Source organism: Gossypium raimondii, chromosome 10, assembly GCF_025698545.1.
Source record: "Gossypium raimondii isolate GPD5lz chromosome 10, ASM2569854v1, whole genome shotgun sequence".
NCBI classification, from domain to species: Eukaryota; Viridiplantae; Streptophyta; class Magnoliopsida; order Malvales; family Malvaceae; genus Gossypium; species Gossypium raimondii.
This window is the reverse complement of record NC_068574.1, coordinates 8,548,516-8,655,062: the sequence shown is the minus strand read 5'-3', so window position 1 is coordinate 8,655,062 and position 106,547 is coordinate 8,548,516. Positions and strand designations below refer to the sequence as shown.

General features: G+C 33.2%; 6 protein-coding genes, 1 long non-coding RNA gene and 2 other non-coding genes across 11 annotated transcripts; 4 read left to right on the top strand and 5 right to left on the bottom strand.

Annotated features, from left to right (window-relative positions):
- Positions 1 to 25,968: 25,968 nt before the first annotated feature.
- Positions 25,969 to 27,805, bottom strand: LOC105775936 (AAA-ATPase At3g50940). Of its 2 annotated transcripts, none has more exons than XM_052622758.1 (2): positions 26,332 to 27,805; positions 25,969 to 26,238 (listed from the first exon to the last, which is right to left on the bottom strand). In XM_052622758.1, exons 1-2 carry the CDS (start codon positions 27,662 to 27,664, stop codon positions 26,087 to 26,089), a joined length of 1,485 nt encoding a protein of 494 aa, XP_052478718.1. In that variant the 5' UTR covers positions 27,665 to 27,805; the 3' UTR covers positions 25,969 to 26,086. The 2 variants fall into 2 exon arrangements, with proteins under 2 accessions (XP_052478718.1, XP_012453877.1); XM_012598423.2 differs by having other exon boundaries at positions 25,969 to 26,226; positions 26,332 to 27,803.
- Positions 27,806 to 28,195: 390 nt separating this feature from the next.
- On the bottom strand, positions 28,196 to 30,636 carry LOC105777690 (pentatricopeptide repeat-containing protein At1g80550, mitochondrial). Of its 2 annotated transcripts, none has more exons than XM_052622719.1 (2): positions 30,304 to 30,636; positions 28,196 to 30,213 (listed from the first exon to the last, which is right to left on the bottom strand). In XM_052622719.1, the coding sequence occupies exons 1-2, from the start codon at positions 30,363 to 30,365 to the stop codon at positions 28,800 to 28,802; spliced, it is 1,476 nt and encodes a 491-aa protein (XP_052478679.1). In that variant the 5' UTR covers positions 30,366 to 30,636; the 3' UTR covers positions 28,196 to 28,799. The 2 variants fall into 2 exon arrangements, with proteins under 2 accessions (XP_052478679.1, XP_012456515.1); XM_012601061.2 differs by having other exon boundaries at positions 30,368 to 30,634.
- An 8,660-nt stretch (positions 30,637 to 39,296) lies between these two features.
- LOC105776728 (3-isopropylmalate dehydrogenase 2, chloroplastic) lies at positions 39,297 to 44,345 on the top strand. Its single transcript, XM_012599591.2, has 11 exons — positions 39,297 to 39,694; positions 40,321 to 40,450; positions 40,554 to 40,665; positions 41,063 to 41,138; positions 41,241 to 41,329; positions 41,840 to 41,926; positions 42,837 to 42,953; positions 43,069 to 43,176; positions 43,274 to 43,327; positions 43,443 to 43,595; positions 44,065 to 44,345. The coding sequence occupies exons 1-11, from the start codon at positions 39,481 to 39,483 to the stop codon at positions 44,137 to 44,139; spliced, it is 1,215 nt and encodes a 404-aa protein (XP_012455045.1). The 5' UTR covers positions 39,297 to 39,480; the 3' UTR covers positions 44,140 to 44,345.
- Positions 44,346 to 45,984: 1,639 nt separating this feature from the next.
- LOC105776727 (protein FAR1-RELATED SEQUENCE 6) lies at positions 45,985 to 48,725 on the top strand. Its single transcript, XM_012599590.2, has 2 exons — positions 45,985 to 46,150; positions 46,396 to 48,725. The coding sequence occupies exon 2, from the start codon at positions 46,396 to 46,398 to the stop codon at positions 48,421 to 48,423; it is 2,028 nt and encodes a 675-aa protein (XP_012455044.1). The 5' UTR covers positions 45,985 to 46,150; the 3' UTR covers positions 48,424 to 48,725.
- Positions 48,726 to 49,396: 671 nt separating this feature from the next.
- On the bottom strand, positions 49,397 to 49,467 carry TRNAG-GCC (transfer RNA glycine (anticodon GCC)). Its single transcript has one exon. It is a non-coding gene; the product is annotated as a tRNA-Gly (tRNA).
- Positions 49,468 to 55,285: 5,818 nt separating this feature from the next.
- Positions 55,286 to 56,847, top strand: LOC128033701 (uncharacterized). The gene is made up of 3 exons (XR_008189679.1): positions 55,286 to 55,327; positions 55,797 to 55,883; positions 56,668 to 56,847. It is a non-coding gene; the product is annotated as an uncharacterized LOC128033701 (long non-coding RNA).
- An 8,847-nt stretch (positions 56,848 to 65,694) lies between these two features.
- On the bottom strand, positions 65,695 to 65,767 carry TRNAA-UGC (transfer RNA alanine (anticodon UGC)). Its single transcript has one exon. It is a non-coding gene; the product is annotated as a tRNA-Ala (tRNA).
- A 488-nt stretch (positions 65,768 to 66,255) lies between these two features.
- On the top strand, positions 66,256 to 73,982 carry LOC105777233 (PX domain-containing protein EREX). Its single transcript, XM_012600373.2, has 10 exons — positions 66,256 to 66,698; positions 67,326 to 67,436; positions 68,321 to 68,419; positions 68,573 to 68,659; positions 69,089 to 69,197; positions 69,339 to 70,033; positions 71,439 to 71,603; positions 71,690 to 71,932; positions 72,581 to 72,799; positions 73,543 to 73,982. Exons 1-10 carry the CDS (start codon positions 66,456 to 66,458, stop codon positions 73,828 to 73,830), a joined length of 2,259 nt encoding a protein of 752 aa, XP_012455827.1. The 5' UTR covers positions 66,256 to 66,455; the 3' UTR covers positions 73,831 to 73,982.
- Positions 73,983 to 74,661: 679 nt separating this feature from the next.
- LOC105777214 (signal recognition particle 54 kDa protein 2) lies at positions 74,662 to 79,731 on the bottom strand. Its single transcript, XM_012600341.2, has 9 exons — positions 79,286 to 79,731; positions 78,723 to 78,822; positions 78,403 to 78,556; positions 77,216 to 77,366; positions 76,976 to 77,124; positions 76,754 to 76,854; positions 76,487 to 76,644; positions 75,417 to 75,531; positions 74,662 to 75,322 (listed from the first exon to the last, which is right to left on the bottom strand). Exons 1-9 carry the CDS (start codon positions 79,514 to 79,516, stop codon positions 74,991 to 74,993), a joined length of 1,491 nt encoding a protein of 496 aa, XP_012455795.1. The 5' UTR covers positions 79,517 to 79,731; the 3' UTR covers positions 74,662 to 74,990.
- Between the last annotated feature and the right edge of the window lie 26,816 nt (positions 79,732 to 106,547).

Here is a 106,547-nt window from a genome sequence, read left to right as displayed (position 1 = left end):
GAAGTACACTAGAAGAAGTTCTATTAATCAGATTTGTCATAGCTAAAAAACCCTCTACCCAAAGCATAATCGGTAAATTCCCCTGAAAACGCAAAGCACGGACAACATTTAAAATATGTTGATGTTTTCTCTCTACTCGTTCATTTTGTAAAGGAGTACAAACACAAGAGGTTTTGATAAAGAAGAGAACGTGAGAAGTAGAAGAAGGATCAAATTCAAGTTGTTTGACTCTAGAAAGAAAGATTTGGATCTGACTTGAAAGAAGAAATAAACAAATCTAGAAATTAAAGAAAACAAAAACACTAAAAGAAGAAATTTAAGAACTAAGAATAAATATTCAAAATAATAAATAAATAGATGAAATTTAAAAGTGGAAGGTGGATTCAATAAACCGATGGATGTGATGGATAGATTAATAAATGTCTAATTGAACCCTTTAAGATATAAACCCCAACAAACTCAATTAATGACTCTAATCAACCCTCAAAGAAATAATTCTTGGAAAATTAAAGGGAGAGGAATGAATTCTCGTGACTCATTGAAGAAAATAAAGAAGAAAACTACTTCTAAAAATCACAATAAAGAAATCTTGCACAAAGAAACAAACTCACAGTTGAAAACTTTATTAATGAAAACCATCGTCTGCTTAATGAACAATGAAGAAGCCTTTATATAAGCTAGCTAAGTACATCCAGATAAAACTCTAAAGTATACTAAAACTCTAATTAATCTAAACAAGAAGTAATTTTAAGCTAAACTTTCTTATTTGACTGAGAAACAAAAAATTTTAAACAACTTAAAACACTTAAACAATATCCAAAATCTGAAATAAATAAATAATAAAATAATAAAACCTAAAAAAGAAAATATTGGCCTAATATATAATAAAACCTTAATACAAGTAACTCCCCACACCCTTTCATCTTGAAAAATCTATTGAAATGCTCGATTAAGGCTAGGCAAAGGCTTTTGCGATAGCAAATTTGACTGAATCTGGCCGTAATACTCCGAATATAAACCCATCAAAATTTGATGAAGTTGTTCCTCTTCTCTACGTTTCTCATGAGTCTTGCCAAGATTACAGGTACACTTGCCACACTTGCAAAATAATATAGGTTCATAATTACTCAATTCATCTCATAAAACCTTCAACTTACTAAAATATATTGCTATCGACATTATTTTAGATTGTTCAGAATGAGAAATATCATATTTTAATTGTTGTATTCTTGGACCATTAACACTGCAAAACGTTCATTCAAATCATGCCATAGTACTTTTGCATTGCCGTATTCATAATCCATGAAACAAGCATAAATTGTATACAAACCCAATCCTCTTTCGTGCATGGTGGCGTCAAGTTGGTTATTGTACCATCAAGGAACCCGAACTTACACCGAGAAGACAAAAGTCACACGAATAGCGTGTGCCCAATCATCGAAATTATCAAGACAGAGACGCACTGGAGTTATGAAATCTCCAGGATGGTTCTATAGATCTAGAAAAAATTACGAATTAACCTCAATCTTGTTTCACAGCGGTGGTGGTGGTGTGGTCATCTTAATTTGGTTTGTGGTATTTTAGGGTTTGGCTCTGTGATACCATGACAATAGTAGGATAAAGTCACAAATATCATTCATCAACATAAGAGAATATATATACATGCCATATCGCACTTAGAATCGAAATAGGAGAACTACTCCTATTCGCCCTCTACTTCCTATAATATAAAAAACTATTCCTATTCATCTTCTACTTCCTATAATATAGAAAACTACTCCTTTAAATAAATTATCTCATTATATTGTATACTAATCTTCCGTAATAATTCATGTAATTTTTAAAAGTTAAAATTTCATTGAAGTTTTTCTTTATTAAATGCGTTAAGTTTAATGTTTTATTAAATTTTGTTCATCACGTACTATAAATAGTGATTATTTTTATTGTCTAATAATTTTATTAAGTGAAAGAAAGAAAAACAACTTAAAGAAATTTAATTATCTTTATTTATTTCAACTCAAGAATTTGTTATAAGAAAATTGTGTAAAATGTTGAAATCTTAAGAAGCACTTGCATCAAAATCGTATGCATCAAGTGACTAATAATTTCACCTTAAGGATAAAGGGTTCAACCTTTAACAACATTAAGTTCTTGATTCTTCAAATCTATTTTTGATAAGTGTGTCATGTACAAGTATTATTATTATTTGTCTTTAGCAATGTTTACCAATAAACAAATTATATTCTATTAAGACCTTTTCAAAAAGAACAATTCCATAATCACTCTTGCTGGTGCATGAGAAGAAACCTGAATAAATCAAAATTTAAGAGATGGCAACAAAAAATGTTTTATTTGACCACCTTGAACTTGACTAAATTCTTAATCAAGGACGAGCAAAAACTCTAAAAAAACTAAATTATATTCCACAACCATTGCTACTGTGGATGTATGGGAAGCATAGTGACTTCATATGAAAGAATTACATCCTGAATGACTCGAAAAATAAATTTTATGATGTTTATAGATTCATCAATAGTGCAAGTCCGTGATAAAGGCATGTCGAAGAGTTTTAACTAATCTTTCATGAAATTGTTGCTAAAGGCATGGTTTTAAGTGAATCTTTCCAAATGGTTATAATAACTGACAAATTGCCCCCTTAAAATGATCTCAGGAACTACATAAGTATAAATGCAAGGAAATGGGAGTTGAATATCTCATTCTGAGACCGAGGATAGAGGAGGACAATATGTTGTCCATGAAGAATGAAAAATATTATTCAAAGGTCTCAAAGACAAATGTGGTTGAACATGTGACTAAAAACTACAATAATAACCAAACAAAAAGGTTTGCCTTGAAAGGAAAAAACATTGTTAGAAAGTTTTCTATATGTAAAAAAATTGGTCATCAAGCCAAAGATTACAAAAATAAAGCTCTTTTTAGGAAGTGTAAAAGGGGAAATATTCCTCAAGCCCATGTCATAAGGTGAAATGAATTTTTTTAGCAATTATCTCTAACATCAACTTGTCAATAATCTTAGTAAGGGTGGATATTGGCACTAGTGCCACAAGACATATTTATGCTTAAAAGAGGATATTATTCGCTTATAAAGAAGTGGATGGATAACAACCCTTCACGGGGAATTCATCTATTTAAAAATTTTATCATTAAATAATTATTTGGGTCAAAATCGAATTGATTGATGGAGGTGATTTGACATATGAAAATATGTTTAGCTTTAAATTGATTTTGTTTTTTTATTTCAATTTTAATTTTGAATTTAATAAAAAATTGGTTGACGGATAGATGTGATGTGATCAAGATAAATCGATTTTAAGCAAATTGATTGTTTTTAAATCTATTTTAAGCAGATCTTTTTATGGATTAATATGATGAATCACAAAATTAATTATGTAAATCAATTTCAAAAATTGAGTCTTAGTTAATTGATTTTCAGAAAATCTCTACTAAATTCTCCCAAGTTTAAGAAAATGATATAAAAGTAAAATTGTAAGCTAACACTCCACTATAAAAGAAACCCAAACCTTGAGGAAGAAGATCATCTCCCAATAATTTCAAGCACACTTCTATCTTAAAAAGTTAGAGATTTCTTAGCAAAAAAAATTGTGATTAATGTTTTGATATCTTATTAGTTTAGAAATACTATTTGATTTATAACTTGAAAATTAATTTTGGAGTTATATTTATAATAATATTATTTTAAGGTTATCTTTTCTCTTTTCAATTATTTGTTCTGTAAATATTTAAAGTTTATAATATTGTAATTTTATATTTTCATTTTCTCTAATTTTATATTTATTAATTTAAATTTATAGGCTTATTTTTTCTGAACTGATATAATATGTCTAATATGTATTGATGTTTATATGATTTTATAATATTTTAAATTTAACTAATAGTTTGTTTTTATCTAACTTTTGCAAGTTAATTGTATAAAATGTTGTCATGGTTTACTACAACAAACAAATTCATTACACTGAAAGTTTGAAGAATTTATTATATAATATTTAAAATTATTTATAGTCTCCCACAACTAATAAATAGAAAGATAATGCGTTTCAATGCGCTCAAACCCACGTCATCCTATATTAATAACAATGTCCATACCAATCGAACTAATACTCAATTGATAAGTATTAAATTTGATAGGTTGAAATTTGATCAAATTTACTTTGGTAAAACCACATCCTTGGGTTAGCTTTTTTTATTAAAATAAAAATGAAATTAAAAAGAAAAATTGGTTTGCTTTAAAGGGCAATTTACCATTAAAAGCTTAATTTTTTTTAAATTTACCGAAATGGGCCCGATATTTTATTTTTTACCGGAATAGGCCCTTTTCTCCTAAATCGCGTCCACGTCAGCGCGATGTCAGGGGACATGCCAGGAAATTGCGGCCACGTAAGCGCGCTTTACTGACATGGCAACAAATCGCGTCCTCTGAAGAGCGATTTGTGTCCACGCCGAAAAAGCGCTACCGACGTGGACGCGATTTGCCTCTCAAGCGTGAACAAGGTAACGGTCAATTTTTTGACTGTTGCCCCTCCCAACGGTCCAAAAAAAACTATAAATACCGCCTACCCCTTTTTTTTTCACAAACTAATCCTCTCTCAAATTTCTTCTCAATTTCTTCTAAATTTCCTCTCAATTTGCTCTCAAATTCCTTCAAAATTTCTCTCAAATCCATATTTATTTTCAATTTGCTCTCAAGTTCCTCTTAAATTTCTCTTAAATCCCTATTTTTAAATAATTTTAAAAAAAATTATTTTTTAAAAAATTTTTTAAACCGTAAAAATTTGTACGATTTCAGCAATGGCCGGAGAATTGACTCGTCTTGATAATCATCACATATCGGTGGAACAAATGAAAATGGTAAGCGTTAAATTTAATTTGTAAATATTATTTAAGAATTTTTTATTTGTGCATTTTTAGATATTATTAATTTATTATTTGTTATAAAAGTGTGTAGATCGGATATTGGAATGCAATATTCGGAATACACATGGTCCTCCATCACCGTTGGAAGAGAACTACCTGCGGGAAGCGGGTTTTTGGCACGTGGCGACAGTAGGCCGATGATGCAAGGTGGACCCGAAACTAATCAGTGTGTTGATCGAGAGGTGGAGACCCGAGACGTACACATTCCATCTTCCATGTGGAGAGTGCACTATCACTTTGGAAGATGTCAGTCTACAATTGGGATTACCGGTGGACGGGTACCCAATCACCGGGTCTGCCCAATCTAGCGATTGGCTTGCGGTGTGCTACGAGCTTTTGGGCGCTATTCCGGAGAAAATAGACGGAGGTAAGATCGAGATGAGCTGGTTACGAGACACATTCCCGAATTCGGATGAAGATTCAACCGAAATAGAAAGAATCTGATATGCTCGGGCATACATTCTTCAGTTAATTGGAGGTTATCTGATGCCCGACTTGTCACGGAGCCGCGTACATCTCAGATGGCTGCTGAAACTCGTTGATTTTAGAGCAGCTGGTGAATTGAGTTGGGGGCCTGTCGTCTTGGCAACGTTATGTCGGGAGATGTGCGGGGCGACGCGACCAAGGAAAGCAAAAATCGGAGGTTGCCTGTCACTACTGCAGTCATGGGTACGGTTTCGCTTTCCATTTCTACGTCCTCGAGTGGACCACCCATATACATTCCCACTCATAACGAGATAAATTTTATATTAGATTTTACAATTATTATGTAGATTTTTAAAAATAAAAGTATGCTAAAAATTTATTTAATTAGATGGAACCATCCGGCAAGTCATGCTCGATTACCTACCTCTCTTGAATATATACGGCTTCTATTAGACCAACAGTCGGAAGCACATGTAAGTATTAAATAAAATTGATATTTCCATCATTCGCTAGTCGATTGGTATTTAGTATTTAGTATTTAGTATTTAGTATTTAGCATTATGTATATAACTAATATTTCTATCATGTTCATATAGTTTCAATGGACATCATACGATGATCCGGCAATTTGGGCAGTAATTCCGGATGAGTTCTTACAAAATGCAAACGCTTGGCAAGTGAAAGTCACGTTGATCAACTACGTGACCATAGAGATGCACTAGTCAGACAGGGTGTTACGGCAATTTGGATGTAGACAACAGATTCCCGTGAAACCTGAGGTGTTTAACGATCACCAAAAAATCGACCTTCGGTAATTGAATACGGATTGGCCGAGATTCTAGTCCGAGTACAGCCAAATATGGGAAGATCGGTATGACTATATACCTAGTATGGAACCGATCATCGTTCCAGAGTTAGCGTGCTTGCCAGAATACATGCCATGGTTTAGGATCTATGGCAAGCCATATTTACTATCTCCAGAGGAGAGGCAGCGGCAATTACGTGTCCAAAAGGAAATACGCGGGCCTTTAAATCCAAGACGACAGGACGACGATGCTGGCCCCTCAACGACGCCCAGACAATCACCCGACCCAACGAGAGCACCGACATAGTCACCTGACCCAGCAGTTCAACCGATGATACCCACACAACCGCCTTTTCAGATGATGTCAGGTGAGTTTCCTAGCCCTTTTATGTATCCTAACCCTTATATGTTTCCTTTTTCGAGTCCTATGGCAGGTTGGAGCCAATGGCCCAGTTCAGCTCCATTTCTTATTACGCCGAGTGGACCGTCGATGTATAGGTCAGCGACGCACGAGGGATCGCAAGAGGGGCCGTCGGGGAGCTCTTCTTTTTACCAATCCCCACCACCGTATGGGTTTCAAACACCGTCGCGGTTGGTGATGCAAACACCTCCACATTCACAATTCTATCAAGGTGGCTCATCGTCCCAACTCTGACAATCAGATGCCCTACTGGAAGAACCAGAATCCCTGCCGGAAGAACCACAACCGCCGCCAGAAGCTGGACAAAGGAGGAATCCAGCGAGTAACCGTCGACGGCCACCATCTGGCACTGAATCCCATTGGAACAGACATTGATTTTTGTATTTAAATTTATTTGTACAAATATTTTGATATTTTTTGATGTAATAAAATAGAAATTTTTTTGAGTTATTACTTAAAACCCCTAAACCCTTAACTTATTAAAAATTTATAAATTTATAATTTATAATTAAATGCATAATTTAATTGACAAACCTTAAACCCTTAACCTAAAAACCCTAACCCTTAAATTAAAAACCCTAAACCTTTAACCTAAAAACCCTAAACCCTTAACTTAAAAACCCTAGCCCCTTAACCTAAAAACACTAACCCTTAACTTTAAAACCCTAAACCCTTATCTTAAAAACCCTAACCCTTAACTTTAAAACCTTAAACCCTTAAATTAAAAACCCTAAACCCTTAACTTAAAACTTATAAACCCTTAACCTAAAACCATAACCCTTAAGTTTAAAACCTTAAACCATTAACTTAAAAACCATAAACCATTAACTAAAAACCCTAACTCATTAACTTAAAAACCCTAAACCCTTAACTTAAAAACTCTAACCCTTAAATTTAAAACCCTAAACCCTTAAATTTAAAACCCTAAACCCTTAAATTAAAACCCATAAACCCTTAACCTAAAAACACTAACCCTTAACTTTAAAACCCTAAACCCTTAAATTAAAAACCCTAACCCTTAACTTAAATATAATTTGATAATTTTACTAACATTAATACAATTATCGTTAATAATTTTACATTCACATAATGTTAGATTTGGAAAAATGTTTTGAGTGGTACTAACAATTAATAATTTGATATAATTTGATACTTTTACTAACATTAATACAATTATCGCTTAATAATTTTACATTCACATAATGTTAGATTTGGAAAATTGTTTAGACTAGTACTAACAATTAATAATTTGATATAATTTGATAATTTTACTAACATTAATACAATTATCAATTGATAATTTTACATTCACATAATGTTAGATTTGGAAAAATGTTTTGACTGGTACTAACAATTAATAATTTGATATAATTTGATAATTTTCCTAACAATTAATACAATTATCAATTAATAATTAAAAAATATAATTTTTTTTAAAATTACATTCAACTATTGCGATTAGGGCATGATCGACTTGTATGGCCTGGATTCCTACACCATCCGCACAACTTCTGTTGACTGGCTGTTTCTTGAATATCCATATTGTTACGTATTCTAGTCGAGCAAGGTCACCTTTTGGTTTGCGACGTAACTCTCTATCCGGTAACAGCTTAAAAGAAGCAAGAGATACGGGCGGCCACTTACGTTCATCTGGGACCGGTGGGAAAACGTGTTTCCAAACGTTGTACATGTTTTCTAATTTGTACACTTCGTCCAAATAACTCATCGGATCCAGACGGAGATTCTGACAAGCTACAATAACATGAGCGCATGGATAACGAAGTGCATCAAACATCCCACAGTCGCAAGTCCTATTTCGCAAGTGTACACGATATTGCCCGCCAACAACACCCTGGTGCGGTCTATCAAACTCTGTCACGCGAAACCATAAGTTGCCCCGATCGTGACACACTGTGTGCATGGTGTTTGCCCGCGCCTTGGCCTTGTTAATTTCTTGAACTACCTTACTACACCATACATGTCCTCCCTGCATCTGGCCTGCATAACTTGCTGCTTGCTTTGGAAATAGTGCCGCCAAACGAAAATATGTCTCTCGCACAACCGATGTTATCGATAGATGACGCGTTCCTTTAAGAACAGAATTTATGCATTCAGCTAGGTTTGACGTCATATGGCCATATCGTAGGCCACCGTTGTATGCTTGTGCGCACTGTATGTTACAAAGGTAGTCTGCCCCTTCTCCGTTAATTGAACGTAAAGTTTCCAACATCTCGTGAAAACGGTCTTTATTTATTTCATACCCTACCAATATAAGTTCATAGCGAATATTACATATCACTTCTACCAATAAAACTAATTCAAATTGAGAAATGAAATAACACAGATATAGATTAAATACCCATGTTGGTCACTTGTCGTCGTTCGCTCTTAGATGGATATTGTCTGTAGTAGTTGGAAGCAACGTGTCTTAGGCAATATCGATGGTGTGTGCGCTGCCATAAGCTTCCCTGTTGATCAAATGCAGCTAGTATACCGGCGCCCCGATCTGAAATAATACAGATATCAGGTTGGGGGCACACATGCCTCCTTAACCTAGAGAGAAAGAAATCCCAGTCATCAGACGACTCTCCCGGTGTTATTGCAAATGCAATTGGAAGAATTCTCCCACCGTCATCCTGTGCCACTACAAGCAATAGCCGATGAGTATACCTACCAAACATAAAGGTACCGTCAATTTGTACCAATGGCTTGCAGCATGGAAATGCGTCTCGGCATTGCTTAAAGGTCCAAAACAGGTGTTTGAACACTTGGCATCCACGTAGCAATCGGCCGTTGTAGTACGCGCGTTCTGTTTCAAGGTCTGTGATGGCACTTGGGACGTATCTCTCTAGCACTTGATACCACTGTCATATTTCATTATATGAGGCATCCCACCCATTATGCATCTTCTCTAACGCCTTTTGTTTAGCTATCCAAGCCTTGCGATAAGAGGGCGTATACCCCATTTGGCAATGGATATTGGCAATTAACACCGGTGCTGAAGTCCTGGGATCTGCTTTTATTGTGGGCAGTATAACCTAGCTAAAATAGCTGAATCCATCTTCAGATGATCTTGTGAAACACCTATAAACGAAGTACATTAAATAATGCAACATTACATAATAAAAGTATTATTCAGATACCGTCAATACTATACCTGCAGCAAATGTATGTGGACCTTTATACTTTTTAATCTCCCACAACCCTGTCCTTTTTCTTAACGAAGCGTAGATTTTCCATGAACATGTGTCGTCTTGCACCGCACACTTCGCCTCAAACTTATCAGATTTGGATTTAACGACGTGGTAGTTAACGTCGTTTTTGATGCTATGTTGTTTCAAAGCACCAATAAAACTATCCTTATTGGTAAACTGATTACCAACTTCAGTTCACCCGAATCTAGCCCTGAACTTGTACGATCATGCAATCGGTATAGTAGATCTAGAAACTCTAACACATCATCTGCAGACAGATCGACATTACGCATGTGGGCTAGAGGTGAGTATGCTCTGAATTGTGGATTTTCTTCTTCATCTGAACTCCTTTCAGCATCTTCAGGTTCTGCTGGAATAGGCTCCGGTTTAGAAAATAAGCCAACTTCTGCACCATCGGGCTCTCGAGGTGGATCCACATCGGAGTCATCTTCTAACCCACTGTAACAGCCCGATTTTTTTACCCTAATCGGAATAGTGATTTTGGGACCACAAATCTGAATTAGAAAAATATTTTAATATTATTTTCTGTGTTTATTATGTGTGAATTTACTAGTGTGAAAATTTCGTGCTTTAATTTCGCCGTTTGAGTGTCCGATTAAATAAAAGGATTAAATCGCGTAAAATAAAAATTTAATGGTTATTTCTAAAAACGGGCTGAATAGTGGTTATTCTTTTAATATGGAGGTTTTGTTTTGCAATTTAACCATTAAATAGAATAGTGGGCGGCCTTATGTGTATAATATATATAGTTTTTATATTAATTATAAATGTTATAATATATATTATATTATAATATTATAATTAAACAAATAAAGACCACCATCATCTTTTATTTCATTATCATCTAATCGAAACTAAGAAAAGAAAATAAAAGAAGAACAACCAAGCTATTCGGCCATCTTTGATGCTTGATTTAAGGTATGTTTGGTTTCGGTTTTTAATGATTTTTGTGTTTTTGTGCTCGTTGCTTCGTGTTATATCTAGCCCATGCTTTAATTTTAGAAATTGATAGTGATTTTGAGACATTCCATTTATGAATACTTGAGCTTGGTAATAGTTGATGATGAAATATGAAAGATATGTGATAGATTATAATGTGTGTTCTTGAATTTTTGATGAATTTAATTATTTTGGATTAATTTGTAAGAAAATATTTAATTGAGGGACTAAAAGGTGAAATAAATGACATGCAAGGATCTATATGGGTCTAGGAAATATTTGGCCAAAACATAGTGTGGTCAATTTGAAATATTTTGTGTTTTGTACAATTTGGACTAAATTGTAAAAATGTTAAATAGTAGGGGTAAAATGGTAAATTGCCCATTTATGTGTTGTTGGACAAAATTGAATGAAATTATATTTGAATGAGTTCAATTTGAATGTGTTTAGATCAAGAATTAAAGAAATCGGACTTGGATCTGGGAAGACTAAAGTCGTTGACTAATCGCTCTACTTTATTATCGTTGTCGAGGTAAGTCTATTAGCAATTTAAAAGTTATTAAATCAATATTTATACATGTATATCGATGGTATACTTGATGAGTTGTAATTAAATGTTTATAATTTGAAGTATAAGTATGAATTTTATATAAGTATTTGATAGTTTCAATATACAAGTATAATCTTGTATAAGTTTATGAGTTAAATTATAGGTTTAAATTTTATATAAGTAAAGGTGAGATTAGGATAGGCATGTATATATATGAAAATCTCTTGTAATGAAATTAGGTATGAAATTATACATGTATATGATAGATTCAAAATATATGTAATAGCATGAATAAACTTTGAATTTAGATAAAGGTACGAATATGTATATATTTATATTTATAATTATATACATAATGATCGAATATATATACATATGTGTATATATATATATATATATAGTTTTTTTTAATTTAGAGGAAGTATGAATGTTGTATATGTATAGATTCTTGGTTTTAATCCAAGGTAAGTATGATTTATACATATATATGTATATTAGGTTCGAATATATGTATATATATATGTATAAACTCTTAGATTTGATTAAGATATGTAACTTATATTTATATATGTGAGTTGGTAATTATATATATATATATATGTTATATTCGAATGATCGTATACATACATGTATATGAGTTTATAGTGAAATTAGGCATGACAATTATACAAGGTTACATGAGGTTCGGTTATGTTAATATACAAGTATATATTCTTGTAATGAATTATGTATGTTTATTCATGTAAAGTTCTTGAATAGCATTGGAAGTATGAAATTATTGAGCTGGAATTGATGTTTGAACTTTATATTATCTATGTTATTTAAAGATATGGTTTATAAATTATTGAGTTGAATTTTAAGTGGATTTTATATACAAATATGAGATACAACTTCTGTGAATTGAGATTCTTTTGCTAAAGCTCAGTACTAATCTGATTTATTGCAAGTGAAATAATTCAGACTTTATGTCTAGCAGGCTTCATGCCGGTGAAATTATTCAGACTATACGTCTAGCAGGCTTAATGCCGGTGATACATTTCGGACTATAAGTCTAGCAGGCTAAAAGCCGGTGTACCGAATCAGGTTTTAAAACCTAGCAGGCTAAGTGCCGGTGAAGCTGTTTAAATTATGTGAGAATATGCAATTGATATAGCTATGATTTTGGTTATATTAAATTGATGACCATATATATATTCGGTCTAAGCAATTATTAAATATCTATATATATGTGCATTTGGTATATGCATATATTAAATATATATGCATTTGGTATATGCATTTGATAAGCAATTGATAAATATATGTATATTCTAAGCAAATGCCTTGGATAAGTATATATATGTATTTGAGGTGTATATACATTTGTTTGTAAGTATTTGATGAATATGTTTGCATTCGGTTATAATGTTTATTAGGTATATATATATTTGATTATAAATAAAATGGTTTAAAGACAAGAAATGCTAATAAAATAATTATTTGTGTTAATTACTAATTCAAAGAATTTGATTTGGAAATTATATGACTTATATATATTTTAGTTATGTTATAGACTTACTAAGCTATATAAGCTTACTTTGTTCGTTAGTATTTGATGAATATGTTTGCATTCGGTTATAATGTTTATTAGGTATATATATATATTTGATTATAAATAAAAATGGTTTAAAGACAGCAAATGCAAATAAAATAATTATTTGTGTTAATTACGAATTCAGTGAATTTGATTTGGAAATTATATAACTTATATATTTTTTTAGTTATGTTATAGACTTACTAAGCTATATAAGCTTACTTTGTTCGTTTACCTCTCTCTGTTTTATAGATTTTAGATCAAGCTTCAAGCTCGGGGATCGTCAACAAGTTCATCACCTTATCTATTATCTCGGTATTTTAAATATTTAAATTCTAACTATGGCATGTATAGACTAGATAAATGTTTTGAAGGTCGTATTTTGTTGTATTATATATGATTATAATAGCCATACTAAAATGGTTTATTGTCTTATGGATTTGCTAGTTTGCAATGTTTATATTAGTTAGATTTTAATGTCTTTGTTTATTAAGGATGGTTGTGTTTGTTCAGTAATGCCTTGTAATCCTAATTCGGCGACGGATACGGGTTAGGGGTGTTACACCCACAATCATCTGCAGCGTACGAGGTCCCCTCACCGGTTGACGTCGTAGGGAATACATCATCCCTTCTTCTGGGCATTTCATAACGTCCCCAATTGGATGTAGATTGCCAACCACTAGAACTTGATGCCGTTCCCCAGTACGTATTTCCAGCATCAAACATCGAGCCACCGACGTACATGTCTCATCCACCGACAGAGTGTCTTGTCGGGGATGTGCATTCAACCCCGCTACCAAACATGGCTTGTTCCGTGTTTTCTAACCTGCTAACTGAATGTCGGCCAGGGGTCATATATACATCTCGAACACCGGTCGCAAGTACATCATTTGGCGATGTAAATTGTACATATAACTCAATATAAGGTGCTCCACTAGCAAGATGAGTCTGCACCGTTGCCTCCAAGCTACGAGCACATTTTATGTCGAACGAGTCATATGTCACCGGATCAACAGAGGAACAAAATTGATACGTAATAGACAGAACTTTCATTGGCGTCATTCCAAAAATTTTACGCCTAATTCTTTTACGAAGTTCTATCAAATCTATGTTCTGGCTAAAAACCAGTCGCACCGTATTCTCCGATAAAAAAACAACACCGTTCTCGGTGTGGCAAACCTCACCATCGTAGTAAATAACAGCACTAATACGTTCACTCATATTTGAAACTCTAACCTTCTTAGCCTCTCTAAATTGTTTCTGCTGTGACTTATGCAATCTCAGAACATTTTTTGCCTCATTTATAGCCTCAGCCTAAACATGCTACTGTAGCAAAAGCGCGTCCACGTGGGCGCGGTTTCACAAATTCTTCTCATAAAGCATCCTGCTAGAAGCGATTTTATACTATTTGCTCAGAAACGTCAAGTCAAAATTCTTTTTCCAGGACCTACTGTAGCAAAAGCACGTCCACGAGGGCGCGATTTCACAAATTCTTCTCAAATAGCATGTTGCTTGCAGCATTGTTTTATACTATTTGCTCAGAAACGTCAACTCAAAAATATTTTTTCAGGACCTACTATAGCAAAAGCGTGTCCACGAGGGAGCGACTTCACAAATTTTTCTTATAAAGCATCCTACTTGAAGCGTTTTTTTAACTATTTGCTCAAAAACGTCAACTCGAAATTATTTCTTCCAGGACCAACTGTAACAAAGCGCGTCCATGAAGGCGCGATTTCACAAATTCTTCTCATAAAGCATCCTGCTTGAAGTGTTTTTTAAACTATTTGCTCAGAAACGTCAAGTCGAAATTATTTTTGTAGGACCTACTGTAGCAAAAACGCATACACGTGGGCGCGACTTCAAAAATCCTTCTGATAAATCATCCTGCTTTGATTTTATCTTAAAAACCGATAAACACGAAACGTAATCCAATTTTGAATAAATTTTAATTAATTTAATTACGAAACCCTAAACCCTAATCCCTTATTTATTTACTTTTTTCTCTAAAAACCCTAAAAACCCTAACGTGGGAAACACGGCAAAATCGTGTCCCCAGGGGCGCGCTACGTGCCAGGAAATCGCGTCCACGTCAGTGCGCTATGCTGACGTGGACACAAATCGTCTTCAGAGGACGCGATTTGTTACCATGTCGACAAAAGCGCTACCGACGTGACGCGATTTCTGGCACGCCCTCGACATCGCTACCGACGTTGACGCGATTTAGATGAAAAGAGTCCATTCCGATAAATAATAAAATATCGGGCCCATTTCGATAAATTTAAAAAAAATTAGCGTTTTTGGTATTTTGCCCTGCTTAAAACTCATTTCCGTATGTCAACAGTCAATTTGATTTTGACCCAAATTATTACATAATGATAAAGTTTCTTTTTATGCTCTTTGAAAATGGGATTTACGTATGAAAATGTTAAATTCGATTTCTCTCTCCATTTGAAACTTTTGTACTAATTTATGTATAATCTATAAGCACGATTTCTGAAACCAAAATATTTTTATTAACCATTATTAGATAATAACAAAAGTATTATTATTTAAAAAATAATTGTTGAGTATAAATACTTGAATATAAAATTTTAAATAGTTAATATTGAACTAGATTTTGTATTTATATTATTTTAAATAATAATCACTTATTAATATTACATAATATTATAAATTTACGTTATTTTCATTCAAGTAAAAATCAATCGGTAGTATTATTTGATTTCACCGACAAACAACATCAAAACTTTTTCAAGTGATCGTATGAGATGATATTTTTGTGCTCATGATTATGTTCTTGCTTGGAGGTCTCCAATATTTCTTAAAAGCTTTGACGATGTTGAAGATATCAAATCACTCGAATTTGAAAAAAATATTGAACTAATAAGATTACCCTTTATTATTCATTATATTACTAAATTGATATTATTCAAAATATCTTTTATTCAATAACCAGAATTAAACAGGGATATATAGCTTGTAGACGTCGAACAAAAATTGGTTTATTTGCATCAAGCTTTCGAGGGGTTCATTCAAGACTTACTCGAACTATTACTCAACAAAGAATAAAAGCTTCAGTTTCGGCTCATCGGGATAGAGATAGAAAAAAATGAGATTTTAGTCGTTTGTGGATCACTCGAATAAATGCATTAATTCACGGAGTGGGGGTATCCTATAATTATAGTAGACTTATCAATACACAAATGTATAACTCCTCAAGAATTTTAATTGTGCTTATATTCATTACTGCAGGAATTGGGCTCAAGCTTTCCCTAACCCCTTCTCATCAATGGACTCCTGACGTATATGAAGGAGTGCGGTTCGTTCGATAAATTCCTACCTCTCTATCTATCTCTTAGATGTTTGGATTTTTCAAAACTCACATGCAGAAGAGAAATGTTATCCCCACTCAGACCAAGATATAACTTTGACTTTGACTTGTTCAAAAATAACAATTAAGGTGCTTTTATGCAACTATATAGTTAAGTTGAAGTAGAACCCAATGTATTAAGAATAAATAATATTAATTAATTATTAATAATAATAGATAAAATTGTATCAATAATAATTTTTATTTTTTGCATATAATTTTTATCTCATTTTAGTATTTATTTAATTATTTTATATTATTTGGATAAAAAAACCTTGTAATATTACTACTAATGTAAACTTCTTTTGCAACTCATAATTATAAATTAAATTATAATATTAGGGTTTTTTATCCAAATAATTAAATAAATACTTAAATGAGATAAAGGCAGTAATATTTACGAATCTAGGCAGGAGTTACAGTAAAAGACCGGTGCCGCCTAACCAATCGGCAGCACCCCTCTCCCTAACCACCGATCACATTAGCTTTTTAAAAAATATTTTTTATGGGTGTCGCCTGGTCAATCAGCAACACCAATATTGTACAGATTTAATCCCCATAGATTAACCTCTTGCTACTATTCTTTCATCACTAGAAAGGAAAAATAATGGTTTTGGTCTTTCCATTGTGTTTAAATTTAAATTTTAGTCCTTTAGTGTAATTTGGTAGTGGAAATAGGTAACACTGTTAATTATTCTAATTTTATAAACAAATGAAAGAACCTATCTAGGTACACACAAGCACTTTCCATAACTGAAACCTACGTTTTCTTTTAGGTTAAATGATTGTTTAGGTCTCTATATTATATTTTAATTCAAGATTTGGTCTTTAAACTTCAATTTGAAGTAATTTAGTCCTTCTATGCTTATAATGTAATTAGTCAATTCAAATATATAACATAATCAAATGTTGATACGATTTTTTCTTCAAAACAACCCTCAAACTCATCACGTCAACGTAAAAAAAAAAATCTATGTTATAAAATTGGAATATTTAACAGTGTTACCTATTTCCATTACCAAATCACACTAAAGGACTAAACTTTAAATTCAAACATAATGGAAAGACCAAAACCATTATTTTTCCTTTTTGGTGATGAAAGAATAGCAGCAAGGGGTTGATCTATGGCGATTAAATCTGTACAATACTGGTGTCGCCGATTGACCAGGCGGCACCCATAAAAAATTATTATTTTTTAAAAGCTGATGTGACCGATGACTAAGGAGAGGGGTGTAGTCGATTGGTCAGGCGGCATCGATTTTTTACCGTAACTCCTGTCTGGATTCGTAAATATTAATGTATTTATCCCATTTCAATATTTATTTAATTATTTTATATTATTTAGGTAAAAACCCAATACTACATTTGTGATTAATTTATTGGGATAAATTTAATTTTAATTGTGATTAATTAATTGTTTCAAGTACGATAGATTAATTAAAAATTTAATGTAAAATACATTTAAATTGAATAGAATGCTAAATATAAAGGAAAGGAAAATTTTATTTATTAATTATCACTTAATTAATATTAACATTATATACCAAATAAAATTTAAACTTGATTTTATAATTAACCTCCAAACTTTAGTGATAGTTTTGGCACACTAAAAGCACAAATATAATGTAAGCTCTTCATCTTCGCATCCAACTATCTTATGTTGGGTGCATCCCTCCTTAATACGGAATTAGGGAGATGAGACTTATTTTATGGGAGGTGTATCACATATTTGAGGATGAATCATCCACATTCATGTACGTTATTAGCTTAATTTACATTTTTCAAAGTCATCCATTTATGGTGGATTTATCTAAAATTTATGAATGATGTCTTTTGAGAACCCCATTGCTCTACTATAAATATGAGGTTTTGGGAAGGCTTTTGGTAGAAAGGGAGAAACATCAAAACTCAATCACAAGTGAGTTCACTAAGAGAGAAAAATAGAGAGAGAGCCAGCATTGTGTGAGAATTGTAAACCATCCTAATTGGATGAGATTAGGGGTGTTCGAACTTCGGTTAAAACTAAATTAACCGATTGAACCGATCTAATTTGGTTAATCAATCGGTTAATGATTTTTTAGAAGTTCAATTATCGGTTAATTCGGTTCGAAATTAGGAATTAACCAAACTTAATAATTAATAATACAAATTATATGTAGTTTTAATTCGGATAATTCGGTCAAATGAACATTATCATTTTTTTATATGGTTTATACTTGTTTTAAACAAAAAAAACAATAACATATAAATTTCGATTAATTCGGTTAACCGACCAAATTAACTGAAATATTTCGATTCGGTTAATTTTTTTTGAAAAAATTTCAGTTCAATTAACGATTAAAGAATTAAAAAGTTTGATTAATATTAGTTCGGTTCAATTAACCGTTTAAACACCCCTAGATGAGATATTGAATGCAATTTTACTCATATAATAGTATAAGGCAAGTTTGCACTAGACTAAAGTCCTATGGTTTTTCCCATTTGGGTTTTCCGCGTCAACGAAATTTTTGTGTGTGCTTGTTCTCTTTAATTTTCACCTATTATTTCCCATTTCAATTACACAAAGAGGGAAATAAGTATTCTCTAACATACTCGATTCTTCCCAACAGTGGTATTAAAAGCTAGGTTGTAATAGCCATCATTTATCTCGTGTTATTAAAATGGAGGGAAGTGTTACTCATGATGGTGACATGTTCAAACTCACAGTAGATAATTTATCCTATTAGAAGTCAATGATGGAAGATCATCTTTATTTTAAAGATTTGTATGAGATAATGCCCGAAGGGAAGGATGGGAGCTCTTAAATCGAAAGGCGGTGGCCATGATTCGCAAGTATGTTGATCAAAATTTCTACATACATCAATGCCTACGAATTATGGACAAAACTAGATTCCAAGATCTAGAAGAAGAAACCTCGTAATAAGGCCTATATGGTGAGACTTTTGGTCAAACTTGAGTGCAAAGATGGCCAAAGCATGATTGAGCATCTAAACACTTTTAAAGGGATTCTGAATCAACTAACCAAGATAGATATGAAGATTGATGATGAGTTGTAGGCCCTATTATTACTAAGCTCTTTATCAGAGAGTTGGGACACTCTCGTTGTCACTTTGAGCAATTCAGCACCGGAAAGAAAACTCACAACAGACACTTTTTTAGATAGTTTGATAAACGAAAAGGCTAGGAGGAAGGAACAAGATTTACCTAGTCAATCAGAAGCCAATATGGTGGAGAATCGTGGAAGGAATGAGAACCGTGAAAGAAATAAGACTCAAGGCTATGACAAGTCTCGTGGGCAAGCTAGATCTCACTCCAAAATTATTTGTTGCTATTGCGGCAAACCCAATCACAAAAAGTCAGAGTGCTGAAATCTCAAAAGAGACCAAAAGAATGGGACAATCAAATCCAACCAAATTGATCCAAAGAAAAAAGAAATAAATAGCACAACCTTCGCAGTTGCAAAGGAAGACAAAGATGGAATCTTTCTATTTGAGAAGGTTAATTATCTTAACATTGCTCATGATGATTACTCTAGATTGTTGAATCGGGAGCTTCATTTCACATATCCCCACATGGAGATTTTTTTCTCAACATTCGAAAGTGGTGATTTTGGTATAGTGAAAATGGGAAATCAAGTAACAAGTAAGATTGTGGGTATGGGCAATGTCATCATGAAGATTAATATTGACTGTGAATCATATTAAAAGATGTTAGACATGTACCAAATATGCGTGTTAATCTTATTTCAGCTGGAAAACTAGATGACACTGGTTATATGAATCATTTTGTTTGAGAAAAATGGAAACTCGCTAGAAATAGCATGATCATTGCTAAAGGAAGCAAGCAAAGTTCCTTGTTCATAACACAAGGAAAGTTACGCACGAGAAAAGCCAATGTTGCGTATGATAACTCATGTTTAGAGCTATGGCATAAGAGGCTAGAGCACATAAGTGAAAAGGGATTACAAATCCATGCCCAAAAAGAGCTTCTTCTAGAGGTGAAAGGTAAATCACTTGAGGCTTGCATTCATTGTTTAGCTAGAAAGCAACAAAGAATTTCATTTTGTCGAAGTAATTAACCACATAGAAGAAAACATGTTCTTGATTTAGTGCATATGGATGTTTGTTCAATGACTGTACTAGGTTGTGCTCTAAACTTTGTCACCTTTATTGATGACCATTCAAGAAAAGTTTGGGTATTCTTTTTGAAAACAAAAGACCAGGTACTTGAGGCATTCAAGGAATTTCATGCTAAGGTGGAATGTAAGACTAAAAGAAAGTTGAAATGTGTGAGAGTTGATAATGGGGGAAAGTATCAAAGCCTTTTTGAAACATTTTACAAGTCGTATGGCATCAGGCTCGAAAAGGCTCCACCCAAGACACTACAATTAAATGGCATGGTTGAGAGGATGAATCGAACCATTAAAGAAATAGTTCGAAGGTGCTTTCAAATGCTAAATTGTCTAAATCTTTTTAAGGAGAAGTAGTGAAGACTGCCATCATTATCATCAATCATTCTCCTTCTAGTGTTTTGGATGGAGATATCCAAGAACATATATAAATAGGCCAGAAGGCATCATATGAATACTTTAAGATGTTTGGTTATCGAGCTTTTATCCACATTCCTAAGGACGAATGTTCCAAGCTTGATACAAAGACAAAACAGTGCATCTATCTTGGATCACCTCAAGACGAGTTAGGTTGCCGATTATGGGATCCGGTGAAGAAAAATATTGTTAGAAGTTAAGATGTTGTGTTTTTCGAGGACTATACCATTGAAGACGCTAAAAAACTAAGGAGCCCTGTGTCTAAGGTCAGTACTCGTATTGTTCATGATCCACTACCAATGGTAAGACATGAAACTATTGAAGACAGAGATACTGAAAACTAGAATAAAAATGACAAGTCATCAATAGAGAAATCATCAATAGAAATAAATGAAGATCAGCCTGTTGAGATAAGTAAACCAGAAGTTACACCTCAGCCAGAAGTAAAGATATTGGTACATGAAAGGAGACCACCTAATAAATATCCTTCAAGTGAGTATGTGACAGTCGTAAACAAAGAAGAGCCTTAAAGCTTTTATGATGCAATAAATAATTATCACAAAAAAAGAATGGTTAAAATTCATACAAGAAGAAATGCAATCTTTGCATGATAACCAGACTTATAATTTTGTGGAGTTACCCATAGGAAAATGTGTTTTGAAAAACAAATGGGTATACAAACTCAAAACTGAAGAGAACAACAAAAAGCTCAGACATAAGGCTAGAATTATTGTCAAAGGCTGTAATCATAAAAAAAAGGAATTAATTTCGAATAATTTTTTTTCATGTGGTCAAGATGTCATCTGTTCGAGTTATACTTGGTTTGGCTGACAGTTTAGACTTAGACGTTGAACAACTTGATGTGAAAACGAAATTTCTCTAAGAGAAGATTTATATGGAGCAACCTGAGGGGTTTATAATGCCAGGAAAAGAAAACTTAGTGTACCGACTCAAAAAGAGCCTTTATAATCTTAAAAAGGCACCATGACAATGGTACAAGAAGTTTGACTCTTTTATGACTCGGTAGTAATTTAAGAAGACCCACATTGAGTATTGTGTCTTTGTAAAAAGGTATGATGGTGGAGATTTTATCATATTATTGCTTTATGTTGATGATATGTTAATTGTTGGGCAAGATAAGAAGAAAACTACAACTCTTAAAAAAGCCTTAAGCAATTCCTTTGCCATAAAGGATTTGGGCCCCAAAAAAATAAATCCATAGAATTAATATCATTAGAAATTGTTACAAGAAGTTATCTATCTCAAGAACAATATATTGGGAAAGTTCTTCAAAAATTCAACTTGCACAAGTCTAAACCAGTTAATGTTCCACTTGCTGGACATTTCAAGTTAAGCAAAAGTCAAATTCTCACAAGTGAGAAAGAGAAAAAAGAAATGGAAAAAGTCTTATATTCATCTGCATTTGGGAGTCTTATGTATGCCATGATTTGTACCAGACTCGACATTGCCCATGCTATTAGAATGGTGAGTCAATTCCTATCGAATCCAGGTAAAGTCCAGCGGGAAGCTATGAAATAGATTTTTCGGTAGCTATGTGCCACATCAAAGAGATGTTTGTGCTTTGAAAAAGGGAAGCTAGAACTGAGTGGGTACACAGATGTGGATATGGCTGAAGAAGTTGACTCAAGAAAATCAATATCAGGGTATGTGGCTATTTTTTCAGGGGAAGTTGTCTCTTAACAGTCAAAGCTCCAAAAATGTGTGGCATTATCAATCATTGAAGTAGGGTATATTGCAGCAACTGAAGCGTACAAAGAGATGTTATGGATGAAAAATTTTCGGCTAGAATTGGGCCACAAGTAGGAAAAGTATGTCCTTAAATATGATAATCAAAGTGTTATTCGTTTAGCTAAAAATTTAGCCTATCACTCTCGGAAAAAACACATTGATGTACGTTATCATTAGATACGAGATGTATTAGAAGAAAATTTTCTTGAACTAAATAAAGTTCACACTGATGATTACTAGTCTGATATGATGACAAATGTGATTCCGACCAAAAAGTTTGAAGAATGTTTTCAAGGATCCAATTTGCTTGCTCCCCCACAATTAAGTCAAGAAGGGGGAGATTTGTTGGGTGCATCCTTCCTTAATTGGGAATTAAGGAGATGAACTTAATTGGGAATTAAGGAGATGAACCTTATTCCAAGAAAGGTGTATCACATGTTTGGGGGATGAATCAACTACAATCATGTATGTTAGTAACTCAATTTACATTTCCCAAGTTCATTCGTTTATGGTGGATTTGTCTATGAATGATGTCTTTTGGGAACCCCATTGCTCTATTATAAATATGAGATTTTGGGAAGGTTTTTGGTAGAGAGGGAGAAGCATAAAAACTCAATCACAAGTAAGTTCACCAAGAGAGAAAAATAGAGAGAGAGCCACCATTGTGTGAGAATTGTAAACCATCCTAATTGAATGAGATATTAATTGTAATCCTACTCATATAATAGTAGAAGACAAGTTTGCACTGGACTAAAGTCCTGCGGTTTTTCCCATTTGGGTTTTCCGCATCAACAAAATTTTTGTGTGTTCTTGTTCTCTTTAATTTTCACCTATTATTGCCCATTTCAATTACACAAAGAGAGAAATAAGGATTCTCTAACATACTCGGTTCTTCCCAACATCCTAAAGGTAAAATATATTGTTTTTTTGTAACAAAAATCTCTTTGTTTTTTTCGATTGTTTTCGATTCTTTTAGCCCTTTATTTGATTTAGATTTCTTTTAACTTTATCATATTATAATTAGAAGAATTTCTTTAAGAATAGAGCATTAAAGTAATAGTTTTTCAAAAATAATATTGAATTATATTCGAATAACAATTACATTAGAGAGATAGATTATAATTTTAATTAACGATAAGGTAATTTATGGCTAGCTAATTTTTTATTTCAATTTTTATTATAGTTTCCAATTTTAGTTTCAAATTTATATATTATTTTTAATAGTATTTTGTATTAATTTATGCACTAAAATTATTTTTTATTTCTTTAATAATAAATTTTTGTTTCATGTAATATAAAATAATTAAAATATTTTATTATAAGGTATTTCTTATCTATAAATTTTAATAATTTAAATTACAAAGAAAGTGCAATTCAAAATGAATATAAAGTATATTTCAGTATTTGATATCAACTTTTTTATTCAGGATTTTTTAGCTTTAATATAATAAAATATCTTTTAACTAGAGTCAATTTTTTTAAAACAATCTCATTATAGGTTCAGATTATATCTGCTCTTTTTGACAAAAATGCCTAGAATTACTCATAAACCTTCTCCAACCCATAAATAGAAGGGTAATATACTTCAGCACACTCGAACCCACATCCTCCTGCATTAACAACAATGTCTATTCCAATCGAGCTAAGACTCAATCGGCAAATTAGAGTCAATTTAAAATAATAATATTTTACTTATTTATATATATGAAACTAAAATTGGATCTAACTAATCAATATAAAAAACCATATTCGTAATCAAATTAAACATAAATTGAATTCTTTATATTCAAAACAATTTTTTTCGTTTTTAAATTTTTATAGAATCGTGTAGATTATTCCTTTTCGTTTTTTTAATTTTCTGACGAATAAAATTAAGCAAACGGTAAAATTGATCTAAACCTTCCTGGATATTCCCAAACAAGCTTATAGGAAATCGAGCATGGATGAACTGAAGAGAGAAAGGGAACATGGAACCAAAGTGGTTTGGGTAAAGGGAACATAGAACCAAAGTGGTTTGGGTAAAATTGAGGATAAGTTTTGTATGGTGGCCATTTTAGTCATTGAGAGTGTATAGCTCGTTTAAAGAATCCGTGAAACAACATAATTTCAAAAGGGAGAGAATGTTGTAGGTAAGATAAATAAGGTGGTCGTGGGGGTTGGTTGGGAGGTTGAGGGAATGGGCTCGGGAAACTTTTTTGAGGGTGGACTGGCATAAGTCACAACAGGCGAGGTCTTCGAGTAAGGCGAGCTTGTGGACTAGGTCAATGAGAAATCCAAATTGGTTCGTTAAAACGGTGATAGATGATGAGAGTTTGTAATTGTGGGGTGAGAATATTGAAGCAAGTTTTATTTTGGTTTAAGCTTTTGCTTTTTCTTTTTTCATAAACATAAAAAAGTTTTAACAAATGAATAATATAAAAAAAAAACTACGTTTAAAGAAATAGAGAAGAAAGGAAAACAAAGGGAGAAATAGAAGAGAATGGAAAATAAAGAAGAAGAAAAAAAGGAAAGTTAAAAGAACATAAAAGAAAAAAAGTCAAATTACTCAAAACAAAAAATATGGGGATCAATTGTATAATTTAACCTAAAATTTTTGTTTGAAATGATGATTTAACATGCCAAGTCAGCTTATCGTTACACCGTTAACAACATTTAACGGCTCAGTGACTAAAATGTTACAATATGATAACATAAATGACTAAAATATAACATTTCAAACATAAGTAACTAAAATGTAACCTAAGGAAAATAAAAGTGACTATTTCAATAGTTTGGCCCAAAATCTATTTATGCTACTTTGATAAACACTTTCATCATATAATATATATCGTATGTCATACAAAATTACTTTGAATAATTTTGTATTATTACTTAAATTATGATTTCAACTATGTTTATTAATTCATAAAATATTATTTACATTAAATATGTTATTTATTTTATCTTTTATCTTTAAAAAATGAATACCACGTGCAACACAAGTAAAGAAGAAAACTAGTAAATAATAATATGTGGTAGATTGAATTTTTTAAAAATTTATATTATTGGGGTAAAAAGAAGAAGCTAGATACATATTGTAGACCTCGCATGGAATTTTTCTTTTTTAATTAAGAATTTTATTTTATTTTCATAGAATTTCCACTTCTTTTGAATTTATCTATTTTACAAATTTACCTTACTATAAAATTTAGGAAAAATTTCATGATATTTGAAAATCTTCTAATATATTTAAAAACTTGAGAATTTTGTGGGTGTTTTTCTATTCTTAAAATGTCATTATTTTAATTTTATGTATTTTCAATAATATTATATATTCTAAAATTAAGATTCTTTTTACATTTTTCTTTTGAATTTTCACTTTTTATTTTTCTTATTAATGTGCCCGAAAAAGGATTATATGATATTCTGTGCCCAGTAACTATAAATATCAAACTCATAAAAAATAAATAAATATGGAAGTAATGACGGGTTACAACTTTGAAGGTTAAAAAAATATTTGATAAAAAAGAATTAGTGATTATTTCTTTCCAAAAATTAGTCTAGCGGCCTGAATGCCGAAAGCGACCACGTCCTCTTCTCCCTCTCCCTCTCCCAAGCCCACGGCTTGACTGGTTGATGGAAATTGTTGAGAATTGGACAGATGATGGTATGTTGACAGTCTCTTCCTCGCCTTTTTCTTCTGTAAAAAAACCTTTAAAATTATTATCATTACTACTATACTCAAGCTTTATAAGCTTATTTTTTTTATAATATTAATTTGTAACAGCATTGACTGAATAATTACTTTTTTCATGTAGGAATTTGAGTAAGCCTTGAAAGGCAGCCTCTGCATTGGAGTTGCTGTTCTTCTTCAACAACTCCCCTGCAACTTCTGCAGGGCTCACATTCACTTCCTCCAACAGCTTCTCAATCTGCTCGAAAACACCATGATCCCTAATCCCAAAATAGTTGAAGGCAAGCTGCTTGAATACGGATGCATTGCAGTATGACATGTGAACATGCATGTCCATCCGACCAGGTCTCACCAGTGCCGGGTCTAACCGTTTTTTATGATTCGTCGTGAAGATTATGATTCGTTCTTCACCACAGCATGACCAAAGCCCATCAATGACATTCAAAAGTCCAGACAATGTTATTTGATTATCACCTTGATTGCTATGAGCTTCGGCCTCCTCCGATTCTCGGTTTTCTAGCTCGATAGAGCAGTCAATATCCTCGACGACTAGTATGGACCGGCTAGAAATGGAGAGCAACAAAAACCGAAGATCCGAGTTATTACGGACGTCAGTAAGATCCAAGTCATAGATATCATATTTCAAGTGATTAGCCATTGCTGCTATCAAACTTGATTTGCCTGTCCCTGGAGGACCATACAACAGATATCCACGTTTCCAAGCTTTACCAACTCTTTTATAGTATTCTTCCCCATTTGTAAACATTTCAAGATCCTCCATTACAGCCCTTTTCAGCTCCCAATCCATAGCCAAACTGTTGAACGTCATTGGGTGTTTAAATATGACTACGTCGTCATCCCATCTTCCATAAACAACTGTGTGGAGTTTTATACTCTTATTCTCTTCTCTCATCAACTTTGCCCTTTCTAAAATGTAAGGCAAGTATGAATCAATCACTAAATCTTTGTTCCTCTTATGAAAACTTAGCTCATAGTGTCTAACTTCAGACCTTTGAGATGAATTAACATCCCCATGGTTGTGGGAAGGAACTTGGGAACAAACCAGTTTCCATTTCATCTCAACATTTTCATAAACATCGACCAATGTTCCACCTCGATCCATAGATAAAGATAAGTTGTTGTCCTTGTCAGTTTTGCCCACCTTAACTCTTTGGATGGAAGGGGTTGCAGTTTTGGTTCCCAAGTATGCATCAGCAGCTTCAAACACTTGGTTTACAACATGCCCTCTGAATTCATCTATCACAATTGTTAACTGAGAAGAGAAACGGTGAGATAGGCCCCGTAAGCGCATGGAAAAGTAGTTGGTGATTTCTGCTGGGAAGAAATCGTTGGCAATGGTACGAATCACCATTGCTGTGGCTGCTATGGAGGCTGCTGTTGATAAAAGGCCCTTGGTTTTCATCTCTTTCCTCTGAGACAACATTTTTGTGAAGTTTTGATGGTGGGTCTTGTTGAAAATATTTGTGTTGATGAAAATGTTTTCAGAGAATGTTTGTGAGGCTATAGGTAAAACCCACAAATCCTGGCTTTCATTTGAGATGGCTCACCAAAATTTATATGGAGCTTTGCTGACCATTTCAGAGGAGACTATAATATTTGGACTTTGACATTTCCTTTCCTTCTTCTCCAAGGTCTTGTGACATTTCTTTTGAATTGAATATAATAAATATGCAATACAAAAAATAATACCAACACAATATAAACAGAATGAATTCATCAAATTTTATATAAGTTGTTTAACATTTTAAAAACTTAGATAAATATTATGGATTTAATTTCATCCCAAGACCTTTTCAACCTTGACATTTCCATTCCTAATGTTTCAAATTAGACCGCTGACTTGGTTATAATGTCATAAAAATAACTAATGATTAAGTTTAGTTTGACCTCTATTAATTTTGAATTATCATGTTTAATACAATATTTGTGACATTAAATTCGTTACAACAAAGGATCCCCGTCAAAATAAATTCTTAATTGATATCAAAATTTAGACTACAAAATATAATACAAGATTATTGACATTTGTGATTAAAGATTAAGACTACAAAAATAATCTATAATTAAAATGATTAAAAATGAAAAAAGAAAAAAAGTGCTTCCTCAATATCAACGGGGATTTGGGGCCGCTGCTGAAACATGATAGTTTCTAATGTAAGAAAAGTCTCTTTTCTGAACCATCCTCATACCAAACGCCACCTTACTGCAGATTAAGCTCCATCCCAGCTCTTCTTAGACCTTAGGCAAAATCAGGCAGGCACCATCATCGGATGTACTTCACCTTTGGCACTCAGCAATCCTTAATCTTATCAAAACATGTTCACATGCCCTCATTCACGCTTAACTAAATCAATACTAGTATCCCACATTACTGCCCATAAAGTGTTATACTTTGGCCTACACTATCCAGCAAGGACTTTCTATTCTTTTCAACATATATAAAAGGCACTGCCCTACTGAGCATAATTCAGGCTCGCACACCCTCTTTCTTTTCATTTGAGAGCAGAATTTCAGTGGCAACTTCGTTTTCAAAATAATGTATAAGCATTTTGCAGTTATTAAGTGTGAGGTTCTCCTTGCAACAGCTTTGTTCCCAATTCTTCCCTTGGCTTAGATGAAATCCCTTTGGCTAACATTTCCTCATCATACTTCCGAGCCATATCTAACATGCCCTTTTCAATCAACGCATCAATCAGAGCATTGTATGCAAACTCATTCGGGCTACTTCCTAGTTCTTCCATCTTCTTCCAAACCATAAAAACCGGTCGAAGAAATCCCCATCTCCCAAACTTCCTCATAAGCATCACATATGTGTCCATCCTTGGCTGAACCCCATTCCTAATCATCAAATCAAACAACTTAAGTATCTCTTTAGGCTTCTCAAGAGACCCAAAAAAGCAATGGTATGTAATCACATCAGGTGCACAATCGTTCTTCAGCATTTGGTCAAGCACGGAATAAGCTTGCCTCACCCTCCCATTCTCAAGCAAAAGCTTTATAACCGTATTATAAGTGACAACATTCGGCTCACAACCCAAATCCCTCATCTCCCTGAATACCCCGACACCAAATTCCGCACCGTCTGAAACACCAATAGCACGAATTACAGTATTATACGCCACAACATCCAACTTCATCCCTTTCTTCTTCATCTCCTTATACAACTTCACTGCCTTCCACGGCTTCCCACACTTGCACATTATATCCATGTAAATAGAATAAGAATGCAAATCTTTCTTAATACCCTTTTTATCCATTTCTTCCCAAAATTCCCTACATTTACTCCACCACCCCATTTTAAACCACCCACGAAGAATCATATTATGAATCTTAGTATCATTCACATTAAAACCCAAGTCCTTACTTCTACCGAAAAAGCACAATTCATGTGCCTCAATTACATGCTTATACTCACAAAGTGCATCAACAAGGTTACAGAATGAAATATCATCCTTCAAATTGAATTCCCCTAATCTATCAAAAGTAGCAATAGCTTCGTTAACAAGATGGGCAGTTATATAACGCTTAAACATGATGCGAAACGTGGCATGATTGGGCATCGAATAAGGGTTGTTCTTCATTCTACGAACCAAATCCCATGAAAGATCAAACTCAAAATACTTACCCAAAATGTCCAACATCTTGTTGAAGGTGTCTGTGGTGTGGGTGAAGTGGCAAGCTGTTTCGACCCAATTGAAGAACTCAAAGGCGCGTTTCCAGTCTTCGGAGTAGCAAGAGAGGGTTTCGTGGACGGTTCGGTGGTCGACATGGGATTGGTCCGGGAGGGGATTTGGGGACTGAGAGTGGAAATGAGGAGTGGCGTTTGGGAATATAGAGTGAGAATTAGAGGAAAAGAGTCGATGAATTGGTGAAATCAGTGAAAAGGGGCTGAGGCGTTTTGCGGAGATTGAAAAAATCATTCTTGCACAACCATGGACTATGGCCATCCAAGCCAAGCCTCTGTCTTGAAACCTGCAAGAAACCCAAAAAGAGAAATCAGTGAGAAAAACAAAGAAGGAGAGGAATTGGCTTAACTTCTCCGATTGAGTTCAGAAACGGAACTCTGGGACTCCGTTCGACGATCCGAACGGTGACGAGGCGTATTCGGACAAGGGGAACAACATACCAACGACCGAAGACGATCCGACGGTGTAGGTTGGAGATCGGAGAAAGAAAAGGTTCAAAGCTTTCGCCTTTGTTTCATGAAGTTTGGGTCCGGTTCTTGGTGATCTGACTAGATAGAATTGAAGAGTGAAAAAAGAAGAGCTCCATGGTGATGACGGTCGACCGGTTGCGGCGGCGTTAAGTGGGAAGAAAAAAAGAAAATAGGGTAAAAAAGGAAATAAAGTAAAGAAAAAAATTTTGTGTAAAAAGCTTTCAAGCTTTAAAAAGAAATTAAGTTCTGTTTTGTTTTGTTTTTTTAATTAGGTAGTTAAATTGTTAAAATGTACAGAAAAGAAAAAGACTCTTTAATAGTTAACTTTAACACTTGACTGTTAAAGTTAACTGTCTCAAGTTTTTTCAATTAAAGGTACTCGAGTCATAATCACGATGTAAATTAGAGACAATTAACTTTGACGGTCAACTGTTAAAGTTAACGGTCAAATGGTTTTTAATACATTTTAACAGTTCAAGTACTCAATTAAATGTAAAAAGAAAAAGTAAGAGTTTAATTGTTTTTTTTAATTCAAGAATTTTTTAATACATTATAAAAATTTAAATATAAAATTAATAGAAAATAAGAGTTTAATTTTGTTTTAATTTAAGAATTTTTAATACATTATAAAAATTTAAATACAAAATTGAATAAAAAATAAGAGTTTAATTTTTTTTTAAATTAAGATTTTTTTTATGCCCATAAGACAAGATAAATAAAAAAAATTTTCTCGAGTTCATTCCCTCAACCTCCTAACCAACCCCGATGACCACCTTATTTACCTTACCTACAACATTCTTGCCATCTCGAAATTACGTTGTTTCATGGATTCTTCAAATGAGCTCGACACTCTCAATGACTAAAATGACCACCATATGAAACTTACCCTCAACTTTACCCAAATCAGTTTGGTTCCATGATTCCTTTCTCTATCCGGTTCATCTATGCTCGGCTTCCAATCAAGCTTGCTTGGGAATATCTAATAAGGTTTAAATTAATTTTTTGCTTAATTTTATTTGCCAGAAAATAAAAGGAAAGGAAAGGAATAATCTACACGATTCTGTCAAAATTTGGAAAGGGAAAAAATTGTAACGAATATAAAAAATTCAGTTTATATTTAGATTTGATTAAGGATATGGTTTTTTATATGGGTAAACTACCAAAATAGTCACTTTTATTTGGCTCATGTTACATTTTAGTCACTTATGTTTGAAATGTTACGTTTTAGTCACTTATGTTATCACGTTGTAACATTTTAGTCATTGAGCCGTTAGTTTACATTAACATTGTAACGATGAAAGCGATGTGTACGTTTATTCACCATTTCAAACAAAAATTCTAGGTTAATTTATACAATCGGTCCCATATTTTTTCGTTTGGAGCAATTTAATTTTTTTCTTTTATGTTTTTTTTAACTTTCTTTATTTTCCATTCTCTTATGCTTCTCCCTTTGTTTTCCTTCATTCTCCATTTCTTTCAACGTAGTTTTTCTATGTTTTATTTTTTTGAACAATTTAATTTTTCCGAGTGAGGCGAGCTTGTAGACTAGTTACAAATGGAAAACATAGAAAAACTATGTTAAAAGAAATGAAGAAGGGAGGAAAATAGAGGGAGAAGCATAAGAGAATGGAAAAAAAAGTTAGAAGAACATAAAAGAAAATTTTTAAATTGTTGAAAATGAAAAAATATAGGGACCAATTGTAGAATTTAACTTAAAATTTTCGTTTGAAATGATGATTTAACGTGCCACTCAGCTTATCGTTACACCATTGTCGGCAATTAACGACTCAGTGACTAAAATGTTACAACACGATAATGTAAGTGACTAAAATGTAACATTTCAAACAAAAGTGACTAAAATGTAATCTGAGGCTAACAAAAGTGACTATTTTGGTAGTTTACCCTTTTTATATTGATGAAATACATCTAGTTTTAGTTTCAAGATTAGGTTATATTCAAATCGAGATTTGATTAAGAATTATTGGTATTCGATTTTGAGTGAAATTCAATTTAGGAATCATGTGAAAAAAACAAGGACTTGGTTTATTCGGTGGGCAAAGATTATGTTTTTACAGTGAAGAATATGTTAAGAAAGAAAAAATAAAGGGGGAGAAGAATGGAAGAAAAATAAAGAAATAAAAAGAAAAATATTAAGTTGTTCAAAAAAATAAAAGTACATGAACTAGTTGTGAAATTTGGCCTAAAATTTTAGTCTGATATGATGAAATAACGGGCCACGTCAGATTGTCGTTACACCTTTAACAACAGTTAACCAAAATGTGACAAAATGATAATATAAATGACTAAAACGTAATATTTCAAATATAAGTAACTAAAATGTAACATGAGACAAACAAAAGTGACTATTTTAATAGTTTACCTAAAAATAAAATGTCAACATTCATATTTAACATATATAGTGAATCTATTATTATATTGGATTAGTAGTCATCGATCTTTATTAAAATCGAGATTCCTTTTCCAAATCAAATCAAAAACTTTATCTTTTAAATAAAATTCGATATTTTGTCTTAATCAAAGTTAAAAGAGATATTTTGTTTTGGAATAAAATGTGTTTTACTCTAAAAATATGTAAATAAATAAATACTTTTTTTCATGGGATCACATTTAATTATTTAAATGTCAAAATTAAATTCGTATTTTAAAATTTGAAATAATACATATTTAAAGATGTATCAATTTTAAGCGTTGCAATGTTAAAATTTATGTTTTTCTTTAATAAAGATTTTAAAAGATTCATTTTAAAGCAGTTGCTTTATAAGTAATTGATCACAACAGATAAAAAGAATCGGTTGCGATTCTCTCAATTTTATTAAAATAAAATCCCATATTTTTTTATTTTACAAATCAATATAGATTGATTGAACCAATCCAAACATAAAAGTGTTTTTGAATTTTGCACACATAAATGGCACCCTTAAAAATGTATGGCTGTTGGTAGTTTTCCTAAAATTAGTATTTATATAAAAAATAAAATTTAACATAAAAATAAGCTATCACCTGTCAGTAAATTAAATTATCCTCGTCAACTTTTGTTTTAGACCTTATAATATAATATATATACTAATTTTTTACCATTTTAGACTTTGTAATATAATATATACTAACCTTTTACATGTGCAATACATGAATTGATCGTATGCATTTTAACTCAATTTTATCATATGATTGATAATCAGTGTATTACTATAATCTCTAGAGTTAACACCTTTAGTAAATGCTAAATCTGAATATTCGCACGGAATTTATTTTCAAAATCATTTATTTCATGTGGATAATATAACATCATATAAAAATATAAATAAAATAAATAGAATTAAATTAAAAGCAAAAACTAAACTTAAATAAAGTAAATTTAACTTTAAGAAACATCAAATTTTAACTCAAAATTTCTTCAATTAAAAGAACCCAAATTTTTTGAATTTATCGAAAACAAAATTTCTCAAAATTTGTATCTCTTGCTTAACTTATTGAGCTTAATAGGAAGTTGAATAACTTGATTTTGATTATCATTTTTTGGTTCTATCTGTCTTTTCACGTAATATTATATTATCCATGTGGAATTGAATATTTGAAGAAAAAATCACGTGTCAATTTTTATTGGTTAATTTAGTATTTACTATGGGTGTTAACTTCATGTACCATAATAATACACAAATTGATAGTTCATGTACCACATTAAACATTTTCAAAGTATAAATCAAATAATACACAGATTAATAGTTTAGGTATTACATCGACATTTTAAAATATAGATACCACATTGAACATTTATAAAAATATAGATGCCAAATATGACATTATCCCAAAAGTAAATTAAAGTTCTCATATGATGTAGTTTTTCTTAACCACAATCCAAAGTCAGATGCATTAACCAAAGTCAAATATCTTAGAAATTAAATTTAAGAAAGTCGGAAACAATCGTCCAAACCAATGGTCAAATTGCTCCCTAGGACTTTGTCCATACCCTTAAACAATTTTTTTTTTCTTTTTAGTAAACACATTGGCTAAACTTTTCTTTTCACCTTTTTTGAAACAGTTTGTTTTTCAGTAGTGTCGAAAATGGTAATTTTGAAATTCATTTTCGATGTCCGAATTCATAAATATTATTATTTAATATTTACGAGTCTAATTTATTAATATGTTGAGTTATGGTTTAGTAATTTCATTGAATTGAATAGTTAATTAAAGTATAATGACTAAATTATAAAAGTGGTAGAAATTAATCGCTATAATTTTTATTCAATTGAAGGACCAATTGAACAAATTTACCATTAGATTATGGCCAAATGGTGGTCGGTAATGATTGGAATGCATCAACTTTGATTAAGCATTGTTAATGTTGTTTAATTAAGTTTTTTAATTAATTAATTATAATTTATTTAGTTTAATTAAAGTATAAAAGAAAACAAAGTGGTTATCATCTTTATTCTCCTTCTCTTCACCGTATACACACCAAAGAAAACCTAAAGGAAACCATTTAAGCTCGAAGACATTCGGCTCTTTATTAATAGGTGAAGTTTAAGTTTTTTTTTTTGTAATTTTTATATTTTTGAGGTATTAGAAGCTTGATTTAGTTAGCTCATATATCAATTTGTAAAATTGATAAAGTTTTTAAAAGTTTCTATTGTTGAATACTTGATGACATTGGCGTTAATGTGTTAGACTTTAAACTTAGATATGAAAAACATATGATTTGTATTTTGTAAAGTTTCATTGTTAGTTTTTAACATAAGGAGTAAAGTGCATGAAATTTGAAATTAATGCTAAATTTCTATAATTATAGATAACAGAGGGTTGTAGAATGATGAAATTGAGATAAATTTAAAATCAAGGCTCAAATTTAAAAGATATTGCAATTTCAGCTTTAGGGATTAAATTGAATAAAATGTAAATTTTAGGAAACATTTGAAAAATGAAATTGAACTAACATATGCATAGAATAGGATGTTGTAAGGTAATTGGAATTGATAAATTGAAATTATCATATATATCGGGATTTGAATCAACCGGAGGATAATCGAGAAAAAGACAAAATTGCGAATTAGTCATCGATGTTTCATTTGTTTTGGTTTTTTCCAGGTAAGTTCATATTGTACTTAATATGTTATTTGTGTTATGTTTGAATTATATTATAACATTTATTAGTTTAAGTTAATTGTAATTTGATAATGTTGGCATCTAAAGGACTAAATTGTAAAGTATGGAAAATATGGTTATATTGAATAGATGCAATGTATTGAATGGATGTGAAATTGTTATAGAATTGAACGTTATGTATATGATTATATTACAATATTTGAAATGGTACGGAAATGTAACAGTGCCATTGTGAAATTAGTAAACGATTTGGATACGAATGACATGTCATTAGAGTCTAAACGGAAAAAGGAAATGGTTCAATCGAAAAGAATGAAAACAAGTGTTTGACTAGGGATTAATACGATGGCTTGAGATCCAACATATGTTGTAGATTCTCTGGAGCTAGTGTTAGCAACATCTAATTAAGCTCGAGTGAGCAACCCTGGTCTGGAGCTAGTGTTAGCAGCCCGAATATGTTAGCTTGTGTGAGCAAATTAGTCCCATGTATCCGAGTTCAATTTGCTATAGTTCTCTTGGCGAAAACAAAAGTTAAAATGAAAAGTAGATTGAATGAATGAATTATGGAATCATGTTATAATTTTTTATCAGGTAAATGATCTAACCTTGAATGTATTTGTTGATGTGTATATGAAATCAATAGGATGCCAAAGGATTGTCATGCTTATTTCAATATGTTTTAATAGCTTAAATTGTTGAATTATCAATATAAGTTGAGTAATTTCATTTGGACTTACTAAGCATACTAAATGCTTATGTATTCCTTTTCCTTGTAGATTTTTGGTTTGAGGAACATGTCGATCAAATCACCTCGAAACTCACACTATCCTGCTATTAATTCGGTAGACTATAGCTCGCTTTAAGTTCGGTTATGTGGTATGTACATATGTGCTATATATATATAAGTCTACTTGGAAATAATAGTTGGTTGAAACTTGGTTAATGGTTGTGTTTAAGAAAGTTGATGTTCATATTATATATGTGTATGTTTGATATCATGTTGAGTTATAAATGTAGCACATGAATAACAAATTTTGAAAGTGAAACGATTTGGTTAAAATGATGGAATTGAATGGTTAAGCATGAATGGTTTGTGATTTCATAGGTAGAAATGATATGTTTAAGTGTATAATTGATGTTTAAAGGTTTGGTTGATTGAGGAATTGTTGAATGTCAGTTTAGGTGTGGTCTTGGACTGTTTTATGAAGGTTTTTAGAATATTTTTAAGCACCACTTGATTGTGGATTTATATTTCGTCACTTAACTTGGTATTTTCGCACTAACATTGTTAATTTGTGTTGATGTAGTATTGATGACCAATCTTATAGTGACACATAGCAGTCTCTCAATATGACACATGTCAGACATAAATTAATTTTAAAAAATATATAAATTAATTTAAAAAGTATAATTTTCTGGACAAGTTCAAGTGCTAACAATGTATTCTTTCGAAAAAGTTCAGGTACCAACTAGATACTTTTGAACTAGTTTAGGGGGGTAAACTATACGTTAACCTTTAAAAAATTAATGTTATTGGGGCAATATGTATAACATAATACAAATTTAAATGCCAATTAGATGATAAAAAAGTTCAAATACCAATCAAATATTTTTAGAAAAGTTTAAGAGTAAACTTCGTATTAACCTTATTACATAATATATATGAAATAGACCTGTCCATGGGTCGGGCGACTCGGCCCGGCCCGATGGCCCGCCCGAAATATGGGAGGGTTCAGGTAAAAATATAGGCCCGAAATATGGGCTAGGGCAAAAAAACGAGGCCCGTTTAAAAAATGGGCCGGCTCGGGCTCAACTTTTTTGGCTCGAGCAGGCCGCCCTACCCGAATATAATAAATATATATTTTTTATTTTTATTTTTTAATTTTAAAATACTTTAAAAATATTTTTATTTTTTTATTTTTAAAGTATTTTTTTGTGTTTATTAAAAATCGGGTCGGGCTCGGGCTTATTATTTTTTTCCCGGGCCGAGCCTGGGCAAAATTTTAGGTCCATATTTCGGGTCGGGCCCGGCCTAAGAGGCGGGTCGAAATTTTTTTCGGGCCCAACCCGAACCCGACCAGGCCCGGCCCATGGACAGGTCTAATATGAAATGATATATATGATTTTTTAGTATGTTTGTGAAATAAATTTTTTATGATATTTTTCATTCAATTTCAGGCTTTTTACAAAAATATTATAAAAAAATAAAAATTTACCAAAATATAATCCCTTTTTTTTATTTACTAAAATATTATAAATTTTTTTTATTTACCAAAATATACAAAAAAAACAGAAAAAAACAAAAAAAAAACTGACACAGATCAGGCCAATGCCATTGGCGGCACCAATGTGCCAAAGGACTAAAATGTGACCACTTGTAGTTTCAAGGACCTGCCATGCAAATTTACCATTTTGAATTTTGAAAGTGAATTGCTCCTGTTGTGCGCACTAAAATTGAAATGTGGCTAATTTCCTTCTAAGCCCTCCTTATTTATTATTTACTTTTTATTCCCTTCAACTCACTTTTTATTTAATAAACAAGCCGTCAACCTATTTTTGTATTTAAATAAGCTCTTAATTTATGATTTTTACTCATAAAAGCCATTTATTTTATTATTAAAGTAAATATGTTTTACCTAAAGTAAAGCTATTTAAAAAGTATAAACTAATTAGCATTTTATGTATTATTTTAAGTAATTTGATGAGAATAGTTTATAATTATACTTTATTTTTCTATTTGGGTTACATTTATAGGTGATCAGTTTTATTATTACTTATAGTTAAGTGATAATTAAGATACTTAGAATTCTAATTAAGTAATAACTCTATTTTAATTTAATAAACTATTCTCATTTAATAACTACATTTTAAATTAATAGAAATACCACCATGCCTTATTGAAAAACCGAAGTAATAATAAAACTGATCACCTATAAATGTAACCCAAATAGAAAAATAAAGTATAATTATAAACTATTCTCATCAAATTTAGTAAATTTTTAAATAAACTATTCTCATCAAATTACGAAAATAATACATAAAATGCGAATTAATTTATACTTTTTAAATAGCTTTACTTTAGGTAAAATATATTTACTTTAATAATAAAATAAATGGCTTTTATGAGTAAAAATCATAGATTAAGAGCTTATTTAACTACAAAAATAGGTTAAGGGCTTGTTTATTAAATAAAAAAGTGAGTTGAAGGGAATAAAAAGTAAATAATAAATAAGGAGGGCTTAGAAGGCAATTAGCCACATTTCAATTTTAGTGCGCACAACAACAGCAATTCACTTTCAAAATTTAAAATGGTAAATTTGCATGTTAGGTCCTTGAAACTACAAGTGGTCACATTTTAGTCCTTTGGCACATTGGTGCTGCCAATGGCATTGGCACCATTGGTGCCGCCAATGGCATTGGCCTGATCAGGCTGTGTCAGTTTTTTTGGGTATATTTTGGTAAATAAAATTTTTTTATAATATTTTAGTAAATAAAAAAAGATTATATTTTGATAAATTTTTATTTTTTTATAATATTTTGTAAAAAACCCTTCAATTTCTCATCAAAATTCTACTTTATGTTATAATAATCTTTTTCTTTTTTTTAAAAATTGCATGAGGATACTTGCTTTAAAAAAAATTTGAACCTGTAATTTGGTCTGAATAAAATATTAAATCACATTTCATATATTTTTTTAATTACTTATTACCTGGTTTAAAATTTTTATATATTAAATAAAATTAATTAATTATAAAAATAACAAACCAAAGCAGGAGTTTCACAAAAAAAGAAAAAAAAGAAAAAAAAAGACCAAAGCAGGCAAGGTCATATTCCCTAGTAAGATTAGACTGTCTGGGAGTGACAGCGTTGTTTGGTTGTACAACACTCAAGAGATTGACTGCTCTGAAGTCTGAAGAGAAGAGAGCTGTTTAATCTTATTCTCGCTTCCATTTCTCCTCCAAATGGCTGCTTCCGTTCAGCTAAATCTCCGTTCCTTCAAAGCCCCCTTTAATCTTAAACCCATTGCCAAACAGTTCTCCAGACCCGGCAGGATCAGGTGCGCCGCCACCACACCAACCAAACGCTACAGCATCACTCTTCTTCCCGGAGATGGTATCGGCCCTGAAGTCATCACCGTCGCCAAAAACGTCCTCAAACTCGTTGGCTCTCTCGAAGGTTTTCTTTCCTTTCCTTTCCCCGTTTTCCCTCTTTTCAGTCATTCATTCCTTTCCGTTTGGTCACTGATAAAGCGAATCAAACCAACGGAAAATAAAAGGGCGTGATTATGCATGTCTGAAGTGAAAGTTCCTGGGAAAATATGGAATTTGAACTATAAAGTGGACTGGGACTGTGGAATCTAAGCAGAATATCACTGATAAATACGAAACCCATAAAATTACACATATGTGTAGATATATGACAGTATAGGTTTTCGAATCAATGTGTTGACCAAGAAAAACGAAATGTTTTAGGATATAAAATATATTATATGAATAAAGGTTTATTCTCTTTAGTTGTTTTTATTTCATGATGTTTAGATATATAGGATTTTAAATAATTTTTTTATTACTAGATTTTTTGTTTTAAATTCCCTCTGCCTCATCTGTTCTCATTGTTGACAAGATAGAGGTCAAATGAATAGCTACATTTGTTTGGGCTTTCACAAATATTCTCATGTTAAGCTTTTCTTTCCCTTCCTTTTTTGGTCCTTGAGTTTCATAATTTGTTGTTTTAACTAAGAAATGTTTAGATTTCATATAATGGACTTTCTTTATTACTACATATGCTATGACATGTATTAGGGATTGAATTTAGCTTCCAAGAGATGCCCATGGGGGGAGCTGCTTTGGATTTGACTGGAGTACCATTGCCTGAGGAAACCCTTTCTGCCGCACAAAGAGCTGATGCCGTTCTCCTTGGCGCAATTGGAGGGTATTCTCCTATATAATACTTATTAATTATTTTCATAGACTTCTTGGGTCTTCTCTTGTTGTTTACTTTTTCTTAACTCATTTACTACTTCATTTGCTTCAAGGTATAAGTGGGATAAGAATGAAAAACATTTGAAGCCTGAGACTGGTCTGCTTCAGCTTAGAGAAGGACTTAAAGTCTTTGCAAATTTGAGGCCAGCTACTGTTTTGCCACAGGTAACTGTGTTTTAGTTTATCTGTATGAATTCTTCTTCATATTTCAACTATATAATCACTTCATTTGCAAACTTAATGAGTTTAATGAATGTTTTGGAATTGGGTAAAACTTGTAATTATTAATTTTTTTTTTGGGGGGGGGGCGGGGTTGAAATTCAATCTGTTTGCCTTCTATGTTTTGGCCTTCTTTTTTTGCTGAAGCTATCACGATTGTTTCACTATTCACCTTTGGACGGTGTCAGAGTGAATTGCTTATCTCTAAGAAAAGAAATCATTCTACATTATTATGCATGCATGCTTGTAATCTGGGACTGTGGAAGCAGGTGTCGCTTGCGTTTCTTTTGTTTGCAATATTTGGTTCATTAAAATCTAACCTCTATTTTATTTGCCTTTTCAGTTAGTGGATTCCTCAACTTTGAAGAAAGATGTTGCTGAGGGTGTTGACCTTATAGTTGTAAGGGAGCTTACGGGAGGTCAGTACCAAAAAAAAAATGCCAGTTTCTTTTCTCTGATTCTGCTATTACCCTGCCTATTTTCAATGTCAATAATCGTCATTGATCTTATACTGGAATCAGGTATTTATTTTGGAAAACCAAGGGGATTTGGTACCAATGAAAAGGGTGAGGATATTGGCTTCAACACTGAGGTGTATTCTACTCATGAGGTATGACTTTATAGAGGTACATTTTTTTTGTATGGTTTGCTCTTAGTTGAAAATACCCAAAATTTGTATGGTTGACAACCTACAGTACATGTTTGTTTTCCTTTTCTGGCCAATATGGACAATTTCCTTATGATCCTGAATTTTTTGTTGAATACTTCAACATTGAGAAGTAGACAATTTGATATTGTCCTTTTGTTTAATGAAAAATAAAAATAAAAGAAATGAAAGACAAATTCAATCTGGTAGGCCTTTTTTGTGCCTACTGCATTACAAGCAAGTGCACTTAGGTGCACTAGGCTTGTGCCTTGCCCGAAACAGTTTGATGTGCTTTTGTTGTCTACTGCTGCTCCATAGCACCTAGGTGTAAACCCTGACGACATTGTCCGCAAAGGCTATCTTATGTTTGACTTGTGAAGTGTGGTCTTGTCATTTTTCTTCAAATTTCTTGGTATGGTTTCTTTTTCATGTAAGTACCTTTTAATGATTGAAAATTAAACAAATGGATGCCAGATTGATCGTATTGCTCGTGTTGCTTTTGAGATTGCTCGCAAGCGGCGTGGACAACTCTGTTCTGTTGACAAAGCTAATGTTTTGGAGGTTTGTTGTAATGTTATCAATCTTGTTTATTGCATCTTGTACAAAATGTAGAAAAAGTATTGGGTGTTGGTTATTACATCATAATGTGCCTTTTTGTCTATATTATCATCCTTAGTATTAGGCTATTAAATTGTCCTCTAATTTTTTTAATGTTTTTAACTAATAAATTATTTAAGAGATTGAAGTTATGTTATAATCCTATAATTTAGCCTTCTATTTTGTGATCAATGAACTTGTTTCATAAAGTGCACTTCAGACTATCTTGGTTTAATGCATGGAAAATTCTCCTCTTTTGTCTGTATTTGCTGGAACTTTTGTGGGCTCTGTAGTTTAGTGTAGGCTCCATAGTATATGAAAGGAACTGCTGCCAAGCAAGTCCGTTGCGTAAAAGAATTTTACTGCACTTAGGATGGAATAAGAAAGCTGCTTCTAAATTACACTGCTGTGATCACATTTCAATTGACTTGAGGGCAATGATGAAAACTTCTTACATATCATGAACGTGTTGTAATTTTAAATCCAGCTTATGCAGGGATGAGGTACAAGATTCTGGCCTTATGTTGTAAAACAGTGTGTTAAGTTTATCTGTCAAATATTAGACCTGACAATCCATGTATGTGTGTTGTCTTTCGTGTTTTTTCCCCATGTCAAAGCATAAACACAACAGGTATTATTAATGTGTCAAAATCCAAAACACAAATATGACACGTGTAGTAAACGTGTCATGTTAATTAGGTTTAAACTTGTCATGTAGTGTTTATCAAATTGTTTTCGTGTTTTTTGAACATGTTGTGTTCGTTTCGTCTTTTCTATCGTTGTGTCCAAAATTTCAAGGTCCAGAATTATTAATTACAGTTGCATTAGCCTTTTCTCATGTAATACATTTAGTATTTTCTGTTCCATTGTCCAGGCATCAATGCTTTGGAGGAAAAGAGTTACGGCAATTGCTTCTGAATATCCTGATGTTGAGCTCTCACACATGTATGTTGACAACGCAGCAATGCAGCTTGTTCGCTATCCAAAACAGGTTTGTTTTGAAAAGAGAGAGATGATTTTCCTTCTCACTTTTCTTAGTCCCAATAAATGAGCACTATTCTTTATACTAGAAAAGCTTACAATGCTTGAAAATGGAAATTGTGCAGTTTGATACAATTGTGACCAACAACATATTTGGTGATATTTTGTCTGATGAAGCTTCAATGATCACTGGAAGCATAGGGATGCTTCCGTCTGCTAGTCTTGGTGAATCAGTATGACAATTCATTAATCTCTTTGCGGATTGGTTTGAGAATATTGGTGTTTGTATATTCATTCTCTTTGATTATATTGGTATTTTCACTTGCACAGGGACCTGGACTCTTTGAGCCTATTCATGGTTCTGCTCCTGATATTGCTGGACAGGTTGGATTTAACCCTTTTGCTTAGTTTTTAGAGTTAAAGCTTAATTATCATTTTCCATCAAACTGAAGATGGTGAGCCTCTTCAGAATGTGAAATGTGTTTCTTCTGACCGGCAGGACAAGGCAAACCCGCTTGCAACAATTCTCAGTGCTGCAATGCTTTTGAAGTATGGCCTAGGGGAAGCAAATGCTGCAAACAGAATTGAGAACGCAGTTCTGGATACTCTTAATAGGGGTTTCCGAACAGGCGACATATACTCCACTGGAAATGTATATAGGCTTCTTATCCCAAAACTCCTCTTTTCGTTGCTGTCTTCTTTTCTTTGTTTTTTTTTGGAAGGCAAAAATATAGCTCCTCTTCTATTTTGACCAAAAAAATTTAGTTATCTTAGTTCTCTACTGAATTTTGTCGCAGGGGAAGAACTCTAATTACAATGGCATATAAAAAATGTCTTAAGATAGTTATCTTAGTTCTTATTAATGAATTTAGAACGTAACCATCTCAGTTGTCTTGAATTGTCAAGAGAAAAGTCGCAAAGATTGTATAGAAATGGCAAACATGATTTGGCTATCTGTTATTTTCTTTTTACCGTTTCTCTTGCTCCTTACCTCATAAATTGTTTTAATTTTAATTTTGTTGCATCATACGTTTGTTTTTCTTGCTCATTTCCACCTGATGTTTTACCTTCATGCCAATGTACAGTTCTAAATGTTGTTTGCTACTTCATTCCATGTGCAGAAACTAGTCGGCTGCAAGGAGATGGGAGAGGAAGTACTGAAATCAGTTGACTCACCAGTTCCAACTGCTATATGAATAAAAAACAGCTGAGTACCAAAACAGGAGGCCTCCATCTGGGTTAGCCATTTTTTTCTCTTCTTTTCTGAGTTTTCAAAGCTCTTGTAGACCGGCTCTTCATAGTTAAAAAGGGTTTAGTTTTTTGTATTGGAGTCAAAGCTCCATTTATGTATAACTCATAATTTTCTGTATACAGTTTTTGGAGGTTGCGATTTCTGTTTTTAGCTAGGGAATTTGTGACTTAAAACTTGTCCAAGAGCTGCAATTGGTTACTCGAGCTTGACAGTTTGCTCGAGGGTTTGGATAGAATTATTAGGGTGCAAAAAATAAAACTAAATAAATAAGAAAGAAAGAAATGAGCTGGCCCTTGGGTGGCTTTTTTTGTCTGCCTAACTTGGCTTCACTTTAAAAGGGTCAATCTATCATCTATACCATCATATAAGGTTTTTATAGAAAATTGATGTCAGGATAGAAAATGTGAACTTCTCTAAAACTTTAATTTAATCGTCTCAATCAAATTTCATTCGATTTTTATATTTCAAATTTTTAGGGTGTTTGTAGTGGTTTTGTAAGGATAGACAATTTTGTTAATATTTTGCCCCTAATGTGATTAGTCATACATCCTAGGCCCTATCATAGACTGCGCATTTAATTATATGAAATATGACAGCCAATTCTGGGAAGTAAACTACTTAGGCTAAAAATTTTCTTTTACCCACAAAATTTTGCAGACTGCTTTAAGTGTCAAATTAAGAAGGAATATTATTATTTTGCATGTGTATTCGATTTGGGTTTTGGTGTCTTGATCTGAAAGCAATTAGAAAAATGCACCTACCCCTCTTTAATTCTTCCATCTTTTACTTTTTTTATTGAGATCAGAGTTGCGACACTTGCAAAGGGCTTTAGGGCTCGAAAGTTATGGAGAAAGAAAAAAAAAGATTGGGGGAAGTAAATAAACATAGCTCGAAGTCGGTCATATATAATAAGTGGCAGCGGTTCTTGTTGGAGGGTTTCTTGAGTGAACTTTGCTCGAACTGGGAGATCAAAGGTTGCATCCTAGGTTGAAATTTTTGAGAGGTAAGATGTCGGCCTTCCGCGTGGATGGCGGGGGTTGTGGCCACCCATTAAGAGAAGCGTCAATAGAGAGAAAAAAGAAAATATTGTTTTAGATGAAAGGAGAAAAAGCATCAATTAAGATATATATGTAGTTATATTTTGATGATTTTAGCTTTAAAAAATTATGATATGATTGCTAATATTATTAATTTGTTACATTCTGGTTATTAAATCATTAACTAGCCATTGACAGTGAAATGGAAAATTAACATGAGATGTTATGTCATCAGTTTAAACAAAAATTTTAAGTTAAATTATACAATTAATTTTTACTTTTAAAATGACTAAATTAAAAATATAATTTATTATTATTTAGTTATGAATAAGGAAATCCTTTTATTCCAAAGTTAACAATATACCTTTAATTAATTTGTTTTAAAATATAATAAATAATTAGAATAATATAGTGATAAATGAGCACGCCACATTGAAATTGTTTCCTTTTTAGCTTCAAATTATGATTAGTTAAAATGAGTAAATATATTTAAAAAAAATATAAAGTCTAGTGTGATTGTTTTGTAAAAGTTTGGAGCATGTTGAAATCCAATTTTGCACATATATACAATATAAGGTTATGTTCAAAGTTCAAACTATGGATTTATACAGAAAAGGTAGTATTCATAATTAAAACATTTTAATCAAGTAAAAATATGAGATGAGATAATTTCGATCATATCAGTTGGTAAATTTAATTGCTCGATCGCCCAATATATTTTAACTTTTTTTTGAAAAAAATAAAATAAAATTTGTGGTTACCTAAATTGCCCCTCTTCTTCCAAACTTGGCCGACTGCTTAGTTATTGTGCTCTTTCCTTTTCAGATCTCACCATCTCTCCTCTGTTACTCCCTTTCTTCAATTGAGGCTCAAACCAGCACCTCACGGCCAGAACGACGTCGTTATTGACACTCCCAGGTCAGCCTTACATCTCTCCCCCTCTTTCTTTTCCTTTCTCTTAATTGGATTCCCTCCCATATTCAATTATCATCTCTAGCTTTTGTTGAAAACGATAATTAATATCCATAATTTACTTTCTCTACTCAACTTTAATCTGGGTTTATTTTATTTTCTCCATTTTCCCTTTTTCCCACTGCTTTCGACGCTACTTAAACCACCATGTTTGAAGCATGAGTCTTTTTTTTCTTTTTTTATATTAATAGATGGAAGTTGAAGAAGAAAAAGAAGCTTTCCCTAGTAATAATGATTGCTTAGCGGAGGGAAAATGCGACGGCCAGATTCTAAAAGAAATAAATAGTGAACCCACTGAATCGTTTGATGTTCAAAATAGCTTACCCGAAGGAAAGAAAGAGTTTGTTGCTCCAGCTGTTGGAATGGAGTTTGAATCTTACGATGATGCTTATAATTATTATAATTGCTATGCTAAGGAAGCCGGGTTTCGTGTTAGGGTTAAGAATTCTTGGTTTAAGCGGAACAGTAGAGAGAAATATGGTGCTGTGCTTTGTTGTAGTAGCCAGGGTTTTAAAAGAATCAAAGATGTTAACCGTCTTCGGAAGGAAACTAGGACTGGTTGCCCTGCTATGATAAGGATGAGAGTCGTTGACTCAAAACGATGGCGGGTGCTTGAGGTTACACACGAGCATAACCACTTATTAGGTGCCAAAATTTATAAATCTGTTAAGAAGATGGGCTCCGGAGCAAGAAGTAAGTTGCAATCGAGTTCTGATGCTGAAGTGCAAAAGATCAAGTTGTATCGAGCATTAGTGATAGATGCCGTGGGTAATGGGACTCCGAACTGCAATGCAACAGGAGGTAGGAAGTTCTCTGATCACCCACATCAGCTCAATCTTAGAAAGGGTGACTCGCAAGCTATTTATAACTACCTTTGCCGTTTGCAGCTGACTAACCCGAACTTCTTTTACTTGATGGATTTCACTGATGAAGGGTGTTTGAGGAATGTATTCTGGGTTGATTCGCGATGTAGGGCATCTTGTGGCTATTTTGGGGATGTCATTTATGTTGATAACACTTGCATGTCAAATAGATATGAGACTCCCCTTGTGGCACTTGTTGGAGTAAACCATCATGGCCAAACCGTGTTACTGGGTTGTGGCCTGCTTGCTGGTGAGACAGTTGAGTCTTATACTTGGTTATTCAAAGCATGGCTTACATGTGTGTCAGGACAGTATCCTCAAACCATTATTACAGACAGATGCAAGGCTTTGCAGACTGCAATTGCCGAGGTGTTCCCCAAATCTAATCATCGCTTCAGTTTGTCACTCATAATGAAAAGAGTTCCAGAAAAGTTGGGAGGATTGCGTAATTATGATGCAATTAGAAAGACATTTGTTAAGGCAGTTTTTGAAACACTTAAAGTGATTGAATTTGAAGCAGCCTGGGGATTTATGATCCAGCATTTTGGTGTCACTGATCATGAATGGCTTAGATCATTATATGAAGATCGAGCTCGGTGGGCTCCAGTTTATCTAAAGGACACATTTTTTGCTGGACTATCTGCTTCGAGGCCTGGTGAGAATTTAAGTCCCTTTTTTGATAAGTATGTGCACAAACAAACCCCTTTAAAAGAGTTTCTTGATAAGTATGAATTAGCATTACAAAAGAAGCACAAGGAAGAAACTCTTGCTGATATTGAGTCAAGAAATTCCAGCCCTGAATTGAGAACAAGATGCTCCTTTGAGTTGCAACTCTCCAAGTTGTACACAAGAGAAATTTTCAAGCGGTTCCAGTTTGAGGTAGAGGAGATGTATTCCTGTTTTAGTACAACACAGTTACATGTTGACGGGCCTATAATAATATTCTTGGTCAAGGAGAGAGTGTTGGCTGAAGGAAATAGGAGAGAAATCAGGGATTATGAAGTACTTTATAACAGATCGGCTAGCGAAGTTAGATGCATTTGCAGTTGCTTTAATTTCTATGGATATCTATGCCGGCATGCATTGTGTGTGCTTAACTTCAACGGTGTTGAGGAGGTCCCGTCCAAGTACATTCTCTCACGATGTAAAAAGGATTACAAGCGCTTCTATGTTCCAGACCAAGGTTCGTATAACGTTGATTCCATTGATCACATGCAATGGTTTAATCAGTTGTATAGAAGTGCCTTGCAAGTTGTGGAGGAGGGGGCAATATCTTTAGACCATTACAAAGTTGCATTGCAAGCTTTTGAAGATTCATTGAATAGAGTTCACGTGGTAGAAGAAAAGCAAGATTAATAATATACATTGTGAAGGTACAGGGTTTTTATAAATAATGTTGGTCTTCCTTTTCCTTTCTTATGGAACCATCATTTGTCATCAAGGTTCTAATCGTTTGCTGCTTTGTGCAGAGCATTAGCCCAAGTAGTATAGCATGTGATGTACATAAATTGATCATATAATTGCATTAGTGGTAAAGGATTTCCCCACCCTCATTTTATCCTTGATAGATATAACTATACATAGCATTGTCATAAAGGAAATTGTTGATATTTGATCATGTGGGGGGTTTAATAAGAAATGTATGTTCCTTGCAAGTACTGGAAACATGGAGTGGTTTCAATTGTCACCATGAAATATTTCCTTGCAGGTATTTAAGCCTTTGAACAAAAATAAAAAGATGCGTGGTTTGGTTCATTATCAAACTTGGTTTGTGCGTATCATGCCAAACTGCATGTGAGAAGTCACAGGCACATACATGAATGTGAAAGGGGTACAGTGTATGCTGAGAGAGTTAATATTGATATGAAGTTTCCATTAAAAGATTCTTCATATTTGTGAGTTTTTGTAAAGCGATGCAAGGCGATGTTCTGTTTGAAGAAGTTTATGAGGTTATGAGAAGGCAGAATGATGTCAGTATTTTCGTGAATTAAGTAGTAAATAATCACATTAATTTTACAAACCAATAGCACCGAATGAAAGCATTAGAACCAAACACAAATAGTACCACAAGACCAAGCAGCTCTTTCCCTCGTTAGAACTCTCTGACAGGAAAGGGAACCTCAAATGATGAGCCTTTAACATTCCGTTTGAACATGTTTAAATACATTCTGCACAATGGGGATCTTTGAAATTGGCAAAAGAAAGAGATGGAAATGAGTACAAAGAAAAAAAAAGGAATGGAGCTCAGAATCGCTTAACTCATCAGAGAAATCAAGAAAGTGTAAGGACCCAACCTTAGTCAAAGCAAATAACCTCACAGCTCCAAGGTTGCACCAGCCGGGAATCGAACCCGGGTCTGTACCGTGGCAGGGTACTATTCTACCACTAGACCACTGGTGCTTGCTGAAAGTAAAAGAATGTGTTGTTGATTTTCTGAAGTATAACAAATATAATCCATAGAGGTTCAAATGGTAAATTCAGTTAATATCAAATTGAACACGTTTTTTCAAACTTATTACTGAAACTGAACTAATTTCGAATTTTGTATTTATATTAGACTTATGGATGGATATATAATATATTATTAATTTTGATTTAGAACTAAATTAATTGATAACTAAAATTTGAAAAAAAGCTTGAATTCGATTTAATAAAGACCCTAACAATCCCTCAGTGGAATATTGCTGCCCTAAAGCAACAGAATTGCAGGATTTTGGATTTAGAGGGTCTGATTTTGTGGCAGCTAAGCAAAGGGAAACCATAGCATTGGCAGGCTAATTAGGGTATTAATCCTTAAATTTTTTAATATTTCAAGTTTTCTTTTCCTGAATATTTTTATTTTTAAGTCCTTTATTCTAGAGATTAAGCAAAGTTCTTTTAAGCATTATGTGATATTGTCTTGTAATTGTTATTTTCTATGTTGTTTTAACTTCTATGTAAAATTCCTTGGTTAGTAACCCCGATTCTAATCTTACCTTCACAAGTGTATACATTACCTGTAATACCCTTAACTCGTATCCTTTACCAGATTAGGGTTACAAAGCATTACCATATAATCAGAAAACATTTAACATCATAACATTTAGTAAATTAAGAATATTATAAACCATTTAATCACATGCATTTTATCCCTAAATCGAGCCTTCGATACCCTGAAAATAGCTTAGAAGCAACATAGGACTAATTTGAAACAATCCAAAAGTTTTAAGAAAAAGATGTAAAAATTAAAAAACAGGGGTCATAAGGCCGTGTGGCCAGGTCGTGTGAAATAACCTTAGGCCGTGTAACATTCGAACAAGGGACATGGGACACGTGTCCTTACCTGTGTAACTCACTGAGTTGCCCCACACGCCCGTGTGTCAGGCCGTGTGCTAGGCCGTGTAACTCACTAACTTGATAAACTAAGAAACTCTCAAATGACACACGCCCGTGTCTCAAGCCGTGTGAACCCAAAATTTACCTAAAATCAAACCATTTCAAGTCTAATTTACACCAAACCATTCAAACCATTTGGGCACACATTGAAAGGGTTCAAACATCATTCAAACATACATAAACATGTCATTTCAAACATCCTAAATCACCTAACCAATATGCCATTCAAAGGCACCACAAATATACAAAAAAATTACACACCAAAACAAGTCAACATTACCTCATTTATGCATAAAGACCTAGTACATATATGTGCCAGAACATGTCACAAATGACCCATTTTCAAGCCATCATCAACATACCAAAAGAACTTTATTTACAAGCACTTGATAGTGACCAAAAAGATACAACTTAGTGAGATGTTAAGGTTCACCAACCAAACATAAAGTTTAAAATTTTAAACATGCCAAAGCAACCATTTACACATCCATAAACTATCAATACAAAGGACCTATAAATACCATTATTAACCTTGGCCAAAATATTCAAAAACTACCGAAATGATTGCTGAATAGTGTGATAAGTCTCCGACGAGCTTCTAACCGATCAAGCTTCTGGTAATCTATAAAACAAAGAAAAGTAACTATGTAAGCAACGGGTGCCTAGTAAGGTCGTATAAACTAAAACATAACTTACCATGTCATTTGCACAATTTATAGCATTACTATAATATTAACCAAAACCATAAGCTTGGCATAAGCCTATACAAGCATCAACAACTCACAAGTTAGTATACTTGTCCATGAATCAAATGAATTCAACCATAAGATATGTAGTTTACCATATGTAAACACATCGTTTAGTTCATCAGTACTATTATAAGATCATGATTCATTCCATTGACATACTTACCGTTTCATTTCCTTTTCTTACCCGTTGAACCATCTAGAATTACATCAGATACTTAGGAAAGCTTACACATAGTGTGCCTTTACATATAATCGTAACCTTTCCATTACATCAATGCTCACACGAGTTGTGAAATGGGCCTACTCACACGAGCCGTAGGTCGGGATGTAAGTTACACGATGTTGTTCACACAAGATGTGGAGAATCCGCAACAAATGCAAGACCTTAACCATCAGTAGGACATTCAAGATCAACACCCGAAACATGAAATCCCTAATGACATGTCATTTGTATCTTAAGAATTCTTAAGGTTCAACCGGGACTCGATATCCGTCAATTTATCATAGCATGAATACATTCATTTATTGATTCATTTACATTAAAACAACATAGTAAAAATTCAATTTAGATAACATTAAAACGATTATAGTTCACACGAACTTACCTCGATAATTAGGAAAGTAGTAGTATAGTCGAACTAATCCGAAACTTTAACTTTTCCACGATTTAAGTTCGATTGTGATTTATCTTAATCTAAATAAATAATTTCATTCAATTAAGTACTTTTAGAATTCAATTTAACCCATAATTCATAATCTATGAAAATTACAAATTTACCCCTAATATTATAACTTTTCACAATTTAGTTCTTAAGCTCATAACTTAGAATCTAACCATTTTAACCTAAATACAACTTAACCCATATTGCAAGGAACCTTAAAGCAACTCATATTTATAAAAATTCAAAATAAAACCCATGAATTTATACTTTTAACAATTTAATCCTCATTTATAATTTCACTAAAAATCACTTAACAAAACATGAATATTTTACAACAAGGATTCATAATCTATCAACTAACATAAAAAATCATTCAAAAACATCCATGAAAAGTCCCTCAACCTTTAACAGTTTTACAATTTAACCCCCGGGCTAACTAGATTAAGCTAAAACGAACTTAAAAACATAAAAATCATTAAAAACTGGGCACAAAAACCATACCATGCATCAATGAAAGCTTGGCCTAATGTTCTCAACCTAAAAATGGTGATTTTTGGTAATAGAAAGTGAAAATGGAAGAAGATGATAACTTTTACTTAGTTTATTTTAGGTTTATTTACTAAATTACCATTTTACCCTTACTAATAATAAAAAATTTCATTAAAACCATGTCCATGCACATCCACTAACACCTTAACTGGTATATTTACCATTCAAGTCCATTAACTTTCATTTCCACAGCCATGTAGCCCTTTTAACTAATAGAACTCAACTTTTACACCTTTTACGAATTAGTCTTTTTTACTTAATTAACTATTTAAACTTCAAAATTTCTTAATGAAATTTTAATACGACCTTAATATAATCCTGTAAACATTAAATAAATATTAAAATAATAATTTACTCGTCAAAATTGTGGTCCTAAAACCACTATTTCTGACACCACTAAAAACGGGCTATTACATTACCAACTCCAAGCTATTCAGTATCGTGGAGGGCAAACATAAGGGAAGTGGGATTGTTCGGCAACTTGGGGTGGACTCTAAGGATCCCAATATCCTTCTTTAAGATTGAGAGAATAGTGATTCATTTTTCGAACGAGATCCAAACAATCCAGATTCTAAAAGTAGAGCCAATGGTAGAGAAGTTCAAAGTAAGTATCAGCTCTTTACTGGTGCAAGGACGAGAGGATTTGAACCACAAAATGGAGTTTCTTTCGCTGCCGCTATTGGATTTTGATAAGGACTCGATGAGATTCGAACGTTACTTGGGGTTACCACCTTATTTGAAACTGATGACTATGCTCGTATGGAACTATAAAAGGGCTCATCACCCTGATTTTGTAAAAACGGTGTGTGAATTGGTTCATCATCACAATCCTTAGATCATGGTTATTATCGAGACAAAATTTTAAACCAATGAATTCTTGCATATTGCCAATATGCTTCCTTTTGATGCATGGAGGGATACGATCACCATAGGACGGAAATGGGGTATTTAGCTCATTTGGCGATCAGTTGTTGTTACATTGGATTGTCTATGCGATACCGAGCAAGAGATTTATGCAATTGTGAAGGTAAATACTACTAACTCTCATTGCCTTTTATCAGTAGTCCATGCTAGCCCTAGATTATATGAACATAGATTTCTTTGGCACAATTTAAAACTTATAGAAGATAAGCATTGATTGCCTTAGCTTGTAATCAGTGACTTTAATGAAGTGATCTCTAACACTGCTAAACTGGGTGGGTTACCCCAAACTCATAACATAACTAAAGAGTTTTGTGATTGTTTCAACCACTATAATCTCATTGACCTAGGTTTTAAAGGGCCCAAGTTTACTTGGTCCAACTTTAAAAGCTTATCAAACTTAATCCAAAAAAGACTTGATCGTTAACCTGAATTGGCATCTCCTACACCCCGACGCAGTGGTCAGTCACCTCCCTCACACTCAATTGAACCATTGTCCTATCCTAATATCCTTATATGAACCTTCTAGTAAGCCAAGAAATAACCTTTTGTGTCTTCAACTTATGTGGCTAAACCATCCTGACTTTAAGCATATAGTTGACAGCTTCTGGGTTGGCAACAACTCATCTCTAGTAGAAACGATTGATTCATTTACAAAGTTTCTTTCGACTTGAAACAAGACAACCTTCAACAATATGTTACGTAGGAAGCAATGACTCTTGGCTAGAATTGTGGGGTAGAAAACACTCAAGTGGAGAATCTAAATAACTACTTACTTGAACTCCATAAGAGTTTAGAGAGAGACTATAATGACATTCTTACAGAGGAGGAGTTATTGTGGGCCCTTAAATCTAGGGCTAATTGACTTATTGAAGGTGAAAGAAATACAAAGTTCTTTCACTTGACCACTATAGTTCGAAGAAATTACAATAAAATTATTTGCCTAAATTAACACAGTGGCAAGTGCATTACTGAAAGAAATGAACTTGGATCACTTGTTCAACAATATTTTTTTGAGCTTATTCGCTACTTTTACAGTGGCATCAACCTTCAGCTCCTCGGTTAATGAGTTAAGTTGGACACGTCTATCGTCATTGGATATTTAAAATCTATACGCGGAGGTGACTTTGATAGACATTGCTAAATTTGTTTGGTCTTTCAAGCTAACAAAAGCACTTAGGCCGAATGACCTTCACCCTTTCTTTTACCAAAGATGCTGGCCACAGGTGAAATGCAAAGTGGTTTGGATGGTCCTAGAAACCTTCCAAGACTCATACATTCTGGAAGCTTTAAATAAAACATATTTTTCTCTTATTCCCAAGTTTAAGGAAGCGACCTTTATTTCCAAGTTTAGACTATTAGCCTATGCAACACGACTTACAAAATCATCACAAAAATCCTAGTAATGCAGATCTGACCATTGCTTAACAATATGATTTCTCTCCTCCAAGGTAGTTTCTTTCTTGGTCGCTAAACCTTCGATAATGCTATCATTGTTCAATAAATCATAAATTCAATGAAATGATTCAAAGGAAAGAAGGGTTCTGTAATGGCCCAAATTTGAGGTTATCGGAACAGTGGTTTCGGGACCACAAATCCGATGAGAAAAATTTTATTTTTCTTATATTTTTATGGTCTACAATTTCACAAAATGATTTCGTGAAAATTTCGTTCGAAAATTTCGACGTTTGGGCACTCAATTTAGTCAAAAGGACTAAATTGTAAAAGTGCAAAAGTTGAGTTCTACATGTTAGATGTGTCCAATTGTTATGAAACTTTAAATTGGAGGTATTTATATGGTAATTATACCATTGGTAACTTGGTAGACAAAAATGGACATGAGATAAGTGAAATAGAAAATTTTTAAGTTAGGGGCAATTTGGTAATCTAGTAATTAAAATGAATTAAAAGGAAAAAGATGACAAATTATGCTCATCTTCTTCATATGAACGAAATCAGCAAGGGGAAGCCATAGTTAGGGTTTTCAAGCTTCCAAGCTCCATAGTAAGTGATCCCAAGCCCCGTTTTTAATGTTCTTTACGTTTTTGAGATCCCGGTAGCTTAATTTAGCTTATTCTAGCAATAATTTAACCTAGGGTTTATATTTGGAAAAATACCCATAGGTGAAAAGTGTTTATTTTGATGTTTTATGATAGAATATGAAGCTATAAATTATGTTAAACAACTTTTGCTGAGCGATTTTAAGTGAAAACGAGTAAAACGACATAATCGGTAAAAATACCTAATGTTCATAAGTACATGTTAGAGTGGGAATTTGATGTTTCCATAGAAGGGAAAAATGTTCAGAATGTTATAAAACATAAGAATAAGAGATGAAGTTTAATTTCCGAGCCTTGGGGCAAAAATGTAATTATGTAAAAGTTTAGGGGCAAAATTGTAATTTTGAAAAAGTTAGAGTCGAGGGCTGTTTTGATGAATGTGATTATTAAATAAGTTAAATTTACTATTTTAGATCAAGAAGTACGAAACTCGAGGTTAGACAAAGGGAAGAATAAAGTTGAAGGCTAAGTTGGTGAATTTGGCTATAATTGGTACCGAGGTAAGTTTACGGTAAATAAATGCAATATTTCAATATTTATTATCAATGCTGTTATTTTCCAGCAACTATGAATTTATTTTATGAATTTATTTGATGATGATCTAAGCATGAAATGATAGAGAATTAAAATTAAAAGTCCCGTTGATACATAAGGATGGTATCGGATACGAATGTCATGACATTTGGGTAAAGAGGTCCCATGTAAGACCATGTCAGGACATGGCATTGGCACCGAGATGAGAGGTCCCATGTAAGACCATGTCCAGGACATGGCATTGGCACCGAGATGAGAGGTCCCATGTAAGACCATGTGCAGGACATGGCGTTGGCACCGAGATGAGAGGTCCCAGTAAGACCATGTCGGGACATGGCATGGGCACCGATATGAGAACATCCCATGTAAGACCATGTGCGGGACATGGCTTTGGCATGTTATTATCAAGAGACCCGAGTATCCTTATTATTCCAATGTAGCTCAACGGGCTTGTAAACAATTATGTTCATGAAAGTTCGGTTTAAAGCATAAATGGCAAGCTCGGTAAGTTATAAGAGTTAAGAACTTATTATACTATCAATTGATGTTCAACGATGCAGCAAGAGTTGAGTAAGTTATGCACACAAGTATTCTAAGTAAACAAGTAAGAGAACTAGTATGAGATTAACTAAAGAGTAAACTAGAGATATAGACATTGAGTTTAATTATTTAAGTTAAATATTGTTATTTATTTGCTAGTAAACTTACTAAGCTTTATGCTTACTTCTTTTATTTCTCTTTCTCTTATAGTATTGCAAAGCTACTTCAAGGATCCTAAAGAAGTCGGAGATCGTCCACACTATCAACTACAACTGCTCGGTATTTTATATCAAAACACGTTTGAGTTATGGCATGTATAGGGATTTAGTTATTTTGTATGTTTGTAATGATGATTTTGCTAATGAGTGATGTGTAAGTATTTGATGATGTATGGTCATTAAAATGGTTAAGGATGAAGGTGTTTGTTGTTATGAAAGATTAGGTGATAAATTATGCATGGAAATCATGAAAGGATAAAATTTTGCAAAGAAACAGAATTCAGGCAGCACAGTGACGTGAATTTGAAAAATCACCCAAGATAGTATAAAATGAATTAGAGGGTTAATGATATATGGAATTAAATCTTGTTGAGTCTATTTTCATAGAAAAATAACGGTGTAGCAAAAGGAAATTTATATTTTAAGATATGTGAATTTTAGTAAGATAGGGTCAGAACTGTTTTTGGAGTCCCCTGTTCTGAGTTTAGAAAATAATTACAAATTTTACAAAAATGGTTATGAGTTGAAATTTACATGCTTAGATTCCTTAATGAGTCTATTTTCTGTATAAACAAGTAAGAACTTCATATGAAAATCCTACAGTGAGAAAACTTATTTTTAGTAACAAGAGGTCAGAATAGTGGAATGGTGAAACAGGGGAGACTTTAACTAATAAACTGTACTAATTGGCTGAACCAAAAATTCTAAAAATTTTATGGTGAGTAGATATATGAGTCTAGTTTCATGGAAAATTTACGGAATTAAATTTCGAGTTCTGTAGCTCAAGTTATAATTAATTTAGTAACTGCTGCGCGATTGGACAGATTTGCTGTAAATAGTGAAATAAATTTTCAAACCTAGTTTTTATGCTCCGAATTGGTAAGATAAGCTAAGTAATGCCTCGTGCTCGACTCCGGAAACGGTCTCGAGTAAGGGGTGTTACAGGTTCGATTGTTATCAAACTAGACTTAGAAAAAACTTACGATAAATTTGAGTGGGACTTTAATCAAAAAGTCTTGGTTTTCTTTGGTTTTCTTATTAACTGGATCAAGTTGATCATAAGTTGCATCTCGACTACTTCTACCACTGTCCTTTTAAATGGCTCCAAGATTCATCCGTTTAAACCTTCTAGAGGAATTAGACAAGGGGATCCTTTTTCTTAGTATATTTACATCTACAAATTGAGAAAGAATTCGAAAATAATGTTTGGATGCCTATCCGAGCCTCCAAGAGTGGACTTTCCTTTTCCTACCTTTTCACCAACAATATTATTTTGTTTGCTAAAACATATAGGAAAATCTGGATTTAATTAAAAGGGTCCTAAATGTCTTCATGGATGGGTTAGACCAAAACATTAGCTTTCACAAATCAAGAGTGCTTTTCTCCTCGAATTGTCTGGCTTCCACAAAGGAGTGGGCTTCGAATTCATTGGGAATCATAGAAGCGAAATAACATGGAAAGTATCTTGGTTTTCCTATTAACTCCAAGAGAGTTACTCGTGGAGAGTACGATTTAATTATTGAAAAATTTAGGGGCAAACTGAGTTCTTGGAAAGTGAATCTCCTATCACCGATCGAGAAGCTTGTACTCATTCTATAACACCGCTCGCTTGACCCGATCTTTAGGACTGAGCTACGGAGTGCTACAATACAAAACAAAACAATGACAAACCCTTTAACGGACAACATGAGACAAAAATTTGATAATTCAATCATATCAATCATTCAATATAATTTAAAATATTTCCTGAGTCTTATATGGGCTTACATAAGCTCTAAATTTGACCCGAGATTGAGCAATAACCAAACTATAAATAATTCAAAATTTTAAGACAACATCATGATGTGACTTCTTCCACATCGAGACGTCACCAAACAGTCTATCATGTCATGACATCAAACCACTTAACGTCGAAACAACACAAATTGTTGGCCGACATTGCGACAATGGGAGATCGATGTTGGGATAATGAATCTATTTGATGGAAAAATAGGCCATTTGGTGTTTGTTTTGAAACCAAATCTTAAAGGTAATCAAAAGAGTGGAATTAGTAACATTTAGACCTATTCAAAACATCGAAAACCATGCCAAAACATATCATACATCCTCCTCCTAAAGATCTAACCAATATGCCACATTGGCACCAATACACAATAATGCCATATGAACCATTACAAGCCATACAAGTTACTTATGCCAATCATATCCAACTCACTTTGATTTCCAATCCACATATGTATACTATATAACATCCAATCCATGAACATGAGTAAATTTTCATTACCATAAGAGTTCATATTCAACTATGTTTCAAAACATGCTTAATATTATAAACAACTTGACACTCCTAAGTACATGCCACACTATTGAGCTTAAATGAGCAAAAGTCTACCGAGTCAATAGAGGAATAGTGTCATCTTTGTGAAGTCTGATCGATGAATCCGCAAACTGAATATCTACAGAGAAGGAAAACAACAAGGTAAGCATTTTAAATATTTAGTAAGTTTAAAGGTATTAAAATGATAAACTTAACTTGATTCATAATATAACTAATCAAACTAAACAACTCGGTAGAGTTTACCTAGCATGACAATCACAACCATAAGGTGAGCTTAAATACCAAAATCCATTTCATAACATATCAATGCATACATTTGAGTGGTCATATATGAATGCCAAAGTTTAGTATTCAATTCATACCTAAACTCCATACTTGATCATCAAATATATTTCGAAACATTTATATTTCTTATTTCGTATTACCAATATTACCCGATGAAACTCGGTAAACAAGCTAAAAAACACATGTACAATTATTATCAGATGCTCGTTCAAGCGAAACATATAATCGTGTCAGGTTACCCGTCCGGGCTAAACTATTATATCGACACATCAAAGAGCTTGACTAGAGCTATATATATACATGTCAGGTTAACCGTCTAGGCTAAACCTTTAAAACAACATCAGGTTACCAGTTCAGGCTAAACATGTGTCACATGTATCTTCGAGTCCGTAACAAATGCTGGAGCTCGAAACCATTGAAAATCAACCTGTAACCATGTGTACAACATGTTTACGAAGTTTCATCAAGGTCATTTCTATCATATAAGTTCATACTTATCCTTTTTCAATTTAATCCAAATCTCACCCGTTAGTATTAAATTGCAAATAATTTAAAGTTTGACAAATCATATATTGTAACACCCCAAACTCATTTTCGTCGCCAGATTAGGGTTACAAGGCATTACCGATTATACAACTGTTCATACATATAAATATTTTACTTCAAAACTCAAAATTTTAATCACATCAATTGTTCGTAACATAATCACATATTAAGTCTTAAAATCATAACATTTCATAATTAAAACATATTCGACATATATCAAACATCTCATACATAGAACATATAACCAAACAACTATTTCATTAATCAATATCAACCTATTTTACATTATATATATATATATATATATATATATATATAGTCAAATTTTCAAACCAATTAACATATCTCTTAGTCATACAATACATATGCTATATAAATACATAACCAAAATCATATTGAGTTAAATATGATAATCGAATATACCATCATATAAATAAATATATATATAACCCATTCCATACCAAACATGAAACTATCAATTTAATAATAAAATACCAAATCCCAAACAATCATGACATAAGCACAAGTATTCATTTAACTCATCATTAGCGAATACCTAAGTACATAATTAACCAAATAAATCCATATCACATTATTATATATTCATAAACTTATAAAACCATAAACTAAAATTATAGACTAATTATCAAGTTAAAATATACCATTTTACTAATTATAATAAAGTGATCAATTCACAACCAACAAATTCGTAAGCTAGAACATTAATCAAACTTATTACTAGTGAATACTAACTTGCATTTAATTCATTATTTAACTAATCATATACCAACACGACATGTTTATAATATAATCATGAAATCAAACTAATTCGTTCTAATTCATAAATACTAATGCCAAATCAAATCGTGTTTATTACACTTATTATGCATTGAACCAAAATATCACAAAAAGCCAACTTGTTTCTTACTAATTCGGCTAACAAAATTAATCTGAAACACTTATTATAATGTCGATTAACAACCAAAGTTATATAGCCAATTCACATTCAATACATAATCATTGTATCAACTCATGCCAATCCACACAATAAAATCATACAATATACCTCACAATGCCGAAACAAGTATACAACCACCACACATTTTATAACATAAAACACACTTCCAAAACAACATTAAAACATGATCGAATACACACAAGCCATAATATTATCATTCAGCCATTTTCGCATGGCTTTATATATATAAATAATTTCAAAATTCAACCAAAACGAATACTAGCCTATACATGCCATATGTTTAAAATTTTGAACTTTCAAAATACCGAGATAGAGGTCGATAGTGTGACGGACTTCCTTGATGATCCCTGAGCTCGTAACCAACTTTCAAAATCTAAAAAAAAAAACAAAGAGCAAATACACACGGTAAGCTTTAACAACTTAGTAAGTCATAAGCAATGGAAACATTTAGTCATATACAAAATTAATATAGTCAAACCGAAATAATCTATTAATAACCCAAGTACATTTCCAAATTATAATTTCATAAATCAAAACATTTAAATTTTGCATAAATTCTCCTTTGACCGAATACCCATTCAAATATCAGTACACTTAACCATTACTTTTTATAATACATTTACATCATTAGGCTGAATATATATGTATTCACATATACTATCACATAATTTGCATTAACATATAACATTATACCATCAATTCAACACTCAACTTACCTTATTTTTTATAACTTAGTATGAGTACGTACCTGAGCCTTTTTAGCTCAATTTTACACTCGATCTTAACATCTTATTGCCCGTTGAACCATTCGGAATTAAAATGGATACTCGGATAATCGAACATTTCGTACAACGCCATCGTCCCAGACATGGTCTTACATGTAATCACATATCGGTGCCACTGTCCCAGACAGGGTCTTACACGTAAATCACAAGTCGCTGCCAACGTCCTAGACGTGGTCTTACACGATAACACATAACACATATCCTAGCTATTCCTAAGGTTCGTACGGGACTTTCGGACGTTGTAACTCGATCGAATCCATCTCGTAAACATATTTCCTAAGCTTATATGCACTCAGCCAATACATATTTATATTCATAAATTTCAATTCAGCATATAAAATTTACATATATTCAAAATTAACAACATTTATATGCTTATCGACTTACCTCGGATATCGACGGACGGAAATAAAAGACTATTCGATTATTTTTGTTTTCCCCCGATCCAAATCCGATTTCTTTAGTTCTTGATCTAAACATATTCAAATTAAACTCATTCAAACATAATTCCATTCAATTTAATCCAAAAACACATAAATAGGAAAATTATCATTTTCCCCTGACATTTAACACTTTTTACAATTTAGTCCAAATTGCACAAAACACAAAACATGCAAAATTTGCACACATCATGCTTAGGCCAAATCTTCCTCATGCTCATACAAGTCCATGCATTTCATTTGTTTCACATTTTAGTCCCTCAAAATATTATTTTCATAATTTAGCCCAAATTACTCAAATTCATCAAAAATCCAAAGACAAAACATTTTAATCTTTCACATATCTTTAATAGTTCATCATCAAACAACAAAAACCACAAGCTATCATCAATGGCAAAACACAAAATAATCATCAAATTTAAAAATTAAAACACGGGTTTTATAGTACTCGAAGCAACGATCAAAAAAACATAAAATTATCAAAAACCGAAACAAAAACATACCTTGATTGAGCTTAGCAATGACCAAATGTTTCAAAACTCTCAAACCCTTTTACTTTTCTAAGTTTCGGTGGTGGATGAACACAAATGACAATTAATTTGTCTTTATTTTAACTAATTTATCTTTTATTTGACAAATTACCACATTAGCCTTTTTATTTTCATTTAAAATCCACTATCTTAAGGCATTTTTGTCCATCCAATATTCATATGGTTTAATAATAAGATAAGGACTCCATATAATAAAAGTCATAGCAACTAAATACCTTTACATATAGCATTCTAATTTTGCATTTTAAGCGATTAAGTCCTTTTTATCAAATTAGCACACAAATAGTAAAATTAAATCATGAAATTTTCACACATATTAATTCACAAATTACAAACATAGAAAATAATATTTAAATATTTTTATGACTCAGATTTGTGGTCCCAAAATCACTGTTCCGATTAGGGTCGAAATCGGACTGTTACATATATAAATTCACAATATAACATACATATGGATTTAAACATAAGTACACCATATGAACTTACCTAGAGAAATTGGCAAACAAGTTAAATTATAAGGACAATTCGATAATTTTTATTTTTTCCCGATTATTCTCAACCTGATTCAAATCCCAATCAATTGAAGGACTAAAGTTGAATTTTTCAAACCCTTATTTCTTCTTCTTTTGACGGCAACGAGGGTGGAAGAAAGATGATAATGGTTGTTTTATTTTAACATTTAGCTTTTATATTAAAATTAACTTTAATTAATTAATAATTATACTAATTAAGCTTATTTAGTTAACTTTAAACCAAATTAACTTAAGCTAATGTATTACATCATCATCCACTACCAAATAACCATTTTCTTCGGGCTTTCCACTACTTAAAATCTATAGCGATTAAACTTTTACCACTTTTACGATTTAGTCCTTATACTATAACTAACTATTCAATTAACAAAATTATTGGACCAAACTTCAATTAAACTTTATACTGACATCGTAAATATTAAATACTGATGTTTACGGACTCACTCGTCGAAAATGGGGTTCCAAAACTACTGTTTCTGACACCATTGAAAAACTAATTATTACACATTTAGTCTACTATGACATCAATTTCAAACTACTTTATGCAACGTTGTATGCTCCTGGCTAGTACCCTTAAACAACTAGATCGTATTAACAAAAGCTTTCTATGGGGAGGGAATGAATAGGGAAATAAACTCCATCTGGTCAATTACGAGAAAGTCACCCGTCCCGAAGATAAACGGAGGTTTGAGAATTGCTTTCGATAAGAACCAAGCTCACTTGATCAGGATAGTATGACGCCTCATCCAATAGCATGATAAGTTATGGGCTAAAACTCTCATGGCAAAATACCTACTTGATCCACGCAACCCCCAACTTTTAAAGAACACATCGATAACTTTGAGGTCCTTGAGAAGGATTTACACTTATAGAGTCAGGATTGAGATTGGTGGCGCATAATGGAAGATCTATAATTTTTTAGCATGAAAATTGGACGGAAAGAGGACCTCTGAAGAGAGCAATACAAGAAACTATGTCGTATAAGGAAGATTCTTGGACTCTAGAGCAAGTAAAATCTAAATGGGATACCCAAGGACTGAGTTGATTACCTCCGGAACTCCCAAGAGATTTAATTGACTCCTTTCTGAGTACGCCATTCTTTTGCAACACCAACAGTTGGGATTCTCTCTACTGGAACCTTACGAGTTTGGGTTCCTTCTCATTAGCGAGTGCCTATTTGCTTGCGCTAGGAGCATTATCCGACGTTCCTTAAAATGGCGAGACTCTGGAAGTCTATTTGGAAAGCAAAGACCCCTCCAAAGCTTAAAGTGTTCCCATGTGAGTGTGGACTTCAAGCTTTCCCTACCAATCATCTACTACATGGCAGAGGGATGAATGTCCTTTTCTGCTCCAACGCCCAAGAAGACATCTAACACTTATTTTGGGAATGTCAGATTACAAATCAGTTCTGGGTTATCATTCTTAGGTCTTCCCAATGTCAATCGGTTGTCTTTAACAACTGGATTGATAGAAATCTAACATCCAACCAATGGGCCAAGTGTGACCAAATCCCCTGGAGTTTGTTGTTTGCATTTACACTTTGGGAAATATGTCTCTCACGTAATGCTTTAATTTTTGGTAAGAGACGGTCAAACATACACTTTGTAGAGAGAGTGTTTTCAAATGCTGGAGAATACGTGGCTATTTCTTCTTTGATGAAAAAGAGAGTGCTCCCCGAGTTCATCCTAGTATCGTGGAAGCCACCTTCGAGAGGAGGATTCAAGTTCAACACAGACGGTTCATAGGTGGGGAACTCGGGAAACGCTGGCTCAAGGGCCCTCATCTGAAACCATAACGGGGATTAGCTGATAGGTGGCCTTTGCTTACATTCAGAGCGCAACAAGTGTAGAAGTGGAATTAGGGGCTCTTAGGGATGTGCTCATGCTAGCTAGAGACCTAAACGTTAGAGATATTGAGATTGAAGTAAATGTTACAACTATTATTCATTTTATGGCTAATGCTTCTTCTACTAATCTTTATTTATCGCCCTTGATTGATGAATGCAGGATGCTCCTCCGTATTATGATTTCTAAGCCTATGAAGCATATTTTTCGGGAAGAGAAAAACTTCTTTGAGACAATGCCAAATGGTTATCTTTGTTTCGGACTATTCTTTAAATTCTCTATTAATATCAATTCCTTTCCTGAAAAAAAATTAAAAAGGATTTAATTTAAATTTCATAACTTTACAAAACAAATGAATTTAGTGTATTTACTCTCCTCATTGTTAAATAGATCTCAAAATTAACAATGAATTTATTTGTTTTAAATGATAGCTTTTATTAAGTATTTATTAATTTTATTAATTAACATTTTTTTTATGATTACAAATAAACCACTTACTGCAAATATGAATAAAATACTGATAAATCTTCTGTCTGAAAATTGTAACACTTTCTCATACTTTCTCTAACACCACCTTTATAATCAAATTACAAGCAAAAGAATAGGCTAAAAGTTCCAATTATTATTAAAGGGGCTAACAGAGGGAAGATACAAAAAGAGAGAGCCTGCCAAGAAGAGTAGGCATTTTATGGCTTACGTGGAGCAGCAGAAAGCAAAATGGAGATGCGGGGGATCGAACCCCGTGCCTCTCGCATGCAAAGCGAGCGCTCTACCATTTGAGCTACATCCCCCGTCGAATTTTAAGCTAAACAACATTTTATATAAATTTAATTTTATTCAAGTCCGTTCAACGTTGTCTTGGATTTTTTGGAAAAGATTCCTTTTTATTTGATTAGTTTAGTATATAAACCAATAATTTATATGTAAAAAAAAACCAATTTAAATTCACGTAATTATCAACAATTGCATTAATTTATCCATTTTCATAAAATATAAACATCAAAATCTGAAAAATTAAAAAAGAATACATAACTTTTAGACTAGATCAAATAAAAAGGAAAATTTTCCAAAAAAATCTACGACAAAGTTGAACAGACTTGGATAAAGGTTGAGTTATAGAGTTATGGTGAACTTCAATCTTTCATTTGTTCAACAAACGATGTTTGATTAACTGTCTGTCACCCTGTTATAGTGATGTTCAATCTTTGTTTTACTTTTTGGTGCAAGCATTGAGCTATCTTTAATATAATTCTCCAAAAAAAAGTTTAAAATCAGGCGGGGATTGGGCCAACCTTTTCTTGTGTTGGTCAAAATTTGGCAAGACAATTAGTTGAGACTTTTTGGACTAGTCAAAATAATAAAGAAAAGGTCCCCAAAGTTTCTATCTCTTCCAATCCCTGAACCGTAAAGGTGCAGCAAAAGGGGAAGATATAGCCTCGGAATCCCGACTCCACTTTCTATAAACTAAATCCCAAAGCCATGAATCTATACGCTCACGATCTCGCTTTATTTGATTTCACCAACTTCTCTGATAATCCTATCATCGATCACCCTTCATCTTTCGCTTCCTTTATCACTACATCTCCCAGTGATTCTGGTGATGTTGATGCTGGAAATAAACCAACTTCCACCGCTACTCCTAAGAGTCCACCAAAGCACCGCCATGACCGGACCTCGCCGTTGCCTTTGGGGATGGATTGGTCTTTACCTCCTCGCAGATGGGTATTTCCTCTTTTCTTCATTTCATTTCTCGTTTTAAGTGATTTTTGTTATTTCAAATGCTAAGGTTTTTTTTTTTTTTGAGATTTAATTTTGAATTAATTTGAGTTAAAAGTTCAAGTTTGAATCAGTACAAGAGGTTACCCATGACGGGTTTCGCTCTCCCCTTCCCCTCCTTTCTTTTTTATTTAATTGTTAATCTTACTTAAAAAGTGGAATTAAGAACAAGTTGAGCTGCTTGCTATAGGAATGTCCTTTTTTTTTATGCTTGGATTCATGAACATGGAAGATTGATGCGCTAGAGTTTTTTTTTTTTGTCTGTTTTACAGATTGTCATATAATTTTTTTCCCTAGTTAATTGTTAAGTTCCAATGAACGACGTGAACCACGATACCATTGTGACTGGCTAAGAAAATGATTTTCTGTTTGCTTCCTCGTACCATTGCATATTATGCTGCCTGAATCTTTTCCAAATCATTGTTATCATTGATTAGGTACAGGCTATTTGGCTGCTATGTAGCATGTCATTAACCTTAGTTTATGTAAAGTTCTATTTATTTGTGGCATTTTCCTTTCGGAAATTTGATTCATCTTCACCAATATCATTCTTTAATTTGAGTTTCATTGCAGGATGGGCGGGACACTGTTTGGCCTCACAATCCTCAGACAGGGTGGAGTTACTGTGTTACAATTCCTTCTTGGATTACTCTGCCAACATCTGGAGGTTCAGATATTGTCGTGGTACTACTTAATTTTCTTAGAAGAATTTTTCTTTTTAATTAGATCAAACTTAGTCATTTTCAATGAAATTTGTTCTTTTCATCTAACTATATTGCTATATGTTACTGCTCATGGTACACTAAAAAGATGTTTAGCAAGAAAAGCATGCTTAAGATGAGAGTGATGCAATATAGAGAGTATTTGAAAGGGATTGAAGTCAGGTTTATGAAGTATGTACATAGGAATGCTATGGTATTAGAAGGCATTAGGTGATGCTCACTAGGCCATTGGCCAATGGGAATGCATTAGTACTGCAGCCACTTCAGGGTTTGGGACAAGCTGGTCTGGTGAGGGAGAAAACAATAGCAAATCAACAGAAATAAGGATGAGAAACAAGTAAGATAGAAGTTTGAACTTTTGGAAAACTTAGGGTTAGATAAACCTTGGGTTCCTAAAGTCTATTAATTAGAAAAAAAAGATAATTGCAAATAGCAAAATAACCCTAGATTAAAACTCTAAAGATAACTTGTATTCCTAGCCATCCATCCATATGTCTAGTAATTAATCAATAAGACTACTATAATAAAATTGCATGATAGAAGTAGCTCCTAGGCACAAGCATCAAAATCAAAAGTTAAATTGAAAAAGAAGGAAATGAAATAGTAGAAAGTTCTCTTGATATACTGGGTATGCATATTTTGTTTTAAATCTTGGTCATATACATTACAAACATGATGACGTTAATGATTTTTTTCCCTTTTGCATTGTATTATCTGTATGTATTTCCTTTAGAGATTCTTTTCTTACTCTATTGGTGATTTTTCTCCTCATTTTTCATGATTGTTAAGTTCTAGTTATGGACTAGTTGCTTCAACTGTTTTGTATTTAACATTCATTGATGACAGTTTTACCGGGTTCAAGTTGGCATTCAATCACCAGAAGGCGTCACTACCACCCGGGAAATATTACGAAGATTTAGTGATTTTTTGAAGCTACTATCTGAAGTACGTTTTTGTACCTAATTTTATCATCTGAGAAAGTTTACTATCTTCTTTGTATCTCATGCTCTTTCGGCCATTATATTCTCATATGCCATATTTTGCTTCATTTTTAAAATTTGTTTATTGCATTTCTCATTTTTCCCGCTGTTTTCGCAGCTTAAGAAGATATTTCCCAAGAAAAATCTGCCTCCAGCTCCTCCAAAGAGAATTTTGAGGGTAAAAAACAGAACGCTGTTGGAGGAGGTAAGCTAAAAGATGTTTGTTTATTTTCCTTCACGGCAATTGAATCTTTATAATTGTAGGTCACTATGTGTTATCCTGAGCAAACAGTGCTGGAAAAATTAATCATGTTAGGCAGCCTAAAAGTTTAAAGGTTTATCTAATTTTTCTATGTATACATGCTTTAGTCCTTTAACAATCCAGGGAAAAGCAACTGACAATTCTTGTGTTATTGGTTGTGCTTGTGAGCCAGTGAATTTTGAGTAGTGTATTATGCACAGCTTTAACCCTTTTCTCATTATGTATAGGCAATCTGAAAATTGGTCACGTATTTGTGTTATTTTTTCGACATTAAATGGTGTTCATTCTCCTTTTGGTAATGCCTGAAATGAGCTTAGCTTATTTAGATACAATAGGAATAATAACATTCTCTAAATGGTTAGTTTATTGCAGAGAAGGTGTTCTTTGGAGGATTGGATGGAAAAACTTTTATCAGATATTGATATTTCCAGAAGTGTTTCAGTGGCAACATTTCTTGAGCTGGAAGCTGCTGCGAGGTCTTGTAGGTGTTACCTTGATGCCTCTTGTAAATGGATGAACATGTTTTTACGTCTTTATCTGCAGCCTGTATTTGTAGTTAGGATTAGACTATAAATTCACATTAAGTTATGCTTCATGATCTAAATGTTTTGTCTTGTTACAGCATTTGACAACAATCAATCTGATGCCATTTCTTCTGTTGGTAGTGTGGCTCCTTTATTTCTGTCCAAGAACTACTTAGATATTGATAATGCATCTGATCTTGATAATGCTTCTTCTGAGATATCTGAGCTTGGAACTCCAAGGCAGGGAAAGGATGGTTCTGCTGGTCCTTCCATGGAACATTCAATTTTGGAACCCAATTTGATTGAACCCTTACAGAAAAGTACGAAGAAAAAAGTGCATTCTGGACGTGAAAGTGACATTGCAGGAGATAAAGTTACTGAAAATAATACTGACAGGAGATTTCTTCGTGGAGATGGAGCAGAGCACTTGCCTGAACCGGATCATGGCAAAATGGATGGCCATGTTCGAAGATTGTCAATAGAAAGCATTGGAAGTGATTTAAGTTCAGTCCGAGCAAGTGAAATATCAAACTTGGGAATAGCTAGTTTGTTTGGTGATGGGTTACATGACATGCCTGAAAGTGCTGAAGCTTCTAGAAACTTGGATTCTCTTAGCCCTGACTTACAATTCCATAAAGATCTGCTTATCCTTTTTCTATCAGATGAGCGCCATAAATTAAAAAGGGTTCTTAATACGCTGCAGAGGAGACTAGCTACAGCAAATACAGACATGGAAGATCTTATATCAAGGTTGAATCAAGAAGTTGCAGTTAGACAGTTCCTTGTAACAAAGGTATTCTCAACTATAGTTGGGATGTAGAAGCCCTTTTAATGCAATTTCTATTTCATGATTGTGTTGATGAAGAAATCGGTATTACTCATTCATTCTTCATGCTCTGGTATATTTGCTTTTATATCTGCATTATGACTTCATTCCAACTTATTACATTTTCTGATCTTCTATTTTCTTTGATAAGAGTTATTTTTTCTTTTAGTTTGTAGATCTTAAATTGCCTGAGAACCTGTAAAGCTCTCAATGATATTAATTTTATTCCTCTCAATTGCCAAAAGGCTGAAAAAGACTATGGACCTTCAAATTGCTTCTTATTACTTTGAACTTGGATTTTCTCATATTAAATATGCAACAGTCTGATCCTTACCTTCTCAAGATGTTTAAATAAATTTTCTTCTGGAGTCTATGATGTTTGTCCAAACAATATGTAAAAGGAAGAGATGGTCAGCTTTTATGATCTGTGATCTTGATGTTATTTGGTACTTAACTGGTTAGGCAAATCCATTATGTTTTTAGACTTTGGGTTTGTGTTCACACTTTCAAAACTAGTATGTGTTAGATTTTGATAATTTTTTTGAAAGATAAATGTGTGGTGTGGAAATACTAGAAGTGTAAGATATCATTATATTGCTTTTTGCAGAACATCACTTGTTCTACTAGACAACTTCCTACTAGCCAAAAACAACTTAAGTACCTTTGTTTTATATATTATTTTTTGCAAGGACATGCATGTCTAGAAGAACACTCTTGCCATTCTAAAACATAATATAGGGGATATTTTAGCATTGTCCAATTAATAATTCCTTAAATGTAAGAGGAAGCTAATTCAGTTAACATTGCTTGTCTGAAATGTAGGACATTTCTGACAGAATAATTTCAAAAAATAAGCTGCACAGACAAATTGTTGAACCTTATTATGGGCACTCATTACAAATCATAATGGAGTTTGAAGGCTTGAAAACTAACTAGTTGCTGTGTTTAATTAGCCTGATGGTATACTGATATTGATGAGGATTAGAAGATTCAAATTGGATTCCTTATAAACCAAACATCGAGCTGAAATTTATTTCTCATATTTATAGACTTAGTAATACAAGTTAACTGCTATATGATCTTCTCTTAGGACCGAGAAATGGTTACTTGGAAAACCTTTCATTATAGCTTCAGTCTCAGTGTCTTGTGAACTAGGATGCTCTTGTTTATGGTTATATGATAACGGTATTAATGGTGTGGATATTGAGCTTGAACCAGCAAGGTTGTACATGAATTTTTTCCCTCCATTCTTGTTGTATTAGGTTCATACTTTCTGTAGCTAGAAAAAGAATTGTCTTAACGTACTTAATGAAGCTTAATTATAATTTGATTAGGCATGAGATGACTGACTTGATTTCATTTTCTCATGTAGGTTAAGGATTTGGAAGTGGAACTTGAAACCACTAGAGAGAATTGTGATGAAAACATGCAACAAGCTGTTTTGCTTGAAAGAGAAAGATTTACTCAAATGCAGTGGGATATGGAGTTGCTTCGGAAACAGTGTTTAGAAATGGAATTGAAATTAAAGAAGGAACAGGTTTCTTCTTCTGTTATTAACATTTTTTTTATTAGAACAGTTCTACTTAATTATGAAAATCTTTAATAAGGGTAAAAATGTTCCAGGATGAGAAGGCACACGTTGAGTCAGCAAAGTTATTATTGATGAAGGAGAGCAAAACGTTGCTGCAAGAGTTGGATGTTGCTAGAGAACAGCTTGCAGACTTGCAAAAACATCACGAGGAGTTAGAGGTGAAATCAAAAGCCGATGTAAAGCTCCTTGTTAAGGAGGTGAAATCTCTTCGAAGCTCTCAATCTGAATTGAAGCAAGAACTTAGCCGTGTGATGAAAGAAAAACTAGAATTGGAGGTAATCTATCATCTTTTTCTTCACAAAATTATACCAATACAGCAATACTATATCTGTTTCCTTTTTACCTTTTTCTTGTGGAATAATATTAAATTATGAAAGGAGCCACTATTTTATTTATATATATAAAATCTATTGAATCAACTAGCTTCAAAGGAATCATTCTGCATTACGTATCTAGCCCCTTCCATCAATTTTTGATGTTCTTGATTCACTTCTCTTTGATTGTCCTTTGTTTTAAGCAAAAAGCAAGGGGGGGTTTTCCCTGACTATTTTCAGCATCTTCCTCGTTACTTTTGGGTCAGATAAATTGGTTGTATATCTTGTCCAAGGGCCAGGCCTTGGACAAGGTTTTTATTTTTTGCCCAGCGAAGCCTAGGTTTATTTTTCTGAGTACTACTTTTGACCTAATTTTAATCTTAAAATGTCAATATATTTTTAACATTAAAAATAAAAAGGGCCTTTGAGGCCTTACACATTGGATCAGGACTTGGGCAAGGATTTTCCTTTCCAATAGGATTGGCCTTGCCTGGCCCATGGACACCTCAATTGGTTGTTTCAGTGGTTTATTCCCTACTTTTGAGCCTTATGGTAAAGTCATTCTAAGTAAGAAACATCTCATTCTGTTGTTCCATGTGCATTTTTCAGAGGGTTATGCAGAAGGAAAAGAAAAGGATGGAGCATGCCAATGCTGCCAATGCTAAACTGCTTCACGAGTGCAATCTTCTTTGGGATCGGCTCCAAGAATGCAGTGTTAATTTCCTCAGTGAGGAAGAGGATAAGTTGAATGTTGATACTTCATCTCCATCTGATGCTCTGGATCTCTTAACAACTTCTGATAATCGAATTGGTCTCCTTCTTGCTGAGGTATCCTTTGTGCCTGAACTTAGAGTTATGAACTTTTTTTTTACATTCTGTTGAAACTCTTTCTCTCAGAAAGTTTGGCATTTGGAGTGGCTGTTTATTCAAGGTTTGGAAATTGTCGCTTATTATGATAGTTACAAAACTGCTTTCTAACTAGCATGGGTGTATGCGTCCATGCATTTCTCTTATCCGTATGTCTACTGTTTTATACACCAGATATTGTTTGAAGCAATTAAACCAGTAGCTGCCCCCTTTTTATTGTTGTCAATTCTTGCTTTATAGAATATAGCCAAAGCTCAATAGAAGAGAATTTCTAGGTTATAGGTGTGGAATTAGGGCTTAAAGGAGCCATTTAACTTTCAAACTAGAAAAAGAAGAGCTTGTTTTGACTTGGATCTGCTCCTAAGATGTGGTGGAATGATGTTTTATGAAAATAAGGGTGGGGGATGGGGATTGTATATCTAACAACATAACTTTTGGAATGTCCTTCAAAAATAGTAATGTTTTCCTTCGTTCGTTTTGTGGTGCAATCACCGTGTCCTTTTTCTCTTTCCCGAAATGATATATGACAATCTTTGATCAACTGTCTGGTCTGATCCTCTCACCGGCTAAGTTGGCACCTAGTATTCCTATGTTTATGCGAATTAGTTTGCATGTTGACGTGCATAGTCTTCTATGTAACTGCTTCGTAGAATTAGTTGAAAATAAAACAGTTTCCGAGAGCTGACTGCTTTGAGTATGTACAGGCACAGCTCCTTGCACAAGATGTAGAAAATTCGGTGGTTAGATCGGAAGAGAGCCATAAGATGAAAGACGGTGATAAAAGAATTGATGACGAGCTGAGGAAGATGCTAACAGATATGTTTGTTGATAATGCAAGATTAAGGAAGCAAGTGAACTCGGTAGTACGTTGTGCTCTCAATGCATATGTGAAGACTGACGAAGATGATGATGATGATGATAGTGAAGAAGAAGAGGTAGAGGAAGAGGAGGAAACCCATTTGAGGAAAACTGTTCTGAGCAAATTCTTGTAAAGATATAAACTGTAGATGATAACAAATAGTGAATTGATATTTGTTTCTGAATTCAAGATAATCTTCTCATTCCTGTATTACTACTGCACATTTGCCGTATAGCTACAATTTTTTTTATTATTTAATTATTTATCCTTTATTTACATTACAAATGGGGAAGATGATTACATCAATAATAACTGACCGATACATTAGTAAAAAAATCAGTTGATCCAAAAATCAATACAAATAAAATAAATTGAGCTAAAGTTTTGATTAAATTGAATTTTGTAAGCTTGACTACAGACTTGATTCCCAAACATTTTATTTATTTTGAGCATTAGTATAATTTTATTTGCCTCAATAAAAAATAACAGGGGAAAGTGCGGGTCATTCTACGCCAAAGTGCCAACCTTGTTTCAACCACTGAAATAACTCAATCCAGAAATCATTTCTTTGATTGTTCAAGAGTAGAAATAAATAAATGGATACATGCTTAAATGTTATAAGTATTATCAATTATTAAAAATATATATATATATATATATTAATCTCTATACATCAAATTAAAATGTAAATTGAACTATTAAAAATTCCATTCATTTCGCTGAAACCATTTTTATTATTTAAAGCTAACATGGTTGATAAAATAACCAAACAGTATAAATAATTTTTAACAAAGAGACCTATTTGCTGTTTAATTTATTGTGTAGAAACTAATTTAACTATTTTTAAATAAAAAGCAAAATATAATCCAGACCTCCATGGTACTTTTACCACCTCCTTAACAATTAAACCAACCAAACAGTTTAGAGAAATAACACAATCTAGAAATCTAATTCTTATTCACAATTTTTAACCAACCAAACATCGTAATATCTATTCCATTCAGCAAACCAAACATGCTGTTACATTTATAGTTCATTTGTAAAAAGTTCAGTCCCAAACACTTCTATGCTCATCTAAATGCGTACAAAAGGAGAAAATTGAATTCTAAATGTTGAAATATAGTGAGAAAAGAAAAATTATATATCTCAAAATCACAATACATGCCTGTGCTGGAAAACACAGTTTGCACTTGGGGATATGCATATATTCTCTCTCTTTGTCTTCAACATGGAGAATCCTGTCCTGCATTAGCAGTCCAAAGTAGAGCCTTGGAGTGGGTGTGGAAAATTACATTACTTGTCCCCACCACCTCCAAACATCCCCATCATGTCTTTGGTAGAACCCATTTGCTTCATCAAGTTCTGCAACCCACCCATACCCCCAATTTGCTTTAACATCTGCGGAGGCAGGACCTTGCTCATGTGCTGTGCATTCATGTTCCGAGACAACGCACTCATTTCACCCTTCTTTGGAATTTTCAGCCCCTTCATCTTGCTCCATATCTTTGCTAGCCGCTTGTACTCCTCCATCATTTCCATTACCTCTCGAATATGACGTCCCGACCCCCGCGCTATTCGCATCATCCTTGATTCATTCATGAGCTTGGGATTTGAGCTATCCAACTCTGTATCAAATTAACAATCAACACCACTCATGATCCTAAACTTTAGCAGCATGACATGTACTGAGAAATTGAATAAAGCAGAGCATTCACTCACCTTCATTCGTCATTGAGTCCATCATGGTCATGTAGCGCTTGATCTTTGCCTGGCTTTCTTTTTCACGACCTTTCGGCATTAGTTCAGCACTAAATCCTGGAAGCATTGAGAAAACCTGCAGACAGCAACCGATGTAAAGAATTAGAATAAAGTTACCATTGGACGGGGTCATGGGGAAGTGGATCACCATCCAAAAGCTTATGCATACACTATGTGCCCCTGATTTAAATACTTATAACAATCTAGTAATCAAGCAAAGCAGGAAAGACGATGCATGATGATAAGCATGTAACCTTGAAATTCGTAGATACAACAAGCAATCTAAATGCAGGGAGTATTTGCATGACAGGAAAAACCAGAGAACTCACAGCAACAAGATTGATATTTTCTCAACACTTTGAAACAGGCTAGGAATATCAGAACTTGTTTATACCAAAATTTCCAGAACACTTCTAAATTTAGCTCATTGGATCGTTAAAGTACATACAAGGTTGATTACAAGGCAACAGTTTCTCCATGAAGGAACTAACTAAGATCTGGGAACACTTAAGGGATTTCCAACTCTGTGATATAGTTTTTTATGTCAAGAGTAAGCAACTCTTGCATCAAGCTTATTTATTATGATTATACTAAAAGAATCTTATCCCCTCCCTGATACCAAAGTTATGATATCCATTTCTCTTCTACAAAATGTTTAGTAGTTTAAACTAACAAGTCACCTATTGAGAAGGCTGTTTATCAAACTTTCTAGAAGAAAGTATTATAATCTACTAATTACTTTCACCAAAAATTTTCAGCAAACGGAAAAACTTAGAAAAACGTCTAACATCAAACATAAATAGAAATTAAAAGTTTGCAGAATGGGAAATTATGTAGATATCTCCTAAATTCTAAGACGGGTGCAAGCTACCAAATTGAACACTCAAATACATCAGAGCATTTGAAAATGCAATACAGAAGAATCACTAAAAGGCACACCCATTAACACAAAATAACCAAACTTCAATTTTACTAAAACAAAAGGGCAACAGAAGGAAGATGGAAGTCAAAGAGAGTGGTATAAGAATAACCTGCCCAATTGGACCCATTTTGAGTATGTTTTGAAATTGCTCATACATAATCCTTAAGGTAAAGTTCCCTTCTGAAAGCTTTTGGAGAAGCTCAGGTTGTTGATCCATGGGAACAACTTCATGAATTTTGTCCATGAATCCAGACCAGTCACCCATGCCTATTCAGAATGATAATCACCAAGACAGTGTTTCAAACAATCATCACCATTTTGAAATCCATGACTTCTGCATTTAAAAGAATACATAACAGGAAAAGGAGATATATACCTAAAAGACGGCTTACAAATGGCTTAACATCAAACACTTCAAACTCATCCATGTGCTCTCCAGTTCCTATAAATATGACAGGACTCTTAGTAGCAGCAACCCTGGTAGAAGTCACAAATCAAGAAGCACACAAATCAGGAGAACCCAACCTAATGGAAGCAAGGCAAATGCTATCTTGAGTAGGACATAAAAAATGAAGGCAAGAACAGTCATAACACTTACGCACTGAGAGCACCACCACCCTTTGCATGACCATCCATTTTTGTGACAATTACAGCACCAACTGCAACACTTTGTTTAAATGCTTGAGCTTGATCAAAAGCAGCTTGACCTATACTACTATCCATAACAAAAATAACAAGATCTGGTTTCTGGAACATAAAACAGAAGTAAAAAATAATTAAGGGAATATTAGCATCAATTATCCTGAAACAAAATGAACATTTAAAATCTGAACAATACCGTTGCTTCAGAGACTTGACGCATTTCCTCAAATAGGGCAGCCTCCTGTTTATGGCGCCCACTGGTATCCACAATTACAAGATCGCAATTTTCTTTCTTAAACCTCTCAACACCTTCCACAGCAATTTTCACAGGATCTGACTCCATGTAGCTGCATGAATAGCAGAAAACACCATTAAAGACATTCTGCAGATAAAACCCACGGCAGTAATCATGACAATAAATGAAAACCAGTGATTTGAATCTAACAGGGTAGAAAGCATTATGAGCACAAAATACATAGAAATGTGTACACATGCATTACATATACAAGAAACAGAAAAACAAACTAGCTGAATGCATGTATTTTCATGCTTCCCTCTTATGCCCTTCTATGTATTTAAAAGACATTCCAGTAACTAGGTACACAAGTCATTATTGTTGAAAATTACCTAGAGTCAACATTATTCCTCACTTCCCCGACCTAAGAATTAAAGAACTTCAAATCAAACTACCTTTATATAAAACAAACAATCAAACCAGATTCTAAACTTCAATCCGCAACTACAAGTAGGGGACACATGCAATGCTATGGCTGCTATTTTGCAGTTTCAGCTCTCTTCACCATAGATATCCAAGGCCAGTATTTACCGGGTCCACAATTAACTGCAGTAGAATTTAGGGTAAACTAGAAAAATAGTCACATATCTTTATTTAAGTTTACGTTTTGGTCACTGATGTTTCAATTGTAACAATTTGGTCACAGACATTATCAATTGATAACAATTTGGTCACTGGTCTCTGTTAGTTGCCATTAAGTGGTGGAAATTGCTTAAATATTAAAAAAAAATGAAAATCATTTAAAATTTGAAAAAACAAATTGCTTAAATATGTGGAAATGACATGGCCTCCACATGGCCATTTAATGGCTTCCGTGCTGCCAGCTATGATTTCCGTCTACCACTTAACGGAAACTAACAGACCAGTGACCAAATTGTTATAAATTGATAACGTTTGTGATCAAATTCTTACAGTTGAAACATCGGTGACCAAAACGTAAACTTAAACAAAGATATGTGACTATTTTTCTAGTTTACCCTAGAATTTATTATATCCATAACTACTATAAATGCGATGCGACCGAAAACACATTCACAGCTGCAATTTACATCCTTGACCACAACAATGAATACAAAAGAAGAAAGTACCTTCCATAAAATGGAATCTTAGCTTTAGTGGCATTCTGCTTCAATTGATCAAAAGCACCAGCTCTGAATGTATCAGCACAGACTAGAGCTGGTTTCCAACCTTTTTTCTGATGATAATAGGCATATTTTGTACATGTAGTTGTTTTTCCAGACCCTGAAAATTTTTAACGAAGAAAAATCAACTTCAAAATTCAAGTATTCCATACGGCCTTACCAACACATTCAGAACACAGCAAAAGCTTTCACAACAATGGGCAAAGGCAGCCTCACTACCAATTGGAACATAATTCAACCTACATGAGGATGTAAACAAAGCTTACCTTGTAAACCAACAAACATCACAACACTCGTTTTCCCTTTCTTCGGTGTGAAAGCCGGCTTCCCAGGATCCAACATCTTACAAAGTTCATTAAAAATTGCCTATAGCAATAAACAAACCCTTTTTAGAACCAGATATACCTCTAATACAAGAATCAGAGCATGAACCAAGACAATTTCTTTTGTTAAGTGTTGGATCAAAAGTTACCCAATTACATGAAGTTTTCACGTTAAAATAAAATGAAATAATAGAAGAGAGCCATTAAGTCAAATGTTATCAGCATTTTGGATTAAAAGCAGACAAAAACAAAAACCAGAGCTTCAATAAATCTCATTAACATCATTAATTTTAGCATAGAATTAATAAACATTCTAAGATCATGAAAGGAGAAAAAAGAGGAAATTCTCAAAATTTATAAAATAATTCACATTTTTACTAGCAAAATCCCATACAATAATTCAAAATACTAATATTCAAATATAAAACCCTAAATCGTGGTTTAAATCCACCGAAATTCTCAATTCGAAGGAAAAAAAACAAAAAGATTCAGAATATGAAATAAACCTGTTGGATGATTTTTCGCTTGTTATGACCGGCAGCTAGATCATCAAGATTGACGATCTTCTTAATATTAGTTTGCATATCACGAACGAGCTTGAATTGAACATCGGATTGAAGAAGAGCTCTGGTGATTTCATTGAGGCATTCGTTTAAAACCTTCTCATCGATTATCGTGGCATTGCTCATCTGTTGTATCGCCCGGGAGATGCTCCCCCCTAATTGTGCTAACACCATCTTCGCTAAACTTTTCTGGAGAAAATCGAATGAGATTTCTGTCCGTGAGAGTTTTGAAGAATTTAGGGTTTTTCCTAAAAAAATGAAAAATAATTTTTGAGAAATCTGATGTAAGGGAAAGGGTATCAAATGGGAGAGATCAAAAATGAGGTAAAGTCAGTGTGGGGAGGAAACCGTAATGATTGAGATATCTCAATATTGGGCTAGGTTTTTGACCACCCAACCCAATCTTTACTTAGCTTTTATTTTCTTATTCCAAGGGATGAGTTCGGATTTGATTTTTTATTTTTATTTTTCTATGTTTATTTTGAGTTTTAGATTTATGTATTTATTTTGACAAAGTGAACGTTATTTTATAATTTTCAAGTATTATTTTGTAAAATATCAAATAATATTTACAAATATTTCTAAGAAAAATTCACTTTTAAGTAAATAATAAATAATTCTTATATAGTATTTTTTTTAAAATATTTTTATAAAAATTTTGAAGTTATTTTATTATTTTAAGTATAAAACATTTTTCTCATTAGCAAAACTAAAATTAATTATAAATTTGTTGACACAAGAATTCAAGGAAAGAGACAATAAAAAAAAATGTGGTGGTGCTAAGAAGACCAATTCACTTAAACAGGCAAAAAATCGAAAAAGTAAGGGAGTAAAGTAGAGGAGATTGTGAAGATAAGGAAGATAGAGTGCTAGAGATATTGCTTAGGGTTGTTGATGGGGAAAAAGATCCCTTCTTCATAATTCCTTAGAGTATATATAGGAGAGATGTAACAATCCTAACCCGTATCTGTCACCGGAACAGGGTTACGGAGTATTACAGGACAATGGAATAGTAAATCATTCAAATCATACATTAATACAAACATAATCAAATTGCTTGGACCTTAAGAAACTCAAATACTAACCAAAATACAAAATCAAAATGACTTCAATCAGGTCAAAAACACATCAAAACCAACCTAATATGTGCCTAACCAATGTACCCTCATTGGTACCACAATTATATACAATTTAATCTCAAAATACACATTAATTCAATTCATCAACTCATTCAAGCAATACCAAATCAAAATACCTAAAAAAGTTACTACAACCACAACAAATCAAATATATGTAAGCCACACATACTAGCATAACAACTATACCTGTAACACCCCTAATCCGTATCTATTGCCAGAATAGGATTATAGAGCATTACCAGAGTTTACAAATCAATTTACAGACATTTCATTTCATCAAGCATTCATATTTAAAATCAATCAAAATCAAAACATTAATGAGCTAACGTTGGCCAATTTAACTTATAAATGTCATTCAATGCATTATTCCCCTGACATGCATAAACTCAACATTCAAGTTAGTTCAATAATTTCCATGTATCAATAATATATATACCAAGATTAATGAGCTCGTTAATTCCATGATTTTCATTCCCTTGTTATTTTTCCATATTTATCCCGTTGAACTACTCGAAATTTCAATGGATTTTCAGGGGTACACTTTAGTGTACAAATCCGGGTCCTTCAATTCATATTCATGTGCGCACATTTCCATTTTAGAGAGCACACTCCCGCGAACCTCATCCTTATAGTGGGATTACCAGTCCAGGCTAAATCCCCTGTAATATAAACTTATAGAGTATTGTCAGGATTACCAGTCCAGGCTAAATCCCCTGCAATAACAATTACTCTAATGAGCTTGGATCTGAATTACCAGTCTAGGCTAAATTCAGACCCTAATTCGGATTACCCGTCCGGGCTAAATCCAATTACCACATATTCTTCGGGAGGGCTATATCAGAATAGGATCACCCATCCAGGCTAGATCCTTTTTACCGTCAATTCCTTTTTAGAGATCCATCGAATTTTCTTTCCATTCAACCGGGATTTCTTCCCCTTTTTATCAAATATATCAATGTTTCATCAATTTTCATACAATTAACATTCAAATCATATTCACATCAATAACAAACATTTCAAGCATTTAAGAATATAATTCAAGTTACACGAACTTACTAGGCTAAATTGCAAAAATACCAAAATTCAGGGATATTTTGGTAATTTTCTATTTTCCTCGAATTTCCACCCAATATTGATCTAAATTAATATTTCATTCAATTTATTAATTTAAATAATAAAACAATTCATTTCATACAATTTGGTCACTTTTTGAAAATTTTACATATTTACCCTTAAAATATTACTTTCATTCAATTTAGTCCCTAAACCTAAAGCATGCAGATTAGCCATTTTAATGAAAACTCATGCTAGTTGAATAATCATATATTTTCCTCCTCCTCATCTCCATTCCACATCCTTAATGTATATAACATGCTTATATGTAACATTATCCATAATTTCACTATTTATTTATTTGTTTATTCAAAGCTGTCCACTTGAGTCATATTAACAAAATTATTTATATCTTGAGCTACGTAACTCCGAATTGAGATTTGTTAATTTTCTCTGAAACTAGACTCACATGTTTTCTTGCTATAAAATTTTCAGAATTTTTGGTTTAACCAATAAGTACAGTTTATTCTTTAAAGTTTCCCCTATTTCACTATTTGACAGTTCCGACCCCTCTTCACTAAAAAATAATTATCTCTTTGTACAGAATTCAGATGATGTCCCCGTTTGTTTCTTTGAAAATAGACTCATTAAGGATTTAAAAAATATAAATTATAACCCATAATTATTTTTGTATAATTTTTAATGATTTTTCCAATTCAAAACAGGGGAACCCAAATTCATTCTGGCCTTGTCTCACAAAATTTATTATATCTCATGATTTACAATTACATTACTTACACCGTTCCTTCTATGAGAAACTAGACTCAATAAAATTTAATTCAATATTTTATTAATACTCTAATTTGATTTCCACAATTTATGGTGATTTTCAAAGTTAACCTCTGCTGTTGTCCAAAACTATTTTAGTGCAAAATGTTGATTACTAAATTTATAACACCCTTATTCCCTTTCTCTATAATATTTCTCATCACTTTCTCTTATTTTCCTTTACTAATATATCAAAACATAAGACCTTATATAAGAAAACTCTACTATAACATCATTTCCATACTTTTTCAATAATATCACATTTAAAAATATGTTGAAATCTTGATGTTCTTACCTTGTCCTATTGGTTTCAAACTTTAACTTGATTTTCTCTCTCCTCCAGCTTCTATTACTTGAATCTAACTTGATATTCTAGTTCCCCATAGTCTTCTTGTTATCTTTCTCTCTTGATGGCTATGAAAATTCTTTTGATTTCTAGGTGAAAATGGTAAATTTTTGGTGGAATGACCAAATTGTAAAGAAAGCAAAACTTTCTTTCTTCTCTTCCCTTCTAATGTGAAATGCATGGGAAAGATGATGATTTCTCTTCATCTTTCCTCCCTTTTATATTAATCATTTAATAATAAAATAATACTAAAAATCTTAATAAAATATTAACTAAATAACATTTAATTAATTAATTAATTAAAATATCACCAACATCATCATTACCTTCTAGAATTCTCTCTCTAATTGACCATTTTGCCCTTTATAATATTTTAATATTCCATCATTGAGTCATCACTTAATTTGGTAAAATTACAATTTAGTCTATCAAAATTCTTCACATTTTCAATTTGGTCCTAATTCATCCATTTTCCTTAGTTTCTAGATTATTCCACCATTAAAATATTTACACTATTGGTTCTTTAACTTTTCTGTATTTACACTTTAACCCCTCAAATTTTGAGTATTTACTCTTGGGCAACAAAACTTTTCTTACTTTTGCGATTTAATCCTTTCTTGAATTAATATGTCATAATATACTTCCCATTGTTGACATAACTCAAAATTACCCTTTTATCACTTTATTTCCTTATTTTACTATATCGTGAATATTATCTTACTTTCTTCTTGTAGTAATTTTCGGTATTACAATACATCATTCTCATACCAAATTGGTTATTTGCATAAAATATCATTCATAAGATTTACATAAGCCAAAAATTAACCAAAATAGCACAAGAGCCTATACATGCCATATAATCTGAATTTAATGTTTCAAAAACTATCGGGATAAACTGGATAGTGTGACTTGAGTGCCGATCCGATCGTCCAACATTCTGCAAATCTACAATGACATTAAACAACACAAGTAAGCTTAATGAAGCTTAGTAAGTTCGACGAGATAAACAAAAATCTTACCGAATTAACTATAATAAATCAAATAATAATAAAAAAACATTCATGACAACTCCCTGTCATTCACAACTTCAATCGATAAATACATATGTATTCAAATCAATACAAAAATAAATAACATGTCTTTCAAATTCATTAAATAAATCACCTTACCGAGATTTTTCCATTCGAAGAACGACTTACGGATAAGAGTACATCGTCAACAGAAGCTTATAAGAGCTGGTCCTTCCAAATACGCCAACAGAAGCTTGAAAGCTGAACAAAAGCTCATAAGAGCTGAATAGAAGCTCGTAAGAGCTGATCCACCCAATCACGCCAAACAAAAAGTAAAACACGAGAGTTTGCAACAAATGCTGAACCCCAGTTTACTTGGGTAAAATGTCGATATCTCCCTCCAATACCATCTCTGTAACACCCCTAACCCGTATTTGTCGCAGAATAGGGTTACAGAGCATTACCAGAATAAACAAATCAAATACAAATATTTTATATTATTTAACATTCATGTCAGGTATTATTCCTAAAGTCCCTTATATAAGCCCTCGAGACTCAAAACATGCATTAGAATCAAGTCGGGACTAAACTGAATACTCAGAGAATTTTTTACGAAATTTCAAAATTTTTCCAGGGTGTAGGGGACACACGCCCGTGTGGCCAGGCCGTGTGGCTCACACGACCAAAAGACATGCCCGTGTCTTAGGCTGTGTAGGCATTTGAAATTAGGCACACAGTCGTGTCCCAGCCCGTGTCCAAATTAGGGAGGTTACTGACTTGGGTCACATGGCCTAGTCATACGCCCATGTGCTAGGCCGTGTGTAGGTGCAGGGGTCAAATGGCCAAGATACACACCCATGTGCTAGGCCGTGTGTCACACAAGGCTGAGACATACGTCCGTGTCTCTGCCCGTGTAGACGAAAATAGCCCATTTTCAAGGCCACTTTTCTCACACAACTTGTCTTACACCTACATCAACACATAATTACATTTACAAGGCAATACCAATCACTCAAATCAAGTTTTAAACAAGTCGTTTTGTCACATATATCTTAGCATTTTCATTTATCACGATGATCAAAACTCATATTTGCTTACTTGCACCAAACACATATTAACATGATAAAACCACACTCGTATATATATTTACATCAAAATATATTCACTTAAGCCATACCAATGGCAAATCACAACCAACACACATATATGTCATTACTTGGCCAAACTTAGCTTATATATGCCATTGTACCCCAAAGAAATTTTGTTGTTTATATCGAAGTGAGCTGAAGGATAGTGTGATGTTGCTTCGACCAGTTTCCAACCTTTACGAGCTTCCGAGTACTATAAAACAGAGGAAATAAAATAGAGTAAGCATTTAATGCTTAGTAAGTTCAACAGGAATTTAACTTACCATTCATATACAATTAAGGTAAGCATACAAAATTCATCCAAATTAACTTGGCCAATAGCCTATACACATATCTTTAACAAGTTAGCCAAAGAATCACATAATATTTCATAATCATGGATGAATAAGTTCATCAAACATGTTTCATACATATCTCACTTATCTCATAATTTCCATATAACGTATACTTTCATTTCTATGTAATTTCATGTACATTGTATAAATAACAACTCGTATCGAATTCACATTTTCTTATATCAGAACATTGCTCGTTGAATTATTTAAATTATCGATGGATACAAGGGTAGTACACATGAGGTGTAAAAATTTGAAATCCGTCAATTCATATTTGGAAGTTCTCATTAGAGTCCATAATTGAGAAGCCTTTTCTCGAGCCATATAACAGGAAGCTCGTGTGAGCCATGTAATAGGAAGCTTATCCGGGCTGTATAACGGGAAGCTTATAAAAGCCATAATCGGGAAGCTCAAACGAGCTTATAACGAGTAGCTCCAAAGAGCCATTAACGAGAAGCTCCGAATAGCCATATATTGGGAAGTTCAAGCGAGCCATATCAAGAAGCTCACAAAGAGCCTTTAATCGGGATGCTCACTAAAAGCCATATAACTAGACGCTTATAAGAGCTACGGTATGTCTACAACACATGCAGAATCACAACCGATCGGGATGCTCCGAAGAGCTATTATCGGGAAACTCTAAAGAACCATATAACGGGAAGCTCGAGAGGGTTAATATCAGGATGCTCTTTCGAGTTATGGTGTGTCTGCAACATATGCAGGACCACAACCAAATCGGGAAATCCTGTATCCATCGAATTTCATTTATTCAAACGGGACTTAACATTTATCGGCTCTGTCGGATATGCAATTAATTTCATATATATGACATTTATACAATTCATATATACTACATTCAATTCAAACATATAAATACACACAATTTTGTTACATAGACTTATCTCGACAATATTCGTGAACTTGTATTCTACTAATCCGTTACTTTTTCTTTACCACGATCTAGCTCCGTATTTGATCTATCCGGATCTATAAAAGTAAATTTAGCTCAATTTAATACAATTCCTATTCAAATTAATTTAATTTAATTTAATTGATGACAATTTCGTCCCTAGGCTTGGAAAATGAAATTCATGCAATTTAATCCTTATTCCAAGCCTAGTCGATTTTTACATATAACATTTACAGCCCATGTAATTCCTAAAATTCAGAATTTTTCCACGAATTTTTCATCTTTACAATTTAGCCCCTAAATCACAATTTTATCAAAATTCACTTTACAAAAGTTGTTTATCTATCAACAACCTTTCATTTTCTACCATAAATTTCATAATACATGATATTCATCCATGGCAAAACCCTAGTACTTTGATAACTTTACAAATTAATCCCCTAAATAGCTAGATTAAGCTATTACGATCTCTGAAACATAAAAATTATTAAAAATAGGACAAGAATACTTACCCAATTAAGCTAAATAAGCTTGCTTGAGCTCTTTTCTCATAGCTAGGGTTTCCATGGAAAAATTTTTGGAAAGATAATAAAAATGATGATATTTTCTTATTTTATTAATTTATCATCTTTCATCTTTTATTTTCCGATTTCATCCCTTTCTTTAATTAAATTTCCATGGATAACTAATCATCTTTATCTACTAACCCCACTAATTGGTCTATTTTCCATATAAGGACTTAAAACTTTGAATTCCTGAGCTAATTGATTCACTAGAACTCAATCTTTTCATTTTATGCAATTTGGTACTTTTATCAGATTAAACATAAAATCAGTAAAATTTCTTTACGAAATTTTCATCTAATATTTTTATCATAATGCAAATTATGAAATAATATTAAAATAAATTTTCTTACGGACTCGGATTTGTGGTCCCAAAACCACTGTTTCGATTTCACTGAAAATAGGCTGTTACAATCTCCACTCCAAACCCCCGTCATACACCAAATCGCGAATGTACTCAAATCTTGTGTTCAATTTGAACCAATATCCAATTCAATATTATAATTCAAAAAATAATTCATTCCCAACAATAGAATATATACATAATACAAATCATCAATTTATACAAATGTTAAATTTTAATCGTAGGAACTTACCTGGACTGAATTGTAGTAATTGCAGAAGTTCAAGGACTATTCCGCTATTTTCCCTTTTCCACTTGTATCAATGGGATCTTGATCTAAAATATAAAATCACTCATTTATTAGCATATATTTCATTTCCAATCCATTTTACAATTAATACCCTTTTATTTTTTTGAATTTAAGCAATTACCTCAAACTTTTAAAATTTTTACAATTTAATCCCTTAATTAGTTAATCTATCAAATTAATAAATTTTCTCAAAATCAATAATCTATCCAAATATTCTAGGCCCCCATACAGCCCCTAATAAACTTAAAATTCACTATCAAACCCTAATATTTTGACATTTTCACAATTTAATCCTAAAATCAATATTTAACAAAAATCACTTTACAAAATCATCACACAACACAATCAAAGCTTCAAATCCATGTTATTCATAAAAAAAACATCTAATATTTATCAATAGAAACTTCCAAAATTTTTAATAGAATCAGAAACGAAGGTACGGGTTAGTTGGACCTAGTTGCAACGATCTCAAAAACATAAAAATTATTTAAAATGGGCAAAGTTTGCTTACCAAATCACCAAACCAAAGTTGGCCGAATGTTTTCTTATCCTTAAAGGTTTCGGTGGTGGGTTTTTAAAATGAAGAAGATGATAATGAAAATTTTTTATCATGTTTTTGTTATATTATACATATTTAATAATTTACTATTTTACCCTTATAAATATAATCAAACTTTAATAATTTAAAAGCCCACTAACGTCCACCAACCCTTGAATGGTCTAATTACCATTTAAGTCCATTTTCCTTATTCAATAAACAATTTAATCACTCAAATCAAATAGTGACTAAATTTTACATCTTTTACGATTTAGTCATTTTTAATTAATTAAATATCGAAATGTTAAAATTTTTCAACGAAACTTTAATACCACCTTAATGACACTCCTTAAATATTTATAAAAATATTTATGGCTCAGTTTATAGAAACGAGGTCCGATACCTCACTTTCTAAAACCACTTGACCTCAGGGTCTTACCACTTGAACCTAATAAATCGTTATAAAACATAAATTACCAAATCAAAAACCTTTTTAAAACCATATTTGACTTGTAAATATTAAATAATAATATTTACGAACTTACTCACTGAATTTGGTGGCCTCAAAATTACTATTTTCAACACCACTAAAAAATCGGGTTGTTATAAGAGAAGGTCTCCTACCCAGTAATGCCATGTCACAAACTATTTCGAGACATGGTGATTGTGTGGTCGGTCAGCTGGCAAGGTCATTATACATGGGTTGCCGTCAAATGTGGTACTGATTTGACATTCTCCTTATTAAGATAGTACGAGGTTGTTACACCTTAATGGTCCCTTAATAGTCCCATTTACAGATAGGAGTGTTCCTATTAAAAGCGGGTGACCGAATAGTGAGTGGCCTGATGAAAGGTAAGATGCTCGGATGGCTGGTCCCCTACTGACCAACCAAACAATGTAAGGTGGAGCGCCATCAGTAAGCACCAAGTAGGGGTATAATGAAATTAAATAAAAATAGAATTCAATTTGATTGGATAATTGTAATTTTTAACTCATATTCCCAATACCATCCAAACACCACAATTTGGATTGACTTTTTGGTTTCTTTTGCTCAACGCTACTTAATATATCTTTAGATTTGAAGTAAAGTATTCACATATGAGAATTTAAGGGTGAGCAAATGGTTAAGCCAATTGGTTTGATCAAATTTTTAGACTTAATTGACTTAACTGATCATCTTATATTATAATTGAACCAATCAGCTTTTGTGATGTTAACTAAGTAAACCGAAATAGACTTGTGCTTAGAAAACATGTTTTTTCAGTCCTTTACCATAAAGTTTTGTTAAAGATATGTGACCCAAATTCTTGTTAAATAAAAATACAAGCGGTAAGATACGGGGATCTATGAGGGCAAAGGCCGCAGCCTATCATAAATCCCTAATAAGTAAGATATTGGACTGGGGTCACAACTAGGAGTCCCCTGCGATACGGTACAGGCTGTACAAGTGAAATCTGTATAGAATTATGCTTCATCTATTTGATGTTGATTAGAATAAGATATTTTAACCTTACTGCATTACTTCTATTTGACTTTGATTAGAATATGGTTTTACAAACCTATAAACAGACGTAGTCGTCTCTCCTCTTGTATCATTCGAATTCAACATAGTGAATTTTCTTCTCCTTTGCCCATGGTTTTTTTCCCCAAAAAGATTTTCATATAAAATCTATGTGTTCTATTTTTCCTTTATTTTCTTACCATTATCGACATTTTATTTTTCAAAGTTCTCATATCTCACACAAGTTATTTTACATTTTGTTTTCAAAATGAAAAAAGAAAGAAAGAAACTTGTATTTTCTTTACTCTAGTCTTCCTTATGTTTGTTATATGAGGTTAGATATATATATGAATTAATTAATATTTTTTGGTTGAATTTTGTAATCTCATAGACCTTTAATGATATTGTAAACAGGGTTATCAAAATCTTTTTTCATCCTCCCTTCACTTATGGTGAGAACTTTATTGTTGTCGGGGTTTCAATTCCACCCTATTGATGTTGAATTAGTGAGATATTATTTGAGTAGGAAAGTATTTGGCAAGAAACTTCACTTTAAAGAAATTATCGAACTTAACATATACAATTATGCTCCTTGGGATTTACCACCGATGTAAGCTTTCAATTATGGGGATTTGAAGTACCACTTTTATTATTCGATCGAGAATAAATACGATTTTAAGGCTAGGGTGAACCGTATAACCACTTTTGGCTATTAAAAAACAAACAGAAAGGACAGACTAGTTAAATACAATAATGAGATGGTAGAGATGATCAAAACCTTGGTTTTCACCAACGTAAAGCTCCACGAGGGGAAGAGACCGATAGGGTGATGCATGAGTACAGACTCGAGGAAAAGGTTTTGGCTGACCTCCCGTATGTCCTTTGTGTAGTTTTTAACAAGGATGGTATGTGTAACACCCTAAATCTGATTCAGTCACTTGACCCAAGCTATAAGATATTACAACAGTTAAACATCAGCTTACAAAGTAATATATTATTTACAATCAAAACTGAGCCTAAATCGAGCTTACGAAGCTCTTAAACCAACTTGGAAACAAAACTGGATTAATCTGAAACTTTTACAAAAAGATAGGTAAAAAGTGAAAACATGAGTCACACGATCGTATGGCTAGGCCGTGTGACAAGGCTAAGACCTTGTGGTTCCATAACATGGTTGTCTTGCCTAACCATGTAACAGGCTGATATTGTGTAATCCTGGGTCACACGGCCATGTAACAGACTGTGGCCGTGTGGATCAACCTGCACCTAAATTCAACAAACCACATGGTTGTGCCCTGCACCCGTGTATGGCACACGGGCGTGTGGTAGGCCGTGTCACTAACTGTGTGCACCTAAACATGCCTTATAAACCTAGAAATCACACCTATGTTTACTAATGCTACAAGTCATGCAATACCAAACATTTTAACCTATTCAAATACACTAATAACTTGCTAAAATATAGAAAATAACACATAAGAAACATCCAACGTAAGTGTCTAACCAATATGCCATCATTGGCACTACAATTCAAACATTTTCATTAACCATTCAAGCATAAACATGCCTATCATTTCATACTTATTCAATCATCAAACCAACATAACTTTCTCATGACCACATTCACCAAACAAAGATCACCAATTAACCAAATACATAAGCAACAATTCATAACCAATATAACATGATAGACACAAAATAAGCTTATACCAACACAAGCCACCAAAACAACCATTATAGCTTACAACTTATACACTTGGTTAATATACCAAATGGCACAAAACATAACCAGGTAATTATGAACATACTTTGCTGAAACCCTATTTACATGCCACTTATAATCGAGCCAAAATAAGTAAATAGCTACCAAAAGAGTTAACGGATAGTGTGATCTCTAAAGATGATCCAATCAACAGCTCGAATCTGACAATCTACAAAGAAGAAAAAGAAACAATGTAAACTTACTATTAAACCAATCTATATTTCATAAAATGTTTTGATATGACAAATTGAAGTGTTTTTGAATAAAAGTTAAAATTGAACAAAACTGCCAAAATGATTTGTTTAAAATTGAATTCTAAGAGATAAAATTTTGAATATTTACTTTGAACTCTTAGAAAATTTTTGAAACAACTTTAAAATCAAGTTAAAATGATTTTCACTTAGTAAAAATACTTTTAACAAATCAAATAATTTTCAAACAAGTAAAAATTTCTCTAGTCCAAAAAGTATTAATACCTTTTTGGCCAAGTATTGATATTTTATGAATTATCGATACCCCTCTTGAAAGCAATACCAAAATGACATTTTGTTTTTCACAAACCATGTAACAGCCCTAACTCGAATCCGTCGCCGGAACAGGGTTACAGAGCATTACCAAAATTTATAAATCAAACAGACAGAAAATATAAAGATTTTATATCATATACCATTCATGTCAAGAGCCAATCAAAATCATACTTGTTTTCCCTTATGTGAGCCCTCGAGGCTCAAATTACGCATCAGAAACAAATCGGGACTAAATCGAAAACTCATAAAATTTTTCAAGAACATTTAATATTTTCAACACGGCAGAGGTCACATGCCTGTATGGTCAGGCCATGTGGCTCACACGGTCCAGAGACACACCCGTGTTTCAGACCATGTCCAAAATTATAGGTTTACTGACTTGGATCACACAGCCGAGCGACACACCTATGTGCTAGGCCGTGTGAGCATACTGACTTGTAATATTAAGGTGCAGGGGTCACACAGTCAAACCACACACTCGTGTGCTAGGCCATGTGAAAAATTTAAGCATACTGACTTATGCAAATTAAAAGATACAGGGGACGCACGACCATGTCAACTGGCCGTGTGTCACACACGGTTGACACACACGCCTGTGTCTCTGCTGGTGTGGACGAAAATAGGCATTTTACAAGCCATATTTCTCACCAAATTTTGTGTCAACCTAAAATCAACTTTGTGCATATCTACAAACCATAATTAGACATAAAAAAAACAAGTCAAAATCAAACTTCAAACATATAATATTGTCACTTACAATCAATATGCTTTTAGGCACCTCAGATATCAGATTATGACAGGTATATTCATATTTTCAATATATTCATATGTATAACTAACTCATATGCATATTTGTACCTAAAGTTTACCAAGCTAATTGGAATTATTTCTAACCAAGTCACTTACCTACCAAAACTTACCATTTGATGCCCAAAATATAATTCAAATACTAATATATTTATATATATACCTTACATATCATGGTACCGATTCATGATTAATTCATTGCATCCCAAAACTCATGTATATAAATGCACTTTTATATAACATTTTACCTTTCTCTATACAACCATAAACCAAACCATACATCAAACATTTAAGACAAATATGCACCAAACCAATATGTGCCAAAACACAAGCCAAATAAGTGCTAATATTAACAAAACTCATATAAGCCAACAATAACCAGAATACCTATACATGTCATTATAACCAAACCGAAACATTTAAAAGTATTGATAGAACCGATAAATAGTGTGATATAACTCTGACAAAATTCCAACCCAATCGAGCTTCCAATAATCTAAAAAGTAAAGGAACACAACTACGTAACCAACGGATGCTTAGTAAGCTCGTATAAACTTTAATCATATTAATTCATTTCAAATATGAAATCTATACGTATCAAGAATAACCCAATATTGATACCACAATACTCATGAAGCTATATTCATCAATTCACAAGGTGAATAAATCCACAGTATCACATATACATATTATCCCAAGCTTAGTAGGATTTTATATAACTTTAACTCTTCCAAATTTCTTTATTTTCATTTCTTTACTTTCCACACTTATTCCATATGCATAACACACAAGTCATAAACATATCATTCAACCATGGTCACAAGCTAGTGCATTCAACCAAAGACTTTTTCGAATTGATCACATGATAAGTCATTTCATAAGAAATTTCATAATTTAAACCTTACCACTTTTTCATGATCACTAGCATATTCTCACTTAAATAATTACCAATTCAATGCATCTTATAAATAATCATATTACCATTCAACCAATAGCTTAACACTTGCCTAAGCATCAAGCAACAACACTGGTTAGCGTACCTGCACTTATTACATATAAATTCAACACTGATAAACTTATTTTCTCGACATGTCACACTTGAGTTTATTACTCGTCTCAACATGCATAATTTCCTTGTATCAACGTATCAAAGATAGTCACATATTTTCATGTCATGATACATATCATTCTCTTGTCGTTTCTTCATAAACATAAATCATTCATTTCATTATATCAATATTTCATGTATCATCATTTTCATGAATTTTTTGTATATTTATTCCAGAACAGTTCATAATCATGAATATAAATAATTATCAGGCAAGTTTCACATACATGTGTTTTCCATGTCATGTTTAAATATATCAAATAAATATCATTTTCACGTATTTCAGGTATATACCGGTAATAGTGCATTTCGAACTCATGTTATCTCATATCAAAACTTAACCCATTGAATCATTTAAGATATCGATGGATACAAAGGTAGTATACAAAAAGTGTACTTATCTGAAAATTGTTAATTCATATTCAGAGGTACTCATTAGAGCACATAATCAGAAAGCACTCTCTCGAGCCATATAACAGGAAGCTCATGGGAGCCATGTAATAGGAAGCTTATCAGGGCTATAACAGGAAAATCATAAGAGTTTAGAACAAAAAGCTTATGTGAGTTTAACGGGTAACTCCGAAGAGCTATTATCAGGAAGTTCCGGATAGCCATATATGAAGAAGTTCAAGTGAGTCATATCGGGAAGCTCATGAAAAGCCATATATCGGGACGCTCATAAAAAGCTACGGTATGTCTGCAATATATGCAGGATCAATATCGATCATATAACAGGATGCTCACAAAGAGCTGCGGCATGTCCGCAACACATGCAAGATCAATACCGATCGAGATGTTCGCAGGAACCATGTAACGGGAAGCTTGAGAGGGCTTATAACAGCACGCTATTTCGAGCTGTGGTGTGTCAGTAACATATGCAAGACCACAACCAATACGAGAACTCCTGTATCCATCTAATTTCATTATTCAAACACGACTTATTACTTTTCGGGTATTATTGAACATGTGATCAATTTCATACATAAGACATTTATACAGTTCACATATACAACATTCAATTCAAACATATTAATATACATAATTTAGTTACTCGAACTTACCTGGCTAAATTATAGAAATACCAAGATTCAGGGGCATTTTGGTACTTTTCTAATTTTCTCGATTTTCCACCCGATCTTGATCTAAATTAATAATTTCATTCAATTTATTAATTTAGACAATAAAACAGTTCATTTCCTGCAATTTTTTTATTTTTATCATTTTTACAAAATTACCTCTAAAGTTTTACTTTTATTCAATTTAGTCCCTGAGCCTAAAACATGCAAATTAGCCATTTTTAATGTAAACCCATGCTAGCTAAATGTTCATATATATTTTCTCCTCCTTCTCTCATTCCACATCCTTAATGTATATAACATGCTTATATGTAACATTTTCTATAATTCCACTATTACTTATATGTTCATATCAAAGTTGTCCACTTGAGTCATAGTCACTAAATTATTTATATCTTGAGCTACAATAAAATTTCAGAATTTATAATTTAGCCAATAAGTACAATAAAATCTTTAAATTTATCCTGTTCTGCTCTTTGACAACTTTGACCTTTCTTTACTAAAAGTTAATTATCTCTTAGTACGGGGTTTGAATGATATCTCCATTTGTTTCTCTTGAAAATAGACTCATTAAGAATTTAAAAATATAAATTTAAACCCCTAATCATTTTTTTAAAATTTTTTTGATGATTTTCCAAAGTCAGAACAGGAGAACCCGAAATCAATTTGACCTTGTCTCACAAAAATTAATATATCTCATAATATGAAATTCTTTTGCTTACAAAGTTTATTCTATGTAAAACTAGACTCAATAGGATTTAATTTAATACTTTAATTAACGTCTAATTCAATTTCTATAATTTTGGTGAATTTTCAAAAGCAGATCATCGTTGCTGTCCAAAAACTATTTTAGTGCAAAAATGTTGATAACCAAGTTTATAACACCCTCATTTTCTTTCTCTACAATATTTCCATCACTTCCTCTTATTTTCCTTCACAAACATATCAAGAACATAGAACCTTATATAAGAAAACTCTAATTTAACATCATTTTCATACTTTTTCAATAATATCAAACTTAAAAATGTATTAAAATCTTGATGTTCTTACCTTGTTCTATTGATTTCAATCTTTAACTTGATTTTCTCTCTCCTTCAGCTTCTATTTCTTGAATCTAACTTGATATTCTACCTTCCCATAGTCTCATTATTTTACTCTCTTGGTAGCTATGAAAATTTGTAACAGCCCGTTTTTAGTGAAATTGGAACAGTGGTTTCAGGACCACAAATTCGAGTCCAAAAAGAAAATTATTTTAATATTATTTTATGGTTTGAATTAAGATAGGAAAATCTTATGAAATTTTTTTTAAGAAAATTTTACCGATTTTATGTTTAATTAGATGAAAAGGACCAAATTGCATGAAATGCAAAAGTGATTTCTAGTAGCTATAAGTATCAAATAGCTATGGAATTCAAAGTTTGAGGTCCTTATATGGCAAATAGACCATTAAGAGAAGTTAGTAGATAAGGATGGTGATTCATCCATGGAAATTTAATTAAAGAAAATGATGAAATTGGAAATAAAAGATATTAAAAGATGATAAATGATTAAATAAAGAAAATATCATCTTTTCATCATATTTCCCAAATTATTTTCATGGAAATCCTAGTTAAGAGAAAAGAGCTCAAGCAAGCTTTCTTGGTTTAATTAGGTAAGTATTCAAGTCCCATTTTAGTAATTTTATATTTCTAAGATCGTAATAGTTTAATTTAGCTATCTCGAGATTAAATTGTAAAGTTATGAAAGTATTCAAGTTTTTCCATGGATGAATATAGTTGAATTATGAAGATTTATGGTAGAAAATGAAAGGGTGTTGATAGATAAACAACTTTTGTTAAAGGAATTTTGATGAAAATATGATTTAGGGACTAAATTGAAAAGTTGTAAAATTCATGAAAAATTTCTAATTTTTAAATACTTGGGGTATTATTTTATAAGTAAAATTGGCTAGGCTTGAAATAATGATTAAATTGCATGAATTTAATTTTCCGAGCCTAGGGACGAAATCATCATTAATTAAAAGTATAAGGGAAAAATGGTAAATTTTCTTAAGATGTGAATTGTATTAAATTGAGTTAAATTTACTCGTATAGATCCGAAAAGACAAAATACAGAATTGGATCAAGGAAAGGAAAAAGAATCAGATTATTAGATTACGATTCACGAACATTTGTCAAGGTAAATTTGTGTAACTTAATTGTGTAATTATATGTTTGAATTGAATGATATGTATGTGAATTGTGTAATTGGTCATTTATATGAAATTTGATCATATATCCTAAAACACCCGTCAAATATTAAGTCTCGTGTGAATGAATGAAATTCAATTAGATACAGGGTTCCTGATTGGTAGTGTTCCTGCATATGTTGCGAACATACCGTAGCTCGAAAGAGCATCTCGTTATAAGCCCTCTCAAGCTTCCCGTTATATGGTTCTTGCGAGCTTCCCGTTAATAGCTATTCGGAGCATCCCGATCGATCATGACCCTACATGTGTTGTGGGCACATAACAACTCTTATGAGCGTCCCGTATATGGCTCTTTGTGAGCTTCCCGATTATAGGCTCTTTGTAAGCTTCCTGTTATTGCTAACTTGAACTTCCCATTATATGGCTATCTGGTGCTTCCTGATTAATTGCTCTTTGGAGCTACACGTTAATTGCTCTCTAGAGCTACCCGTTATAGGCTCTTTGTGAGCTTTTCGTATTATTGCCCGGATAAGTTTCCCGTTACATGGCTCACATGAGCTTCCCGTTATAGTGCTTGAGAGAGAGCTTTCTGTTTATGTGCTTGTAAAAGCACTCCTAAATGTGAATTGACGAATTTACAGTAGTGTACACTTTGTGTGTACTACCCATGTATCTATTGAGATTTCAAATGATTCAACGGGTGGAATTTTGACGCGAGAACATAAGAAATCAAAATGAATCATTATATGTATATACTTGAAAACATATAGAAACATGATTGATGAGCTCATCCATGTTATTGTTATTCGTGTGAAATACATGACTACCTTGTTTGTTGAAGTTATGTGTGTTAGGCTATTTGCCAAATTTTTTTGGATGTAATTTTATATGCTTACCTTAAATGTAAATGTATGGTAAGTTAATTTCTGTTATACGAAATTACTAAGCATTATATGCTTACTCTGTTTTATTTTCCTCTGTCTGATAGTACTTGGAGGCTCGTTGGGTTGGAATTTTGGCGGAGATCACTCACACTATCCACCGGCCCATTTCGGTACAATTATGAAGCTAATTTTGGTTACAATGGCATGTATGTGTTAATTTAGCCATTGTTGGCATTTTAAATATTTTGGTTGTAACTAGCCATTGGTATGGCTTGTGTTTGGCATATTTTGAGATGTGTATATATATATGGCCTTAATATGTTGATGTGTAAAATTGAAATGGTTTGATGATGGTAAGCATATGGATGAATGGATGGAGATAGCATAATTGACAAAGTATGCATAAAAGTGAATTTTGATCAGTTAGGTAAGATTGAATATATGAATACATGTGATGAAATATCATGCATAAAACTTGGTTTTGGCTTGGTTTAAATGTCTTGAATTGGTTGGTGAATGTGTTTAAGTGTTTATGTAGGTGGAAGGTGACATTGGGTGAGGAATGAGGCTTGAAAAGGACCTTATTTTGTCCACACGGGCAGAGACACAGGCGTGTGTCTCAGCCGTGTGTGACACACGGCCTAGCACATGGGCGTGTGTTCTGGCCGTGTGTCCCCTACATCTTAAAAATTTTAAAACAGAATGCTTAGATTTGATCACACGGCCTGGCACACGGACGTGTGGCTTGGCCGTGTGACTCCTGCACCTAATTAATGAAAATTAAAATTTTCACACGACCTAGAACACGGGCGTGTGACTTGGCCATGTGACCCAAGTTAGAGAGTTACATGGCCTAAGACACGGGCGTGTCACTTGGCCATGTGAGCCACACAGCCTGACCACACGGGTGTGTACGTCCTGCACTTTAAAAAAAATTTTGAAATTTCGGAAAAAATTCTCTGAGATTCTGATTTAGTCCCGACTTGTTTCTAATGTATGTTTTGGCCTCGAGGGCTCATATAAAGGACGATATGATTAATTTATTATTAATTTATGATATGAATGTGAAGTAATATGAAATATCTGAGTTTGATCTATAAACTTTGGTAATGCTCCTAAACCTGTTCTGGCGACAGATACAGGCTAGGGGTGGTACAAAATTCTTTTTATTTCTAAGTGAAAATGGTGAATTTTTGGTAAAAGGACCAAATTGTAAAGAAAAGAAAATTTTAATAATAAAATATCTCATTAAAATATTAATAAAATAATATTTATCTAATTAAATAATTATAAAATATCATCAAAACATCTCTAATATCATCATTGCCTTCTAGAGTTCTCTCTCTTTCTAATTGACCATTTTGCCCTATGATCTGTTAAAATTCCATCCTTAAGTCATCACTTAATTTGGTAAAATTACGATTTTAGTCCCTTATAATTCTTCACCTATTCAATTTGGTCCTAATTCATCCATTTTCCTTAGTTTTTAGATCATTCCACCCTTAAAATATTTGCACTATTGGACCTTCAATTTTTTTATATTTAAACTTTAACCCCTCAAATTTTGAGTATTTACTCTTGGTCACAAAACTTTTCTTATTTTTGCGATTTAGTCCTTTCTTGAATTAATATATCATAATATACTTTCCAATGTTGGCATAACTCAAAATTCCCCTTTTTGTCACTTTATTTCCTTACTTTACTATATCAAGTATAATATTTTACTTTCTTCTCGTAATAATTTTCGGTATTACAAACCATACTAAGTATCGATACCTTTTGGTCAAGTATCGATATTTTCTAAATTATTGATACCCCTTTTTAAAAACAATACCAACATAGCATTATGTTTCTTAAAAAACCTACAGAGTATCGATATGATATTGATACCTTTTCATAAAGTATAGATAAAATTATTTTGGTATCGATAGTAAAACTCTAGAGGTCACTAAATTTAGTATTTATTGCAAAAATTATCGATACTTTTTTTTATGGTATCGATACTTAGTGTTGTAGGTGAATTAAATGCTCTGATTTTTACAACCCCAAGGGCTCTATTCATGACACCAACAACCTTAACGGCTGGAAATCAATTAGGGGGTATAAATACCAATTTCTAAAGATCCTACAGCAACAAAAAAGTACTTTCAAGAAAAAATTATTAATCAAACAACCTTTGAGCTTACTAATTCCATATTTTTTACCTACACTTGTGAGCTTTACTTATATTCTTTTGCTAAATTGTATTTCATTGCATTTGAGCTTAATTTGCAAACACTTTGATCCTGTAAAGATTATTAGTATTTCCTTGAGAGGGTTTGTGTCGTAAGATTTGGGGTAGAAATCTTAAGGGAGTTGTAAGGTTAAAACTTGTCCTCAAAGGTTATCAAATTAGTGAATTTCAGAAAATCATTAGTTGTAGAAAGCTAAGGTAGTGGAGTAGGCAATTGAGGCTGAACCACTCTAAATTATCGTGTTCGTCTTTCAATTTTCCTTCTAGCTTTCAAAAAAAAATTTAAATGCCATTTCACCCCTATTGGCAATTTCAGTTTGATTTATCAAGCTAACACTTACTTAAAGCTTAGTAAGTTCATAAAACTAAACATCACATACCTGTCATTTAAAGCATACAATTCAAAATTTACATATAAGTAGTACTCATTGCAATGTTCACATTTCCTACCATATAAAATGGGTAGATATGAACATTTAACATCATTAACATCATTGGTTAGATATGGTTAGATATAAAATGGTTAGACATGCCAAATCACAACCAACAAGTATATAACTTTTTATGCCATAAGATTCCATTTCCATTTATATCATTAACTGTTTTGCCTGGAGAACTATAGTAAATTAACTTTGGATACACGGTAAATAATGCTTAGATAAGCTACCAATCGGCACATAACCATTACGCGATACTTCTCACTCAAGCTATCGAGAATCTGCAACAAATGCTCGATTCTAGCCATCCTTATGGTATCCACCACTAGTGTCACGGACCGTGCGGCCTTAGGCGATCCGTTTGCCCCAAACTCGCCTAAGTCATCCTTTACGCCCAAAAGTGAAGATTCCTTAGAACTCCTCCAAGGCACCAATTTTTATAGCGGAAGCGATTGTGCCAAAAGAAGTTACAAAAGAACAACAGAAAACCAAAGAAAGAATGCACACAAAGTGTTTGAGTAAATGTTCAAGAATTCTATTACTCTTAAGAATTCAAGTTACAATGGAATTTCAAATGAGGGGGAGGCTCTCTATTTATAGTTGAGCTCCCCCAAAACCGACGTTCAAGATACATTTACATTGACGGACGAGATTCACTATATCCCTTGATTTTAGGGATTTACAAGATTTGCCATATCAAATCTAATCTAATCTTTACAAGATATGATTCCCTCTATCTTTTAAGATTAGTTACCAAAATTAGCCTAAGTTGCCATGTCTTCATCATCGGGCCAACCAGGCTTCAGTCTGACAGGCTTCTCCAATAATCCCTTGAATTGGGCCAGTTCTCATGGGCCAAATGATCTCCATCTGAGCCCATTGGATGCATTTGGTGCGATGGTCACAGGCTTTGCACTTTGGCCCGTGACATTCTCCCCCACCCAATCTCGCAACGCCCTCGTTGCGGCTTCTGAATGGCACTGACTTGATTCATCTCGATCTCGTCTCAACGCCTTATCCTTTCCCTTCCTTCGGGACTTTTGCCTTAGCTTACGTCGCCTCTTAACTCGAACCGTCCTACTCGTCGCATTTACTCTGGTCAACTATCCCACATGCATCGCTTCTTTTCCCTTGAAGTCTGATGCACCACCCACCTCTCCCATAAGTAAAAGCCTTGTCGATGACTCGGCCAACTCTGACACTTCACTCAACTTGAGCCTCATTGGTCCCAACTTCACTGTTTTCATCGCAACTTTCTCCACTAAGTTCGATGACAAACTCACCTCTTCCTTGGGTGGAAGCCCCTCCGATGACTCACTAAGCTCAGACGTTGCCTTTCTTTTGACTCTGGCTTGCTTTGGACAGTTCCGCAACTCATGTGGACCACGGCACAAGAAGCACTTTACTTGCTTGTTTTTGCTCCTCTTTGCCCTCTTGGCTTCGACTTTTCCCTTGCCCGAACCAAGCTTCTTGGGCTTCTTGTCTGCTCCATCGTTCCCCTCGATGACAGACTTCCTCGGACACTTCTGTTACCTATGCGGACCCTAACACAAGAAGCACTCTACTTGCTTCTTCTCACTTTCGGCCTCCTTGGCTTTGACACCCCTTGCGCTCGAACCAAATACCAAGGCCTTACCCACCGGCTTCTCCTTAAGCGCGGATATCCTCAGACATTTCTTCAACATGTGTGGACCGTCACAGAGAAAGCATTTTAGCTTGTCCCTTTTTCTCTTGGGTTTCTTCTTCCCAACTCGTGGTTTCTCATTACCACCATTACCGCCATTGCCCTTGCCATCAACTCTATCTTCCTTGTGATCCATTTCACATACGCCCCTTCCATCGGACTTGGAAGACCCAAGCTTGTCTTTCCCTCGACCAAGCTTTACCACGGACTCGACTACCGTCATGGCTTCCGACAGTTTTCGGACACCTCTTTGTTCCATCTCCTGTCTGACCCACGGCTTCAATCCGTTTTGAAAAGCAAGTAATGCTTCTTCATCGGTCACATCTGAAATTTGGAGCATGAGTTCCTTGAACTCCCGAACATTCTCCCTCACTATGCCCCGTTGCGATATACCTTGCAACTTTGCCCGAGCTTCTTCCTCGGTAAACTCTAGGTAAAACTGTCCCTTCAACTCGCATTGGAACTCTTGCCACGTCCCAATCTCCCCTTGCCTTTTATCTGTGGTCCTGCCTCGCTACCATAAAAGCGCAATGTCAGTAAGAAACATTGAAGCAGTATTTACCTTAACCGCATCGTCCATGATGCCTTTGGCACAGAAGTAGTGCTCCATCCTCCACAAGAAATTATCCACATCGCATGCAGACCTTGTCCCCGCAAACTCTTTCGGCTTCGGGACATCCTCGTTACTGAGTGCTGCATTTGCCACTCCTTTCCCCACGACTTCTCGACACAAGGCCAGCTCTCCCTCGAGCTCCTCTATTCTTGTGCTCAAAGCCCTTGTCGTGGCCATTGTTTCCTCCTTCAAAGCCATCATCATGGCCTCGAGAGCATCATTCCTCTTCGTCAGCTTCTTCCATTGGGAATCTAGCAACTCTCGCACGTTATCCCTTCGGGAAGTGAGACACTCGGTAACAAAGTCCCTGGACTGCTCCCTCAAGTCATCAATGATTTCCCCAAGTGCATTGCCCGACTTTTTTACGTCCTCCATGGACTCCTCAAGTTTACCCACGCGTTCCTCAACAGCCGACAACATCTCTCTCAAAGGCTTTCTCGTCCATAATTGTTCAAATGCTTCTCTCGACATCCCAATGGTGCCTTTGAACCAACAACTCGAATATCACTTGGTTCAAAATCTGCTCTGATACCACTTGTCACGGGGCTAGACCTTTCGTTTCGCAAACTGTGCGGCCTTAGGCTATCCGTTTGCTCCAAACTCGCCTAAGTCATCCTTTACGCCCAAAAGTGAGGATTCCTTAGAACTCCTCCAAGGCACCAATTTGTATAGCGGAAGCGATTGTGCCAAAAGAAGCTACAAAAGAACAACAGAAAACCAAAGAAAGAATGCACACAAAGTGTTTGAGTAAATGCTCAAAAATTCTATTACTCTTAAGAATTCAAGTTACAATGGAATTCCAAATGAGGGGGAGGCTCTCTATTTATAGTTGAGCTCCCCAAAACCGACGTTCAAGATACATTTACATCGACGGACGAGATTCACTATATCCCTTGATTTTAGGGATTTACAAGATTTGCCATATCAAATCTAATCTAATCTTTACAAGATATGATTCCCTCTATCTTTTAAGATTAGTTACCAAAATTAGCCTAAGTTGCCATGTCTTCATCATCGGGCCAACCAGGCTTCAATCTGACAGGCTTCTCCAATAATTCCTTGAATCGGGCCAGTTCTCGTGGGCCAAATGATCCCCATCTGAGCCCATTGGATGCATTTGGTGCGATGGTCATGGGCTTTCCACTTTGGCCCGTGACACTAGTACATAGTACCTGATAATTGTAACACCTGTACAAAGTACCTGGTAACTATAATCACCGGCACATAGTGCCTGAAACACCTTAATAACATGTCATTTGTATCCTAATCATTCACTAAGCTCACACGAGCCTTAATTCATATTTCATACTCTTTCCATCTTTAACATTATACCATGTTCAACTTGATCACATACATTTCATATGATTATACCCTTCAATTCATATATACACATTTACCATGCTTTACAAATCAATCATTCATTTCCAATTTCATTACTTACCTTAATACACCATGTCAGCTATATATATTCACATATGAAATTTGAATTCAAAAACTCAATAACCCAATTAAATCTAATACGAAATTACTCAAATCAAACAGCAACAGGCACTACACCGAGGACTACTCGACGATTTTCTCTTTTCGCGATTATCGATCGGTTGATCCGTTTCTTGATCTATATATAATAATTTAGATTAATTATCCAATTCAAATACCTTAAAATATCTAAATTCATGTATTTGATCCTTTAACAATATTTTACATTATTACCCTAAACTTTTACCTTATATTCAATTTAGTCTATAAGATAAAACTTACATATTTATTACAATTAAGCCCAAAAATCTTATGTCGAATTCCCTTTAGCTCTTCTACAACCATAATTAATTAAATTTCACAAGAATTTTACCATAAATTTTTATTTTATCATTTTAGTCCCTAAACCTAAAACTAACAATATTCACTTTACACAATAGTCATATTTAACAACCAAGCTTATAAACCTATCATTTAACTTCAAGAACATCAAAATTCATCAATGGCATATTTCAAAACTTTTAATAGTTTTACAAATTAGTCCCTAAATTAGCTAGATTAAGTTATAACGATCTCAAAAACATAAGATTTACAAGAAACTGACTAAGAAAATGCTTACATGCAATGGAGAATATGAGCCGAACTCTCCAAGCTCCTTTCAATGGTGTTTTACAACGGAAAAGAAACAAATAAAGAAGATGATGTTTTGTTTTTAATGTTTTAAGTTTTACTTACTTATTTTAACTTTAGTTAACATAGAAAATATTGCTAAAACATCCACTAACCGTCCCACCTCAATAAAAATGGCATAATTACCATTTAAATCCTTAAACAAACTTAAATCATGCATTATAGCTAATAATAATCAATAGCGATTAAGTTTTACACCTTTTACGATTTAGTCTTTTTTACTTAATTAACTAGCCAAACATTAAAATTATTGAACCAAAATTTAATACGACACTCTAATAACCTTATAAATATTAAATAAATAATATTTACTAACTTACTAGTTGAAATTATGGTACTGAAACTACTGTTTCTGACACCATTGAAAAACGAGTTGTTATAGTATGGGCCCAAAAAAATGGTTCTCAGTATGGAGCACCATTTAAGGAGGAGGATTGGAATGAAACTGATGATTCGAATTTTCCAAGACCAACACTTTTTCGGATGTGTCTATGCTACCCCTTGCAGTGTCTACTGTTGTTCTTGCGTTGGAAGATTCTTGATTTCCAACAGTTAACAATGATTCTATATCAAAACCTCCTCAAGAAAATGATCCACATGACAACATTTTATCTATTTTGGATATAATGACCAAATATCAAGCTTTGGTCACAAATGGCAGAGGTCAAATGACTAATAATGCCAATGATTCTTTTTTCACAACTCATTGAGTTTCAAATGACTAGTAATGCCTATTTTGGAATCCTTCCGAGAAGACTATGATTTGAATAATGTACTGGATTCATTTGAATAATATGTCAAATATATATTGTATACATATATTCTCAAACAACTAGTCTGAGCCATTGTTTCAATAAGATTCGTTCATTTACGAATTCTAGTTTCAGGTTTTAACAAGCAAAGATTGACAGATGTTTTGAAATTAAATTGACAAGTTCATAAAATGTTTGGATCAATGCATCACAATCACATTTGTGGAATTAAATAGTTGAGTTCCTTGTCCCTATTTTGGAATATGTTTTAAGGTTTAAAGGCATTCCATCATTCGGTTTTCTATTGCATGTTTTTAGCTATAGACTAGATTTTTGTATAAAATAACTTGTCATGTACTAGAATAAAATAGAGAGAAATTACATGTGTTTCATCTATTGAGTTAATGTGTTTATATACAAGTATATATAGTCTAAATAAGGAAATAAAAATAAATTAAAATATTAAAATCAATCCTAAGAATCTTTAACACTACACCTCAAGCTGGATAAGAGATATTGATCATGCCCAACTTGTTACATAGATAGTTAACCCAATTCCCATTAAGTGCCTTTGTGAACAGATCAACAAGTTGTTATATAACTCATGGAAATTGACTTATCCTAAATTTTCTCTCAAATAAAGTGACAATCAACCTTGATGTGTTTGGTTCTTTCATGATAAACCGGGTTTGAGGCGATGTGAAGAGCTTCTTGATTATCATACAAGAGCTTTACCAGCAACTAATGCTCCAATCCAATTTCAGTTAACATATGTTGTATCCACATGATTTCACGCATGGACAGTGTCATAGCAGTATATTCCAATTTTGCATCTACAACATTTTGTTTCTTATTCCTCCATGATATTAAGCTTCCACCAACAAAACCACAGTATACAGTAGTAGATCTTCTATCTATCTTAGATTCGGCCTAGTCAGCTT

Coding starts and splice junctions, on each gene's coding strand:
- LOC105777690 (XM_052622719.1), bottom strand. CDS start 30,365: ATGTTGTTCCCCTTGTCCGAATACGCCTCGTCACCGTTCGGATCGTCG. Junction 30,214..30,303: donor TCGTCGAACGGAGTCCCAGA/GTTCCGTTTCTG, acceptor GGTTTCTTGCAG/GTTTCAAGACAGAGGCTTGG.
- LOC105777214 (XM_012600341.2), bottom strand. CDS start 79,516: ATGGTGTTAGCACAATTAGGGGGGAGCATCTCCCGGGCGATACAACAG. Junction 77,125..77,215: donor GTCAAGTCTCTGAAGCAACG/GTATTGTTCAGA, acceptor TTTATGTTCCAG/AAACCAGATCTTGTTATTTT. Junction 75,532..76,486: donor AAATGGGTCCAATTGGGCAG/GTTATTCTTATA, acceptor TGCTGTCTGCAG/GTTTTCTCAATGCTTCCAGG.
- LOC105775936 (XM_052622758.1), bottom strand. CDS start 27,664: ATGTTGTCTCAGAGGAAAGAGATGAAAACCAAGGGCCTTTTATCAACA. Junction 26,239..26,331: donor CAAATTCCTACATGAAAAAA/GTAATTATTCAG, acceptor ATAATTTTAAAG/GTTTTTTTACAGAAGAAAAA.
- LOC105777233 (XM_012600373.2), top strand. CDS start 66,456: ATGAATCTATACGCTCACGATCTCGCTTTATTTGATTTCACCAACTTC. Junction 68,660..69,088: donor ACAGAACGCTGTTGGAGGAG/GTAAGCTAAAAG, acceptor AGTTTATTGCAG/AGAAGGTGTTCTTTGGAGGA. Junction 69,198..69,338: donor GGAAGCTGCTGCGAGGTCTT/GTAGGTGTTACC, acceptor GTCTTGTTACAG/CATTTGACAACAATCAATCT.
- LOC105776728 (XM_012599591.2), top strand. CDS start 39,481: ATGGCTGCTTCCGTTCAGCTAAATCTCCGTTCCTTCAAAGCCCCCTTT. Junction 40,451..40,553: donor CTCCTTGGCGCAATTGGAGG/GTATTCTCCTAT, acceptor ATTTGCTTCAAG/GTATAAGTGGGATAAGAATG. Junction 43,177..43,273: donor CTGCTAGTCTTGGTGAATCA/GTATGACAATTC, acceptor TCACTTGCACAG/GGACCTGGACTCTTTGAGCC.
- LOC105776727 (XM_012599590.2), top strand. CDS start 46,396: ATGGAAGTTGAAGAAGAAAAAGAAGCTTTCCCTAGTAATAATGATTGC.